At 53.0% G+C, this 120939-nt stretch overlaps 1 long non-coding RNA gene and 1 pseudogene across 1 annotated transcript; both read left to right on the forward strand.

The window, feature by feature from the left end:
• Positions 1–3523: 3523 nt before the first annotated feature.
• Positions 3524–17237, forward strand: LOC130159641 (uncharacterized). The gene is made up of 3 exons (XR_008825807.1): positions 3524–4642; positions 5642–5794; positions 16649–17237. It is a non-coding gene; the product is annotated as an uncharacterized LOC130159641 (long non-coding RNA).
• A 461-nt stretch (positions 17238–17698) lies between these two features.
• On the forward strand, positions 17699–116123 carry LOC130159863 (hydrocephalus-inducing protein homolog; annotated as a pseudogene).
• Positions 116124–120939: the final 4816 nt, after the last annotated feature.

The following is a 120939-nucleotide window of genomic DNA, read 5'->3' on the forward strand; positions in this document are numbered from 1 at the left end:
ATATGAATAAATCTGAGTGTAGCTGTTGAAAGTAGGAGCGAATGTTGTCCTTTTGCACCACCTTTTGCAGTGTTCTTACGAAAACTGAAGTATAGAGGGAACCAGAGGAGCTTTGCAGGAAAGCTGTAGGGTGATTCTGTGTGTGTGTGCATGTCATCTTATCCCCCAAAGTTGTAACCTCATCCTGTCGCTTCTAGAGTATTCCTTCTTCCCACCAGCTCCAGCTGCTGTTCTTGGTTATGGTTCCTAAGGTGTGTTTTACACTCCACATCAACCTTGGCCATAGGTCTTGGACGGGGAGAAGAGAGCTTAGGCCTGTTTCTGTGTAAGTTACTGCATTCTCCTGCGCTCTTGTCTTTTCCGGCCACCTTACTTTTTCTTCTGCCACTGTTGCTTTCACAGACGCAGAAGCAGAACATGCTGGCTCTGACATCCAAGGACTTGCACAGCACGTGGGAGGAGCGCTTGAAGTCAAGATCCCACCTTGAAGAGCGCGTTGCTCAGCTGGACGAGGAGAAGGCTGAACTGTTGCAACAGGTGAGCCCAGAAAATTCTCCAGGCACCGAGCCAATACCCAGGAGAACCACATGCACCTTCTGGTCAGGTTCTTACATATCATTTTCTGTTATCCCTGCCATTCAGGCTGCGAGTACCTTATCGTTTGGGGGTCATGGAGGAAGCAAATAAAAGCTAGATGGGTGTCTTTGTGTAAGTTCTGGAGTGGCTCTGTTGGGAAGAGTTCCCAGTGTGGTTTGCTATCAGTTGAGCACATTGAGCAAGGCCACAGTTCCCAGTTCTTCCTTGGATTTTGTGTGGTCATCTTCTGACCCCTTGGTTTCTGGGCAGGTTTAAAATGCGTGATGTTTCCAGTGCGTGTGTGGAGGAGCTGCTGTATGTTTTCAGCGTAGCAGGAGCTTAAAAGCCTTGCAGGAAAACATACTGAAGGAATGCTGGGTAAATGAACGAGTGCTTGGGAAACAAGCAGCGCCTGCCAGTTGCCAAGGGACAGCCTTCCCCTTTTCTCCTTTTCTGTAGAGGGAAAATGGAAGTACAAAGTCAAAACAGCTGCCGGCTCTCCTCTGGTGTGGCTGAGAAAACACCAAGAGGAGGAAAACCAGCATGTGGCTAAGTAAATGCCCACACAGAAGAGGTGGAGGTAATGGCTGAGGGGAATAAAATGTTGAAGAACTCCAAAAGATCAGATTCCTCCACAAGCTCCTGCCTGCTGGTTGCTGGAAGATCCCATGAAAGCTTTGGATGAATCCGTGTTCTCCCATGAAGTGCATACCTACGTAATCCCTACTATGAGCAGAGGCACTGCCAAAAGTGTTCTCCAGCATCTTTTCCACCTGTTATGTCTAGAAGAGGATGGCCTTTGCTTCAGCGAGGGCATCTGTTTCTGTAGTTACATATTGGTCTGTTTGATGTGAAACCTGAAGGGATGGAATATCCTCAGGAATTCCGTCCCATGGCATTCTGTGGGACGTGGCTAACAGATAGAGACGTCCAGCAGCTTCTCTGTGGAGAGCGCTAGATGCACAGACTGTACGTAGGTATTTTTCCCGTGCTCTGTGTGTGTGATACATCTTTCTTTTCTCTTTTGAAAGTGTGAGAGTGAAAGAAAGGAAGTGAAGAAGCTGGTAGAGTTGAAACGCCCAGCTGAACTATGTCTGGACCAAGAAAAGAAAATAAACCTCCGCTGCAGAAAGACTGTAAGAGGTACGGCTTTTTAGCGTGGTGAAGAGGTATCCCTGCGTAGAAGTCATGTTTTATTAAACTTTAGTGTAAAAATAGGTGTACCTAACTGTGAGCAGATGCCAGCCTCGTGTTAGTTCTTGCAAGGTACTTCTGTACACCAGCCCCTAGTTTTCAATAGCTGCCAAAACAACTGCAGATGCAGGTTGCCCTGCAGTTCTCCTGGGAAGAAGGGAGTCTTTCATTCCTCTTTTCAGGTGAAATCTGGACTCTCCAAGTGTATGTGGCACAGGAATACTGTTTTTTCCTGGTGATTCCTGGTGTGTCAAGTACATTAAAGATAAAGCAAGCGGTGTCTGTGCTGTTTACATGAGAGTATGTGAAAAAGTCCAGTTTTGTTCCTTTGCTTCATTGTTTTCATGACTAGTTTGCAGTGCAGGTTGAAGAGGCTGCTGAGCAGAGCTACGAAGGAACTAAGGGTGTATGAGGAGAGAGGGGGACTGTCCCAGCCTAATTTGCAGGGAGAAGTGAAGAACAGGTATTCTGAAATGGTCAATGAAATCGGCAGATTAAGAACAAAGGTGAGCTTTATTTTGTTTAGGTTATTGTGGTGGTTTTTCTTTTGTAACCTTTGTTCTTTCTTTATACTTCTTTTCATGTTGTTGATTTTGACTACTTTTTTCTTGGCTGTATTTCTGAAATTATTTGGCTGGGTTTTGATGTTCCTTCTATGGTCACAGTAGTAGGCGACTGTAATACTGATGTAGCTCTTAGGGGTAAAGATGGAAGTGTTACGTACACAGCAGTATCTGCGAGGGCACATCAGGGGTAGGCTGTCCTGCAGAGGAAGGGCAAAGCAAGAGCCACAGCAAGGCTGGCAGGGTCTGTGACCACACAGGCCAGGGATCAGCCCCACAGGCCCTCACCAAGAAGAGCAGAAGAGTTCTGGGGACAGTTCTGGGGACAGTAAGCAGAGTGCGCCAAGAGTGCAGATCACCAGGCCGGTCCATAGGGATGGGCAGGTCTGCAGTTCTACTGGGCCGTCACGTCCATGGGTGAGGGTCAGGGCTGAGAGCAGTGAAGGCCCAGCACAGGCCTGGCTGCAGCTTGAGGCCGTGGCAGCATCGTCGGGCTCCGACAGATGCATTCCCTCTCGGAAGAGAGGGGAGTAATGCCACCATCACTCGGAACAGCTCTGTGCAGTTGGCCTTGCCCAAGGTCACCCCCTGAAGCCTGTCTCAGGCACGAGTTGAGCAGGAGGCAGGTGGGGGTTTGCTTTTCGGAATGGTGTCTTTGCTTCCCAGGGCACAATGCAGTGTGAGGTGGTGCGGAAAAAACCCTGTAACTTGTTGCTTACTAGTAGCTGACTCAGTCGGTCTTTCCTGGTCTTAGAGACCCACAAATGGTTTTGAGGTTGCTCTGCGGCGAATGAAGAGACGGGACACAGCTTGATGCAAGCAAATGTCAATTTATTGTACAGAAGCACGCGTTTTTATACACTTTCAGAAGCTGCGCGTTTTAAACTAATTGGTTCTTGAAGCTAAGCATTGCATACTAGGCAATCCCTGATTGGTGGTTAACTACCAGCAATTAACCACAAGGTGTTACCTTTCCTTGGCGCCTTCCGTCTCCCACTCCCCTGTGCTCTGCAAACATGCCTCATCATGTTAATTGTTGTCTAGACAAGCCCCAGCACATTCCCCTCAGCTAACTGATTGCCACGCGTGGTCCTAGTTTCCAGCCCGCTCCTGCAGATCTGCAGGGGCTGCTTTTGCTGCTGGCTCTTCGGTTCATGAGAGCTCTTGGGACGTGTGAAGGGTGGGAAGAGGTTCAAAGGAAGAACCCGGGGAGCTCATTTCAGCAGTTCAGCTTCAACAGTCTCTATATGGAAAATGAAAACCTGCCCTTGTGCTGCCACTGCCAAAACGTGATGTGCTGGGAGTCAGCACGGAGACCTTGATCCCCTAAAAGCTGTAGAGTCTGACAGCGCCTCCGTGGCAGAGACCAGAGGCTCTTTTAAGGGATGCACTAGGTGCCCTGTTTAAAAATCAGAAAGCCCTGGCCCGGGTTCCAGCGCAGGGCAGCCTCTGCGTGGCTGCTCGTTAACAAAACTGTGTCTTTTTGGCAAAAGACTTTCCGCTACAAATGCAGTCAAATATTTGTCTAAGCAAAAGGTAACCCAGCAGTCCCTCCCTGAGCAAACCGGCAATTGCTTTGGGATTTTGCTTGAGTTCAAAGTGTGCCTTTGTGGTTGTGTTGGGCCTGTGAAGGCAACTGCCCAGAGCAGGTGAGGCCACATTCAGCTTTGCTTTTATTTCCTTGGTGCCTGCTTCAGGTTAACTTCCTTGCACAGCAGCGGTGGCGCCTGCCGAGTGCCCCAGCACCTCTTAGCGCAGCCCTGTGTGCTGCAGGGAGCTGCGCCAGCTGGCCCGGCAGCAGCCAGGAGATGAGCTTGTCCCTTCAGCGCTTCACAAGTGACAAATAAAAGAAGCTACTCCTTTCACAGCACCGCTTCTGAACACCCGATGGTGCTTTGTAGCTGCTGTGATGGTGCCAGGTGCTCCTGTGGGCTCAGGCTGAAACATGTGTCATGGGCTGGGATTGTCCCTTCCCTGTGTCCCACTGTGTTGTCTGATTTTTCCCTCTCGCTTGCTTCAGATCACAGAAGCAGATGCTGGTGTTTGAAAGTGCCTTGCAGGAGAGGTTAGGATCGGCTGGGGCTGTGGATGACCAGCTTGCTGTGAAGCCGAGGAGAGCAGTCCTACTGCAAATGGAACTGCCAAGTGGTGCCAGAAGCTGCAAATGCCAACCCAGCTGTTGTGGACTGGGTTAAGGCCGTGTGGGTTTTTTCTTGGCCTGGAGAAGTTGGAGGAAGGACCGTCTGTGGCGTTTAACGTGGTCTCTGGAGCCGACCGTGGGAGGATCTTGCTGGGCCGTGGGTGCTTGGGTATTGCCATGGTTTTAAATGCACGTGATGCCAAGCAGTAGAGAGCTGCCATGTGCTTAGGCTCTGAGGGAGGTCGGGTATGTCGGGTGGAGGAGAGGAGGGGCTGGTAGTCCCCAGCCTGTGGTGCCCCGCAGTATGGGGCGGGATGGGAGATGCCCTGGCAGGACCCTGCTAGCTGAGGAGAAGAGCTGGGTGTGAGGGAGGAGGGACTGCTCCTGCTCTGCATCTGTGACAGACCACTAAGCCCCGCTCCTACAGCGTGGTGGTACTGCAGCATGGTTCTGTCCTCGGTGTCGTGGGGGCTTAGATGGCTCTTAGCTGCCAGAGGAAACAGGAGGCCAAGAGGGCTGGGGTTAAGGCAGCGTCAGCCCCAGGAACAACTACTTGACCGATCCTGTAACTGCATAGATATGGGTGTCCTTGACAGCTGTACCCTTTCTTGTCTAGGTTGAGATGTTGTGCCGATACCTTGCAGAGTCAGGTCTGAACCTCTATCCGGAATCTATCCATCCTTCTGTGGCACTGTCTTCTGGCAGTCGCAGCCTTGGATACTGCCTTGTTGACTTCCATGTCAGAGATTCCCCTTGAACTGTGATTAACTTCTTGAGGCTTGTAAATTTTCTTCTGCATGCACACAGAGACAGCTGTCTGCATTAAAGGGTATCATAGTATTAAGGAAAAAGAAAAGCTAGGAGGCATCACACTTGTTAGGGCCAAAGATTTTGCTTTGTTTTAAAAAAGCAATGGGAGGAGAACAACTTACTCTGCAAGTAACTGCACAGTTAATGTCTCAAAAATGCAGGCATTTGAAATGCTGTCTTGCTTCAGAGAAGAAGTAGAGAAGCAGTTCAGAGTTTGGAAGTGAGATGTAAACTAAACAAAGTGAGAAAACGAAATGGGTTCCCAGCATGGGTATAAAAAGGGGGACAGCAAAGCCAGGGTTGTGCGTTCAGGTCTGTGCTACCAAAACCAAAATGAAATCGTTGTTCTCCCCTACAGTGTGGGACTGCATTGCTCAGAACGCGGCAGGGGAAACACGGACAAAAGGAGCCACCTTGATTTTCCTTCTTTCTCATCAGGAAACAAATACGAAGCCTGTTCTGGCTCAAGAAGACTGAGCTGCCTATTTGGGACTTCATCAGGTGTCAGTGGGTAAGTGATCTGACTGCAGTTATTTGTTAGAGGATGTTTTGGTAGCATCTAAAATGATTGAGTGTTGCAGTCAGTCCTTTCTTGAACCGAGCGCTGGAGTTCTTCCTCCATGGGTTAAAATGGGGGTAGTGAAGGCTCCTTCTGCACCCCCTCGTATAAGCTGCCTGTGGCAGCACTTCCCCCCCCTCCCTGGATCCTCACTGCAGCTCTTTGCCTTTGCTGCAGCTCTGTGTCCTCTGCAAGACAGCAGCCGTGTCCAGTTATTCTGTGGGTTTGATGGCGTGGGTGCAGCAATGATGACAGGAAAGGTGCTTCTGATGTGCCTGTTTCAGACCCTGTGCAGGGGTTTTGGTGTTCAGAAGCTGGAGAGTGCCTGTGCTGTCAGGGTTGACCTCGGAGCCCGCAGCAGGGCTTCTGGGGGGTGCTGGCTGACGGTGCTCTGTGTCCTTCTAACGCTGCAGCAAAGGAGAGGTTAATAATGCAAGGTGCCTGCTCTTGCCCGCGGCTGTAGGCTCCTTTGTTTCTGCAGGAGGAGAAGAGCTGTGTAAACAGTGTTTCCCCGGGGCTGGGGGGAAGGATTTTCAGCCTGGGTGGAGCAGCTCCCTGCATGAACCAAGTTCTCTGTGCCTCTAAAAGAGAGCAGGGCCACCAGCCTGGTTTGGTCAGACCCCGCTAGGATGGAGCAGGGTGGCTCGCTTGTGCGCTGCGCTGTGCACGAGTGTGATCCCCTGTCTGCTTCCTTGGGACTAGCTGCAGCCTGTGCTGCTGGGCATGTGTCTGTCAGGAGCGCAGGCAGCCAGCTGGGAGCCAAGTGTGAACCGGGAGGGATGGCTCCCAGCTGAACTGGATGGTGGCAGCTGGATGCTGTGAAGGAGAGCAGAGGTGAGCTGCTGGGGCGGGGGGGGTGTTGGCAGGGGAGGAGGGGCTTGGTCCCTGCGGGAGCAGAGCTGGCTGTGTAGGACCCCAGGAACAGAACGGAGAGGGGGCAGTGATATAAACCCTGTACCCCCAAGTCCATGGTCGTGAGCTTGGATGGTGCTGTGATTTTCAGCCTCTGGGCTCTTCCTGAAAGTGTGCGTCTCCCCCAGGGGAGGTGGCTAAGCCCTGTCCCGGGGAAGAAGCCTGGAAGAGACTTGGTTGTCCTTCCCCTTCCCTGTCTCAGCTCCGCCTGTGTGTCTGGGCGTCCAGCTCTGTGACAGGGGTGGTCTGCCTTACATTTCCATCTCCAAGCATGGCGAAGCCCAGAACTGGGTCAGAAAGCGGTGGCTGCAGTCTTCTACATCCTGCAGGGCATCCTGAACCATGTGTGTAGGCTTGCCAAGTGTGGGCACCCATACCGACTGTAACTTCAGGTCCGTGGCTGCTCGAAAATGGCAGCTTGGCAGGGCTGTCTGGTGTCTGTAGCCATCAGGAGCCGTGGCTCTGGTGAAAAAGCTGCAAGACCAGCTGGCTGTGGCCTCCCTCTTGTCGTCTGCCAGCAGGCTGGCTGACAGCACACACCAGCCGTGCCATCTCCCCAGCCTGCTCTCTGGGAATGCAGTGTATTCCTATCCCTCAAAGTCCCCGTGAGCTAGAAAAAAAGAATAGTCTGCACTGTTCACCTTCCCTGCCCCCAGAAATGAAGCAGCTTTGGCAGAACGTGCGTGTTTTGCAAAATGCTGGAGCACCCCAAGGGCTTTGCGTGCAAAACACGAGCGAATCAAATCAAGCTGCCTTTAGCAGAGAGCGTGGGTCCCCTTCTGCTGGATCACCAGGGTCTCTGCAGCTCCCCTTGCACGGGGCTGCATCATCTCTTCCCTGCTGCCTGCCAGGGTTTTTGTCTGGGTGTTTAAAGGCCCTGGCAAAGGGAGTTTGCCTCCCGTGGGGCTGGGAGCGGGTTGTGCAAGGGGGACCCACGCTCTCCCTCCAGTGACAGGCACTGCAGGGAGGCTGAAGAGCCTGTCTGAGCTGGGGCCCTCTGGGTGCTGTGCTTCTCTAGCCTGGGTGGCTGGAAGTAGCTCCTGCAGACCATCTTGGCGTGCTCTTGCCGAGCGATGACCTCTTCAGTGCTGTAAGTTGGGATTTCCACAGCGACAAGCTGTGCTGCTGTGGGTGCGCTGGTGTAGTTGCCCTCCAGTTGATGGGCGTGGGTATGTCCAGCCCAGGGTCTGGCAACAGCAGATAGAGATTTGCCTCCATTACATGTGAGAGTTGGGATGTGGGAAGAGGAGCAAAGGAGAAAAAGGCTTTGAAGTCAAGGTGTATGCATTAAAAAAACAAACAAACAAAAAAAAAGCCCCCCAAAACTGAGCATGTTTCTCTCTGTCCAGCACGCTTGAACTCCCCTGTCCCAGGCTTCTCTTGTACTGTGAACTCTGCTTTACTTTAGGTTGAACCTGTCTAAGAAAAAAAAATAAACTGGCTAAACTTTGTGCAGAAAACTCTAAGATCCCGATGGGTCTTAACCTATACGAGAAAACAGAGTGAACTAACCCTATTGCAATGTCCACGTGGTAAAATGGGGGTGAGCAAGCTGACCTGTGATCGGAGGCTGACGAAGGAAGGCGCTGGCTGGGAAGAATGGTGGGTCCTGCCTTCCCTGCTTCCCTGCCCTGCGTTTGCCTCTGCCAAGTAATGACTGGCTCATCTCGGTGGCAGTGCAGGGAGCACAGGCTAAAAGTGAAGTGGCCCACGGGTAGCGTGTAACTCTGAGATCAAAGTCCGGAGGGAGGAGGGTGAGCCCTGGCTGTGCAAGGCACCGGAGGGTGATGTGCTGCACATCGGGGTGCCTTTTTATTGCATGCCTTCGTGTTTTGTTGCTCAGTCCTTGGAAAAGACTGTGCTGAGGATCAGACGTGGCCCCGTGTCCCTTTCCTGTGCCAGGCTGAGCCTTGCCTGAAGGGCTGCAGTTACCCAGGATTGCAATGCTCGTGTTCCCAGGTGCAGTGCGATAATGGCTGTGGGCCTTCTGAGGTCCAGTTACTTGGGCAGAAGCCTTTTTGAGAAGGAAGTATGGGGAAGACTAATATACAACACAAATTCTTTTTGGATGATTATTTCACACTCTGCGATCCCATGGCATATGCCCAAGGCTCAGGCTTTGAGGTGTCCTGCTTGGCTTCTTGATGAAATACCAGCGATGCTCACTCTGAAGTGGGAATAAGTCTCCAGCTGTCTGATTTGGAAGTGCTCTCATTTGCCATCTTACGCAGCTCCATGTTTCCCCTGTGGTCTCACCAGCCAAAGAAGCAGTTCTGTCCTCCTAGCTGGAGGAGCCTCTGTGTCCTTGAAAGGAACGTGAGGGATTCAAACAACACTCAGCAAGCAGTGACCTCCCTCGAGCCCTGTGTCAGACCCTGCACAAGGGCAGGGCAGAGGCGCCCAGGTGAAGTGCATCTGTCTGAATGGACCACCGGTGTGCCTGGTGCCCGAGCTCCTCAGCGAGGGCGTAAGGGCACCTGTGGGCTCTGTCAAGAGTTGAGAGCTGTGTGTGATGCTGTGCTTAGCAGGGTTTGCTGGCTGCGGTGCTTCCCCGAGGACAGGTCAGTTGTGCTGGTTTGTGCCCGGGTGTGAGCCTGCGCCGAGAGCCCTGCCGCAGGCAGGCTGCGAGGGGCGCGGTGGCAGCGCAGCAGGTGAGCTGCTTGAGCTGGGCTCCAAGTTATCCCAAAGTGAGCAGGCCAGAAGAGCAGCTGGTCCCTTCTGAGGGCAGTGCTGGCACCTCTGTGGGTTGTGTGGCTTGATTTTTAGGATCTGTTGTCATAGTGGGTGTTTCCAGATGGCGTGTGGCTCTTGGATGATGAGTCTGGAGTGCTGGCTTGCTTTCTTAGCCCCGGGGGAAACCCTGTGGGTCCTGCCATGAATTTCTCTAAGGGCTGCCGCCGTGTTTTGTGCTGAGACGGGCAGGGCTGTGGCTGTGCTGAAGCTGGGAGGGTGTGTTGGAGGCAGTGTGGCTGCATGCTTGCTGTGGGCGTTGCACGCGTTCCCTGAGCTGCTGTTGGTGCTTGGAGAGCAGGCTGTGCTAGCCAGGCACCTGCAGTGCCTGTGCCCAGCAAGTGCAGGGAAGCGCGGCTGGTTCCAGTTGCCCTGGGGCAGGGGTAAGTGGGAGCTCCCTGCTGAAGCCGTGAGCTGGTGTGGTAGCTGGGCACAGCTGGGCTCCTGTTTGTGGGTCCCCCTGGGCTGGCAGAGGCTGGGTGGGAGCCGGCTGGGTGCTGAGCATCCCTGCAGCCCTCTGCTGTGCCTCTCCGCGTCCCTGCCGTTGCCACGGTGGCATCGGCCACTGCCCCTGCCGTTGCCACGGTGGCATCGGCCACTGTCCCTGCCGTTGCCGCGGTGGCATCAGCCACTGCCCCTGCATTAGCCACTGTCCCCGTTGAAGTGGCAGCCAGGACAAGGGGCTGGCTGTCAGCGCCGACCGGGAGTGCGCGGAGTGCGCGGGTGTCCCTGCGGCCCCGCCGGTGAGGTGGCGGGTGGCTTTCGGTGCCGGGGCCACCTGCGGGTGGGAGGGCTTGGGAGCGGAGCTGGGGGCAGCTCGGAGCGGGGACACAGAGGCAGGGCTGTGCCTGGGCCGGGGTGACACGGCTCCTGCCAAACGCCTCCCGGCAGGACGTTGTGCCCATCTTCCGGCGGGGTCTGTGTCCCTGCAAGGGGGGGAGGGTTTGGGGGATGTGGCTGCCTGTGGAGGGAGGGGGGGGGCTCCTGAGGCACCTGGAGGCTGCAGACATCCCTTGTCAGGCACCGGCAGTTGGAGCCCCTTCTCCTCCCCTCCCGAGCCGGACAGGGAGCGAGCTTTGCTCCCCGAAAGAAAACTCGGTTCTTCCTTGCTTCCCATTCCCACGGGGTGTCGGTGTGCCTGCATCCGGACTGGGTTAACCGTGGAGGGGGTGGAAGCTGCCTGCTTAGCTGCTGCTGCTCTCGCCCTCCTCATCTTGCTTTCTCCCTGTGTTGCCCCGTCTGTAAATGAGGGGTGAGATGAGTTGTTCTTGCTCTGTCTACAAAATGCTGTGAAGGCTCGCGATGAAAAATCGGACAGATGGCCCAGGTAGAAGTGACTGCAAAGCTCACTGCTTTCCTTGCATTTTAAATCCATAGGTGACTTTCTGAGAAAAAGCAATTTGTGTATACATCTAGAGAAAATGCAGAGGCTAGAGCGCTCCAGGAGGGAGCAGATGATTCTTAACAGGCTGTCCAGCCTCACCCCTTCACTGAAGGATGAGCAGTAACTTGGTGGTGAAGCCAAAGCTTCCTCTGTAACACCTTGGGGTCGCAGCCAGTGCTGTAGTATTACAGCAGCAATCCAGAAAATGCAGAATATTTACTCTTCTGGCAGCCAGTAATGTGTGTGTGTGTGCTGGAGAAGCAGGCAGAAGGCTGGAGCCAGCCCAGGCCGGCTTGGGGGGTTGTGTTTCTGCTTTTGGTCGTTTCCCTGCCTCCACTCTGGTGTCTTCAAACTGAGTTAATGTTTATGCTCTGCCAGAGGTAGAAACTCCTGTGTGACAACTGGGCATGAATATATGTAACTTTTCACTGAGGAAGTTTTGAAGACTGAGGTTCTAACACTTTGGGTTGGATTAAGGCTCGTAGGAGCATTTTGGACAACTGGGCTGATGCCCGAGCTCTCAGGGTCCTGGCAGGTGAAGGCAGCTGGTGGGTATACGTGAACACCGTGCAGCCTGTGCTGTGCGCTGCGAGTTGATGGTGCAGAAACTAAGAGATGGTGCAGAAACAAGGGGAGTGAGTGGTGTTTAGGGCTGCTGGCAGTGTCCCTTGTTCCATCTTGGTGTGCACTTAAAGGGTGGATTAACAAATTCTTGCAGATCATCAGAATGGAGATTACTGGTCTTATGCTTTTTCATGCTGCCCAGGGAAGCGGTTGAGTCACTGTTCCTGGAAGTATTGAAAAGGCACATAGACGTGGTGCTTAGGGACATGGTTTAGTGGTGGACTTGGCAATGTTAGGTTTATAGTTGGGCTCAATCCGAAGGGTCTTTTCCAACCTAAATGATTCTATGAAATGCGATCCAGGTGCCAGGAAAAGAGTAAATAAAGAGGGAGTTGCAAATCTGCAAAGCTAGGGTAGCCGAGATCAAATGCTGGGTGAGGCAGCCTGGAAAGGGACAATAGTACTGTAAATACTTAGGCAGGAACCAGAGTTACTGTAAATGATGGTACGTGAGGCTAGGGAATCTCCAAGCAGACCCTTGGAAGTGAGCTTGGTTGCTGTCACTGTCAGCTGGCAGCTGAAGTTTATTGAAAGAAATTAACAGGAAGGTATAACATGAGGCTCCTATTAATTATCTCGGCTATGGTAGAGCTTTTGTAATAAATTGCAGGATGGCAGAATCAAAGTGATAAATTAGAGGTGGACTGGAATATAAAGGTGACAGGTGAGGCTTCCTGCGTAGCAAGGCTTGATTTAGAAAGCACTCAACCACTTAGCAGCGGGCTGGAGGGGCAAAAGAGTAGTCTTGGAAAATCTGCTTCTCCTTTCCTGGCTTCCTTGAGATGCTGTTGATATGGTAATTATAGGTAAGCAGGTGATTTCTAAGCAAGAGATGTGATGATGCTACTGAAGCCTGAACAGGGCAAGATGGTCTAACTGAACAAAATTGTTCAATAGCATCCTGATTCTCACTTTTAACGGATCTCCTTGTCTTGCTCTTCCAGCAAAGTGTAATAGAAAAGCAAATTAAGCAGTTGCTCCAGAGAGAGATGGTTTATCTTTGCGGAAGCAAGAAGAGGATTTATTGTGTATGCCAAAGCAAGACTGAGCCACCAGTCTGTGCTCCTACCAGAAAAGCTGGGTGTAGTGTGTTGCAGCGCAGTGTGCGGGTCCATCCCCAGCCTCTGCCTGGAGAGCAATCGGCTGGTGTCAGACCGGCTCAGAGGCTGGTGCTGGTGCTGCAGCACGAGTGACGTGGGGTCCTTCGAAACAGGAGCACTGGCACATGGCATGGTGACAGCTGCAGGATCTGTATGGACAGAGCTGTGCCTTTCCGTCAAACTGCCCTTTTTCTCCTAGTGGGCATTAAGGATTTTGCTGTTTGTTCTTAATTTCCTGTCTTGTTTGAGCACAGTACCATCAGAGAGCGGTTCAGTTTCATTTATAGAGGGAAGCTGTTGGACATGCACACAAAGGGATTTGGATGCTTTAGGGCCATATCTAAGTGCTCTCGTCAAAGTGTTCCTCAGCACAGCTTTTGCCAAGCTCACGGGTGCTGAAGGGCCACTCTGTGCCTGCGTTGGTTGAGCTTTCTGACTTTTCAAGACGTGAAGCCCTGCCTTGTGCCTGCAGATACTTTGGCTGTACGTCCCTAGCCCGTATCGTGAGCCAGGCAGTGTTCAGAGGTTAATACTGCTGCCCTAAGGAGAAGAGGTGCTTTTATTTATCCTTAATGTAGCTCATGGCCAAAACACTCGCCTGGGAGCAGGATGATCCTGTGCAGACCCTTCTTTTCTGCCTAACCTGACTCAAGGAATCTCTGTAGTAGCTGTGAGCCCACATCATGAAACGGATCCTTTTCTGTCACCTTGAAGATTGTCCTGATCTTTTTGATTTTTTTCTCCAGAGGCTCCTTATGTGCTGCACATGAGTCATTAGCTAAAAGACTTTGTAACCCAGGGAGCAGAGCCCCCCCAGCCAAGGGTTTTCCTTAGCTCTCAAGCATCCTAGCTGCTAGCCTGCAGATCAAGCTTTTTCTCACTTGCTTTCTGGAGGCAGCATTGCTAGGAGATCTGGAAGTGATCTTGTTACCGAAATCTCGGAATGAAGAACTTATCGACACCAATGTGATGTAGATAAGCAGACACTTCTTTATTAACGGCCGGGTGCGTGAGCGAGTCCTCTCACGATCAACGCACGCCAGGTCCCAAAATCAGATTCCATATATAGAACTTATTCATACATATTCATTAATTATTCATGCATAATCATAACATTTCACGTAAATCATTAACATACTCTCCTCCCATATCCGATTCTGTGCAGTAGAGCTTAGAAAGGTCTACAAATGGGTCTGGGGTGCAATTTGGGTAGGTGGTGTATGAGTCGGTGGTCGCGATCTCCCCCTGCCGGAATTACCTTTTACTGAAGTTCACAGTTTCTTGGCAGGTAACCACAAGCTGTTCCAGTCGACTCTCCCCAGTTCCCATTCATCTCATATTCTGACATTTCAGTACACCTCTGCATACAGAAGACTGGTTAAATACAAAGAAACCTTTCAACCCTAAAGTTATTACCTAAGTTTTAACAATGGTTCCAGCCCCTTCTTCTAGCCTTGGTACAGGACGTACGGAAGATCTCATAGCAGCTTTTACTGTGCAGCTATAAGTTTCTTATAAGATTTTTTTTCTTATCCTTCTATATTTTAATTTTATTAAATGATTTTATAAAATCAATTAATCAATCAAATAAAGTCAATCAATCTTAACTTATTAACAAATCGATAACAATCTTGTCTGGGCTGACGAGCAGGGCTGAGGAATGGATTTGGCCCTCTCCATCTCCCTGGGAGGGCGGAAAGGTTTGGGCTGGAAAACCAGAGGAGTTCAATGGCAGGGACGCAGCTGAGTGTGGGAGCAGGGTGCTTGGGTTTGAGAGCAGGCTGAGATGCCAGCGTTGGATGCTGCGGTGCTTGCAGGCTTTGCACAGGTTCCATGTGGCTTCTGCCATGCAGCTCCATGAAGGCACTTTGCAGCTAGTGGTTTCCCTTGCTAAGCACCTGTGGCTGCTTTGTCAAGTCCTCTGAGTGTGAAGCCTGGCTCCAGCTGTGCTGCTTGCCTGCAGCAGGCAGGAGTCACTTCTGTGCCGAGCCAGGGAGGCTCTGGCATTGCTTCTGAGGTGGGGGAGCGGTGGGCAGGAGCACGTGGTGGCAGCCCGGTGAGTGCATCTGGGGCCAAGCATGAGAGCCCTGATGGGTCTCACCTTGACGTCTGTCTTGGAGTTCTGCCTTCTGAGGCAGGAAGCATCACCCAGCGTCCGGTTCCCTTTCTTTAGAGCGCTTCTGTCTTGGAGCCTGGAGCGCACCGGGGTGTCATATCTGAGCTCTGCAGTTCCTGCTCAGATTTGTGGCTGGACACCATGTGGGAGACGTGTTGGAGTGAGTTGCCGCAAGCTAGCTGGCTGGAGAGCCAGCTTTTATCTTCCCTGACCGGACTGTAAAGCCCCAGATAATGTATGCTGGTTTTCCAGCGGAGGGTTCCTGGTTCCCTGCTGAGCAGATGTGCTCATTTGGTTTGCTTGTGGCCGCGAGTCTCATGGGAAGCGTTTGTTTATGTCGTATGCTGCGCTGAAAATGCGTGAAGCTCCCTGGCAGCCGAGATGGCCTTGTAAGTTGGATGTCCTCAGCTGGCGTGTGTGTAGATGTGTGCACGGTTAATTGGAACAAGCTCATTAGGTGGCTACTCACCAGGTGCAACAACAGAGGACACCCCAAAGGCATTGTTGGAGCTGTGGCAACACGGTGATTTGCCTGTTCTCTTTTGCGTTGATGTGCTTGGGGTCCTCCCCAGGCAAGCAAAATAGGAATTAAGTTCTTGCTTTGTAAGTCAGCATGGAGGTTTTTCTGTACTCCTTAAAGAAATGAGTAGCTTGTCTGCAGTGTCTGGATGAATTTACCTGAAGCTGGGATCTGTGAGTTTTTGCTTAATTTTGGGATGTCAAAAAGTGTTAGGGTAGAGCTGGGTCTTTCAAGTCCCATAAAATAAGAAGTGGGCAAATCCATCCGTCCCTTGGTCCAGTTAGCCAGAAAGGGAGGGGAAATGATTTCTAGTCCAAAGTAGTGCTTAGTAAGTGCTGTACATACCTCTCTTTGATTTTTGTCGATGCTTGAGACCTGCTTTCTGGGGGTGTTTTCTCCTCTTTCCCTTTCTTGCACCCGCACTTTTTGAGATGCAGATGGAGAGGTCGTCAGCAGGCTGGTGGTAGAAAAAGAATGGCCCATGGACCTGTTGACCCATGTGGCCTGCAGGATGAGGATGCTGGAGAAGAGCTGCCGTGAGGATAGCCTTAAGTGGCCCTGCTTTCACTAACGTTGCGTTTATATTTGAGCTAATTGCTCATGCAGCTTGAATGGTTTCATGCTTTTCTTTCTGCTGTTACAGCTTCGAACGCCTGTAGGGAGCCTTGAGTTTGGGTGTTAATAAGTGAAAAAAGGGGCCCTCGTTCTCCATGGAGAAAGGCTCTTGGTCACTGTGGCAATTTCATGCCTGGAAGGAGTCCTGTTTGCTGGATCATTTTTGCAAGTTAACCAAATTAGCTTTGAGAAACCATAGTTGATAATCAGAGTACTGAGCTCTGTGCTCCATTAGTTAAAACCATCACCAACCTCCTTGCACAAAGGGTGGGCATTCGGTTTGCAAAGTAGGAGAGCGGTCTGATTTTGATGCTCGGGGCAGCAGCGATCCCCGGCTTTAAGGTTGTTCCTAATACTCTGAGCACTTAGTAGGGTCAGGCGCAGAGTCGCATCGGGTCAGCTGCTTTTGCAAAATGAAGCAGTGAAGTGACATTTCTCTTTTGTTCCCACCGAAAAACTTTTGAAGAGTAATAAAGGACAGTTTGGGTATTAATCGAGATTTGGATAAAAATTCCAGTAAATAGTTCCAAAATAGATGGAAGTTGGAGGGAGAAGGTGAGAAATGCCAGCAGGCTCTGATGTGTGCATGTGGCTTGTGAAAGGCTGTTTTGGCTCAGGGAATGTTTGTTGTGGGGTTTTACTTCTATCAATCTTCACTCTTCTGCTTCAACATGGTCTAATTATGAGACAGGGTGGGGAGGCCGCAGTTATGAAGGATGCCACAACCCGGAGACACAGCTGTCTCCTTTGGGTCTGCCATGAAGGGCATTCTGGATTTTCAAAGTCCTGTTGTTGTTCCTTGCAGGTCAACTGAGGCATGGCCACTGGAAAGCCCTGCTGGTTCACGGGGTCCTCCAGGATGGCTGGTGGATTCCCGAGCCAAGTGGTAGTGCCTCGTAATCCGAAGCTAGTCAGAGAGACGGAGAAGCCTGCAGCTGTAAGTACCTGCTGCGGCCAGGTAGGAGCTGTGTAAGGCTGGAAACTGCCCCCACGTCCTTCCTCTACCTGCCCCTCCTGTTGTCTGGCCGCACTGTGAAGCTGGACACCACCTCCCCGTCTCTCTGCTGCCGTGCTTCTGTCGGAGGTGGCGATCATGGTGCAGTAGGGGATGGACTGTGTGCTGCTTCAGGGCAAGCCCAGAGTCTGTCTGGATGTGCCACCGGAGCCAATTTAAATGGACGTACCGGGCATTGCACCGGAATAGCTGAAGCATGAGCGTGTGCTTCGTTCTGTCCCCTTTGTGTGGGCAGCAATGTTTTGTCACGTCGGGATGCTTGCCAGCGCTGCTCTGACCATACCTGCCCTCCAGGCAGCTGGGCATGTGGTGGGCTGCTCAAACTCTGCCTGAAGGTTTCGAGAGGTATGGCTGGTCCCAGATGGAACAGGTTCCAAAACAGTTGTTCTGTCCCGTATCCCCTGTGGAGCACAGACCCAGCGCTGCAGACAGCAGCAGAGTCAGGGCAGTTCCTCCTCCCCATCCTCAGATGTCCTTTGCTGACCAGAGCTCACCTGACTGAAGGCGACCTGGCGCTGAGGCTCTGTCGAGGAGATCTCTCTGCATACTTCTGTGGAGAGGTCTCGGAGGCCAGAACAGAGAAAACAAGTGCTAATTCAAAAGAGATAACTAAAACCTGGAGCCATTCCTCTCCACCTCAGTTTTGGCACAACACTGCTTCTCTGCTTTCCTCTGACTCACCCAGCAGTGACGTCTCCACACGTGTGGTGGTTGTAAGCGTTGTGCAAGGATGGAGTTAGGGGGTTGCTGGTAACTCCTCCCGACCTTCTTCAAAGGTCACTGGCTCAATCCAGCAAATCTGAAGAGGAAACAAATGCCTGAAGAGCCAAATCCCCCAACATGTCACATCAAATCACAAAGGAGAAGCTACTGGGACAGAGCCACTTGGTTGGAGCGTGTGTATTCCGCTCTCTATCATTAATTTACTGATGTTAAATATTTCAGCGGGTAATTATGGGACTTCCAGGACTATCCTAGTGGCTGTGATCACAAATTATTCATCAGTGGCTCTTGCACAAGAAAAGCCTTTCTGAATGAAGGCATTTCTGTAGCTCTTGCTGGTGTTTTGCATTTCAGCTGACTCCCTCTGCCTTCCTGAAGGAGATGACTCTTAGCACCAAGCAGAGGCTGGCCAGCACTCGGGAGATGCGGCGGCCCCAGATTACCCAGCTTCTCGACGTGAGCGAAGCCTCCCGTCATAAGGTAGCCTTTTCTTGCCCTTTTCCTTGCTGTTTGACGTGACATTTGAAGTGGGCCTATGCTTGTGACAGGCTTGCCTCCAGCTTATCTAAATACTTTGGTGGCAGTTTGTCGTTTCAAACTGCTGCTGGTGGTGGTGGCGTTCCTTCTGCTGGGGGAAAGGTGAAATGTTTTCCCCCAGTGAGCTGTTGAAGTCCTGGCCTGCACTAAGCCCATATAAATCACCTCTGCTGAAGTTGGTGGCTTTTGCTGGAGACGAGCTACTGTGGCTAAAGCATGATCCTGGAGAAAGGCTGGGGGGGGACACAAGAATGCAAGCTTGCAATTTCCCACCCTCCTGCTGAAATAGGCAGCCCTTGGTCTGGTGTAGTCTCTGTCAAACGCTTGGGGTCATCGGATGGCCTCAATGGTGGCAGCGTTGGTCTTTGAGGGCTGAGGGCCTACGGTAACTCTTCAAGGTGTAGCTCAAGCAATTGCATGAATGCTTTGGGTTGGAACGACGAGTGGGACCCTTACAGGGTGTTAGATTTTGCAGGCTGCCAGGTACACAGGGGAATGGCGCTGGGCAGAGGGGAGCGGGTGTGCTTTATCTGGATCAGTGTTTGCTTACATGTACGTTGAAAGCTGCTCTTCTTACACATCTGCTTAGTAGAACGCACGTTCCAAGTGGGTAGATGACTGAGGTAGGCTGTTGAGTGGAAAAGTGCCAGCAAGAGACCTGTAACAAATTGGTTGGGGATTGCCTTAGACAGCACGTGAGGTTGGGAACGCCTCGGACGAGCGCACACAGAACTGGCCGTGTGCTGTGGCTGCTGGCTTCAGCACGACCCTGACTCCTGTGCAGAAGCAGGAGACGTGCCTGTGTCTTGTGAGTGCGAAGAGTTCAGCTGGAAGGGGGGAGACAAAGCAGGGAGGGATTTTCTCCAAGTAATGCCTCTGCGCCGTAAGCGTTTGCTGTTTCTGTGTGTCGTCAGGCACGCTTCTGTAGTGGTATTAACTGACGTGGCAATAATGGACTGTAATGAAGCATCCGTTGAAAGCTCATGGGAAAAGGAGATGCCAAGTCCAGCCCTATTCAAGTTGCGCAGTAGTGCTGGGGAAGGAGCTGAACCTTATCACCTCATCTGTTGCTTTCTTAACGGCGGTGTTCCTTTTTGGCCTGTCTTCTCTTCCTCATGGTTTCTAGGCTGTGTATCAAAAAAGAGATTTGAGGATGGGTTGGACTTGGTCACTGTCTCAGGGTAAAGATAATCCCCAAACTGTTTCCCGTGGAGTCTCCTGTAAATGCTTGGCTTTCACTTGCTGCACGAGTGCTTACGGCTCTCGCAGTAAGTGCTCTGGAGCGGTGTGACCGTGTTAGCCCAGGGCTCTGCCGGAGGTAAGCGCTGCCTTGCCTTTTGGAGCAGGAAACCTGGAGAAACGGCCAGCAAAAGAGCTGCTCGCTTGAGCCTGCTCAGTGTGGCCCAGAAACATTTGATCTGCTCAGAGCACAGGTGGGTGAGCTGCCGTTCCCCTGGCGTGAGCTGGGCAGGCGTACTCACCGGGAGACTGTACTTCACTGGGGACCGATGTAGTATTCTCTGATTGATGAATCTTTCTCCCAGCGGCTGAAACTCTGTTTTGCATCTGCAGTTCTCGGCACCTTCCCCGAGACAGCGCTCGTTCCAGCCTTTCCCGTCAGAGGTGGTATTCCAGAGCTACATCCCCGATGAGGTCTATGAAGTGCCACTGACTCTGAGGAACGAGGACAAGGTAAGTGCTGGGATGTGGAAGTTTAACCCTGTGCTGGAACTGGAGAGCAGTGTCATCCGCGCGGTGCACAGCACAGCCAGTCACCTGCTGCAGCACAGCACATCCGGAGTAAAATGTCTCGCCACCTTTATTTTGCAAGATGGTGGAAATCTTGCCATGCTGAGGTTTCTCGCCCTGGTTTTGGCTGTGTGTTGGTAGTCCCTAACCGAAAGGAGCTTTTCTAGTCAGCATCCTTCTCCCTGAAAGCCCTGGATGGCTGGGAATGTTGAGGGCTGTACAGTTCTTCCCTGCCCTCGTGCTTTCCCTCGAGTGTGCACCGCGTCCTGGTGGCTCCGTGGTTAATCTTGGTTTCCACAGGGCAGCTCTGCCTCTGGGTGAGCTGCACAGAGAGCTGAACGGGCTGTCAGAGCTCGGGGGTTGAGTCTTCTCCGCTTTATGCTGGAGTAAGTTATAATTAGTGGTAACAGCGCTTCAGGAAAGGTGGTTTGAAACAGCAGTGGAAACAGACTGATGTAGCAGAAGCAGTGGGAGGCCTTTAGGTGCCGCTTCAGGCTCCTGCTAAGCTTAATTGGGTTCTGCTCAGGTTTTTCTGAGGCAATGTGACGCTCTGCTTCCCCTTTGGAGAGCCACAGCACGTTCAGAGTCAAGTGCCCTCGGAGGTCTCCACCTTTGCTTGAAAAACCTGATCATTTTGAGATTTCCCAAGAAAGCTGCAAATGGAAAAGTTGGAAAATGTCAGCAGTTTTGTTCCACTGTAAAGAGGGAAATTGAGACCTTTTGAATTTCAGTTGGGGAAACATTTGCTGGAATGAGGCATGTGCCAAGAGCAAGCTGGTGGGCGAAGGCAGAGGGAGGAAAGGAGCTGAGCTCGGTGTTCTCTCACTGCGCACTTTCCTACACGCAAGGGTTTCTCTTGATCTGTAGCAGTAAGTGCACTGGCAGCAGAGAAAGGTCAGGAAGAGAGGTGTAATTAAGGATACTCTTTTGTAATGAGGAATAAGAGGTATGTGTGAGGGGAGGGTGGGATGGGAAGATGGAAGTGTGCGCAAGAGCCGGTGAATTCCGCCCAGATTTCCAGATTTACCTGCTGGGGGGGACAAACAGGTGGACAACAAAAAAAAGCTGCCAAGGCAGCGAGTGGAAGGACAGCGGGAGAAGTCCAAGTATTTCCTGAGAGAACAGGTTTTGACAGGGATGTGGGTGAAAAGGGAAGACCCTTTGGCTGGGAAGGATGCGTGTGTGGTCCCTCAGTTATTCCTGGAGAGTACTGCACCATTCCTGGTCTGGCATTTAACTTGGGAACGTGGATAAGGTGTGGCATGGGTGCCTGCACCCAGGGAATGCCACTGGTGTGGTCTACACTGGGGTTTGGGCACCCCTTGCTGTAGGTATCTTCTTCCCAATTAAAATGTGCCTCAGTTTCTCTCTTCCTACTCTCTGCTTCGTTCCCACTGAGTCTTTTGGCTTCAGCTGCTCCATTATCCATGCAGCACCTCAAAATGGTTATCTTTGCCAAGTACCAGCCAACAGGCAAACAGTTGATTTGCTCTGTTCATGCTTCCTCAGGTGGAAAAGAACATCTGCATAACATTTCTGCCCTTCCCAGTAAGGAATAATAAACTTGTCCAGCTGCACCTTGGGGTTTACGTGCCCTGTAAAGGGGGAGGCAGTGTGTGAATGTGGGATTTTTCCAAACCGAACTAGTTTTGAAGCCGGTAAGACCTCAGCCATTGGAGAGCGTGGGTGTAAAAGTAGGATTAGCTCTAAGGAAAATCCTTGGTATGTTCTAAATACAGAAAGGTAGAGATGATAATCCTGAGAGGGTGTTCTATTCTAATTTTGTTGGCTTTTGGCAATGTCCTGGAGAAGAGCAGTGTTGTGCTCTGTCTCAGAGTTTTCGCGCTGGTTTCCCAGATTCTTCTGAATCTTATACTGCATGGCAGCCTGAAGTTGTTTGCCCCCTAAAAATCCAGCTGACAGCAAAATGTATTCCAAATAGAGGCTCTGTAATGGTGCAACTACAGAAGTGCTTCGCTATATACTTACTGCTCTCACCTGTGTTGTACAATTGCTTTTCTGTCTTCAGGCTGTTCCTCAGCACCCTCAGGTGTTCTGGGTGGCTTTTGCTGAAGGTCTTAGCCACACGTGCTCCTCTCCTAAGGGACTTGGTGACCAAACTGCTTGTGTGCGCTGTGAAACTGGCTCCTGGAACCCGCTGCCCCAGGACATTGCTGGGTTCCAAGGGCGTTTGGAGAGTTCAGGACTGCCTGGGCCATGGGTTACCAGGCTCGGGTGGGTGGTGCAGAACAAGCCTCCATTTTTTCCAAGCCTCCTGTGGGGTTGTTGTTTGTCAGTGAAGCTGCCCGTGAGTCCAAATCACCTGCTTTAGACTTTGAGATTTGGTGCTCAGGGGTCGAGAAATGCCTGCGTGCTGTCTGTGTGCTGGTGGTGTCCCAGAGGGCAGAACCGTGCAGCAGGGTGCCTGCAGGGACTGCTGGGGGTGGGCAGGGATCCCCAGGGATCTGGCTTGCCTGCGCTGGCAGCTGCCTGGCTACGGTCACAGGCAGCAGGAGCCTCCGGAGAGCAGAGGTTGGCTTTTAAAACTGAGACTCCAGCGGCAGTCAGTGCCGGTCATGTATCTCGAGGCAGAAGATGCCTTTGGAGCCCATAGTTGATAGCCACAGCCTGGGGGGTTGCCTGGCTTTCCATCACTTTGCCAAGTTGCTGGCTCTCATCCTCTGCATCAGCCTTTCCTTGTAGCGTATTGTGCTTCTCCCTTGCTTCTTTACAGCTCCCTGTGAATTTTCCTAGCCATCCTCTGTTTGTGGGGTTGTCGCTTTGTCTTCCCATGTTCCTCCTTTTGCTCTTCAGGCTTGCTTTTATTCCCAGTGAGGCCACAGTATGTGTGGTCTCCTCCTCTTGCTGGTCTGCATGCATGACTCTAGCACTGCAGCTTGAGTGCCCTGCTCAAACCCAGCACGTTAAAGTGCATTTCTTCCCCCAGGATTAACACGTACTGTTTGGCTTTCAGACAACACAGTCCCCTTCTAGGGGCATGACTGCCTGGATGTGTATGGGCAGAAGCCGGCAGGTTCTTTGGGCCTGTTGAATACACGGGTGGCTTGATTCAGATATTATATCTCGGTGCTGCTGGTGTCTTCCCTGCTTGGCCCTTCCTTCATTGCCCTGCTGCCTCTGGCCTTGAGCTATTTTGCCCAGGCAGAAGGGATTAATGTTGACTCTTGTGTATTATGTGCACGTACCTCCAGAGCTAAAAGTGCTTTGGAAAGGTGGTTAAGGAAGGCTGTTGGCAGGTCTCTTCTGCTCCTGTTTCCACAAGCTGCAAAATCATACTTTCTTACCTTTTCTGCAGGTTCCTCAGCTGCTGAAGGTCACCTTGGAGAGGTCACCTTATTTCAAGTTGATCAGCCACCATGCCGTGTGCCGCAAAGTACCGCCTGGCATGCTTGTGACTTTCCACATCGTTTTCACCCCCAATGAGAACAAGGTGAGACTGGAGGTCCCAAGAGACAGGTGCCTTCAGCGGGAGGCGAACCTGCGGGGCTGGGTTCAGAACAGGGCGTCTGCTGTGGGTTTTGCGGCACTGCTAATATCTGTCCGTTGCTGTATGGTTATGGGTTTGCTCTGATAATTATAAATACAAAAGCCTATTTAAAATTGACCTGTTGTTTGGAGGACGTGAAGTTGAGCCTGATCAGAGTGAGGACCACCACTTTTGAAAACTGGAGTCACTGGGATGTGTATCACGTTGGACACAGCAGTGAGACAGTGGAACGTTCTGTCTGAAGCCGGCACTTTCCTTGCACACTGGTTATAGCCCGTGCCGTGCTGCAAGGTTTGCTCTAGGCTGTGGTCAGGCAGCCTGCGGCTGGTCACATCCTGGCTGGCAGCACCATGCGATGCCACCGCAGCAGGGACTGACGGGCTGTGCATTCCCTCCCCGTGTTTTCCTGGGCGTTTGCAGGGGAAGGTGCACGTGGGACAGTAGGAAGATGGCCGGGAGGAGTGTTGATGTTTAGCCATCCCACCTCTCTACTCAGTGTTAGGGGCTTAATTATGATAGAAAATACTAGAGGAGTGAATAGATGCAGAGAGCTTTCCTCTTTCCCATCTGGCAACCAGTTCCCTGCCTCACCCTGGGCTGGAGCGAAGGTGATGCTTTTTCATACCCTCTGTGTTCCAGCCTTGCCGCTGTGCTGCCCCTGAGGATACTTGCCTGCCTGTGCTCCAGCTGTGATTCTAGGGGAGAAGATGTGCTCGTGGCGGGGAGCCAGCCTGGCACAGCCGCACTGAGCTCTAGATGTCTTTAATCAGCAGGGGGCCGGTGTGCTGCAGATGACAGAGACATCTGGAGCACACCCAGGCATTGAAGGGGCAGGTAGAATCTGCAGGCAGACACTTACCCCGGAGCCTTTGGGCAGTCACGCTGGTGTGGCTGTGGCTGTGTGCATGTGGCTGTGGCTGCTGTGTCAGCTGGCACCTATTCCCTGCCCCATGTGCCATGCTTTTGCTTGGAGGTTGGAACATCGGTGCTGTGGCTCTGGCAAGCCTGGCACGGTGCCGTGATGTGAAGGGGTGACAGTGTTGTCTGGAGGCTTCTTAATGCAGAAGGGTTTAGCACACGGCATGGAAGGGAGGAAGCATTGCAGGGGCATACAGCCAGGCTGACTCTTTCCAGCAGCACTCTGCTGCCTCTTGGCAGGGTTCTTTGTGTGGCTGTGTGGGCGAGGCGAGGTTAGGGGATAGCTCTGAGCCAGCTGATGCTTCTGCGCCAGGCCAGAGGCGCAGGATCCCTTTGGGCACAGCTGTTCTCTCATCTTCTGTTTGCTGCTTAGATTTAGTTTAATGCCCTGTCCTATCCTCAAACAGCGTGGCTGTAGCAAACTAAAGAGGAAATGCCCTGCGGCCCCTGGCTCCCTGAGCTTGTGAAATGATCTGTTGCTTTGGGGAGGGACTGAGAAATGGTTTTACATCATTCGTATGGAAGGTTAAAATGACCTTGGCCTAGGGCAGTTCTCCATACTGCCCAAGTGACATAAGAGCTTAACCTCACCGAGGTAGGCTTTGCAGGGGACGCTGCTTCCTTTAAAATGTGATTTATTAGTATTCATGAGCATTCATTTTTGGGGTGGAAGTAAATCGGTTCCCATGAAGGGCAAATTGCTGCTCTTCAGCTAGAGAGAAGCAGCAGAGCAACAGATGAACATCACCCCAAATAGAAGTAGGGTGAGAGAACCCCCAGGAGCACTCATGTCCAGTACTTTGTCCCTTGTCTTGCCCTTGAACTGGTGAGTGTGTGGCATTAGGGAGCTGTGCCAGCGAGGTCCTCTGCACAGCTTCAGCGACACCACGGCAGTTTCTGCTGACCTGGGTTTTGTGCTCCTCGCAGGGCATTGGGGGAGGGATGTGGGCTGCTTGGTGAGGAGCACAAGGGGATTGTACAGCAGAACCAGAATGTTGTACAAACGGAGTGTTTTGGCTCATACTTGATGGAGCGTGAGTCAGCGGAGTGCCAGAGTGCTGTAGCTGAGCTAGAAATGCATCCACAGCGTGGTCAGGAGGTGCAGAGCACCTTGCAAAGCCCTTAGCCAAGAGGCAGGCTTCGGGAAATGGTTCCGTAAAGCCACCTGTGCTGGGCTTGCAGTTGCTTGCCTGCAGAGTATCTGTGTGTTAATTGTGGAAGGCTCAGGAGTGCTGCCTTTGAACAACCTCTACATCCCTGATGCTGCACGATCCACAGGGACTGTGGGTAACCCAGTGAACTGGGATGCGGGTCTTCCTGATGGGGAGTTGGTTTGTATAATTCTCTTGCTTTGAATCTGTTCTTCCCTGGGGTAAGTCTGACTTCAGTGAAGTCACTCCTGAATCAAAGGAGTACAGTTGTGGCCAAGCCTTAAGTACTAGGGCCATGTGAGCTGTTGGTGGCTGAAATGCTGTGTGCCACGTAGCCCTTTCTTGGAAAATGAGCAGTTTCCTGCTGTCTGGCAGTCATTTGGGAATGTGCCACGTGATTGGACTGTCAGAAAATAAATAAACAGCTGGTGTGCCTCTTGGTTTATTGGCACTTGTGTTATAAATGAACTGCTAATTTTTCTGCTGGGCAACATTTCCAATTTGTTACTCTTGCTGCTTCTGATTTGCACGTTTCTGTTGTATGGCTCCAGTTGTACAGCGTGGGTGTTCTTGTGCCAGCCCCTGTTCCCACGTGTTCTTGCATTACGGTCTGACGGCCTCTGCTGAATTGGAAACCATTGTGGCACTGACTGGCAGATAAACAACAGACAGAAATACTTCCATTTGTGCATCCTACAGGCTTATTAATAGTTTATTGTGGAGGAAGAAGGAAGTAAGAAGCACATAAAAACATAGCACAGCTTATTCCGTGTTGTCGTCTTGCTCTTTTCACTGTAGCAGTGCACTGTTTTCAGGCAATGCAAGTTCAGTCTGTGAGGTTTGTGAAATTCATTACTGATGCTCGGTGGAGACTGAATTAATGCACATTGATTACTATGAAATACGACAGGACAGCGAGTTATTGCATGACTGAAATGAAGTCCTTTACAATTCAGCGCAGCCCTGTTAGATGCTTTGTAGCGCCCAGAAGCTATTCCAAGTATACTTTCAAGATGGCTCGTGTGGGGAGGAAAGGGGCAGAAGACCAAGGCAAATGGCCCGGTGATAAATGAACCTGGAGCTAAGCGACTCATTTCAGAGTGCTGCGAACCGGCAGCTGAGGGGGGCAGGTGCAGGGGCACCCCCTTCTCCTGCGACTGTATCTTCATCCTCCGGTCCCTCCTCTCTGGTCATGGCCCTTATTTTCCAGCCTTTGATATCAGGGTTTCAGCGGGAGCTTTCCCTGCTTGGCTTGCCGTGTGACCTCATGCTACAAGGATCTTTTCTGTGCAAGTCGTCTGCTGCAAGGAATTCAGTGCAGGATTTAGGATGGGTTATGCAGGAAATCTGACATCCGAGTGTGGTGTTGTGGGCAGCTAAGGTTGATATCACTGTGGCAGTATTACCGTTAGCCCCTGAGTTTGCAGAGAGCCTGAAACAGCATCAGAGATGAGCAGCTGCTTCAGTTCCAGCGGGTGCCAGTTCAGATGCCAGTGGCGATACCTGGAAGGCCAGAGCTTGTAATTTACTGCTTGTCAAAGGGGTGTGAGAGAAGGGGAACCATCGTACAACTGTCTGCCATCCTTGCAATGGAGAGGGGAGTTGTATGAAGGATGTAGTCATGTTTTCATGAAAATCTGTAGCCTGAAGCTGTGTCTAAACACAACAAACTTTAGAGCATAGATGGGATGCAACCCCTCTGTCATCCAGGCACGTTTATTTAGAAACGTGGTCTTAAACAGTCTGCTAAGGGTTTGTAGTTGCGAAGCAGAACAAGATTTTGAACTGGTCTCAACAGTTGCCCAGGCTGTAAGCAAGTGTGTAGCAGAGTTAGTGTCCAGGTAGCACGAGGCAGTGCTGCAGTGGAGACTGCAACCCGTTCCCCACCCAGGGGGGCAATTCAGCTTTCAAAAGCTTAAGGGACCATGGGTCCACAGCGACACAAACAGCCAGCTTCTGCCTAGCACCCCTCCTGCCTTGGGTTTCGCCCTGTTTGGGCTGACGCTGCATTCAGCCTGGTGCAAGGTCCCACTTTGGTGGGGTGGTAGAGCGTGGCTGAAGGGTCAGCCCGCTCTGAAGTGCTGAGTCAAGCCTTGCACGGGATGCCATGTTCCACGGTGTCCCTGGAGAAGGGGCTTGGGACATGATGTGCATCTGCATGAATGGTGAGAGGCAGCTTTCTCTCCCAAGGTCGTGGTTGTCTCTGTGAAACCAAATCCTTGCTTCTTTAGCCTTGCCCTCAGGTCCCTGGAGAAAGAATTCCCTTTCCTTGTGCGTTGCTGTGCAGGTTGTCCCGGTGCCCCTCACCAGCAAAGGAGCTGGGAAGGTTGCCTGTGCTTGCTTTTGGGGGAGGGGGGGATTTATTTCTTGGGCTCTTAATTGCCTTGCTGTCATCCATTTGCTCCTTAGCAATGACAACGACTTGACAATTACTTCCTTTTACTTTCCTCAAATACCTCCAGTTGTTTTAAGTTCCTTTTTTTTTATCTCCCTGCTGATCTGAACTTGCATCCTCCTCTGTCTACCTGGCATCTGGAAGAGAGAGATAAGTAAATATGGCATGCCAAGACTAAGGCAGGTAGCTTTCAATTGGATTTGCCTTTGTTACAGTAATGTGGCCGAAATAACAACAACAGCAAAAGCAAATGGCACTCTCCATTTGCTAATGCAGTTTCTGAGCATCTGAACAGTCTGGGAGGTGAAGTACCCAGGAGGTAATGGGTGCTTTAAAGTCATATGGGCTGCCCGTAGCTTTTATTTTAGAGGGCTTGGGCTGCAAGATTGAGTACAAACTTGCTAATTCAGAAAGACTTGCTGAAGATGAAACCCTTGCCTGGAATATGATGTTAAATCCTGCAGGTTGCTTGCTGCAGTTCCCTTGCTAGTATTTTACCTTCCAAATAGGAAAAGCAAAAGCCCTTGTGCAGTTTGTAGGGTGACTGTTTGAGATGTCTAGAAGAAGAGATCCTTCTTTATTCTTTGTGCCTTGGATGGGGCAGCATCTGTTTTGTCAACCTTAGTGGTGGGTGAGGCGCTGGGTGGTGGGTGAGGCGCTGGGTGTCAGCTGTTGTGTTGGAGCACTGGGTACGTGTCTGTGCCACGGCTGGCTGCCTTAGGGCCCTTCCAGGAGGGGATGGGGATGGGAGCAGGAAATCCCAACCGCGGAGGAATCCGGATCAGTTCTGCTGAAGGGAGTTTGCTGCTGTGTGCGGTTCCTAAATCAAAGTGCTTGCTGCTTCAACAATTACAAGAATATCAAATGAGTTAACAGCACCAGGGCAAAAATCAGGGCAGCGAGTGACTGATGAGAAGCAGAGCTTTGATCAGCTCATCAACAAGAGCGCTGCTGGGGGTAATGGCTCCTGGCCCTATGGCAGCAGCTTTACCACTGATTTCAGTGGGGGCAAGGTGATAGTTCCAGCGCAGCGACGCCATGCCATACATCTGGAGTCTGCTCTGCTCATCCCTACAGTAAAATGCTTTTGGTAATTTGATTTGCCTTCCTGCTGCTAAACGCCAGGCAGCCGGGGCGCGGGGGGGATTGCCTGGCTCTGTTCTGAACGAGCCAGTGGCTGGGACTGCACAGCCGGCTTTGCTCTGGTGGGGTGTCTGAGTGTCCCCCGTGTGCAGCTCCCGATGCCGCCTGCCTGGGGTGGGTGTGCTAACCAGGCACCCCGTCACTTACTCCTCTAGAACAGACTTTACAGAGGGGTTCGATTAAGGCATCAGCCAAAGCTGTCTCTGTGTCCCCTGGGGCTGGGTGAGATGTCAAGGGAAACTGAGATGAGGCAGAGGAAGAACTCTCTTGAATTGCAGTGCAGAGCTGGCGTAGGCTGCTGAGGGCAGGGGTGGAACTGTTAGTGCTTCAAGTACCTGTGAAACCTCTTGCAAAAACAGTTTGGGTCTGGAGCTGAGCCGGCTCTGGTGTGGGGAGATGGGTCAGATGGCTTTTGAAGGGTGCGTGTCCCCAGCCTTGGCCCTGTAAGGCTGTGGGAGCGGGTGAGAAATACAGCTGTACCCTACACTCAGCTGGCATCGCAGCAATTACCGTGTCCAGCTTGTGAAGCATTTCCCCAGCGACTGACCGTTGATCACGTATGTGCTGAAGTCCTTTTGAAAGTGTACCTGAGCATCCCCTGCCAAGCTTCAACGAGGTCGCCGCGTTGCTGGCTTTGAAGTTAGTGCTGTGGCACAGCTGGGTTCTCAGTAGTGCTTCCAACAGTCTGCGGTGGTGATTGAAGCAGGTTCCATTAGTGCTGTGATCCCTTGCGTGAAGCGACTCTGTTTTGGTGCCTCGGAATCAAAGCATCAGATAATTGTGGTGCTGCCAGCTTGCTGCGAAAGCGGGTGAATCAGTGGGCTTGTTTCTTCTTTGCAAGTTAACAACTGTGTGCAAGTCATGCTGGAATGAAAGGTCATGAAGGTAAAAGGTACTATTATTCCGTTATTGAACGCTACTGCAACAGTCCTAGAAAACAGCAGTTTTTCTTCTGCCGTGGGAATGGTGCTAAATGCATTGTGCTGAGATTGTTTCTTTCCCTGCAGGATTATTTCCACGAGCTCATCTGCATCACAGAAAGGGAGAAGTTTGTTGTGCCAATCCGAGCTATAGGTGCCCGAGCTATCCTGGACTTCCCCGACCAGGTGAACTTCTCAGCCTGTCCAGTCAAGTACAGCACCCAGAAAACGCTGCTGGTTCGCAATGTTGGTAACCGGGAGGCCCGCTACTGCATCAGCACGCAGAGGTAGGGAGCTCATCTTTTTTTGTGCAAAACACTGTGGCGTGATAATATAGTTGGAAAACAGCAACAAAAAGGAACCGGAGCACCTGAGCTGCCATGCTGCTGTCGTGGCTGGAGATGGGCAGGGCACATGGGTTTTGCTGTTGATTATAGTGTTTGAAGCATGGCGCAACCTCTGCTAAAACCCTGCAAGCTGCAGAGTGGAGTTTTATAGTGCAACGGTGTCTTCAGAGCACAGTCGTGCAAGACTGATTCTGTTAGACTGAAAGAGCAATTGTAAGAAGGCAGCTGGACTGCCCTTGGGCTGTGGAAGATCCTGCGGGGCAGACGACAGCTCTAGGAGCTCAGTTCCTGCAGACCAAGGGCAGTGTTAAGAAATGGGCAAGCTCTGAGCTGGTGGAAGAGACATTTAAGAATTTATCAGCAGCTTTGTCTAGAGTAGCAAGTGCAATCAGAGATTGTAGATCAAAGCAATTGGTATCGAGACCCTGACAAAAACAGGGTGTGGTCCAGGACCTGGTTTTCCAGTAGGTTTGATCTGGTCCCTGGGATCCAATATTCTTCAGCAGAATGAGCTTGTAAGTGGAGATGAGCTGGCAGTGGCTTCAAAGCTGCACTACAGCCCCAAAGAGGAATGCCTTACAGCGGGGGCACAGGCCAAAGGTGCAGCAAATACCTGGTGCGTGGGTTGGGAGCCTCTTGTAGAGCTTTGTCTCTCTCAGATCTCCTGGAAAGTGCTCTAGCATGCTGTAGTAGCCACCACCAACCTCCTTGATCCTCAGTACCTTCTGAAATGGTTATGTGGCCCTGTTGGCCAAATATACGCGTTCCTTGGGAGGCCACAAGCACGTGGTATTTGGGCAGTCTCCTGGTCAAGTGCCTGATGTGTGCGGCGTTGTGGACAGCCTGTACTGTTCCTGTTGGTCTGAGAAGACAGTCACTGTTTTTCCAGTTTGCTGAACTGCACCTGCAAGGAAACCAGTTCAGCTGGCTGGTAGTTAGCTCCGAGTTGCTTGGTCCCAGAGGTCTTGGTGCAGGAGCTGAGGTCCAGAACACAGCAAAGACGTGCCGTCTGCCTTAGTGCACCTGAGTTGCTTCAGTTTCTTCCCCAGGAAAACAGGGGTCGAGAGAAGGCTCTTTGCTCTTTCTCCTGGGAAGCGTGAAGGTCCAAGAGGCTCCTACCAAAGCCTGGCAAGGCTATGGAAGCTTCCAGGATGCTATTCAAGCAGGCTGCTGCTTTTCACTGTGGAAATACGTAGGCAGGACCTTGTAAATCCCTGTACAGCTTCCCTCTGGGATTTCCAGATCTAGTCGTCACCACCAAAACAGATACCCAGTCGTGTCTGGCATCTCTTGGCAATGTCCTTGCCAACTATTCTGTTGAGTGATCCAGCGTGTGTTGAATCCTGCTTGATACGGATTTTATGCTGAACTTCAGCAATTAAATTTTTCAGTCCTGATTTGCAACAGAGAGATGGGAAGTGTTACAAAAGCTTTATTTCATACGACACACAAAAAAGTACAGTTCTGAATAACTGGATTGTGTGTGTGCAGAGATCAAAAGCTGGTAAGATTTCCCATGTCAGCTGAAGGCATCAGTCATCTCTTCCATTTCATTACGAATTTTTGAAAGCCAGTTTGAAATTTCAAACTGATGATTTAAATCTTTGAGTATAAGCAGCGTTTTATTCTAATGAAGTCGCCTCCACTTTCATTCAGATTTCTTTTTAAATACTCTGAAGTTCCTGTGTTTCTGCTGTTTTTATTTTTTTTGCTTTAAGTGTTCAGCAAAATGTCATAATGGATTCTTCATTGGGAACTTTCTTAGAGGTTGAGTTCCTCCAATGCCTGTCTGTCTACCATCTGCTTGGATATATGCACAAATGTATAGGAAATATGAGAAATTTGGGGGCTATATGTGAAATGGAATTGGGCTGATGGAGAAGAGAAACTCAGAATAACTTTGGAAGGGACCTCTGGAGATCATCTGACCAAACACGGCGCTCAAAGCAAGACCAGTGTCAAAGTTCAGTCGGGTGTGCACACAACATGAGAAGTAAGATCGGGTAATACCAGCCTTGCTCTGTCCTCCTCCAGGCTGTGCAAAGCCCTTTATCCCAGCATCTCCCTGTATGTCCTGTGCTGCAGCCTCTAAGCTCCCTTTCCGTAGAAAGGCTTTTGTGCCCTCCAGCCTGTACTGCCAGGGATTCTTCCACCCCAAATACAGGTGGCTGCATTTCCCATCCCTCGGCTGCATGCAGTTCTGCTGTGTCCCAGTGAATGGCAGCCCAGCCCTCCAGTATCTGGACCGTAGTGCCCCAAGCTTGTATCCCCCACTCAGAATCCAAGTGTTCCCCCCTCTTGACCAGGTCAGCACATCCCCTTGCAGCCCGAGAGCAGAACCCCCACGTTCTTTCTCCCTGTGCGATGAGGCCATGGTGTGCCAGGAGCGGTTCTTCCAGCCAGTGCTGGGGACTGCACTGTGTGACAGTGGGTTCCCTGCTGCTTGTGCTGTGAGAAGTTGCTCAGGTACCTGCCCCGAGGTCCCAGGTGAGCTCAGTGGCTCCAGCAACCCCAGCAGAAAAGAAGTGGCCTCCCAGCTGGCGTGACAAGTAGGCTGGAGAGTCAGAGCAGTACTAGTGTAAATATAGAAAGTCTCTTCCTGTCGTTCTCATTGTTAAGGCTGGATAACGAGTTTCTTCTCCATGGCATTCAGGGAGATAAATGTCATTCCAGTATGTTTCAGTTGAAAATGGCGTCTGGAAGCAGATCTCAGCGCAGCACTGCCTTTTCCTGACGTTACAGACCTTGTGCTACGCTGTGCTATGGCGCCAGAGAGGATCCGTCTGAGAAGATACATTAAGGAATGGCCCATCAGGCTCTGAAAGCTCAGGAAATGATGCTACAAGGTGCAGTGCTAGGAGCCCCCTGTAGTACCCCTATACGACATCGAGGTGTGGGATTGGAGAGTTACCACAGGATGTACAAGGACAGGACAACAGATGCCAGAACATATCCGTATGAAATTGCTTACTAGTCTGGTGTTGCTCCCTTTCTGCAGGGCAGTAACGGGCAAGATCTCAGCAGGTTCTGGCGGGAAGGTCTCCCTCAGGCTGGTGTGGCTAGAGGAGTTTATACAAGCTGGGGATTGCAAGGCACCGCTGGGAGATCTGGACCTGTGACAGTTTAGATGTTGTACAACAAAGCAAACGTACAAATGGACGTAGTTAAAAAGGATGTCAGAAAAGAAGCTGTTAAAAAACCTCCAAACCTTATGTTTCCTGTTTTTTCAGGAGCAGTAGTGATTCACTAACAGGGTAGATCTAACAGGAAAAGGATTATCTTAAAGAACAGCTCACAATTAATGGAGAGAAGGCCAGAGTTTAGCCTGCCAGCTTCATCTCTTGGCAGTGGCTTTCATGTGGCTATTAGTGTGTCAGGGACGTTTCCTTAGCATCTCTTATCTGTAGGCTGCAGGGAACAGCTTAGTGATGTGGACTGAAATTCAGAGTTCAGGTTAAGCATGGACCTTGCATCCCTCTGGGTCTTGGAGAACCAGGTCTATGTGAGGGATACCAAGCTCCTGCGACAGCAGTAACAAAGTTGTCCCGTGGGTACAGCGTGGGGTGGGAGGCAGGAGGTGCGGTGTCTGACTTGTGCTCTGTTTCTCAGTCCTGAGAATGAGTCCTGACCTTGGTGGGATCCTCTTCTTCTGATAATTTGAAGATGGGAAGATACCTTCTTTCTCGGGCATCCCCTGAAGTCATCCTCAGGAGTGTTATGCCCATCCCAGCTATCTGAGGGCAGGGGTATGCAGACAAGGGGATGGGATGGGAGGTGGTGCTGAAGTGTGGCCCTTAACCAGCAGCTTTTCTGTTCTGGCCATGTTTCGGGGGGGGGGGGGAGGAAAAAAAAAAAAAAAGTTGGGGGAATTTTTCTGTGCCTTTCCCCCAGCAGGCAGTGATGCTAGCCAAGCACCAGCAGAGCCCTGCCCAGTATAACCAAGCACAACCCCCAGTGCAGGTGCAGGGCCATGTAGAACAATCCAGTTCTGAGGCTGGCAGGGCCTTGGCTTTCCTCCTCCCTCCCAGGTGTCTCAGGTCCAGCACGTGAACATTGCAGGCCCAGTGCTTCCCCATTAGTCACTGCCAATGTTCTTGCTGTTGTCAGGGGAGCAGGTCAGGCCCCTAATTGCAGCAATATCTCCTTAATGAGCAGGAACTCCAGCAATGTCATCAGCTGTCACTACTTCCATGAATGAAGCTCAGCTCGTGCATGGCTCCAGATTTTCTCATTATTTTTGTGTGCTGCATTCCCTAATCACTGGGAAACTCTCTGGAAGGTGTTTTTGAGGTGACAAATTGACCACCAGCAAAGCACTAAAGCCAGTAACTTTTGCTTTCTAAGTGGGGCTGTACAGGAGCCACAAAGCCCAGCTGCTGTTGTTCAGGAGCATGTTGCATCTGACTTTTCCCTGAGCGTTAAAGAACTGAATTATGTGTCTGTCAGCCGAGAGCTGTTTACCTGGCCACAAATCATAATTGCTCGTGTTAAATCTAAAGTACACCAACACGTTTTCATAATTATTTCCAACACATTGCACAGAATTCCTCCAGCGGGCCAAGCAAACAGTTACCAAGCTTGGATTACAACCCGGAGCCCCAGATTGCATTGCTTGTGAATACACCGAAAAGCTCCTGTTAAACTTGCCTCGATACGCTCCTGCTGATGGTGCTTCATTTAGCCAGAGATCTAATTGTTCAGGTTGTAAATGGGTACTCCTTTTGTGTCTTGTTCCCTTGTTATTGTATCACTCTAATGTGCCTTTGCACTCGTAGAGATTTTTCTTTGCTTAGAGCAGCTTTCACTGAAACACTGTTAAAATGTGCCCTTTCTTAGGCAAAACCAGGATGCTTTCAAGGTAAAAAAAAAAAAAAAAAGAGTTGAATTCTGCAAATTAAACTCCAGTTATTCTCTGGTCTTCAAGAAGAAATTCTCTTCTCCCTGTCTGATTTCCAGGCTGCAATCTCACTGCCTTGACATTTGTATCTCTTGAGGTGTATAGGTGGCAGGAAAAGACGGATTCCTGAGGAAGTCTGTGTCAAGCTGTGCATGCAAATAACCCTCACCATCTCCGTGCTCTTCAAAAACCCTCCTCCGATCGTATTGCTAGCAGTCAGACTCTTGAGCCTTGCTGCAGAGAACTGGATGCAGGGTATGGGGGAGACGAGGTCGTTTTATAGCATAGGATGTTCTGAGGGCTGGAGCTCTTCAGGAGTCGAGTTGGTGGCTCAGTTTCTGATACTGTCTGTTCTCTTTTTCTTCTGCTGACTGTGGTTTGTTTGCTTCTTGCTTGCGCAGGTGAGCTGGAGTGAACGAGACAGCCACATAGTCCCCAAATGTCCCACAGTAATCCTGATGTGCCTCTGTGTTGCAGCCCTTTCTCTGTCGATCCCTCTGCTGGGACTCTTGGGATTGGTGATGCCGTGCAAGTAACAGTGGACTTCCACCCACAGAAGACTGGTGATTATTCCGGGTCCCTGACAGTACACTACGACACAGGTAAGTGCGGGACACTGCATGGTGCCCACGCTCTGCGTCCTTCAAAGCAGAAGACTGTTAAACTTGCTTTGCAGACTCCTCTAAACCCTTTTCTTTCTAAACCCTTTTCTTTCAAAACCTCTGCATGTTTTGGTGCTTCAAGTGAGCAGGTAAGGGGCAAAGGCTGAGTGTGCCCTTGTTCTGTGTGGCTGCGTGCTGGTCTCTCCCTGGGGGACGCTGGTGTCAGCCGGGAGCGTAAGTGTGTCTGTGTCCCCGGCTCCTCTCCAGGAGAGCAGCAGTAGGGGATGCTCAGCAAAGCGTGTAGAAGCAGGCAGTGCATGTGCTTTCTGCCTCGTGGGCCCTGGAGTTAGCATTTTTCTGTGCTAGAGGCTTTATTCTCATCTTTGTTTAATCACTTCTGATGGTTTTACCTTCCAAGCCTTTGTCCAGTTGCTTTGTGGGTTTGTAGCTATGAGCGTCTGTAGGCTCCCATGGCAGTACGTTCCAAAGGAAGGAATATTCTTTGGGAAAGTGCTGGTACTACACTTCTGTAATTTCTGACTAATACTATTTCAGGCCCTTGGGTTCCTGTTTTACGACAAATGGTGACAAATTTTTCCTCCTTCGGATTTTCCCAGGCCGTTTGTGCTCTTACAAACCTACCTATCTCTTGTGTGATTTCTAGGTTAAGGAATCCTGTTCAGTCTTCATATAGAAGCTGCTCTGTACTTTGGAGAAGGGCAGAAAGAATGATTACATTTCAAAGGCTTCAGCTTGGCTTTGAAGATCAAAACTATACCCATTATTTCGAGACCCACGTGGCCATGGGTTTAGACAGTGAGACCATGATAGTTTTCGTGGAGTTTATTTTGCAGTAGTTAGTTGTCTCGTAGAGCATGAGGTCATGTTTCCATGAACCGGAGTTGTGCATGCTCGAAGCACTGTGCATGTCTCCCAGTTCTTGGGTCCTGCTTCCTCTGCTTGCCAACGTATGCCGAGGATTCAGCGGAGGGGGAAGGCAAGCTTATAAAGCACGCCTGCCTCTGTAACGCTTCTGAACCTCGGTTATTTTTGTACGCTGAGTTGTCTGTTACAGAAAGCAGGCTGTCCAGTCACTGGAGACGTTGCTGTTTCTCGCAACATAACTCGTGTCTGGCCACGAATCCCTCCCACTCCTCCTCGGCTCCCTTAAGAGCAGAGAAGTCGAGGTTATACAGGCACGAAGGCTGAACTCTTCATGTGTGGAGATGAATGAATGGCTGCAGAGATCTGTTTGAAGGGTGAGTCGTTCTCCAACCTCCCTCCAAGAGAGGGGGGGCTCTTTTTGCCGGCACGACTGTGATACTGCCAGATTGTGTCTGGCTTAGGGTTTAAGGAGTCCATCCAGTGGGCAGCCAGCTCTCCCCTTGTGCTTTTGTGTGGCAGCCTTGGAAAGGCAGGTCCATCCCCTGGCTGCCTTGCTGTAACCCGTGCAGCGAGGGGAAGGCTCTGCCTCGGCAGAGGGATGCTCTCCAGGGATGGCCGGGTCGCTGCCCTTCTCAGCTGGGGCTGGCTCTGAGGCTTTAAACACGCTCCACAGAAGTGCCATTTCGATGGAGAATGTCTCGTGTTTGGGGTTTGCTTCTCACCTGGGAGGCCCTCACCTGCAACAGGCAGAGTAGGCTCGGTGCTCAAGTTTGTGCTTAGTTGACTCCTGGGAGTTGCTTGGTAGGAAGAATGAAGGTTTGGAAGCTCTGGCAGCGAGGGACGCTTTGGTGGGGGTCTCTTCTGGAGGGTGAAGTGCTGGCAGGTGCTCCAGCAAGACTCCAGGCGTTAATCGGCTGCTGTGCGCAGCCAGGGACTCTCTCCTCTTCAGCTCGGTCTGAGGCGGAAAGCAAAGGTGTGCTCGCTCGGGTTGTGGGACAGCTTGGGAATACTCGGTGTAGACTTGCACGCTCAGGCATAGGCACCAGCAGGCTCCAGGCAGAAGAAATGGGCTTGCAGGGCTGTGATGGGCAGGTTGGTGTGGGCCGTGCCCCACCGGTCTCATTCTGACATATCTTCACAGACCCACAGCAAGTGAGGGCACTGCTGCTCCAACACGGTGAAGTTCTCATCTGCGTCCCATCCTGCCGTGGGCTGTCACTTTGCCTGTTTCTCTTCACCTCCCTCTTCTGCCTGCATGCCCCAGGCATCTTGTCATGTTGGCAACAAGGGATCAGGAGAGACACAACCCTGGTGGCGTGCTTGCAGGAGACTCTGGGCGAGCCGTGACCGAGGTGGGGCCTCCTCAGAGTCACCTGAATGACTTTGGATGCAGAATTCCCTGTGACCCAGGTGGGATGGCAACCCAAAGGCCACCTGGGCACACTGAAAACGTCTCCCTGTAGATAGTGTTGCCTTGGGGATAAATGTCTACAAGCCCACCCAGAAATAAGGTGCTTAAGGTGGTGCCCAGGACATCCTCATGCTGTACACCTGCAGCTCTTGGGGTGCAATAAATATATTGATCTGTGGAACTGCTCACACAGCTAAAAGCTGTGACACTTCTGTTCCCTGTGGTTTCCTCCGTTCCTTGTACTCCCATCAGCAAGGGCGATGAGCAATGTCTGCCTTTTGCTTTGTTCTAGGTGAAGATACGCACACAAGCCTTCATGGAGCCGCTGAAGATGTCAACATCAGGCTGGACAGAAACTCCTTGGCAGTTGGGAAGACCTACATCACGCTGTCAAATCACAGATGTGTGGTCATCCACAACCGGAGTAAAATCATAGCCCACTTCCAGTGGAAGGCTTTTCTTACTCAAGAGGAGGAGGATCAGGAGAAGCTGAGGTTCGTTGGAAAGATTCCTTTCAGTAAGACACACTGCCCAGGAGTGAAACTACCATACGGCCTCAGAGGGATGTTGGTGCTTTTTTGGATGGTGTAGGAGAAATAAAGCATCCACCGCATCCGGGTCTGTGTCCATGGGCTTCAGGGTAATGGAGCTCGGTGCTTCCCATTCTGGTTCCATCCATGTTCCAGCTGATGTTTTGGGGAGGAAAGGTTGATTGCAATGACTGCATTTCCTCGGAGAGCAAATTCCCGTCTATGGGAGCCCTAAATCAGTGAGGCCAGGTCCCTGGGCTCGCATGGGGTCTGTGAGGCTGAGGAAAGTGTCGGCACTCCTTACCTGGGACGGCGTTGAGCGGTAGCACCTAACAGCTGCAGGCAGCGTACCTGCTGTGATATTCACTGCAGTTTCTTCCCCTCCAGCTCTGGTAGGATGGCAACCTTCTTCAGCCTGCTTTTGCAGTAGTGCGCAGGGCAGGGTGCTTTGCTGGCCCCGAACGTTGAGGCCATCCGGCTGTAGGATGCTGAATTGCCTCGCGCTGTCCCGGCTTCCAGCACAGCGAGGTATCCCTGCCCCTTCTCCGGGGCTGGGGAGAGTTCGGAGGTGGAGGGTTCTGCGGGGAAGGCAGGGACAGGACTTGGAAGTGCCTTTGGGCGTCAGCACCTGTGTCTTCGTGGTGCTGAGAGATGGGGCAGGCTCTCCAAAGGGTGTCTCTGAAGCTTTGAAATTCCGTTTGGGGCAGCAAGGAAATGCTTCTAGCCCAGGGGGAGGCACTGGAAGTGACACTTCAAAGCTGGGGTGATGTAGGGGGTCCTTGTGTGACTTTTCAGACTTGGACGGCTGTAGGTGTATAGGAGTTAGTCTGAACCCAGAGCTGATCAGGAAACTGCCTTCAACTGGAGCACTTTTTAAGGGCTTCTGAGCAAATAAAGTTCAATGTAATTAGGTCAGAAAAGCCTTGAAGGCCAAAACTAGTTTTCCAGTGTTCTCTGTTTTTAATTACACAGTGTGTGACTTTGGTGCAAGCGCAGTGTGCTAAAGGAAAAAATCTCATGACCTTCTCTTGGTACTTCCCTGCACCATTCTTTTCGCATCTCTCCCCAGCTGCCCGTCACAGATGGGACCCTGAGCGATCCTCTCTCCCCTCAGAAGCGACCAGCTTTCGCCACAGTTACCGTGTTTCCCCAATTTTTTTGCAGTGACGCTTGATCTCGTGCCAGCCTGTGTTCTTTACTGTGACCAGGGCGCTTTGTTCTTCCTTACTTGCAGTCTTAGGGGTGGTCATGGCTCCGAGGCCACTGTGCTGCTGTCGGAGCAGCTTTTGAGATCTTTTGAGAGCAGAGAGGACTTTGACAATGGGAGGAGGCAGTGCAGCAGCCTGTGCTTGGCTGTCACCCAGAAAGACCTGGCTCTCACAAGGTCTACCCAGGGGTTTGCTCTGTCTCCCTCCTGCAGGACTTTCTGGGATGTAGCGGTGGGATTCTTGTCCGTTGCTGAAGGCTGAGTTGAGGGTTGCTCATGTCGGTGGCTGGAAGCCCTCCTCATGCACAGCGCTGTAGGTCAGCCATGGAGAAACATTTCCCACGACACTCCACTGGGAGCGAGCCAAAGAAAGTATTTTTGGCACCGGTGACAGCATCTGCCCGAGGCTCTGTCTATGTGCCGCTAGTAACGTCCGTGACTGTGTTTCCTTGCTGATTGTATTGGAATTCAGCTGGGTGGTGACTGCTGTCCTGTTTATAGCGTGTTGCCTCGATTTTCTGTGTACGGAGCCTTCCCCTCATCCCCCTCGAGTAGTCACCTGCTGGTTCTTGGTGGCCAGGGGACTGGAGCGTGAAGGGGGCACAGCAACGTGCCAGCTGGGAAGCAAGTGCTCTGCAGCAGTGCTCCCTTCTCACCTCTCGGTTGTGAGCTTTCAATGCTGCAATGATCGCTGCTACAACTACCAAGTAAGGGAGAGGTGACCTGTGTCAAAGCTCTGTGGAGAAGGCCCAAAAGAGGAAAAAGGTGAAGTGGTTCAAGGCTGGATGTAAGGGTTTGGATTCAGAGGTGCTGGTGCTGACTTCTTTATTGGCTAATGCTGATGCCAAAACGGCACAGAGTAACAGCTCAGAGACTAATTTTGTCTTTAAGCAGCAAAGGTATTTATTTCGTGCAACACTGGGGAGCTACCGATTTGCACCGGACAAACTAGCTCCGAAGTTTTCGGTGAAAAGTCGGGTAATTTATACAGTTTTTGTGAGAGGTTACAACATCTTTACATACATATTCATTTGATTTTGACATCTAATCATTCTATTCATAATAGGTGGGATCTAGGTGGAGTAAACCTTTCAACTTTCTTTGTTCAATGATCTTCTGACTCATGGTTTTCCTTTAACATCCTCAGTGGAACCTTTCCTAATTATTCAGAGTACACGCCTTTACCTTTTCTAATCATTCAGAGCACATTCCTCTACTTTAACGTGGTCAGTGGGAGGGAATAGGCCCTGCCATCTCTCTCTTACCTCAACACAAAGAGAGCATCACCCAGAGCACAGTACCAAACACATCCTGACTAATCTTTTTAAGACCTTGCTCTGTTTTAATGCCAGGCAAAGCTCTCAGGGCCTCTGTCTTCATGCACCTAAACCCATTAATTTCACTGAAGTGATGCAATGCCCGAATGCATTAGCTTGCTTTGCAAGTGCTCTGGGATCCTCTGCTGGATGGCAGTGTAGGCAACGGAGCAGCCAGTTTGCTTATCCCTGCCGGTGCAAAAGGGAAGATAAACAAGTGATGCTGGTAACCTGCAGCTGAAGCCCGGCTGCTTCTCCGCTTCCCAGCGAAGCACTGCAGTGGGTGCTCCTTCATCTCCATCCGTCTCCCCCGAGCACCTCTACGGGCAACAAAGCCATCTGAGGGTGTTGGTGGGGTTGTCCATTAGTCGTGGCTGTAGCCTTGAGCCAGGAGGCTCCCCTGAGGGCTGCTAGCTTTCAAACCCCTCTTCTTAGCTTGTGAGTGTGGCGTAAAAGTACCTGCCGTGCCAGTGCAGGAGTGATAACCTGATCTGCTTGGGACCCCGTGGCTTGGGGTCAGCCCCTTGCTGAGCTGCTGCTGCTCTTCCTCCCCCAGTGCGTTGCTGCTCCTGCACTTACATGACAGTCTCTGCAAATATGTTGTTTATTAAATGATCTGCTTGGTTTGTGTCTCCCCATGGCTGCAGGCGCTGTCGCAGGCTGCAGAAGCAGGAGGAGAATGAGAGGAATTCTTTTCTCGAGCAGCGCGCGGTGGACCCCACGCTCCAAGAACGCCTTGCCCTTCTCTCCCGTGCCTTCCAGAACCAGAGGGCAAAGGTGCAGGAAGACTCTATGCTTTTCTCTGATGATATTTTTGCCATTGAGCCAGTGGTAAGTGATAGCTGGGAACCTCCCTTCCTCCTCCTCCTCCTCCTCTTCCCTGAATGAGGTTGCTTGGCAGATCCCCACATCAGTGTCTTGATGTGCCGAGAGGGAAGACATGAGGTTTGTAGTGAGGCTGGGAGAGATTGTTGCAAAAAGCATTTCTAAACTGCGAGCTCCGGGCAGGCGCTGAGAGCCTGCCTAAAGCTGAGCTCTGCTGCAAGGGCTGTAAATTAAGGGCACTTCCTAAGTGTCCTGACAGTGTTCCGAGGTATCGATGATTATATATAAGGGCACTCCTTACACGTAGCGTATGGGGATTAACCATGAGTATTAGTTCACATACTGAAGAATGAAAAGGTCCTCTATGGAAAGGAGGGCAAGTTCAGCCCAAGATTAATTGCGGCAAGACCAATCCCTTCATATAATCTGGACTTAGACCGTGCCTGAATCTCCCTCCCAGCATCGTCTGTGACCTGCACGCAAGGCTGGCGGGTTTAAACAGACTTCTTTGAGTTCTATTGCACGCTTAGAGAAAAGTTTTTGCTTTTGTATTTATGCAAACAAAACCTCATGTCCTTCAATTAACTAGAGCCCTGATTCTGAGTATTTGTGTGGTCTGAGATGACGAGTGCCTGCTGTCTGAGCAGTGTAAAATCCCTTCTCATCTTGGAGCAAACCCTAGAATAATCTTAGCCTCTTCTTTCTTGTAAAATAGGTGAAACTATTGTTTTATTATTTATTTTTAAGGAAGGGGATCATGTTCTCTTCTTGGTTGCTCCTATAGCCCGTACAAGGCTGAGAGCCCCCCATGTCAGCACAGCTGCAGTTTCACACCGCCGCAGCTGAGAGCAGCGTGATGTGACCAAGAGCCTGTGTCGGAGCAGCAGGGCTGTAGCAGGGAGTGGGAGCTGATCAGCTGAACATGAAGAGCATCCTGCAGTGTGTCAGCTGGTTTTGGAGCGTGTCCCAGGGCTCCTGCCGCGGTACAGCCGACTATACCTCCATAACGAGCTTAACCTGCTCTTGGGCTCCTGAAGTGCATTAGGGTGAGGTCCAGCAGCCTGGCTGCCCACTGAGTCCTGGTGCTCCCTGTAGCGCTGTACGGACCCAGAGTGTAGCCTGGCCTCACGCCTTGAGTGGAAACCTTTCCTAAATGGCTGTGTTGATGTTATAGTTTGCTCTAGGACTGAGCGTAAGTGGGCTGCTGCAGGAGTCTCTCCCCTTCTGTCCTGTCCAGCATTATCAATCTTGTGATTCCCATTAATTCCATGATCTATGGAACAATGAGTTTCACATTCAGAGTTTTGCTCGTGTCTGTCTTCCCCCCCGGCATATGGGTGTCTTCACATCAAATGTTAGTATTTTTTCCTCTTTATCAAGTGTAAAATCTAAGAATGCACTGCCGCCGACTTCCACAACTTTCTCCCCGGTGACAGCCCTGTAACTTTTAGCTTGGGCAGGCCCCTTCTGGCAGCGCCGTGTAAATCTGCTGGAGGGGCCCCACCAGAGCCTGGACCTTGCTGCCTCGGACCTTCTGGCCAAAAGCGGCTGCTGCTCTTCCCACCTATCACCCTGGGAGCACCCTATAGAAAGAATCAAACCCTTGGAAGAAGCGGCTGGAGGTTCCCAGAGGTTAGGAGGCCGCTGGAGGGACGATAGCCTTGGAAAGGCTCTCTGGGCAGGGTGGCTTTGCAGGGTTTGTGCAGCAGCTTTGCTGTGTAAGCGGGCCGGTAGCTGCCAGGTGTTGCTCTCTGTGGAAGCTGCAGCGGGTTATTTCAGCCTGTATGGGGTTAACTTGTGGATGAAAATAATAACAAAAAAGGAGGCAGTGATTTTGGAATTAGCATGTGACCATGAACATTCCGAGCAGCCATCCAAGCCTGTGGGAGACAAGCTGTTGTGTAAGTCTGGCTTTCTGAGCGTGTCTCCGATTTGATTTATCGGAGATGTCGGCTGTATTTCTGTCACAGATGTGCTGGCCTTGGAGTTCATTGAATCCCAAAGTCAGCTAAACTCACTCAGCTGGAAAAGCGCGCTGTTGTTAGCAGATACATATTCACCAGGCCAACGGTTCTTTTTAATTTTCTTCCTTTCCCGCTTAGCTTCGTTTTTGCTTATGAATTGTGTTACACTTGCTTCCATTAACGGGAGATGTATTGCCTCTGTCAGCCTCTGAGTAATAACCAAACTGCCCCGAAGCGTCCACAGGGCCAATATATCTGATGGCGGCACATAAAATAGACCAGTGAGTACCACTGGCTTGTGATCCAGCAGAGACGAGCAGCAAAAGAGTACTTTGTTAGATAGTTGACCTGAAAGACTGATACTGCTGCCTTAGGCTGCCAGAAGCTTGTTTTCTGGCCTCAGTGGAAGGAGAGATTTGGTTTGAAGGCTCAGGATGCGCTCTCCTTCCCCGCTTGGTGCCCCTCTAAGATGAAGACCTCAAGCATCGTCACTACTCTCAGCATTTCATTAACGTCCTTCCTCAGCACAGCAGCAGCGATGGTTTGTGTGGCGGGTGGTGCTGGTAAGCCTGGCAAGGCACAGTTTGTCGCGCAGGAGCCGAGCGAGGGCTGTCAGCAGCTCTCTGGGCAGAGGGCCCCAGCAGCTGGAGGATCTAAGGGCACCACTGGGCAGCTCAGCCCACGCAGCGCCCTTTAAGGAGGAGCGCAGAACGCCGGTGAGCCGGGGTGTGTGTTCAGCCGCAGCTGTCAGGCTGGAAGCAAATGCAAGCAGCTGCCTAATGCACGCCCCCCCCCCCCCCCCCCCGCCCCCCCAGGGACTGCCTGCCCAGGGTGAGACCACTGAATTCAGTCTGTTAAACATACAGCGAGCAGCTGGGTGAGGAGCGCTGGTGAGTTATTAGACTCTAATTAGCCAAGCCAGGGAAATCCGTCATCTGAGTGTTTCTTCTCAGTGGCTCGGCTTAGGCAAGCTCCAGGTGTCGTAGCAGGGCTTATGTTGTTCGGAGCAGCACCCCAAAGGCTTTTATTCCTGTAAATTCAAGATTACTCTCTGGACGCTTTTGAGTCTGTGCAGCATCCCAGCAGGACCCGAGGGATCTGCTATCTCGTACGCTGACTGTGGGTTGCAGGCTGGTGTCCCCAGTTTGCTTCCTCAAGCGAGTGTGTTATCATCTAGTAATGCTTCATCTTCCTCCAGTTGCTTGCTGGGTAGAAACACAAAGTCCGTTTGATCTGGCAAAGTGTTTTCTCTAGGTTTTGAGAAAAATCCAGGTGACTTTATTGTTTCTTCTGTGTTCTTACGCTTGGTTTGTTGGAGTTGGAAACGGTTCTCTCTACCTGTTCTTCCCTCTGAGCAGGCTGTGCATTAGGGAATCATTGTAGCTGCAGCCCAGTAACTCAGCATGTCATAGCTCTTTAATTTTTGTGGGGGCTGGCCTCTGAGCTCTATGTGCTAAGTTGATGGGAAGTATTATAGTTGTTTAATATTTATGCTGTGGCAGTGCTGGAGGCTCCACTCAGTTCAAGATTCCTCTGGACAAAGCACGGAGAATACCCAGCAGCAAGCAGAATCAAGCTTTGTGCATAGAAAAATAACTGTTCTTTTTGTGGTCTTCCCAATTTTTTTCATTGCTTTAAAATATTATTACAGTTGTCAGAGATGCATATATTTATGCCAACAAATGGATGAAGAAGCATTTGTAGTGCTGGGGACTGAGGGGAATATTAGTGGTGCCTTTGTTGAAACCGGTTGCAAGAAGCAAGAGCCTTTAGAAGCCAGGGATGTCTCTGAAAACACATGACGAGGCTCCCTGGGACTGAGCATCAGTGCCAGGACTCTGAGAGAGGGGGAGAGAATGAAGACGCTGAGGAAGCAGCGGTTGCGCACACACTGGTACCATGGGCCGGAGTTAAATCCCGGAGCAAGAGCCTGGCAAGGAAAAGAGCTTGCTGGTTGCAGTAGGTGTGGAGCTGTAAGCAAATGCCATCTCTTCTTGTTTGAGCCTGTGTTCAGGGAAACAGGGATGTACGCACCTTGCAGAGAGAACCGGGCTGCATGGGACTCTCAGCTCCCTTCTCGGGTCATCCATCAGCTGGAAGAGCCTGCGAGCTGGCTCAGTGCTGGCGGCACAGGGCAGGAGGAGCCTGGTCTTCACTGCTCCCCAGGAGGGCTTGTTCTGCTTGGTGCTGAGTGCCCTGACTCACCAGAATCCATTAAAGAGTTACATGCACGTACAGGTTGAGGGTATAAGAGGCAGCACGTTTGTAACGAAGAATGGAAAAATCCCTTTGACTTGCTGACTCTCTTCTGATCTGGGTAAAACATTCCCATGGCCATAGGGAGACAGGGATGCAAGGGAAGGGTTGGAGGAAAAGGTGCCTTGTGCTTAGATCAGCTGGTACTTCTGAAGAAATGCTTGATTTGCTGAAGCCAGCCAGTTGGGTTCCTTTATTAGAACCCTAATTAAGAAAAAAAAAAAAAGCCTTTACCAGGTGCTAGTAAAGGTAAGGGACTGACATTTTTTGCAGCTGCTTCCAAAGTCTTACAAACCTGGATAAGTGCTGTTTGCTTCTTGCTCTTCATTGGTGCTCTAAATAAAGGCTTACAGGGCTGTGGTTGAAAACAAGAAATGTAGTGTTTGAGGATAAATGGTTTGTTGTCTGCTTCTGTTTTAGGAGGGAGATGTCTGGCCAAATTCTTCAATTGAAATTAAGGTGATCTTCAAACCCCGAGAAGCCCGAGTCTATCAACAAACAGCCTACTGCGACATCTCAGGTACGGCTCCTTTCTCCTCCTCCTGCCACCCACCGCAAAGGCAGGGCACAAATACTCTTCCAGCCCCCTTGGTCCCCGTGGACTTGCTAGGAAGGGCCGGTGGTCAGCAGGGCAGCGCCGGCACCTTCCTGCTGTCCCTGTGGCTTCCAGCTGGTCTGTGCAGAGCCAGGGCTTAGGATGCCTGGCTCTGACCACTGATGGCTCTAGAGCAGCCAAAGCAGCGAGGGGATAAGCCTTCCTACCAGGCATTTGCTCTGCTGCAAGGTGTTTGTAAAGGCCAGAGAGCTACACCGCAGAAGAGCTTTGGTGGACGAGCACTGAGCCCCTGTAGACCTGCAAGATGAGCCTTGGATCCATGGATGCACTGTCAGGCTCCTGAGGCGGTAGGAGCTGAGTGAAACGTGCCCCCTGCCCCTGGGTCACCTCCCGCTCTCCAGGCGCTGCCAGACCGTAGGTGGCTGAGCCCCGCTGAGCGCAGGGTGTCTGTGAAAGTACCAGGCGTGTGCCGCTCTCCCTGCGTGGGCCCAGTCACCTCGTGGCTCGAAGTCCGTGCTGCATCTGCGTAGTGTTGTACAGGGCTCGCTGCCCTCAGCAGGGTGAGCTCCCTGCCCAGGAAGCACAGTGCGAGCAGTCTGCTAGACAAGCTTTATGCTCCTCCTGGCTGACAGAAGTGCTGTCACGGCTTTTGCTGGGAGCGGTTATCACTGACCCACCGCGTTACGCTGCCTTTGCCCTTACAGAGGTGTGACGGCTTTGCTGTGCTGGCACGGGGCAGGGAATGCTTGCAGCAAGCTCCGTGGTTCAGGTTACCTTGTCCTTCCTCTCCGTCTGTGTGGTGCTGCTTGAGGTGGTTTTCAAGAGCGGGAGGTCCCTGTCAGATTTCCATCCAGGGAAATGATTTTCCCCATCTAAGAGGAAGGAGGTGCGAGGCCAGTGGTCCCCAGCAGCCAGGCTCCCGTTCTGGAGGGTGCTGAGATCACTAACCCAGCTGCTTTGATCCCGTCCTTACTGCTCCAAGCTGACGGATGCAAAGGCCATGAAACAGCTTTTTATTGATACGGTAACTGCGCAGGGTTCAGCAGGCTGCTGGGGTGCGGCTGTCAGCCGGCTGCTGGGCCTTGCTTGGGCTCTTCCTTCTCAGCTCCTGTGCGGTCATCTCTGATGGCAGCGATACAGACAGCAGGTTTTTATCTTTGGTTCTGTTTTGTGAGCTTTGTGCCTTCACTGAACGGATTTCAAAGCTTGTCTAAGTGCATGGGAAGGAATTCCGAAATCGTCTTTTATGCGCAGCATATCTTCTTCAGGGTGCAAAGTGATTGCTAAGTTATAAAGCAGCCCGAGGGCTCAGTTAGAAATGAGAAGCCAGCCCCGAAGTATATCTCCTGAGGGAAGAGAGGGGTCCTGTATCTTCTCGCGGAGCACCTAGTGCTGGTGCCACCCAGCCCGGAGTCAGGGACTGGCTCCGAGGCTGCCTGGAAAATCCAGGCGAACCGAAGGAATTCTGTACTGACATGGCAATCTCTCCCCAGGCCGTGAGACCAGGCTGCCCCTGCGCATCAAAGGGAGCAGCATAGGGCCCCAGCTGCGCTTCAGCTTTGACCAGCTGGACATCGGGAAGGTTTTTGTTGGATCAGCCCAGAGCTATGAGGTGAGCAGTGGGGTTTTCTGGGGTTGGGGTGGATCCTGATGGCTCCTGGGGCAGCGGTGAGCTTTGTGGGCCTGCGGGATTTCTGGCAATGCCGGCAGTTGTGAGCACGGAATATTTGACGTGAGTGAAGTGTGGGAGGTTTTGCAGAATCTGGATAGTTTTGATGGGGTCTGAAGGGTGTGTCTGTTGTTCCCAAAGCCCCGATCCCTGCTTTTTGGCAACCTCCCTTTGAGACCAGCTGGGAGGCTTCATGCAGAAAAACCAGCCCTTGACACATGAAAGCACCACCGGGTCAAAAAGGTCAGGATCCAGAGGCTTTTGTTTCAGCCCTAGAATCACTGCACCCTGGTACCCTGGCGGTTAAAAAGCAGCTGGAACAAACGTGTTGTGTTCCAACTCGAGTCCGTTGCAAACACCTTTCAGTGAAGCGCATCCTCCTGGCTCCTGGCGCCGGAGGGAAGCCGGCCAGCCTCCCCGCGCAGAGCTGCCCGCGCAGGCACCGGGAGCGCTTTCCCTGCTGACCAGCCTCCTGCCACCCTTCAGACCTGGTGCACCTCTGGCTCTGTGAACAGAGCAGAGCAGTTCTGGAAATGAAGCAGAGGAGCTTTCTACATGTTTCCCTCCCCCCACCCATGATGGCAAGTTTTCTGTCAAAAAAAACAAACCACCAAAACCCACACAAAGAAAAAAAACAACCCAAAAAAACCAAAACCCCCCCAAAAAACAAACCCCCAAAACCCCAAAAATCTAACCCCCCCAAAAAAATACAGCAACTGAAAGAGGTAGAAAATGAGGCAATACGTCGTGCCAGACGCTTTCAAAAGCTTGACTGTGGCAGGGAAGGACATGTTAAGGGGTTTTCTTACCAAAATCTTGTGCGCTCTATGCATTTTTAATGCTGATACTTTATGGAGTCTATTTATATAAATTATTTTTTTTCATTACTTGAGAAAATGTGAATAAGTAGATGATACTGTAGGTGCTGTATTGAGCAGCCAGACTGGAGGTGAACCTCAGCGCAGGATCCCTAAGTGCAATTTGTAACTAAGGTGTAAAACACATGAGTAGTTTTCCAGTTACCAGTGCAGAGTTGGAATAGGTGAATGTTTTCAACAGCAGCTGCAAAACTGGAAAATAAGGGCTGTATGTCTGCTTCTGTCTCAGTTTTTCTGACAGGTTTTGCGGGGACAGAAATTAGGGAAAAAACCTCCAGAGCCGGTAGTTGGGAGCGCAGAAATGGCAGGATGTCACCTGCAGCCATCGGAAACTGTAGAGCTTTGCTTTTGGGTAGGTCTGGTGACCAACAGCGTGCTGGTACTCACAGGCAGGTGTGGGCGCTCCTTGCTGAACGTGAAGAGAGCTGAATCTCACCAAGCGCCGCAGGATTGCGTCGCTTGTTGGAACAGTAAATAATGGTAAATTGGCAGATGATGGCTGTGAATATTTGTGAAAGAGAAATTCTTTAGACTAGGAGGAGCTGCTATGCACCTCACTCTCGCCCTTTCTTGACGTGTCTGGTTGAGCAAAGACAGAGAGACTCTCGGATGAAAGAAAAGAATAAAATGAGCCTCACTGACGTACCCTAGCAGAGTCGGGGAGTGCTGCTGAAGCTGGTTATAGGGCTGTCCCGAGGTATTTTCCACATCAGATGAGCTTGTTGGCGGCAATGGGAGCTGAATGTGTTTGCCCTTGGCGGGACTGGGCTCGTCTGGAGCAGAAGCAGTTAGGTGGCGATGTGCCAGTAATGCTGTGACCGCCCTTTGCTGCTCTTTGGGGCAGGTCTGCATCGCCTTGGTGATGCAAGTCCAAGCGGACTGCTCTGTGTCAGTGGAATAAGCCCAGGGTGACTCAGTTTCTGTGAAGTTATCGCTGTTCTGCATGCAAAAGCCCAAAGGCAGAACCTGTCCCGTTGTGTGTTCTTTAGCTTCAGCCAAGCAGCAACACGTGGCATCTTCTGCCTTTTATAGATGTCTAATTAGAGAAGAAATCAGCCTTCTGTAAGGAAGGAAGATTCCTCATGTATTTCCATTTTGATTTCTTGCTGCTGCAGGCGATCCTGTTTAACAAAGGAGTCATCGATGCCCCCTTCAGCTTGGTCCCTCCAGGGACGGCTCTGGGCTCCTGCTTCTCCTTCCACCCCCAGGAGGGCATCATTTCACCAGATGGCCTCCAAGTCCTCCGGATCTCCTTCAGTTCCACCATCCTGGGGCCATTCACAGAAGAATTCCGGTTCAGTGTGGGTGGGTCCCCTGAGCCTGTGACCTTGACTGTCAGGTGAGGAGGGTTCTAGGAGCCTGGTGGGCACATCTGTAGCCATCTCTGGGTAATCATCTCCCACCTACCTCATTTGGTGATGGAGCAGAGAAAAAAGGGTGTCGTCTAATGTCTTAGTCGAGCACGAGGGTGACGGGTTGGTTTGAAACCCACTGTGGTGCTGAGACCAGCTTTTCCCTGTCCCGGTGGTAACAAAAGCTGAATGCTTTGCAGTTCTTTTTAACCAAGCCAGTTCCTCCTCTGCCTTTGTCCTTACAGGGGCTGTGTCATTGGACCAACTCTCCATTTCAATGTACCTTCCCTCCACTTCGGTGATGTCTCCTTTGGTGAGTGTGCCCTGGGCTTGGACCGCAGGTCGGGAGGTCTGTGCCTTACTGAAATGAAGCACTTGAAGAGCGTCTGTCGCTTGTGTTCCTCCACAGCAGCCTTCAGGGTGTTAAAAGCAGGGCTGCCGCTTGCTCAGGTGGTGTTTTACTGTCGTGAGAGCAAATAGGGCCAAAGGAATAGCAAGCCAGTATTTTTCTGGTGCCCTCAGAGCCTGCTCAGCCCCAGCCTCCCATACCTTGGCGACAGAATGATGGTGAAAGCCTTTGTCCCAGAAGGGCCCAGGGGTTGGGGCTGCAGGAGAAGGGCGTTGGAGCCACACGCTAGCCTGTGGCTGCTCAGGGCGAACGCTCCTGCTGCAAGGCGAGGACACCACTTACCCACTTGACCTTTAGTGTGAGATGTTGATTTGTGCCGTGAGGGCTCCTGGTTATCTAAGCCCAGGCAGTAGCTCTGTGTTGGGCACTGATGTCCCCAGAGATGTGGGCTCCTTCTCCTTCCCCAGCTGAAGCGCTGACGGAGCGGGTGGCTGAGCCCCAGTGTCTCCATTGAAATGCAGATTCTGATTCTCCATCTCGAGTCTCACAAAAGGCTTTTTACTGAGATGATCTAAAGTTTAAATGTGAAATCAATTGCGGATTGATTGAAGGGCCGTTACCATTCTGCACCCTGGATGCCTCTGTGTTTTCATGATGTTTGTGGGCTTTTTAAAGTAAACTCATTACCTTCCCCGAGCCGCTTCCCCCTCTCCCTGCATCACCGCTCTGCCACTGCTGTGTTTCCTTTTGAATAAATAAACCCACAAGAAATGCACCAGGCAGGAAAACGGTTGTGTAATAGGAGATTCATCCTACTTAATCTGATTTCGTTAACAAGGCCTTTTCAGCTGAAGGCAGCTATTGTATTTTTGCTTCTTGTAACTGTGCTGCTGACTGTTGTCTGCCTCTGGTGACTTCGGTCCCATTTGGGGCTGTGCAGTCTGTGTGTGTCCTTTCTGTGCCCCCCCCACCCCCCGGCCGGAGTAATTGCTGGCGGTGGGCAATGCTCACTGCTGATGGGCACGGAGAAACATCTGCTGTGCCTGCAGGTGGTTTTCCTCCCTGTCTGTATGCAAATAGCGCTTGGTAAGCAGGGCATGGGAGGTGTCTCCTTCTGGCAGAGCTGGTGTCCGCTCCAGAGCAAGCTGCGGGCTGGTGTCCTGCCTCTGCAGCACATCCCCTGCCACCCAGTGTGGTTGTATCACTGGTTTTCCATTAGGGAAAGCAAGTGTCAGAGCTAAAGTGATGTCAGGCGTTGCGGGCAGTAATCAAAGGCAGCGAGGATGTGATGTCCCCATTTGTTAGGTAAGGCGAGACACGTTCCTGCTCGTTTCTAAGGAAGCGTCAGGTTTCCTGCAGTGGGGTGGGCTGAGTTGTCCTGTGCTCAGTCGTCCTGTGCTCAGTCTGGTTGCCCCGAAACAGGAGCTGCCTTAGGGATCCTGCCTAGGGAAGCTGCATCAGAGTGCTGTGCATCATGTTGTAGTGCCCAGTTTCGTCCTTCCTTGTTATTGAAGAGAAGCTACAGCAAGGAAAATCTGCTACTTTCATATATTGAAAACCAGGGGAATGTTCATGGAGTTAATGGGGAATTTTACAGGCTGAATTTTCAGGATAAATGGTCTGTCTGGATGCACGCTCGTCAGTGAGAAAGAGTTGGGGCTGGTTTGGGGGCAGGTGAGAGGGCTCCTCACAGTTAGAGGGAGACTTCTGCTCTTCAGCACCAACACCGCTGCCCATTGCCAAGGAAGCAAGCTCGGCCGTCGAGAGAAAAGGCAACTTCAGTCACAACTCGCTCCTCCCTGAGCTTCTCAGTTACCTGCCGTGCACATTGACAAGAGCTCAACTCCAAGCAGGGTTTTATCCTAACAGGAGAGTCGCAGCAGGAATCGCAGCGTAACTGGGGACTTAACTGGTATTTGTCTCACCTTTCCAGGCTTTCCTCACACCCTGTCGTGTCGCCTCACTAACACCTCCTTGGTGCCTGTGACTTTCAACCTTCGCATTCCTGGCGATGGCTCAGGACAGCGCAGCATCACCAGTTTTACTCAGATTTCAGACAACGCTTGCCTGTCCTGGAGGAAGGGAGCCCAACATCACGTCGAGCCAATGGAATTTACCATAATGCCTTGCAAAGGCACCATCTGCTCCCAAGGAGCCCTGGATATCCAGGTATGGGATGAGCCCGGCCATACGTGCTTCAACAGGTGGAGCTGCAGCGCTGCTGGCTTTGGGCATAACCGAGTAAGAGATGGGCTTTTGTTAGCTGGGGGACTCTGGGATGGAGCAGCGTTTTGTTTCCAGAGTCGTAAGCCAAGGATCACGTATCGTGTGGTCAAGCACAGAAGCCGTGCGTGTGTTTCTGAGCTGCTTAGAGCGATTTGTTTGATTTGAAGGGGGCCGAGGAAGGGCGAGGACGGAAGGTGGCTGTTGAAAAGAGAGATGCCATTGCCTAAAGCAGTTTGCTTTTCTTCCCGGTCTTATTTTTCCTCTCCTGTTGAGCAGGATGAGTTGCATTCACTGCAGCGGGGGCTGAGAAAGCTCCAGCAGCCATGAACAAACTGCACAGCTTTTGCTGGGCCACGTTTTGCCCTCAGCTTCCCAGTGTAAAGCTGAACTCGTTCTGGGAAAGTCAACAGATCTCCCCTGGGTTCCCGCTATTGTAGTTGAGATGAAAAATTGGTCCCTTAATACAGTGGTGAGTAGACCATGAGTTGTGCTTTGATTTAGCTTACACGTGCCCTGGTGTGCAAGGTGTATTTCACAGGTGGGGTTTGTCAGCAGAGTTTTGTTACTGGGAAAGGCAGTGGTCCACACGTGGAGCAGCAGCAGAAGCAAGGCAAAACACTCCCTTTCCTTAGCGTGGAAGGAGAAGGGCAGGACACCACACGTGCGTGGCTGATGGCTTCTGGGAGTGCTGAAGTATTTGACGCTGCTCTTCTCCTCTACCAGGTCACCCTGTGTTCCAACACGGTGAGGCAATACGAGCTGGCGCTGGTGCTGGACGTGGATGGTGTTGGCCAGGAGGTGTTGGCGCTGCCTCTCACAGCCAGGTACCGGCGCTTTCCTTGCAGCTGGCCACCTTTCCCCGCGTAGCCAGGCCCAGCACGCTGCCTGGCGTGTGGTGTGCTGGCTGCCGCCCCAAAGGAGAAATGGTGCTTCATGAGCTGGTTCTGCCCAGCTCGCTGTGAGCACAGCCGTGCTTTGCCAGCGGCCCTGTTGAGAAGCACCTGTGCTCCGTGCTCAGGGCCATGCCTTTCTTGCTCTGTTTTGAAGGCAACAGTGCTTATATTCCTTGTTGGCCTGTCGTCTGGGACTTGAGGAGTAACGAATCTGCAAAGGGCTGCCCTGCTTCTCCCTGCAAGCGGTGGGCTTGTGTTGGGTTGGCCCAAAATGCAACATTTGTTTGGAAGGCGGCGAGCAGCCTGCTGAAAGCTGGGGTCTGGCTCAGTTAATGAAGGCGTGTGCAAATGGGAAAGGGGCTTACGGCAGGACTGGTGGGGGGAAACTAAAGGGGAAACTCGTCCTTGGTGTGGCAGGTGAGCTCAGCTCTCTCTGGTTCTCTTGAGCATGAACGTTCCCAGACTTAAGCCAAAAGCTGCTCTTGCTGCAGCCACGCTCAATGGCGTTGCGCCGCAGCGGGTGCCAGTTTAATGACGAGAGGGACGCAGTTCGCTGGTGCTGTTCCCTCTCCCAGGCAGTCAGCCAGGCGGTGCCTGGGCTGCAATTTTGTAAAACGAGTGGGAATGGGAGAAGTCAGTGTGTGGGCTGGTGTGTGGAGGACCCAGGCAGCTGCAGGAGCTGGGAGAGGCTGGTCACCCACTGCGAGAGGCAGGCGGTGCCGGTGCCCTCCATCGCGGGGGCAAGCGGCTGAGGTTTCAGGCAGGGCGAGAGCGGTACGGGAGAGGAGGGAGTTGCTTTTACGGAGATGCTGGAGTCTTGTTTTTCTTGAGCTTTGGGGAGCGCTGGTCCTCAGCGGGAAGGCTCCCGCAGAGCTCGTGCCTTGCTGGGACTGTGGGAGGGTCCTTGCCGGCCTCCTGGGGCAAAGGAGGGGCAAAGCTTGATGAGAGAGCACTGGGGCAGGGCACTGGGCAGCCTCTGCCACGGGAGTCTGGGGCTGCCCCTCCTTTACAAGAGTCTGTTGATAAAAAAGAAGTTAGAGGTGATCGATTGCCGTAGAGGTAGGAAACGTCTATCTGGCAGAGACAAATGCCTTGTGTCTATTTCATGCTGTTTGGGGAGTGAACAACTTCTACATTCTCTGTGTCTCTAATTCCTTTTGGTCATCTCTTCACCCAGATGTGTGGTTCCTCCGCTGCACGTGCTCAGCCCTGTTCTGAGATTCGGACGGTGCTTTCTGAAATTCCCTTACGAGCGGACACTGACCCTTGTGAATGACAGTGATCTTCCAGGCTGCTATGGAGTCCTTCCTCAGGTTTGGCATTGCGTTCGCCTCCTGCCCTCCAACGTCGTTAGGAAAAAAGGGGGTTTGGAGAAGACCTTGCTGTTTAGTGTTCAAACCTAAAGTTTTGCAGAGAACGGGAAGCTACCTGAATATGAACTTCAGGAGCGGTTTGAACTCTTTAGGAAGCAGTTTTGGTTCTAGTCTTTGGGGTGCTTTCATGCAGGAGAACTTTGAGGGTTGTGAAAAGCAGCTGCAAGGAGGCCGCCAGCACCGGAGTGGGTGTTTGTGGGTGCAGCAGCTTTTGGACCCTGTGAGGATGCTACTTAGCCCCATATAAATCTTGCACCTTGCGTTGCGCTTCTCTGCTTTCTCCTAGGGATTTTTAAAAATGCGGGTGAATTTCCATTGTAGTAGATGTTAAGGAGCTTGAAGTTTCCTCAGATTCTGAGGTTCTGTCAAATTCTGACAATTGTCTTCTTTGATTCTGTCCCTTATAGGAGCACAAGGAGGATGCTGCTGTGTGGTACTCCAGCCCTGTGCCGTGTGGGATTATCCAGCCTCACAGCTCGGTGGAGATCCCGTTTACGCTGGAAGCCCAGGCGATGGGAAGGCAGGACACTATTGCTAGTGTCTCAGTGTTTGGGAATGAAAGATCCCCGCTGGTGAGTGCTAGGCGAGATGCGTGCCTTTGTGTGACTCATCTTGGTGGGGCATAAAGTGTGCTGGGGTTCTGCCAGGGAAAAGGAGAAGGTCATAATATGTGGCTGGTGTGGACAAGGAAAGAAGGGGTTCGTGGCATAAGTAACAGCTAATGCCTAGAGAAGGGTGGTGTCCTCGTAGGCGTCTGAGATGGTGTTTAATTATGGGCGTGTGAAGCGGGATAACAAGCCCAGCCTGAAACCCAGAACAATTCCTGGGTCTCTCGCTCTCCTGCATCATTAGATGAGCAGCAACTGCTGCTTCATTAGAACTTTTGTTCAGGAGCACACAGGGACATTGCTGCATGCCGCTAAAGCAAGGGCGGTGTAGGAGGCCGTGCTGAAATGATGATTTCTGTAAAGCTGGATTTAAGCTTTCATGAAAGTCAGGTCCATCCCGCCTGAGAAATATCCATCATATCTCTTTGCCAAAAGCCCCATCCAAAGATGCATGAGACTCCACGCTGCTTGCATCTGGAGCACAGACTGGTTTGGTTTTTTTTTTTCCCTACCAAGCTTGGAAAGGGGTGAGGCGAAGCATTCCTGGACTAAAGCCTCCTACAAGACATTGGCATTCAGGCATGTACAGCAGCAACAACAAAGTGTAGGCAAGAGAATGTTGTATGTGGTGTCCTGGCTTCCACTGGCTGAAACAGAGAACAAATTTAGTTAATAATTTAATTTTAGAACCTTTTTAATTTAAAAGGAGATTAACTTTTGAAGCAGCTGTTTTAAAATGTCTTGTCCTCTCTCTGAGCACAGAAGGGGATATCAGAGGATTCCTGAGAACCTGAAGCTTTCTGTAACGGAAAGGAAGGCTGACATTTTGAAAGCAAATGCAGGGCTATAAACTTTTTATAAAATGAATTGAAACGATGATGCCAAATCCCCTGGATGCCACTGATCATCTCAACCCCGGCTGCTGGGGATGTGCATGTAAACCAGTCAACAGCAAGGCCAGGCAATGCAGGCTTTGCAGGGAAGTCTCACGTTTGACAAAACAGTTGCTCGCAGATAGAAGGCATGCTTCCCTGGAAGAGGAGGGTTTCACCCCACTGGAATAGCCAGTTGTTTAAATGCCACCTGGTTTTTGAGCTGCAGGTCCCTTGAAAAGCTTTTACCCTTGGGCTAACAATTTATAAATTGAAAGTTGACCTTACCTTAATCTTTTCTATTTGGCCGTGAACGTGTCGATGTTTTGCCCAAAGGGCGAGCATTTCAGCTGGAGAATCGTAGCTGTCCCTAAAGAAAGGACTAGATGCATTGCGTTTTCTATAGGTCTGTCTTCTGGTTGCAGTGCAGTTCCAGTAGTTCCCTGGTAGCTGACGCACCCAAAGCTTTCTGGGCTGGCAGAAGAGCTGGCTGTCTTGTTACATGTCCTGCGCTGGTGGCAGATCCTACCCGTACGGCTGCAAGTCTGACCTTGGGAATCGCTGCAGCGTGTTCCAATAGAACTTCAAAGCTCGTTCTTGCCTTCGGCTGGGGTGCCCAGTGTCGATGCCTGGTCTTTACCGCCATTTCAGGCGGAACGTGGTACAGATCTTTCATCCAGGTTGTGCAGAGTCCCTCCACAGCTCTGTTGTCGGGTATTTTGTTTGCAGGTGACCGCGTGCCAGCTTCAGTCTGGTGTGTGTCATCTGCATGAAGGAGCTGGTAAATCCCAGCCCTGGCGTTACTGGTGGCAAGGCAGCCTCGTGTGCCGCGGGCAGGGGGGTTGGCAGCTGACCGCTGTCAGAATAAGCGGGCACTCGAGCACAGCTGTCCGCCAGGGTCAGATGCTCTTCGTTCCTAAGTGATCAAATGTGACATGACCTACCTGTTGACAAAGCCAGAGGTGCTGGGGGGTGGGGTGGGGTGGGGCGGTGGCTGGTGGCTGTTTCTGTAGCTGTGGCAATATTGCTGATGGCAGAGCTGCCATCTCTTCTTGCTGCCTTTCCCTGTGCCATGTTGCCTGTAACGCTGTTGCATGGCATTTTTCTTGTCCCTTTTAAGAACCCTGTAGACGAAGGGGTTGGGGTTTTTGAAGCCCTCTCCTTGGTGGTGAGGATGCGTCGTGTTAGTACACAGGCTGACAGAAGCCAGCTTGCCTGGGCATCCTCCAGATGTTGTTCTGCTCATTCCCAAAGAGCTCTGCCCTGCCTTTGCTGCTGCTGTCCTGCTGTCACCAGGAAGCTGAGCTGGCTGGCGAGGCGCAGCTCTTCCCTGCAGCTCCTCCTTCCTGGGAGCTTTGGGCAGCATCGCCCAGACATGCATCGTCGTGCGTGGCTTCAGTTCCTTATTTTTGAGGCCCCAGCCTTGGTAGGTGATTTTTTTTGGTGCTTAGTTGCATGCATCAGTGGCCTGTCAAGGGATGAGCATTTCTGGATGCTGCTGCTTCTGGCTGAGTTGGGCTGGTGATTCTGACAGCTGTCAATGCCACTTCCTTGAGCCAGACATCATTTAAGGTTGTACACGGTGGAGGCTGGTTTCTTTTTCGGTTAAATCGTACTCTGTGCCCTCCAGTGAATCATACAGCATCTGGTCAGCATTGGGAGTTTTATGCATTCAGATCCTGTTGAAGTGTTGAGGTGTTTGGAACCAGTAAAATCCACAGCAAGACTGGACAAATTCTCCTTGTTTTTAATGATGTGGGAAGGTGGTTTAGCAAAGGGATCCGTGTTCCTCCTCCAGTAGTCTGTGCCAGTTCTGCAAGGAGAAAGCTTTTTGGGTCTGACTGTCAAGAGGAAAAACACGGCTTGAATGATGTAATGAATAATTAATGCCTGTTATTCATGTCATACCGGCAATGCACCTAGGCACACATCAGATGTGTGCAGTAACTTGCACGATCTCTGCTCTGAAGAGCCTGCTTCGCTTCTGGCTTGTGCTGGTTTTCAGAGGTGCATTTTTGGGAATGTCAGAGAAGTAACTGTCCAAGTGTCACTGTGCAGCAGCAGCGGTCAGGGAGGTTTGGGGCTCGGCTGAGCAGCAGAAGGAGCGGGAGCAGGCACAAGGCAGAGAAAGGAGAGCTAACTGTGGAGGAGGTCTGGAAAGGAGAGCGTGGGACCCAGGGTTTCTCTGTCCCCTGAGAACGGGAGCTTGTGGCTTTCAGATGGGATCGCTCCCGAGCCTGCACTTGCCCCAGGCCTTCTGTTTCAGCCTTGCAACACTGAAAACTTCCAACAGCCGTACTTATCGCCCCGTCGAGGAGGAACCTTAGAGCTGTCTCATATTTTTTAACTTCCCCTGCTTTTCTTTTTTCTTTCCTACCTGCTTCCTGGAGCAGAATGTGTCTTTAGTGAGCATTGGAGAAGAACCGGTTGTCTATGTGCATCCGAGGGAGATAAATTTTGGCAGTATTCAAGTTCTACAAGATGCGTCCAAAAGTCTCCACCTCTCCAATCAGGCTGTCATCCCTGCATCCTTCTGTGTAGAGATGGTAAGTATCTGTGGGGCTGTTTCCCAATGAAAATTGACTGGTCTGTAGCAGCCTGTGGCTTGATTTTTACATGCACCGTTTCCATATTGCTGTCTCGGAGAGAAAGCAAGGCATTCCGTCCCAACGCAGCGAGAGAAGCCTGGCTCTGGGGGCAGTTTTAGCTGGGGCACCCCTCAGTAAAGTAGACAGCTTGCATAGACGCTTGTGCAGAAAGGAGTCTGGATCATCTTTACAAGTTTTCCCTTTGTTTTCTGGAGGGTATTTAACGGAGAGTCGTGTCTTTGGAACTCTGAGATCAAGAGGCCCCTGTGGCCCTTTGCTCCTGGAAGGGCATGGATTTCCCGACACTTTCCCCATTAGGTCTGCGTTTGCTTTGTGTCAGACTGCTGTTTGTGACAGTCTGGGGTGTGAAGTTTGTCCTCAGCCTGCTTGTGGTGAGGTGAGTTTCACACCTGCTGGGGGCCCAACCAGCTGTGGTGTTGCACAAACATGTAACGGTAAGGGTTGTGTAGCTACAGGGTCTGTGGGCTCCGTCGCGTTGCAGAGCATCTCCGGGGGCCAGCCGCAGGGAAAGGCCGTTGAACTGATGGAGGCCGCAGCTGACAAGCTGCGTGGCAGGTGGCAGGAGGCGGTTGGGTTGCTGCCCTGGCGGGGGGGGCAGGGCTGGTGCAGCCAGGGAGGGCTCTGTGCGGAGGCTGGGTGGGATGTGCCGCTCACTGGAGGTGGGATCTGTGAGGGGCTTAAAAACAGGGTTGGGGGGAGGTTTGTTCTGCTCCATGCTAGGTGGGCTGGATTTGTGGAGCTGGTTCACCCAGGCCTGGCTCTGTGGGCTTGGTTGGGTCTGCGGGTAAAGCATCAGGCAGCGTGCGAGAGGCCAGGCTCAGCCTCCTGGGCCAAGGAGGAGGGGGACGAATTTCCTCCTTGCTGCTTTTCCAGCTGTTTGGGGGACAAAGGTAACCTCCAAGTGGGGGAGGGATTCCCAGGGCAGCTTTCTCTGAATCCACCATGAAAACCCACTTTCCATCTGTGGCGAGAGCAAGCCACCAGGGATGGCTGGTACTGGTGTTGAAATGATGGGTTTGCATGCCTGTCGCAGGCAGTGACCCGCAGAGCTGTTCGGGTCCTGCTGCCCCGGTGCAATGCCTCCCTCCTCCCCGGGCAGCTCGCGGTGTAGCCGGGGGGCTTGCAGGGTACATCTGCCCCTCCGTTGCCTCAGGGCCCTAACCCATGGGACTGGGCAATAAAGCCTGTCGTGCTTCACCGCCATCTCTGCCAGTCCTGGGGCTGATCAGTCACTAGAGCAGTAATACGAGGCGGCTCAGGGACGGTTTCTTTGCCTGCAATAAAGACGGGCTCTGCTTGAGCCGTGGCTTGGACCAGATGATCTCCAGAGGTCTCGCCAGCCCCAGCCGCTCTGTGACTCTGTGTGTGTGATGATCCCCCCTGCTGACTCCACGGGGCCGAGTTCCCCCATGGTGAGCATCTCTGCTTTTCAGGGCAGCTGCTGCTCTCATGGAGACGTGCCAGGAGGCAGGTCCTGGGAACCTGCTCCATCAGCCGCTTCACCAAGGGCTCTTCAGACAGACTCCGGGCACGGTGCTGCTGAGGCTGCCTGATGGGAGCAGCGCGGGCGTGGGCGAGATGTGCCCGAGCTGCGCCCTGGCCCTCAGCAGCTGCCTGCTCTGCTGCTCTTTTGCTGCCCCAGTTGAAGTTTTGCCCTTGGCTGCCTTACGCTGCCTGGCAGCTCCTTGACGGGAAGCAGAGGGGACTGAATAATTGTGGAGATAAAGCCTGGGATGCAGTCGGGCGTCAGGGTGACGCGCACGTGTCCACCTGAGAGCGGAGCAGGCTGGGCTGTGCCTTAGCCCAGCTGATGGGTGACACGGGCATCCTTCATTCCCCCGTGTCCCTGAACCCAAGCCTTGTGTCCTGTAAAGCGCCAAAGCCACTGCTTTGATTCCTGCTTGGAGGTTGCTGCAGGGGGGTGAGCCGTGATTTCCCTGTCTCCCATTTGTTGGCCAATCTGCAAACGGTGGCTGTGAGGCTCAGAGATCATGGTCTCCACTTGAAAGAGCAAGTTATTGACTGAAATTTTCACAGGAGCGTTGCATCGGGAATGTTATGCGCACTGACCGGCAGCTTGACGAACTGAATGAGGTTAATTTGAGGGGCAGCAACAGGGCAAACGAAAGGCTGGTGTCTTGTTTGAAACAGAAAAGGAAGATGCTGTAATGCAGATGGCCGTGCTGCCACCCCGATGGTACTCTTAACCGTCGAGTGATAATTGCTCTTCCTGTTAAGGCAAGCTTGCTGCTCGCTTTGGGGGAGACAAGATCATTACCTGAGCAAGCCAGGATGATTTGTGGTGAACTTCACTTTGGGACAGTGACTTCAGGAATTACTTGCAGTTCCCCTCAGGCACCAGCTTCCCTGTACCCCTCTCCTCTCTGCTGGGTGAGTTGTGTCTGTTCTGTTCTCAGTTGCAGGGAGCAGCAGGGAGCATCTCTGCCACCAGAAGAAAATAAATAAACCCCCGCCAAATCTGTGTGTTGAGATGGGGCTTTTTGGGTGGGAAGAGGGTTGTAGGGACTGCATACCTGCGTCCTCGGTTGGCTTATCCCTGCTTGCCAGGGTGTCTGCAGATCTGCGACCCTTGGGACCAGTGTGTCATCCTGTGCTCACCCAGTGAATCCTGTGTCTGTCGGGTGTGCTTTTCCCTGTCAGATTGCTTTCCCAGCTGCCAGGCAGCCCAGCCTGCTAGGGAATCCTCTGGATCCAGCGAGGGGGGGATTTGTGTCTGTCTTGGGTAAAAAAAGACTGGAGCAATGGGTCAACATGAAGGAGCTGTTGCAGCTTAGCTGGGGGCTGATGTAACCTGCTGATAAAAGTGGCTGTTTCTCCTCCTTGCTCCGCTGTCATCTTCTTTTCCTGCCTCCCTAAGTGCCTGATTTTTGCCATATTGACAAGTGCCAAAGGCTTGTTATGGATTGATGGAAGTGTTTGCTCTCCCTGCAGAAAGGAAAAAGCATCGTTCTTAGATCATTTCCTACTTGTTCTTTGTCATGCTGTCTTCTCAGGGATCTTTTGTGTGACTGCTAAGGTTGACATCTCTTGGCATCACAGAAGGCAGCTGCGTATCACGTCTCTGTGATCAGGAAAGAAAAGACAGGCCTAGGGTGTAATTTTTCTTAATCAGTGGCAGCTTTCTTCTGCCTGCATAACCCCCGTGCTGGGTCTGTTATGTGCTACCGCAGGGTGGCAAATGGTTTCCCAGTGCCTTGTAACGAGGAGGAGACAGAAAAGCTTCCTTGGGGTTTCCTCTTCTCATGACAGTCGTAATGCGGGGTCCTGTCTCCTTCAGCCTGAGCCCTGAGCTCCCGGATCCAGAGCCCTGTGCTCCAGGTGAAGCTTGCTGCTGCCTGGTTTCCAGCAGTGCTTGTACAGCCAGCTGGGTTGTCTTCAGGAGGGTGCCTGGTGGCTCAGTGCAGATCCCCGTCTGCGTTCCCGGGGATGAGCTGCTGCCACATTCAACTGGAGCTGACCTTGCAGCATAGACCAAGATTTCGTTGGTTGGTTGGTTTTTTTTTTAAAAAAAAAAAAAAAAAAGAAGCTGTACCTGGTTATCTTGTCACTGGGATTCGCTGTGGATAACTCCATGGATTTTTCAGGCAGCGTATAAAGGCTCTTGGTCAGGTGCGGTGTAAGCAAGGGCAGAACACGCAGTTCCCATACTCTCTGCTCCCCTGTAGTGCAGGATTTGTTTCATTTACTAATTTCATTGCTTATTCCCTCAAGCTTTTGATGACATTGCTTTTATTAATGAAATGGCCATATGGAAAGACCGCAAAACACAGAGATAAACTTCCAAACAGTGCTGATGCTGCTTTAGTGACTCTGTTTCTGGGTCTGGCTGACGGGCGATTCTGTTGCTCTCTGAGCAAACCGTGCAGGTTGCGGGCAGTGAAGGCTTTGAAGAGCACATCAGCATTGTCTGCAGTTCTCCCCAGCTACTCTCGCTGAAGTCGGAGCAGACTTCAATCAGCAAGAGGATGGTTTTCAAATCTACTGTAAATCACTCCCCCTGCCCCCAAAGCAGCTGAATAATTGGCCAGCCTGTCAGTGTTTGCTCATAGTGAGACAGAGGCAGACAGTGCTGCGCCCTTCTCATGATATCTGCAGTGCTGTTTAGAAATTAGGGTTAAATTAACTTTCCAGGGTACGGGCAGCACTAGCCCTGCATATGTGGCCTCTTCCAAGGTGAGCAGAAGTTTTGAAGATGGATAGGCTTAACTCTTTCCTGAGCTGTCCCACCAGAGCCTCATGGTGCTCCAAAAGCTCACCTTTAGAGTGAAACCCTTGGTTTGGCTTTAAAGGCTGTGTTTTGCTTATACACAGCGGTACCAGTTTGTGCATTTCCACCCAGTTTGGTTTTGCCGGAGCCCTTTGTTGTAGCTGACAGGGCCTGGAAACACACAGCATCAGTCGTGAACAGGGCTCGTGGCCAGGAGCGTCCAGTCTCATGCTGGTGAGGGGTTGTACCAAAAGCTGAGGAAGGTAGAAGGCTGTTTCCCTCCCAGTGTCACTCAGGCTTAGGTCTGGGGCACGTGGGCCTTAAAAGGGGGAGCAAAGGTTTGGAGGAGACCTTGGAAAAGGTGCCTGAAACCTGGCCTCAGGGAAGAGTTTGGATTTTATGGCATCCGGTATCTTCTATGGGTTCATGGTCTTTCAAAATTGCTGTGTTTCAGTAATGGAAGAAATTGTTACTCTGCTCATCTAGGAGAAGGGAACTTGTCGCATTGTGCTGCACCCGCTGGCCAACAGGGTTCAAGAAGGGTAGAAGTCTTCAAGGCAGTTACGCTGCTACAGGCCAGAGTGACTCAGCTGAGCTCTCTTCCCAAGGGAAAAGCCGGAGGATTTTGGTTGTTCAATCCTGTGCTTGGCAGCAGCTGGCCAAGCCGTGTCCATGTCCTGGCTGGAGAGCCCCAATGTGCAGAGTGGTGGCACTGGTCTCCCCAGCCCAGCGGGGAGGGCAGATGGGACCTGGAGGGCTGAGCAATGGCCAGGGGACACAAATGGAGACAAGCTTTGCTGGCTCACTCAGCAGCTGCTGTTAGCTGAAGCAAGTGTGACAAATTGGGCTCCGTTGTCGGTGGCAGTGAGTGCCACACTTTAATTCTTTTTTCTTTTCTTTTTTTTTTTTCCACTGGCTTTAGAAGCTCTGCCTCGATTTCACAAAACTTCTCCTTGCTGGTGCTCTGGGGCAGAGGCTCAACCAAAGCGGTCCCCCTGCTTTTGCCGAGGAGATGCTGGTGCCGAGGTGCCAGGAGGAGGCTGGTGGCTGGTGGGAGCATCCGGCCAGCCTTGTGCTCTGATCCCCACCCTGTGGGCCTTAGGGTGCTTCTGGGCTCTTTCTGCCACTGGCAGTTTGTGCGGGTGAGGAGTCACTCTGCTATGAAGAGCACAGGCTCCCGCCCCTTAGGACAGCTAAAGCCCCTGGGACAAGGCTCCGTGCGCAGCTGATGTGGTGGGGGGTTATTTCCCCTTCGTGCGTGACCCCCACTGGGGGCGGTGGATCCGGCTGACGAGGTGTGAGCGCTCTCTCGCCAGAGCTATGGCTTGGTAAAGTACAGCTGCATTTTTCGTGTTGAGTTCCGCTGCTTCTTCCACTCGTGCAAGGCTGGAATGACCAGATGGCTTCAATTAACGGGCTCAAAGTAACTTGCAGAGGGCAGCGTGGTGGGTCCTCGGCCATCCCTTGGGGCAGCCATCCAGCCGTCCATCTCTGATGCGCGCTGATGCCCGCTAGAAGCAAACGTTGGCAGCTCTTATTCCCAATGAAATCTGTCCCAGGAGAAGCTAACGATCTCAGCGCTGAGCTTCTCGAAGCGGTTGATGCCAGCCCTTGCCTGGCACTCTGACTCTGGCGTCCAGTGGTGCAGGCTCCTGCAGGGACAGAAATAGCTGCTGTCTTTGTCTGCCCAGCACGTGCAGCTATTGCATCGTGTCCTGGAGCATTCACGCCTAAGCAAGGAGCAGGGATCTTGTCAGAAGTTAGATTTTTGCCTTCAGAGCAGGGGGATGGATGCTTTTAGCGTGTTCCCAAGGGATTTCTTGTCTCTGGGACACAACCTGGACCGGTGTAGGCAGAAGCTGACCTAAAAACCTGAGCGGAGCTGGTCCGGCAGAGCCTTTTGGTCCTGGCAGGTCTCCTGTTCAGCGGTGCACTGTGCTGCCCCTGGGACCCACACCAGATGCTAACGGAAAGGATGAGGATGCGATGCAAATCGTGCTCCTCCGGAGTGGGCTGTTGGCCTGGCAGGGCACGGTGGGTCTGCGCTGGGTCACCCTGGGACACTGCGAGTCTGGCTCCATCGAGACAGCCTGTCATTGTTCCTCAGTAATAGTTCCTTGGGTACAACTTACTGCGCGGCTTGTTGCCAAGCTGTGATAAATGAGCTTTGTCAGATAGCAGACTTGCAGATTCACCTCTGGAGCAGAGCTATCGGGTCTCCTTTTCAAGCAAGCTGCTCGGTGTCAGCGTGAATCGGAGGAGAAGTTGTACATTAACGTCAGTGAAAACCTAACGCCCACTGGCTCGGTGTGAATGAGCTGGCTGGGTAGCCCTTGGCTGGCGGCAGCGCAGCCGATGCCTCCGGGGCCGGCGAGCAGCTGCAGGGACCACAGGGGAGGGTTGGTGGGAATCCTCCGTGGTCAGTGAGGCCCCAGTGTTTACCCTGTGGCAGCCACCTGCCTCCATCCCAGTCTCGTCTTGCTTTTTTAAAAATTTTTTTCAAGACTCTTTTTTTGAAGCCCTAGAGGACAAATTAAATGGAGCTGAGTGTATAAATGTTGCTGGTGCCTGGAATCGTTTTGATGCCTTTGGCACGCTCCGTTATGGGATGCAGGCATGCAGCCCTGACCTGCTCTACGTGGAGGGCACAGCCAGCCTAAGGAGTTAGCGTAGCGGGAGCACCTACGCTTGCTGCTGGGACCCTGAATGCTCAGCAAGTTACCGCTTCCCTGGCCTCCAGCTAGCCTTCACCTTGTCAGCAGAGGTCATTTTGGGGTGTTATTTTAAATGTTTCTGTGACTTCAAAGTGCTGCTTGGTTTTCTGCTGCTCTTCTCCCTTGGGCTGGCTGGTGTCCTGTTAGAGCTCAGAGCTGCCAGCCCGCCGGACAGAAACTCGAGCTAACTTCACCTGGATCGAGCACTTGCTTTTATCATGTCAGGCCTCTGAGCACACCGTTGTTTTCTATTTAAAGGAAAAAAAAAAAAAAAAGAAAAGGAAAGTAACCCTCTCCTCGACAATACTGTAGAGTTTTGGATGAGTGGTGCCTGTCATCCCAAACACAGCGCTGAACTGTGATGCATGTAGCACTGATGCTGTGACGGACACTTGAAAGCCACGTGTCTGCATCCCAGTGCATTTCCTGCTGGCCCGGGAGCACTGCGTGCATTTCTCTTCTGCGAGCTTGCTCCTTGTGAATGTGGCTTTAGGTGGGCTGGAGGGGTCCAGCGCCTCTGTTGCCCCATCCGTAGAGGGAGGCCCGTGAGGACCCAGAGGAAAAGAGTGCTTGGGAAGCCCAGGCCATGCCCACAGGGCACATGTCTTGTGGTTTTCTTTCTGCTTCTTGTTTCGCTGCCCTGCTATAAACACTTAGAGCTGACTTTGCCAAAGCAGAGGGCCTTGGGGCACCTCACTGCAGGTGATGATTCATGGGAACAGAGGGCTGCAGCCCTTGAGGGGCTGTTGAGAAGCCTGACTCTTGGGAAAGAAGACTTTGGGGTTTCATCAACCGCTTTTGCAAAGTTATTCTTTGGGGTCTCAGCAGTATCCCCCAGCCGTGTGGCTGCGGCGGGGGGACTGGAGCAGTCCTGGCTTCCTCTGGCCTGGAGCCTTTATGGCAGAGCTGGCCACCGTTGTCGGGAAGCCAGGAGATATCAAGTGGCTTCCCTGGGTGTGCCCTCCAAGAGGGAGGCTGGAGGGACAGTAGCATTCTCCTGAGGGTGAGCATCCCTTGGGTCAGACAAAGCTGGGTTAACAAAGTGAGTCTGTTAAGGGAGGGTAAAACAGAGGTTGTATGAGCTCCTGCACGGGTGCTGTTTCCAGGCACTGTAGCTCAGAGTTGGGGAAACGAAGCCTTCATGGTTTTTACCCTCATGTCTTTAATCCTTTTCTGCATCCCGCAGGAGACCAGGGTCCATGGTTTCCATCCTAAGTTACTGTTTGGCTCATCTTACAGGCTGGCAAACGCTCGCGCTGGAGGATTGAACCCAGTAAAGGAGTGATCCCCCCCGAGAGCGAGGTGTCTGTGGCCATCATAGCAAACTTGGACGACACCGAGAGATTTGAGGATGAGGTGAAGGTGTCCATAGAGAACAGCCACACCTACGTCATCCCCGTCCAGGCTGTCGGCACGGGCACAACGATTGTCACCGACAAACCCATTGCTCCGGAGCTCAACTTGGGCCTCCGCTTCAGGTAGGGATCTCTCGGCTCCCACTTCCCACGTGGGCTCGGCAAGGAGTTTTGCTGTAGTCCTTCAGGCTAGTTGTTCTTCAGTGCTCGAGGTCCTGGCTCTGCTTCACCGAAGCCACAGGAACTCCTTTAGGAATGTTCTATGGCCATTTCAAAGTCGTTAGATACCCTCAGAAGCTACCAAAATGGAAACCAGTTGCTAGGTTGTCCCTGACTTGTCTTTAGTTGGAATATGTTTATTTCCATACTTTATCAAAGAATGAGCTGGAGGAAAACAGCAGGTCCCAGAAGCCTCCTGCTGGAAAATGCTACATTACAAGTATAAACATATTTCTGTTTGCAATAACGTTGCTTACCTTTCCAGTCGCTATGGTCTATTCTCTCGCAAGAGTGGAAAACCTTGGTGGTAGCTTGTTAGCAACTCCTCGACTGAATTAATGGTGCTGGTTTATTTCCCTTCTGCCTGGGAGTCCTGCAGGAGCTGCCGAGTTTCTTTGCCCTGTATCATCCATCAGTTTGCTCGTCTTCCCCGGTTCCCCGGCTGGGCCGCTCTTTAGAGGCGCTTGCTCTTCCCTCGTTTCCCCCGCCCGCTTTCCTTGCGGTCTGCCAGCACTGCGGCGGCGGCAGCCCGAGGCAGAAGCGAGCGAGGGTGCCTGCAGGAGCAGCTCTGAGCGGGAGAGGAGGAGAGGTTGGCTGAGGTTGGGTGGGATAAATTGCGTGTGCTGCCTGAAAGAGCTTAGCTCGGGAGGGGGCATTCGCGGATCCTAGTGCGTGTGTCTGAAACTGGCTACATTCTTATAAATGGGAGAGAAAATAAGCCTTTTCAAAGCGCTGTTGCTGTCGGAGTCCTCTTGAGACGAGAATAATACTCTTCTCCAAGTGCCTGTTCCTTTTGCTGGCTGCAAAGAGGCTCCACAGTGCTCTGATACCTAAATTTTGGGCTAGAAAGAGGAGGTTGATGCTGCCTTAAGCATTTAGGCTAGATTAGTGGGGTGGGGTGGGGTGTTGGGGTGTGTTAAATGTGCACCCACAAGCCCCCCAGGTAAGCAGGGACATTACAGGGAGATTGGCACTTGGCCAGCGTGCCCTGTGCTCTGTGCAGCCACAGATGGGCTGCACTGCGGAGGGGAGAGTGTGGGTGGGATTGCTGTCGTCGTCCTCTGCCCCCCTTCGTGTCTTTGCCCGCAAGCTAGTTGGGAGCCGCCGTTGGCAGCGGGTGCAGAGCTGCCACCAGGTGAGCTGGGGGGACCCAGGTGACATCCCAGATGAGGTGGGCTTTCCCAGAGCCACAAATCAGGCATCTACCCAGAGCTTCCCCTAGCCTTCATCTGCCGCTGTCCACAACAGAAAACCGGTTCATACTAAGCCTTGTACACATCATTTGTGAAGTGTGTTTCAAAGACTCGTTTGTTCTAATCTGTCACTTCTGTGTTGGTGTTTAGCTGCTTGTGGCAGACGTGCGTTTTGCAAGCCACGTGTTCTGTACCTTTCAAAAACCCAATAACTGTTGTAGGAACAATTCTGTTCCTGGTGGTGCTCAGATTTATAGAGGGTAGAATAATTATTCCACGCTGGCCTGCAGTTAGTGTTTCTTTACATAATGGAACCAATTTCCATGGAATATTCGTTTTGGTTTATATCTAGCTGTAGTGGTCAATCTCTTGTTGTCACTCCATTCCCTCAGCTGGTAGACCGGGTCTTGTTGCTGTGTTTGTCTTGGGCGAAGCTTATGCTGATCCTGCGTTCTCACAGTGCGTTTACCTTCCGAAGACACAAAACCATCTGCCCTGTTCAGCTGATGCGTTGGGGGCAGGGAGAGTTGGATGCTCCCTAAGAGATGGGGGAGTGAGGGGGGTAAGATGGGCCCCGACGGTGGGATAACTGGTGCCCAGATCTCCAGATGAGTCTCTGCACCCTGCCAGCTCCCCAGTAGCATCTTCAGAGGAAGCCACCTGAGGCAGCAGCTCCCCAGGGGCAGGTGAAATGGCAGCAGAGCTGTTCGTCCACCCACCTGCAGCCAGGGCAGACCAGCTTCGTGCCTGGTGCAGGGAGACCTGCAGGACGCACCTTGGGAAAACCCTCTGAGTGCTGAGCACCAAAGGGTGATGCTCTGCTCGCGAGTACCTGAGGTGATGGATCTTTGCGAAGCTTTTCCTTGCTGTACACAAACTGACGAGCTGCTGGATGCTGAACTTCGGGCCAGCCGAGGTCTGGCTTTGGCTGAAGCTTTGAGCTAGGTCAGCCTTTTCAGAGGTGGTTTTGTTGCTGGGCGTGTGGTCAGATAACGCCATCGGGGTGCTGAAGCTGGGTGACCGCTGGGAAATAGCAGCTCCCATAACGTTTTCCATCTCTGCTTGTCTTCTAGCTTTGATCGCTGCTGTTACCGTTTCAAGATGACAAACAGAGGACGACGCACCCACCAGCTGTATTGGTCAACAGAAGGCTTCCCCACGTTCAGCCATCGTGACCGTCTCCGTGCCATCAGTAACACCAAGGGCACAGATTCCTCCCAGAGCCCCAAACCTGCCTGCCCTGTGTTTAAGCTTCAACCGCTGAGGACAGAGCTGATGCCGGGCAAGACTGTGGAGATGGTGCTGGAAGGCTCCTCCAGCACTCCCCAGGTGAGGTGCCCCACGAGGGCTGCGCCCTCCCCACCAGGTCACCTCCGCTGGGGCTTCTTCCGACCCCTTGACATTTGCCTTGGGAAGAGGAGCAAGCGCTTTCCAGAAACTGTTTTAATGCCACAAGTTGCCATGGCAGCACCGGCTGCTTTCCTTGCTGGCCGCCATCAGTGTTTCCATAGCCACCATAAACCCAGCTCGCTGGTACCAAAATGCGGGCTGAAGGGAATGTTGCTGCTTCAGAAGCAGAGGGCAGGTTACAGGGTGTCGTGTGCTGAGGCAGAAAGGAAGGGCGGAGAAAATAAGTTACGCTTAGGCTAGGAGCAGAGGCTGTAAATAAATGAAAACATGTGAGGTCATAGATCTGGTGAAAAGAGTGAGTTAAAAAAACCCAAGCACCAAACCTGTGAAGAGAGGGAGAGTCTGAGAGCAGCATCATTTTTCCTCTGTAGACAAACATGGGCAGAGGCTTGTCTAGCGCTGAGTCCTGGAGGAGAAAAAACAGTGCGTGCCAGCCCTGATGGTCAGAGTGACGTTCATCCACGTGGGAAAGTGTTCCCAGGGACCGTTATAATTGACAGCTTGACTTGTTGTCGGTATTTCCATACCAGCTCACCCCAGACTCTCAGCCAGCCTTGGTGTCCCAAGGGCAGCCGGGTCTGGCAGCACCCTTGGGTGGCAGCTCAGCAGGGTCACGGGGTGTTCTCCCCCCCCGGGCCCTTCTTTCCAGGCCAGGGGAAATCCAACTCTGCAGAGGAGCTGCCAGCTAACCCTGGTGTACATTCCTTGGCTCTGGGACCGCTGGGCCCAGGTGTTTAAGCAAATGTGGAATGAATCTTCATGAAGCTCCTGCTGTTCCTAATGATCTGAAAGGTGCTTGCAAGGGTTGCCTCAGTGGCAGCTTGCAGAAGGCTTGATTGCTCGCCTAGCTGAGTGCCCTCATAAATAGGATGCAGCATAACAAGAGGAGGGGGCTATTGAGGAGAGCAGTGGCTGTAAGTTGCGGCAGGAATAGGGTCCGTGGTTGGGTGGCTAGCAACTGCAGCGTGTTTTGTGGATGCCCTGCCAGCACCTGCTTGGGTGACGCGTGACTCTTGCATGCAGGTGGTGAAGGAGCGGCTGCTGTGTCACGCCGTGGTGGGGAGCAAGGCGGGGAAGGCACAGATAATGCAGATGGACGTCACGTGTGAGTTCGTTGATCCCGTTCTGCAAGTGTCTACCAGAGAAATCGCATTCCGGGTGGAGAAGGTAAGTCTCAGGATTGCATCCTGGCATTGAAGAGCGTGGCTGATGGCCGAAAGCCTGCAGGGTGTGTGTGCCTGTTAAACACGGGGGGGGGACGGGGATTGTTAAACCGCTTCCCCAGGTCCACGGGGCTTCGGCTATCGATTCGAGCCAGAGCAAGCTTTGGCCGTTACCACGAGATGGTTCTACCACAGAGATGGTGATTTTGCTGCCCTGGGGTCGGGGACAGTCACAGCTCTGCCCTTCTCGAGGTGGAGGCAGGATCGAGCTGCTGCGCCAAGGGCACAGGTGAGGCAGTGGGACCCGCGAGCGCAGCGTGGCCGTTGCACAGCTGCCTTGTGCGCTGGGGCTGCTGGGGGAAGAGCCGATCGCTGCAGCTGAGCGATGCTAAACCCCTCCTCACCCTTCCTGAGGTGCTTTGTGAAGTAAGTGAGGGTATTCTTAGTGATGAGATGGTTTTCTGACTTCAGCAAAGTAAAGCTGAGATTGCAGCTGCTGCGCTGAGGGGGGATCGTAGCCACTTGTAGAGAGACACGCATTTGTGTAGTCAAGATGAAGGGAGGTTTTTGAGGCTCCTCCAAGGCATGGGGATGTCTGAACGCCGATCCTGCAGGGAAGCTGAGGAAAAATGGAGCTTCCTGCCAATTCCTCAGGCTGGTGAAGGAAAACTGTCATCTTTTGTCTCTCTCTGCCTTCCCTGCTCTTGGCATGGATGCTCTTTGCGTTTCCCTCAGCCTCACCTCCTTCAAAGGACCTGCAGTCATCCCTCAGCTGCAGTGATGACAACACCGATGCAAAACAGGAGCCCTTTAGTCTCTGGGTCCTGACTCCTCCATCATCTTTCCCTCTCCAATGCGGTGTCTGAAACAGAGAAGATTGTCCATTATTTAGTTTCTGTATTTTCAGGCCTCTCCTCTGGTTCCCAGGCTTCCAGAGAAGCACAAAATCCTGTGAGCGGGCGGTTCACTTAATGAGAAGCTTTTCAGCTGTTCCTGATGTCTGCCTGTGTTCTGCTTGATGCCCCGTGCTCTGGTTTATCGAGTGCTATGACACTGCAGCTGTTGGATATCGATACATCCAGAACTAGTTTCCCAACCGCTGCCTAGTTGATGTGAACCCTGCAGGAAGGCCAGAGCGATGCATAAGCAGGAAGAAATAGCTTAGGCTGAGCTTGACTGTGAGGCTACAGACACTTTGTCACTGGAGCAGGGACAGCAGGACACACGTTGCAACCAGACCGTTGAGGTTTCTAGCTGGCTGTTTGTGCGTGTAAATGTTCCAAGCTAACCTTAGGCTACTGCAGGCTCTCTCCTCCAGGCCAAATCCTGCTTGCTTTTCTCTTCTGACTAGCCATCCCTGCTTTTATGAGGCTCCTGGAGCCACTAAGGCTGTACGAAATGACTGGGGGTGAAAATCGTCTTGTGCCATTCTGCCCAAGAGAGGGTAAACTGGAGACAAGCGCTCTGGGTTCACTTTCTGCTTTTGACCTTGGTCAAGCAGCTGCCTCCTCTCGAGGTGCTGTTCCCTCGTCTGTATGTGAGACTGTTTCCCGGCCCCCTGGGGGATGCTGTGGTTTCTAAACGTGAAAAGCACCTGACGTTCTGAAAGAAAAACCTTGTAGAAGGGTAGAAACTAATACAGACAGTGAATAAGAGATGTGTGCAATTTTGGGGTTGAAAACTCTGAAATGCGTCGGAAGGGAAGGGAGGTGCGTGGCCACTTCAGGTTGTTTTTTTCTTGTCTCCTCTTTCTGTAGCTACCCAGTGACGTCCTCAGCCTACAGCATAAGCCTCTTTCTTTAAAAAACATGTCCTCCCTGCCGCTGGGCGTCGTCCTGGCCTTAGACCAACCCTTCCGAGTCTGTGATGCGGCCCGGCAGCCCCCTCCCTGCAGATGTCCAGGTGAGCAGGACCTTCCCGCGGTGGGCTTTTGAGGAGGAGGGATGTGGCGGTGCGTTCCTGTTGGGAGGTCCTCTGGCAGGGTCTCCTGTAGAGTCAGCAGTAGCCTGGCCCCAACTCAATCAGATCTGAAGCGAGCTGCTGGAAGAAACAAAAATACCCGAGTTGGGAAGATACTTCGTGGCTCAAAGCCATGAGGAGAAGGGAGCAGGCACCTAGGGCTGGGCAAGCCATGGAGTAGAGGTATCTCCTGGGACTTGCAGCAGCCGTCCTCAGCCAACCTCAAGAGCAGCTTGCTCTCTGTGAGGGCAGCTCTGCCTTCGGGAAGGCTGAGGATGCTCCTCCCACTGTCGCCTGGCACCTGCCCTGTCGGTGGTGGAAGGCGCTGGACATGGGCTCTGCTGGACACGCGCTGGTGGAGGTGCGGGCACCGTTCCTGTGCCGCGCCGGTGACTGGCCCCTGCGAGGCTGAGGCTGCCGTGCCGGTGCACTTGTGCTGTGAGGATAAAGGAGTTTCTCTGGAGTCAGGGCAGCAGCCCTGGCTTGCCGGAGTGCTGGTTCGGCTGTGTGTTTAGCACAGAGCCTCTGTGGGTCCAGAATTCAGTAGGACAATATTTATTTCCCCCTGGTATCGATGCAAAGCGCAGAAACGTGAGCCTGCAATAGTCTGACGAGAGCGTGGTGCTTGCAGTCAGGCACTCGCTGTAAAGAACGTGCAGGGTGGGCTGAGAAGCCCACGCTGAGGTCATGCTTTAAGACATTGACGTGTTCCATGCTATCCAGCCTTGGACTTCATTACGCTGGTGTTTGATCTTTTTAATCTCCTTGCAGCCAATGAAGCTGGAGGTAGGGGAGGAACGTCATTTCTTCATCGGATTTAACCCTGCTCACGAGGAGCGTCTGAATAGCTGGGTGGCAGAGAAGGCTCTGAAGATACAGCTGCTCGAGCATCCTCACGAGGAGCAGGTCACTGTTCGGGGAGAAGTCTTCTTCCCAAATCTCCAGTTCCAGACCATGGCCGTGGACTTTGGGTGCATCTTGAATGACACTGAGGTGGAGCGTTACATTGAGATGACCAACTGCAGCCCGCTTCTCGTCCGGTACCACTGGTCATTCCTGACGGGCGGCCACGCGAGCCAGCTGAGGTATGTGCACCGTTGCCCTCTCCTTGAAGCTCCTCTTCCTAGTGTCCTGTCTGTACCTGGCAAAGACCCAGGCTGTTTGCCTGGGATCTGGCAAGCAGCTTTCAACTCTCCCTGGTGGGAATAACACCTGCCAGCCGTGGTCAGGCTAGATGCTCAGGGAAAAGGTGATCTCTGCCGGTTGGACGCTGCAGGGGAGAGCATGTTCTCCAGCCAAGCTGGGGCTGTATGACACTACTAACGCTTTTTGCTTAGCCCATACCCTGGAGTCCTGCTGTGCCTCTGGAGCTACAAAGCCACGCTTAGGCACGTGGACGGTAACATCACCGGTTTTCCATCCCTGCCGACCCTGTACGTTGTCATTTCATCCTAAGAGCCTACATAGGCGCTGCCACCAGAAGGACCTGCTGCTGCCCCGGTCCCTTGCTGCTGCTTTGCTGTAGCCCCCGTACTGGTTCCCCGGGAAGGAAAGCTGCTGTGGAGAGCTGTGCTCGCAGACCCTGGTGGCCTGAGGCAAACACCACCCTGGAGAAGGGAGTTTTTGTCTGTTAGCTGTTTTGTGAATGCGATGTGCAGTTGATTCAGCATTTTTCACCAAAACGGCAGGTTCTGCTGGGGCTGTAGGTCCAGCTGCAGGTGTCAGTGGGAGCGCTTGTCTGAGCATCCCTGGGAGGCAGGGCATCCAGCCCTGGTCAGTGGTTTCCAAGCCCAAGAGCACTCTTGCAGTGGTGCTGCAGCACGTCTATAAACACATTTCTAGCAGTTCCTCCCGCTGTGGCCTCTCTGCGTAGTACAGAAGTCTAGTCTGGGCGGTTTTAATGGCAGTAGCAACTGGTTTTTCCATAATGCCCTGGGAAACCAAGCAAAGTTAACCACTGCGCGTTGAAGTGCTGCTGTTGCAAATAACAGAGATCATAAATAAACAGTTTTGTTTAGGGAGTTGGAATTTGGCTTAGAGGAGACTGGGCACTGGCATTAGCTATGGCGGTGAGGAGGGCTTGGGGGAGAAGCTGTGGACACTGGGGTAGCCCGTTCACAGCGGGGTCTTACCAGGGAACGGCCAGTCTGGTGTGGCCCTTCATGCGCGGCACCTTCAAGAACAGACCCTAAAATGCAGGGGAAAGTCTGCAAAAGCAGGTGCAAGGAGGTGGACAGGGAAAGAGTAACAGGGCTGTAAGCTTTGCTCGGAAGCCCCTGTCATCTCCTGGTAAATTAGATTAGGGTTTAATTACAAGCTAAGGGAAAAATCTAATGTTGATGGTAGAACAATGCATATATTTTATGATAACAGAGAAACACACACATTGGAGCAAAGCCTGTGTGGAATTAATTTCCTCTGGGGCCACTTATTGGCCAGTTGCCTGTTTGGGTGGGTTTTTTTTATGTTTTTTTTTTTTTTAGGGTTTTGGAAATGTGACTGCTGAATCAGTTTTCAGCTTTTAATTCCCCCATCTCCACTTAAACTAGCTTTGCTGGACCTGAGCCTGCAGGTTCTTCCGGCAGACGCTGAGTTACCCAGCTCTGAGTTGGTAGCAGCTGAGGGTCCTGAGCATCTGGCAGGATAGCTGAGCATCTGGCAGGATAGCAGCCCCTGCTCCAGAGGGTTTGGCATAGCCCCTTTGCTGGCTCGTTAGTGCTGTGGACGTTAGGACAGCTCCCTTTTCTGCTCTGCATGTTAATTCAGCAGTAATGTGCTCGCTCTGGGTCCCTCGGCAGACACCATGTGATTCTCCATGTCAGGGCTGGAAATGAAGATGGTCTCCAGGCTATTAACACCTCAGATGGCTCATTAAGAGCCCAGCAGAAGGGCAGCATGTCAGATATTATTTCTGGTCTACATTAAGCACTGTTGCTATTCTAAATTATCAGATCAAACTAACTTGGTCTGACATCGAGGGAATCAAACATCGGGTCTCGTGAAGGCGAGATCGATAGAATTGAAGCGTCCACACTTCTAACCTTGCTGGAGCTGATCGCCAGAGACTCCCAGCATCAATCAGACACACACATTTATTTTGGCCAGGAGAGAAAAATGTTGTTTCTCTGCCTGGACAAGACTATTTGTGCTTAAAGTGGGTTTGGTTTTTTTGTTTCTTCTAATTGTTCAACCCATTTTTTCCTCCTTACTCTTTAGTCACTGCTGCTACTTTGAGCAATCGTATCAGCAACACAGTCCAGCCATTGCTGTGCGGTTAGTCATTTCCAGGGCGCGCACAGTGACAGTTGGAGCTGTCGGATCTCACTGTAATGATGTTGCTTCTCTGTCTCTGCGCTGCCTGGTCTGAATGTCAATGGGTGGTTCAGTAAATGCACAAATCTTAGCTCAGCAGAGGAATTTATCCTAGCAAAGAAATAGTCATCAGGGCATTGGGACAAAATGCAGTTTCTAGTTTTTGCTCTTGGCGAGGGCAGACCATCACCACCACCTTCCCCAGCTGCTGGCCATGTGGCCCAGCTCAAGCCGCGTGTTCCCACAGGGTGCACTGGGCAGGTTTTGAGTTTACTTCTGTATCACATTGTTTTGTTTTCAGTTGCAAACACCCTTGAGCTGTCTTGCTTGTTCCAAAGTCCCTTTTTAATCTGCGTCTGTTGGCCTGCAGGACAAATCAAAGTGCATCGTCGGGGTCCGTAAGCCTGTTTAGATGCCTCAGGGGCGCGTGGTCTCTGGTGCTTTGCCCTGTGACAGAGCTCGGGCTTTGTTGGGGGGCTTGTTTTCCCCCGGTGCTTTGGCTGTGCCGAAGGGATGCACCAGCGTGTGGTCCCTGGGGGCCTGGGCAAGGATGCCGGGCGTGTGGGTGCCACGCACCAGGGCAGCAGCCTCAGCGCTGTTAAAACTCCTGCATTTAATGCAAAGGGGTGGTGGCTCCTGGCACGTGTCCTTGGTGCTGGCAGGACCTGCAGGGACCTCGGGTCTTCAGATCACCGTTCTGGGGTGTCTGTCCTGCTGGTGGTGGCTCTCACACAGCCTGAGCTGGCAAGGTCACGTCATCCTGCCTGAATCTTCACGCGCAGTTTGCAGAAGCGGTGTGATTTCTAGCTCCTCTATTTTGGGAGGTGGGTGTGGGAAGTGGTGTGAAGCTGTGTCCTTAGGAGGCTCAGAAACCAAGAGACAGGCTGAGATGATTTTTTTCCTAATGTCTCAGCGGTTCGGATGGTGGGTGGCACAAGGCTGTCCTGGCCCTAGCAGGAAGGACTCTTCTCTCCCTGCTGTCAGTGTGCCTGTGCTGCCATTGAATCCCCCCTGTTAATACCTGGATCCATTTTGTCTCATCTGACGGGTGGTCAGGTTGGGTGAGATGGACACAGGGGGGTTAACACCTTGCTGTCAGCCCCTCCAGCCCCAGGCTGACCTGCTTATGTCAGGAGGCTCCTCATCTCTGCTCCAGCGTGCTGGTGGAGGCACTTCCGCAGCCCTCTGGCCCCTCTGCTTTGGGGCTGGTCCCTTCTGCAGGTGGAGGAGCCGCTCTCTGCTCCTTGCCTTCATCCCTGCGTTCACAGCCTTGCTCTGAAAGTGCTGGAGGCTGCCCAGAAGGTCCTGATTCTGAGAAAGGGTTACCTCAAGCCTGGGCTGATGCCAAACATCTCATCATCTTGCCCTTCTTTCCCAGGACCAACCCCCTTTCCTTCAGTGCCAGGAAGATGTCGTGTCATAGAGATCAGCTTTCTGTTGACACCTCGGGTTCCTCACTCCCTTCCTTTTCATGTGATGCTCATTGTTGTTCGTTTTGACTTTCCCCCACTGGAAAGAGTCCCTGGCTGTGCTGCTTCACGCTTCGCCGCAGCAGGACTTGCTAATCGCATCATCTCCCAGCGCTGGGTCCCAGAGGGCTTCTACTTTAGAGGGAAAAATACTGTTGTTGTCTAGGCACCACGGTCTGGTGAAGTTGCCTCAAACCATTCTGTAGAACTAGAGGTACCTTAATAAATGATTATGGATTTTCCATCTCGGGGGTTTCCCTCTCCTCGGGAGCTGTTACTCAGCCGCAGTATTTATCACGAGCCACTCTAAGAGCTGCGGTTTCATTTCCTCACCATGTGCATCGTAGCGAGCGGTTCTGGGACAGCTGCTGCGATGACGGCCGGACCCAGGCGCCCAACGGGTGCGTGGGCTGGTGCGTGGCTGGAGGGTGTTGAGGTGCTCCTCTTGGTGGCCTGACACTGTGGGCATCTCCCCTGCCACCAGGGAAAGGTAGCGTGCAGCTGCAGGCTGCCCAAAAGCACCACTGTCCCAGCTGAGCTGGATTTATCTCATCCTTACAGAGCTGCCCAAGTCAGCGGCCGCTGGAGGTGTCGGGCAGTTTGGTCGCCCATCAGGGCCCCCCAACATGCACCCGGGTGCCTGGGCTGAGAGGAGCAGAGGTTGCGTGGGTGGGACCGTAGGTGGGCGATGCGCTGCAGGGCTGAGCGAGCACCTTCATCCCCTCCAGCCCTGGTTTGTTCTTCCCCACGGACGGTGCCGAGCTGTTGCTCGGGGTCCCCGTGGCGTCCCAGCAGCAGGCGGAGGGAGGGCTGTCAGGGGCTCACCTGGGCCAAGCCGTGTTCTTGCATGTCGCTGTAGGGAGGGCAAGTCAGGCGGGATCTCTTCCGGGTTATGAAGAGCAGAGCCTGTAATCCAGAAATGAAAACCAGCCTTAGATACTAAAGACAAATCTTTGTTTGGAGCCCGTGGTTCAAGGCACTGAATTCCCAGCTGTAAAAAATGTGCCGTGTTTGACGGCGGGGGGAACGCTTACGACTAGGCACAGCGGCAGGTAGGCATGGCCTGAGCGCGTCCCTCCACGTGGCGTTGGAAATCCAAGCAGAGCTACTGTGAGCACCTGCTGCAATTTCATACAGGGACCATAGTCAGAGTCACTTGGGAATTCTGAAAACGTTAACTCATATGCTTTTTACTGGCTGCTGTTGCTCAAAGGGTAAACTCGGCTCTGTTTGCAAAACGAGCGGTTGAACTGCTTTGCTGAACCATTTGCCAAATTTGTCCTCCAACAGTTTGTGTTTAGAAACTGCTGGGGAGGTAATGATGGCATCAGGACGTGCCACACCGGTTATAAGCTCGTTTCAGCAGAGCTGCAGCCTTTGTGGCGCGAGGTGCGGTTCGAGCTGCTGTTTTGCAGCCAAGGAGTACCTGTGGCACGGCAGGGAGCTGAATCTCGGTGTCGCGATTGGAATAGATTGATTAAAAATGACCAGCGTTTCCTTCCCCAAAGTACTAATCGCGGCTGCTTTGGTGCTCATCGGGGATCAATGGGCTGTTTAATTGTGAGTCTCTGCCTGGAGCCGCTTGACGTGTCTTCCCGTGTTCCTTGCGTGTGCGAAGGTGTCCCGTGCTGGGCTCGTGCTGGCTCTGTCGGGGTTCAGGCACAGCAGGCGGCGGGCTCCGTCCCTGCTCCTGCCATCGCCGCTGCTGGTCCTGACCCGCAGCTGTGCGTAACCGCCCAGGGGAGAATTCAGGGTAAATACCTAGAAGAGCTGAAAACCTCCTTGCGGCGCTGGGTCTGTGCTGGCGCATCGCCATCCAGATCTGCCCCTTTGTGTCTCAGTCCCACCTTTTTGTGCAGTTTGTCCTTTTGTCTCCCTGCAAGGTGTTCACCTCTGATATCTGCAGTTCCTCATGGCAAGCAGTTGCCACTGCTGGACCAGCGTTGTCCCTGGGCAGCCCCCAGCATTGACCTGCTGCATCCTGGTTCTGGAGCTGCCAGGTCGGATCCATTCCTGGGCTGGCGGCACCAGTGCCCACCCAGGGGCCACGTCCTGCCAAGGAACTGCTTGTCCAGGTCTTCCTCCCTCCTACTGCAGCTTCATGATGGAAGTTACGGTTTCTTCCAGGTTCAGCCCTCCAGCACCTAAACTGTTCATCAAACCCCAGCCACCGAAGGAGGAGGGAGCCTGCTCGGAGCACTCAGCATCTGCAGAGAGCAGTGTCAGTGATGGATGCGTAGAGGAGCCAGCTGAAGCCCTGGGAGCAGTGGGGGATCCTGCCCAAGAGCCAGCAGATGCAGAGGACTCCCTGGAAGCAAAGGTAGATTTTCTTGTACGCTCACTGTTTTGCGTTGCCTCCCCCAGCTTGCCACCAAAAAGCCGTGCTGGTGCCAGCGTAGCGTCCCTTTTTTGCTGCCCTGCTGCCATGTGCCCTGAGAGTGGGCTGGGCAGCAGGGCCAGCAGCTGGACACGGGGCTTATGGGGAGGGACAAGTAGGGTAGTGTTGTTTGGAGAAGCCCATTCAGGTCCTCCTGACCTGTGGTGAGGTTGGGGTTTTTTGGCTGGGTTTTTTTTGCACTGTGAAAGGAGGGGTTTTACCTGCACCGTGATGTGGAGGCTTCCAGTTCCCTTCCTCTGTCAAGCCCTGCCCAGTACTGGTCTCCATGTACCACCTTCTCAGCCCCAGCTAGAGCCACCCGTTGTCACGTCTCTGCCTTCGCCCGAGCCCCGGTATTGCAGCGATGGCCACAGAGCTGCCTTTTTATAAATGGAGACTTGACAAAGTTGCTGTCTTTTCCTCTTAGTATGGGAAACAGCCTTTGGTCTGCTGACCTTCCTGGTGAGCCTCGGTGCTTTGGGGCTTGGCCTCGGTGCTAGTGGGAGCTGATGGCACCTTTTGCTTCGCGTGGGACAGAGGCTGCTCCTGGGGCAATAAAAAAGGATATAGGAGAGCACAGGAGGTTCTGAAAGTGCCGGAGTTGGTGTCAAGTTCAAGGAGGGGGGTCGCACCTGCTGACATCTAAATATCAGTGGTTTTAATGTTGTAGCTCTGCACGTGTTTTCTGAATCAGGAAAAAGGATACCTGGTAGGCATAAAGAACAGCGCGGCTGAATGTTTTCAGATAGAAGCATGAAATCATTTTTGTGCCCTGCTTTGTTGCCATGTATGCGCAGATAAAGCAGGGAAATTCAAGGGGATATGGCTAGGTAGGATCCAAAATTGCTTCAAAGGATACATCTGGGTTGCAGCGTTGTCTTCTGCTTGTGTCACTGTATCAAGGCAATGTCCATGTAGCCTTCCTGGGGAGGTGGGAGACCATAAGCCTGGGAAAGATGTGGGTTAGCGTCTTTGGGAATATGCCCTTGGCAAAGCTTTGCAGGCTGGAAGATGTGGAGACAACAGAAAGAGCACTGAGATGTGAGAAGGCTCAGCCCTCCCCAGTGCTTTATCTCCTTGGAGAGATGTAGCCTCTGGTTAGGCCTGAGGATGTGCTGTACATACCCTGCCCATGTCAGAGCCCCAGCGCAAAGCCCTCCTTCATGTTACCGAAGCAGCAGGTATTCTTAAACTTCAAGAGCAATCACAAAGCCCTTGCTTATAAATAGGGGTCAGAAGCCCAGGGACGAGGTTCCATTTAAAGGATGGCACCTCTGAGGTTAAACACCAGCCCTCAGCTGCTGCAAGGCAGAAAAACATCTCAGCTGCCTTTTCCAGGATGGTGTTATTCAAGAGAAATGGCGATCCTCAGCCCTCCGGCACTGACGAGTGCACAAGGGGAAAGCTAAGCACCACCTGAAATGGGACAGCTGTGCCAAGGACTTCTGAAGTCCTTATTTCCCCTTTTTGACACTTCTCGCTTGCAGCTGCATTCCTATTGTTGTCATGGAGAGCCTGAGCTGTCCAGGGGTGGGGTGTTTGGTGCGTTTCTTGGGCAGGAGTGAGCAAAGCTGGGGTGGCATGAGGGTGCAACGTGCCCTCGAGGTCCCTGCCAGGACAGGGTGCTGGGAGCACCCCGCTTCCTCGTGCAAGCCGGTGGGTCCGAGCCCACCTGCCGGTGTGACACGGGCTCCACCTGCACCTCGTGTCTCATCCGCACGGGTCTTGGACCCACACTCGGCTAATGGCACAGGCGTCCCCGTACTTGGTGTGTGCCTGTGTCCCATCTTAGCTGCTCTTGGCTCGATGAGGCGGTGGAGCCTGCAGCACAGTGATCCCCCTCAGCCCAGCCAGCTGCCTCCTGTAGCCCATGGTGCTTGTTTTCCAGCTGCTGCCGTCCGCTGCTGTGGATCTGGAAAGTCGGAGGCCGGTGAGGACCCAGGAAAGGATGCGGTTTGTGGAGGTGGAGCCCCTCCCCTCGGGAGCGGAGGAGGTAAGTGGGCATCTGTCTCACTTCCCCGTTCCCAGCGTGGCAAACAGTTACGTAGCCCCTGCTGCCACTGGTGGCCCTCGGTGCTGCTCACGGAGTGGCCTCGCATCCCTCCCAGCACGTTGCGCAGCGCTGCTGAAGCAACCGGCCATGTAGGGCTGACCGAGGGTCCTGCCTGTGCAGCGCCTGTGGAGGGTGTATTCATCTTGTTGCTCATCAGGTGCTCGGTAGGAAATTTTTGCAGTAGCTTTTGCAGTAGCTTTTGCGAGAGCAGTGTGTGGGTCGGAGAGAGAGTGAAAAGTGTCAGGAATCAGACGAGCTGGGCTGGAGTCCACCCCCAGCTCCAAGGGCTCTCATCTCCAAGTCTCGTGTGTTTCTGAAGGCAGTAAAAAGTGTTTTTCAAGGCAAGTTCTTCAGCTGAGAGAATGTCTTGCTGCCAGGAGACATCCCAAATTAATTTAGTGTATTAATACATTAATTAGTATGGGAGAAGATTTTTCCCAGGGTCTCTCCCACCGGTAAGTGGAATGGATGCAGAATGAGATTAGGGTGATCTCGCTTGTGATGAAGAGGCCCCTCCAGCCACATCTGTACTTTGCTCCCAGCCACGGCTGCTCTTCTGCATCAATTTCCACGCTCGACATCTCTGTCTCTCCTCCCCTGCCTCCAGGTTTTTGATGTCCTGCCACTGTACGGCGTGCTGCCGCCGGGCAAGAGCCAGCGCGTCACATTCACCTTCGTTGGCCGCACAAACATTGCTGCCCGTGTCACGGCGCTGTGCAGTGTGGAGGGAGGCCCGACCTACGAGATTGCGCTGAGTGGGGAGGCTTCGCTCATCAACTACTTCCTTGACGTGACGGAGATCGACTGCGGGCTGCAGGTACCGCACGCTTCTCTTGGCAGAGGTCCTTGTCTTGGAACTGTCGCCGGCGCGTTGCTGCCCACCGAGGTCTAGGGCGCTCTTCCCTTCCCAGCTACTCTGTTGGCTCTGTCGCTTGGAAGTACTGCCTTTGGGTGATACATTCTGCATCAGAGTTGTTTTTTAATGGCCATCTCTACCCCCCCATATTTGGGATTTCCTCCTCTTCAAGGTAACGAGCGCTGCCTCCCGGGACAGGCAGGGACCCCGTGGTGATCTCCAAAGGGACATGTCCCCAGGACCCTCATCCGCCCATCCGTTCCTAAAGCCTGAGGTCCAAGGAGATGCTTTCTTTTAATGCTCTTGATTAATCAACAAAATAAACCAGGGAGGAAGTTAACTTGGGCTTCCAGTCACTGCAGCTGGCGAGAATGTCCCAGAACAGTTGGCACTCCTTTTCAGTTAAAATCCCCACAGACCCTTCCAGCTGTTGGCCCTGTTTGGCTGTTGCCCTGTCTGTCTCTACTTTTGCTTCTGTTTTGCCTGCAAATACTTGTATGCAGGTGCCTCTTGTTCTGAAATGCCTCGATGCCTCCTCTTTTGTTTCAGCTGGCTGTTAGGTGACACCTTAAAGAGCAGAGGGCTTGTATCCCCTGGTTTATTTATTACTGCACCTCTACGTGCTGCCGTCGATAGTGTTCCTGCGTAGGGCTAAGAGGTACCCTGTGGCTGGGGGTTGCCCAGGTTAACCCAGGACACCGCAGTGCCTGTACCTCCTCTGCGCTCCCTGCTTCTGCGCTGTGTTCATGTGCTTTCAAGCCAGGGAAAAGGGAAGGAGACTCCCAGCAGCAGACCTGCGTCTGTAACTTCCCGCTCCTCTGTCTTCTCTCCAGCTGTTTAACAAAGTCAGGGAAGCGGAGGTCACCCTGCAGAACAGAGGGAAGATGGGATTCACCTACGTGGTGCTCGGCTCCAGCACAGCCGCTGCGGACAGCCCTCCGCTCGGCGTGCCCCTGGCCGTGCCCAGCACGGTGAGTAGCACGAGTGATTCACCCTGGCCAGGCTGCCCAGGAGAGGGTTATAGGGAAAAAAGGTGGTGGGGTGGGTGGAAAAAAAGAAAAGGAAGACAGAGCCACAAAACCAGCACGGAGAGCCAGGGCTGTAAGCAGCTGCTGCTGGGTGGCAGAGAAGGTCGAGCAAGCGCGGTCCTACTAGAGCCCCTTCATGGCCTTTGCTGGTGGGTGGCTCTGGCATCCTGCAGCAGCCGCCGGCGGGAGGCACGAGGGCTTCGGTAGCTCTTTGGACCCCGAGTGCTGAGCTCTGTGGTTGTGCCGACACTGGAGCCAGATGGTGCAGGCTCTTGTGAGGGTCACCTTCCCCAGGTTGTGTGGTCAAGCAGGGCGTACTCCCTGTCCCTGCCTGTAAGAAACCCCACCTGCCCCCTGCCAGCACTAAGCAGGACTGAAATACTGTCTTGCCTGGGCATGAAGCTGCTTTGCCAGAAATTTTAGCAGCCCCTGTATTGGTCCCTCCTCCAGCTTTGCTGCTTTGCAGCAGTTTTGTGGGGCAGCGAGGGGGTCAGGGAGGATCGGGGCTGGAACAGCCAGGAGAGGAGTTTGCAGCATCCCGGCACCCCAGCTTCTTAGTCCCGCGTGGATGTCTTTGAGCTGAAGCAGCGTTCTTACCTTTGTCTCTTTTTGCAAGGGGAAGAGGAAGCCAAATGGCTTTCACATTGTTTTCGTGCCCGTCTCCTACAAGGGATGACACACTGATGCCCTCTTCCCGCGGGCTTCCGAAGACGCAGCTCTGCTTGGACCCGTGCAGCCAGCTGCTGCAGCAGCAGCGTGGGTGCTGGCAGCTTGGCAGGGCTCACCTTTGCTGCAGCTGCGCTGTGCGCTGGAGTACGGGCTCAGGGGACCAAGTGGCAGGAGCTGTCCCACTCAGCGGCTTCCCCTGCAGCGTGAAGGGGAGCCGAGGGTCCAGCCCAGCGTGCAGAGGGCGAGCCAAAGGCGTCTGCGTCTGTGCCCGGTCACCCAGAGCCATGCTGCTGTCTGCTTCCATTTGCTCTCGATGTGGCTGGCGTGAGCCCAGCCTGAGGCTTGGAGAGCCTTTCTGGAAGCCCAGAGAGGAGATGTCCTTCCCAGCAACACCTTCTTCCCTAGAATTTGTCCTAGTCTGCTCCTGCATTTCCAGAGATGTATGTTTGCAGGTCGCTGTGAGTCTGGATGGGCTCACGCACCCCTGGTGTAACCACGCAGGCAGGAGATGTTTGGTTGGGATGATGAATGAGTCAGGCCCTTCAGCAGCAGCCTGGGAACCACTGACGTGCAGTGTGAGGAGCTGCTGGCCCTGCTGAGGGCATGGGCTTTAGCTCGTCTTCCACAGCAGCTGGTAAAAGAGCTTTTCTTTATTCAGTCTGGCTCTTGCTAGCAGAGGGTAAGCGCTGTGAGCAGCAGAGCTGCGCTCCTGCTGAGCAAAGGGCGGTCTGTGCTGTGGGAATGCAGCCTTGCGAGCCCTCTGAAGGACGTACTGCACCCTGGTGTAGGAGACTCGAGCTTTTAGGATACGAGAAAGCCAGAAGGCCATGTTGTCTGACGTTTTCTTCCATAGGAGAAGCTGTTTTCTCTTCTCAGTGTGTCTGTCGCCTGAGCCGTCCCCCCACCAAACGCTCTTTGGTGCATTCCCTCTCTTGTCTCCCGTGCCCTGCAGGGTTACATTGGACCTGGCAAGGAGCAAGTGCTCAAAGTCTGTTACCTGCCAGGAGTGCCCGGAGTCTTCTGCAGGGCTTTGCAGATTCAAGTGGGTCACCTGGAACCAGCAAGCATCACCCTGAGAGGAGAAGGGACCCTTCCCAGGATCTGCTTGGACCTGCCCAGGAACATCAGCGGTGAGCACTGCCTCTCTGCTCCGCAGGAAGGTCCCCTGGCTTTTTCCCCATGTCATATGCCCACAGGGCAGCTCACCCCCACCCCCACTGAGCCTGGAGGTTTCAGGGCTGTCAGAGCAACACTCAACCCTCGGGTTGCTTCCTGAGTCTCTAGTAGGTGAGTCCATGTGGGCTTTGCCCCAGGAACCACCCTGCAGAGCTTGCCAGCATATCTGTCGGAGGCCTGGGAAGGTGGCGGCTGGGCAGAAAAGCTTGGGGAAGCTGTAACGCGGGCTGGCAGGGATGTTGGCAGGGTTGGATTTGCCATGGCGTTGCAGGGGATGGGATGCTCCTCTGTAGAGGGGAAGGTGGGTGGTAGTGAACGTCAGGATTCAGAGAGGAGCAGCAGCATCCACTTCCCATAGATTGCTCAAGGAGTTTGTTTCTGGGAGAGGCCAGCATCAGGGGAGTGGGGCTTCCCAGCTTAAGTGGGATTGGCACGGCGTCCACGCTTCTATTTGTGGATCTCTTCTTCCTCCAGGAAATGCAAAATATGAGAAGGTCCTCAAAGAGGCCAAAGAAAAGATGGCAAAGGACAGCCAGCGAGCTGAAGCAGTTGCTTTGGGGGAGGCTGCGGCCGCGGAGCCACCCAGGGACGATGCGGACACCGCGGTGAGAAGCCCCATTTGGCATGTGCCACCCTGCCCCTGTGTCACTCGAGCCCTGGGCACCCCGCAGCAGGCTTCCTGGGGCCCTGCTGGCACTTGGGACCTCCCTGCCCGCACCTGGCCACGACCATGTGTCAGCTCAGCGTTGCCCCAGGGGCTGCCCAGCTCTGGCTGTTGTCCCTCCAGCAGATGCACCAGCTCCCCGACTGCCTCAGGGAGAGCTCCTGAAGGCCGTGCTCAAGTGACTGAGTTCCTGGCACTTTGAAGGAGCTGCGGGTCGTGGCTGAGGGGTTTGTTGCTCACGACCCAGCTTACCAGCAGCAGCCTGACTGCGCCCTGGGGCTGCGCTGTCAGCGGTCATCTCCAAGAGGCGTCAGCTTTCTCGTGGTTCCCTTTCCAAGAGAGCTGCTGTCCAAGCTGCTCTGGCACTGGTTGGGGGCAGGCAAATACTCGGAGCTCTGGAAGGTTCCTGGCTTGTCTGGCTGGCTGTCTGGCCAGATCAGCTTTTGTGACAGTGACTGGGCAGGCGAAGGTGCTGGAGTTTGTTTCCCTTGAGATCAGGTCTTGACTAAGGGAGCAGGAGGTGTCACAGACGCTGAGCAGCGAGGCAGAGGGACTCCATCGCCCCTCTCAACAAGATCAGGGTGGGATCCTCTCTCAGAGACAAGCCTGTGCCTTGGGCAGGACCTTTGCTAACCAGCCGCTCTCTTTCCTTTCCTCAGTGGGACACGCAGCTGCAGCTGCAGATGGAGCAGTTGCTGATAGAGGAACATGCCCTGGAGCAGCAGAAAGCTCTCAGCTCCGGTCCCCCAGAGGAAGCGGCCTTTGACCAGCGTGCTCGTCGGAGGCTTCTCAAGTTAGTAGAGACTCCAGGTGCCCCAAGGGTGACACCCAGCAGTGCACCCCTGCTCCCGAGAGCTCCTGGTGTCTGCAGAGCTGGCAGTAGCTGGGCACTGCAGAAAGGGTCTGACCCTGGTAGCTCTGACGTGCTCCCTGTGAGCAGCCGAGTGTCCTCACTTCATAGTGCCACCCTGGGGTGCTCAGCTCCCCACAGATGCTGGGTTCTGCTCTTAGTGCTGAGGGGGTGCAGTGCAGACCATCCAGCCCCTCCAGACAGCACAGACACCGTCCCTGCTGACCAGCTCTGAAAGAGGCAGCTCAAAGCTGGCATCTTTGTTCCAACTGACAGGCCACGCTAAGCAAAGCCAGCAGGGAATCGCACGGGCTGAGAAACCCTAAAGCAGGGGGTGTAGATGCTGGTGGGACCGTAGGGCTTGCCTGGGTGCCTTGGTCCTTCCCTCTGCTCCTTCCTGATGAGGCAGGGGCACGGTAGGCTCCGGTTCAGGAAGAAAATGCTCTGCAAAACAGACCACTTATGCGCTTTCCCGAGTGGGATTGCTCTGGAAAAGGAGCTGCCCTTGAACGCTGTAGGTGTCGATTCCTGCCTTTCCCGGGGCTGCTCTGGGGACAGACCTGGCTGCAGAGCAGGGAAGATTGCCTGTGCAGGCAAATCTCATTGCAAGGTCCTGAAGCGATTTCAGGCTTGGGCTGTACACCAGGTTAGCAGTTCCACTGAGGCCAGTGGAGGTCTGGTGGACTTAGCCACAGTGGCTCTTTGTAGCCGAGGAGCTGCGACCAGTTAAACACAATTTTATGTTGAGGTCCCGTTGGTAGCTGATAAAACCTAGGACCTGCACCCTCCGTGACTTACCAAAGTGTTACTACCAGGTGGTCAGGCCTTGGCTTTCACAGGCTTGAGCTGGGTTTTTACAGCAGCAAATACCCACTTTATTTGTGTCTTCTGTCCACCTGGAAATGTAGCCGAGCTGTGGTTTAAGGAATGTCTCTATTCCTTTCAGAGTTCAGCTGCCTGAGTACATCCTGGACTTTGGCTGTGTCATTCCTGGTACCGTCCGCACACACCTTGTGAAGATCACCAACCCCGGGCGGTTGCCTGTGTCCTTCCTCGCCGATAGACGTGTCTTGTGTGGCACAGGTAACCAGTGCTGGAGGGACTTCCCGTGGGCTTGACAGATGAGCTTAAGTCACTGGGTGTGTGGGGGGGTTGAGTGCCTGTTTGTACAGCTTTTTTCTTCCTGACTGCCCCCTGCTCGGTGCTTTAGAGCCTGAATTCTCCTGGCCAGCAGTGCCCAGAGACCTGGTCTGCCTGGGACTGCCCTGACACCTCATTTCAGGGACTAGGTGGGCTGATCACCTTGGTCACCTCTCATCATCTTCTGCTCTTGGCTACCATGAGTGACAGCCGAGGTTTTGTGCTCTCTGTGGGCTCGTGTTGCAAACGGACGGGACCCTTTGTGGTTTGGAAGTGCTTTGTTTAGACTTCATGATGTCATAGCCCTTCAGTTGAGCCTTTATTGAGAAAAGAGCCTGTGAGATCCTCTGGTGTATCAAAACAGGCTTCCACGACAGGCCCTGAGGCAAGGCTGTGTCCCATCAAACGGTGACTTGCTGTGTCTGAGGGGTGGTCAGGTGTCTTCTCTAAGTTGTTGTCCAGGGAACACCGCAGCATGGGGGAACCTTCGTTGGAAATTCTCCTTTGGGGAGGTCTGTGCCTCCTTCCCTGAGATGCCCAAGGAAGGAATTGCTGAAGCTCAGCTGATGGGTTTCATTTTTACCATGTGGACCTTGGATTCTGGCTGCAAAAACGCTTTCTCCTTGGGCGGTGACAAGGGAGAAAGAGCAGCAGGCTTCTCCGGGGATACAAGGGGGTCTTTCGCAGAGCTGCCAGCCAGGACACCCGCGTGGCCTTAACGTGCTTGTGACACACAAGCGGCATGAGATGTATCTCAGCTGCTTTATTTTCATCTGTTCAAGGTTTCAGCGTGGATCTGGACCATGTGAAGTGCCTGCCCTGCTGCAGGACTAAGACATTCAGAGTGCGCTTTGACCCACAAAGCGCCAACCTGCCACTGGGAGAGGTGGACGTGCTCCTGCCCATCAAGGTACCACCTTTTGGGGCAGGCAGCAGGCTGGACACAGCCGCAGATGTCACCTGGTCTCTCAGCTGGATGTTCTGTCCTTCACTAGGTAGCAGGTGGCCCCACGTTCCATGTCCGCCTCCGTGCCGACGTGACTGTGCCGTCCCTCTGCCTCTCCAGGGACAGGCTGGAGTTCTCCGCTGTCCAGTGTGGGCAGTGCCGGGAAGAAACTGTCCAGCTCCACAATCAGCTCCAGGTCCCCTGTCAATGGTTCGTCACTGTGCACGAGCCTGTTAAGGTAAAGCACAGACAACGTGTGACACGTAACTTCTTGGTTGGGTTTTCTTTGCCTCTCTTGCCCTTTCTGCCCCCGTGGCTGCCTGGGCGCTTGGGCTACAGCTGGGCTGAGGAAGCTTCTGAGGGTACGGAGCAAGGCTGCTTCGCCTGGACCTGTTCGTTAGCTGATGCTTCACTTCTCTGCCATCTTCACCCATTCCTCCTCCTCTGAGGACAGTGCCTCCCCATCTGCCTGCCCTGCCTACACATCTTTGCTCCCATTTATGGTGCCACCAGGTTATGGTGGCCACGTCTGGTTTGGACGTGGGTGCTCTCCGCACCGTAACAGTATCTCAGAGCACGGCAGGAACCAAGAGTCTGTCCCCACAAAGGCCACCTCACACGCCTGGTTTCTGTGCCCAGGTGGACAAATGCTTGTCAGCGAGCATGCGTCGGAAGCTGCTGCAGGAGTTGGAAGCCAAGCCCCGTGTCTTTGAGGCACTGCCCTCGGCCGGAACCCTCGCTCCCGGACAGCGATGCAACATGCGAGTCAGGTTTTCACCCGTGGAAGAGGTGAGATTGGCAGGTGTCACCCCGCGGAGGTCTGGCAGGGCAGTGTGGAAATGAGAGCCCAGCGCAGGGGATGAGGTCTGGCCTCCGCATGGAGCTTTCTGCCAGCCCCGTACCCACTGTGCCCCAGTTTCCCCTGTAGCGCGCACTTCTGAGAAGCGCTTTGGAATCCCCACGGGGAGTTGCACAGGGAGCATCCAGGCTCGGCGGTGTGGCTCCCTCTCGGCACGTGGAGGAGATCCACCTGTTTCCCCTCATCTTCCACCTGGTGTGGGCATATCTGCAGGCTGCAACGCCCCGGCGCAGAGCAGCTGGCATGCTCGCAGGGGACAACCCTGGAAGGGCCAACCTGGGCTAATCCTGCTGCCGGTACCGGCAGACAAAACAGCCGCCAGACACCTTCCTGGGCACGGCGGGACTGTCACCTGTAGCGGTACGCTGCCAGCAGTCCCTGTGGCTCTGGCCCAACCTGCCTGCGTGTTCCCACGCGGTCTGGGAGTCAGCTTAAGCGATGGAGCATTCCCAAAGGCAGTTTGCATGTGGCCACAGTGACTTGGAAGCTGGCAGTGTGTGACAGCATGGACACAAGTGCTTCCATGCCTGGGAACAGTCCCAGGGACGGTAGAATTGCTAGTAGGGATGCAACCAGCTTGTGTTGGGCTTTGGCCAGAGCCAAACGCTGAGCAGAGAAGATGACCCTTATTTCTAGCCAGCGGGAGCTCATCTGCCTCTTGCGTGGCTGGTGTTTGCCTGATGCAGCAGTGCCACAGCTGTGTCTGGGCAGCGTAACCCCGAGGACCTTTCTCACGAGCACTGCGCTCCCTCGTGACTGGGTGAAAACGTGTGACAGACTGTTTCAGATCTGACACCAAACAGCCAGTTACACCTCACCCAGGATCCATCCCAGTTACCCGGAGCCAGCATGCAGGTGCTGCAGCCTCTGCTATAATTAAATACCTGTTTTCCATTCACCTTAGAGGTACTGATGACACCGCTGACCTTGGGGCAAGGGTTGAATTCCAGGCCCTTGTCACCTGGGACTTAGTGCAGGACCTTTCTGTGCTTCTCTCTTTTCAGAAGTCCTACAGAAGGAGGCTGAAGATTAACATTTGCCAGAGCAGCCAGCACCTCCAGCTGCAGGTCTCGGGACAAGGTCTGGAGCCGCAGCTGGAGTTCAGCCCCCCAGTGCTTGAGCTGGGACCGGTGCTGCCATACAGCCGTGGGGCGGAGGGGACAGTGGTGGTGAAGAACCCGTGCGAGTTTCCCATCGAGTTTTACTTGCTGGAGTTTGACCAGCAGTACCTTGAGGAGGAGCAGGTGAGCGGGAAGGTCTGGTCCCCGTGTGCGTGCTGCCGTAGCTTCACAGCGCTGTGGTGGCATTCCCGGGCTTGCGCCAGGGAGATGGAGGCAGTCCCCAGGGCACAGCCTGGCGGCACTTGAGGGGCAGCCAGCTCTGCTGGCAGGCTGAGGGGGGTGCTTGGGTAGTCCGTGTTGGGAGGAAGGCATGAGGGAGAAGACTGGTTGGCTGGGCAGTGTGTTCGTGTGGTCAAGAAACCCCTCCTGTACGTGGTTTCTGTTCCCTCCGCGCACAGGTCCTGCGCATGCTGAAGGACTACGACAGCCGCAACACCTTGTTGCTGCCTCTGCGTGGCCCGGGTGAGAAGCTGCCCCCAGAGGTGCTGGAGTACTCTCAGGACCAGAAGAGGCTGCAGGATGATCAAGCAAAGCCCAAGACCGGGGACCCAGCGGACCAGGACAAGGGTGAGGGTTTGGCATGGTCTGTCCTGAGTGTGGACACAGCAGGGAGTCCAGGCTGCGTACCCTGAGTTCTCCATGACCTCATTCTCCACGGAAAGCCCGTGCTTTTAGCAGCCGCCTGTTCCCCAGCTTGGTGGAGGAATTGCCAGGTGAAAACCTGTGGCTTGTGAGACGCATCCTCTCGCAGCCCTGAGTGCAGCTAAAGCAAGCTCATATCTTACTGCCACACACTGGGGAAATCGTCAGGGTGTCCCCTTGTGTCCCTCAGCCGCAAAGAGTAGGCTCAGATGAGTTCTTCAGCCTGTAGGACCAAGTCTAATCTAACGAGCTGGTTTAGATTTGTTCCTTCGCGGCAACACAAGCACAAGCTCAGAATACCCCTGGACAGGCTCCTCGGTGCCTTGGGAGTCTCCCTCCTTAGGAGATTTTTGCTTTTGCTTGTGGCCCTGCAAAGTGGGAATGGCCAAGAGCAGGTTGCCATTCCTTCCCCACGTCCTTCCTCCTCGGCCAGCTCTGAAGGTGCCTGGCACCTGTCAGATGGGGGCAGAAAGCACTCCGCTGGGGTTGTTTGCAGCACCTCACCCCGTAGCTCGGTCGTTCCCCCCTCCCTTTTCGATGAAAGCCAGTCCAACAGGGTGAATTCAGAATCCGAATGTGGGGAAGAGGAGGAGGAAGGTGTTAAGGAAAGACGCGGGACGGCTGGTAACCCGAAGCTCTTCACCTATTTTGTCCATTGTAGCAAAAGAGCCCCAGCGGTGGACTTCAGTGCCACCTCCATTGCTTCACTGCAGCCTGGTGCCATCTCCCTCGGGACTGTTCCCAATGCCCAGTTGCACCTGTCACCCCCCTTAGGCACCAGGACCCGGGACCAAACTCCCATGAGGACCGTGGGGAGGGTTCATGGAAGATGTGGCCCGGGCCTCTTGGGTGTTGCCAGATGCTCTTTCCTCCTCCTGCCACCCCACTTACTGTGCTCTGAACAGGCCCCTTCACCAGCAGCTGGATCTGCGCGAGCCTCGAGGACAGGCACGATGAGATCTGGGCTGTGACATTGGTTTCAGCAGTCTCCTCTCGCAGGATCTGAGGGGATGGGGAGGGCGATCAGGGTCACAGGGAGGCAGGAGGCTGACTTTTCTACCTGGTTCTACACAGCAGAGCACCAGCAGAGCACCAGCAGCAGCAAGGAGGCTGCGGGAGAGCTGGCCGACAGCCCTGTCCATAGGGCCATCGCCCGCCACCTGGGCATCGATATCCCTGCAGAAGGGCGCACAGGCGGAAACCGCAGAGGGATCGTCATCATCGTCCATGGGGCACCTCGGACAGGCACGTGAGCTGTTGGCTGCAAGGAGAGCGGGAAGCAGGAGAGACTTATCCTGGTGGGCCGTGGTGCTTGGTCGGCCAGTTGAAGCGAAGCGAGGCAAGCCACAGCTCTGCTGGTCCGTGAAGCAGTCCCAGGCCTTTGCCTAGCTGGTGCCAGTGGTGTGGCTCATCTTGTGTCCATATAGCTAGGCTCTTGTCCCCCCAGACGGGGTGGCCATGTCCCTCTTGCTGCATGGGACCACATTGCCTAGTGCCCGTGTTTCCTCATGGGAGCAGCCCCTAGCCCGTGCTGACCCCCAGACTGTGCCCAGCTGGCACCCACCAGCACAGGGTAGCGAACGGTGGTGGTGGGACAGGGCTCGAAACAATGTCCTGGCCCAGGGCTGAGGTCACACCACAAGGGACAGAGTCCTGGGCTGAACCGGAGGTGGAGGCGATCCACCTGCCTCTGGAGTTCAGCGCTTCTGACCGTGCTGAAGCTGCCTCCCTCGTGGTGTCCCCTAAAGGGACATGTGCTTTCTGACTGTCCTTGAAACCTGCAAAGCCTCTGGGGGGGCTTTCCAGAGCCTGTCCCTGAGAATGCTTCACCTGCAAATGTCACCAAGCCGCCTTCCTCTCTCTCTCAAGGAAAGACAGCGGCAGCGGTCGCCCTGTCCAAATATTACGGCGCTGCCTGCTTGTCCATCGACGCCGTGGTGACAGAAGCCATCTCTGACGGGAGCAGCGCGGCAGGGCTCCGTGCCCGGGAGCTGTGCGTCAGGGCTGCCGCTGAGCAGAGCCACAAGGAGACAGAGGATGAGGGTAAGGAGGAACACTGGGCGCAGAGCGGCGCTTTGGAAACCCACCACGGCCACCTGCTTCTGCTTGCTCCAGAGGAGTTTGGCAGCCCTTGGGTCTCTTGGGGAGCACGGGTGCAAGTGTGTAAAAATGCAGAGCCATTTCATAACACAGCTCGGGTGATTAAGCAGCTCTGTTTTGAGGGGTCAGACAAAGGCATTTTTACTGCCTCTGGGCTTCTTGACACACGTCCCTTTTTCTGGGAGTGGTGAAGCACACCCGTACCTTTCTCAGAGCTTTATAAAAACATTTTCTCAGAGCTGAATCCAGCTTGCTCCCTGTGGCCATCAGGCAGAACTGCTGCCCACTTGAACAAGGAATAACCCTCTGAAGTGGCTCATTAAGCTCTAGGTGACTGACTGTGAGTGTAGCTTCACAGACATGAGAGGAAGGGAAGAATAACCTCCTGGAGGAATTTTGGATGAGACTCACTGCAGATGAGCTCTTTTTCTCTGGAAATGTATTTTTTTTCCCCCTATACTGACACTGCCAGGTTGCGGAGCTGGCGCGTGCTGTGCTGTGCTCCATGTGAGACTGGAGACTTTGGGGAAACTTTCTTGGGCAGTTGTTGCCCTGAGCTCTGCAGGGTGAGGCCAGACGCTGGCCTTGGCGGGGGACGTTTTACATTGCTCAGCTTTGAACCTGGGTGGTTGGGAGCTGGTGGAAGGGAAAAGGCTCTGGGTGCCGGGTGGGGTTATCCCAGGCAGAGGGTTTAGCTTCCGTGGAGATGGGTGATGCCACTGGGGCAGGGCTGCCCGTTACAGTCTCCACGGGAGAAGGCAGGATGGGTGCAAGGTAGGAAAATGATGGTGCTGGGGGACGAATCTTTGGCTTGATCCATAGGGGAGCTGCTGTGCAAAGTGTCACCTGTGTGCATGTTTATTAAGGAGGGACACGGGGCTGTGCACGACAAACTCTCTGGCTTTTCCGTCCTCTCTCAGCTTTATCGTGCTAGTAAGGGAAGCAGGGCAGGAGCTGCTTCTGGAGAGCAGCGCTGCTAGTGCCCAGCAGGCTGGGGGACAAGTGCTGTGTCCCTGCCAGGGGTGGAAGGTGCCCGCTTGCTCCCCGCAGCACCCATCGCCAGCCCCGCTGAGCCATCTGTCCCCTCTGCAGGTCACAATGCAGATGTCTCTCTCAGCGTGCAGTGCCACGCCAAGGCCGGGCACAGCTCAGTGCTGCGCCAGTCCAGCTCTGGGGAGGACGGCAGCCTGCAGTCCCCGAGTTCCCAAAGGCCGGTGAGCACTGCAGCAAGCAAGAGCAAGGCGGATGGCCGTGCATCCCAATCCCGGGAACAGCATCGAAGGGATTCGACAAGCTGCCAGGTGAAGCGTGATCTGCGCTGGTTAATGCCTGGGTCCTTTCTGTTGCCTCTGAGAAGCGAAGGGGCTGCTTAGAGTGGGGGCTGGTGTGTGGGTGTGTGGTGCAGAGCGCCAGCTGGGCATGCTTGGGGTGGGAACAAACCCCTGTGCTCTGGCAGAAATCTCGACTGGGCCTCAACAGTTTGTTGGCAAAGTGCAGTCCTGGCTAATGTGGCCGCAGGCAGTGGGCAAAGCTGCGGGATGCTGCGCTGGGGGCTTGCAAGCCACGGGATGTGTCCTCCAGGGTTGTCCCCTGGAGCTGCTGGCCTGCAGGGTTGGTTCGAGCCTCCCGCTAGTGGAAAACCCTGGCTGCAAGCCCAGCAGTTGGAACTGTTCAGGGGTTACCCAAGTGGTTTACTTTTCTTGTGGCGTTCAACATTGCAGGGCTCCTCCATTTCTCATCTCCACCCTCCCCTTCCCTGCGTCCCTGCGCAGCGACGGCTGAGCATCGGTGGCAGCACAGAGGGAGGGCTGGGCTGTCTGAGCTGCGTGCTGCCCGAGGACTTGCTGGTGGCCATCCTCTCTGAAAGGCTCCAGGTACGTGGGTGGGGTGGGGGCAGATGCTGCGTTCCTGCTCCAGAGAGACAGGCAGCGAGGCAGTTTGGAGAGGAGGTCTGTATCTGCTCTCAGAGGAGCCCCGAGCTGCACGCAGGGATCCTTGGGGGAAGCTGCAGATGCCCCAAGGTGGCAGAACGTGGGGAAAGATCAGAGCTCGTCTGGGCTGATGCGCTGGACACAACGATGGCTGGTGTCCTTTGACATCTGCTGACAGTGGACATTTACTGACTGGCTGAGAGCCCCGTGTGTGCCACAGCTGACTAGAAAAGCTGTTCCTTTTCAACTTTATTCGCAGCTGAGTGACTGCTACCAGGGCGTGGTGTTTGATGGCCTGGAAACCCTCTTTGCGCACAACATGGCATCTGCTCTCCTCTGCCTGCTCAAAGCTGTTGGAAATCGGCCTCACATCTACGTCGTGAACCTGTTCCAGGATTATGTGTCCTTTAAAGCCAGGGAGACAGCTGCAAAAGAGCAGGAAGGTGAGACTTTTCATCTCCGCACCTCTCAAATCTTCCCTGTCAAGCACTCAGCCTTATCTGTGTGTATCTGGGTTACCAGCAGAGCTTGTAAGAAGTGGTCTTATTAATCCTTCCACCTTCTGCCTGGGTGTAGCCAGCGCTCAGCTCACAGTCGCTTAAAATGCAGCAGAGCAGAGCTGAGGCTGGGAAGACTTCCCTTGGTCTCTACCGTGAAAGCCTGGGCACAAGTGCCAGCTGTTGTGGCTCAGTACCGAAGCAGCAGCAGCAGCTGCCTGCCACGCTGGTGCGCAGGAGCCAGGCAAGGCGCGGGAACTCGCCGTGAACTGTTGACAGTTCAGGGGCTGATCTGAATTTTGGAGCAGGGCTGTGAGCTCCCCAGCATCTCCTGGCAGGATGATCGGCTGGCTCGGGACACAGCTGTGAATCCTGGCAGCTCACCCCCAACAGCAAGCTCTGCTAATGGTTTCTCCTCTGGCCTTGGCTGAAGGACGGGAGCAGGAAGAAGCTGCCCGCAGGGAGAGAGAACGTCTCTGGGAGATGGACGAGGATGAGTATGATGCCCTCAGTGCGGAGCAGAAAATTCAGCTTCATAACAAGATACGCCAAGTCCAGCGCGAGAGGAGGCAGAGGTCTGTGCGCCTGTAACTCCCCAGGAGGGTGCCCCTGCAGGGTTTTCCTGCTCCGGAGACCTCGGTTGAGCTCAGAGGGGTCACGGGGCGAAGGCCCGAAAGTGTCTGTTCCAAGCAGGCAGTTCCACCCCCCAGGTTCCCAGCAGAGGAAGGCCCTTCCTCCCGGGAGAGAACATCTTCTCTCCAGCTGAGCGGAGAGCCCGCGGGTTTAGACGGTGGCTGCCGGGACCTGGGCTCTGGGCTTGCCTGACCGCTGCTCTTAGAAGTGTCTCTAAGTTAATTACGTTGGTTCTCATCTTCACCCCCCTTCTTCCCCACACCAGAGGGGTTGTGGTGTGGCTTGGTGTGAGGCGCAGCTGTGCTGGCTTGGTTTAGATGCCAGTCCTGCCGTAGGGGAAGTCCTTGCTGATCTCCTAGGTTTTTCCTTCCTGAGCGACACTGGCCATAGAAGCCGGTGGCTCTTGGGCTCACCCTCAGCTGCAGCAGCAGGTCAGCCTGGGAGAAGCTCTGATCCAGCAAAGCAGCCCAGGAGGGGAGGCCGCAGGGGTTGAGGAGGATGCACAGGCTAAGTCTGAAACTGGGAGGGGGACCTGTTTAAAGCGAGCGTGTGTTTCCGCACTTCGTTCAGCCCAGGCTGACCTTACGAAGCAAGGCTGAGGTTTGGCTGGCCCTGGAGGTCCCCTCCCACCTCTCCTCACATGGGATATTCCCAGCCTCCCCAGGCTGAGGGAGGTCCACAGAGATGGCCTAACGGTTCTGCCTGGCCTCAGGGTCAGGGAACGAAGTGCAGGACCAGCTGGGATGGCGGCAAGCCCAGGCTTCTGGTGGTGACTCTCGGGCATGTTTTCTGTTTGGCTTGCTGAAGGGAGATGGAGCAGCTAGCTCGAGAGCTGGAGGAAAAGCGTCGGCAGGAGCTGGAACGCTTGAAGGAGGAAGAGCTGAAGAATTCTGAGCAGGGGAAGAGAAAGGCTGGAAAAGACCAAGAGAATGCTTTGAGGAGGAAAAGCCGGCCTGGTGGCAAGCAGGTGCATGGTTGTTTACAGAAATGACTGAAAGCCCTGGGGACCTTCCTACGGAGCTGCGCCGTGCCCCAGGGAGCCCCACGCAGTGCTGGGGACGAGCACCTGGCAGGAGCAACATGTGGGGCTGTGCTGGGAAACAACCACCGGGGTCTGATCGTGCTGCTGCTGCACCGGGGTGTCTTCCCATGGGTTTGCTGCTAGAGCTGCTCTACTAAGATCATGCCGCCTTTGAGTCCTGGCTTCATGTAACTCCACATACTGACTACTGAAGCCCTAGGTAGTTTTAGTCCAGCGTTTCTTCCCACTCTGCCTGTGACTTACACCTGTGAGCCATGATCTGTCTGGGATGTGGGGTCTTTTCCTACATGTCTGGCAGGAGATGCCCCCAGGCCTTAGGTATTCATTAGCAGGCAGACTTTGCAAAGGATCAGCCAGCCACAGGGATGCTCAGCGCACCAGAAATGAACCCAGAGGACTGCACGGGAGTAAGGAGGTGTCTTAAGTTCTCTGCTTGGGTTGGGAACCTGTTCTGTTCCTCAGCTGGTTTGCAGGACTCCTCATCAGTCTGACACTGAAGAGTTTGGTTTGTTGAGCTAAACTGGGTACCAGCTATGTTCTGAACTGGGATTTGTAGGGTGCCTAGCACAGGTCTCGAGCGAGGTTTGGGGTGCTATTGTAAAGATCATTGCTGCCCTACAGCACCTGAGTCAGTGCTTTGAAATGCTCACTGCTTTTTTTGCTCTTCCTGCCCAGGGCATGAACAGTCCCACCAGCAACACCAACACATCCAACAGCCGGAGGTCGGAGGTCGCCAAGGGGGTGGTCAAGACACGATCTGTAAGGAAGCACCCGGGCTCTGTTGCACGTTGCACAAAGGAAGATGAGCAAAAGCAGAGCAAGGTCACCCTGATGGATGCCCACCTGGCAGCGGCTGCACACCCCACAGACCTGGAAGAGGGGGAAACCAAAAATGAGGCCCAGAGTGACAGCGAGAACTTAGCCCTGAGGTTTAATATCTACGAGACGTCGCAGAAGGATGTTGCGCATATTTTGTCATCCTGGGACAGGGTTCAGGGTATCCTGCTGTTCCCCCTGAACCACGAGGACGCACGGCACCCAGCAGAAGAGCAGCCCCAGCACACATCCAGCCCCAGGAGCCGGAGGGACAGAGAGAAGGAGCATCAGGGGAGGCTGGAGAAAGAGCATCTGGCAGAACTGAAGGCTCTTGAGGATGCCAGAATACCTCAGCTGGAAGGGGAAGGTGCAAAAGGGTCAGCCAGAGGCCAGGGTGTCGGGGTGCCCTGCTTGGACATCCAGGTGCTGGGCTCAGAAGATGTGACTAGGAAGATCCTGGAGAGCAGCGAGCTGCCAGCGGCAGAGCAGGTAAAGCCCTGTGAGGCTCGGAGGCTGAGCCTGCCGTGCTCCTGGGCCCCGGTACATCGTGTCCCACCAGGTGACAATGGCACAGAGCCTTGTCCGGGCCACCGATGATGTTCTACAATGGCTCCGCAGCAGCCCCATGGCTGCGGGAGGTTCTCACCATCCCTCAGGTGGGTGGGAATCAGGAGTGCTCTCTGTACAAGCATCCCGTCTGTTGAGAGAATTTCCCAGCCTGGAAATCATTGCAAATGGTCCCAGGGCAGGGCAGCTCAGGTTTCCTTCAGCTGAGTCACTGCAGGGAGAGGTTTCTCTCTAGGTCCCACTTGTAGGTCCTGGCACTGCTCTGGAGCCTGCCCACTCCGCTGGGCATGAAGAAGCACGGTGCCCGATATAAATAAACCCCCACCACATTGCCGAAAGCTCCGTGCCTTTAAGGAGTGAGTGTGAGGATGAAGGTGACAGGAGTACAAACAGGGTTTTCTCTTACGCTTTAGGTCCTGGATAGCCTTGGACTGGGTCCCTCCGGGCTTCCCATCCCCCCTACTGCTTTCTACTCCGTGATCCACTACCCGGCAGAGCGGATGGCCCCTGCAGCAGAAGCCCTCAAGCACTTTGTCTTTGTTGTGCCAGAAGGCGCCACTGCAGAAGAAGACAAGAATGCTGCCGTAAGTCTCGTGGATGCCCCCGTTGTGCCCGAAGTGAAGGTGCCAGGGCAGGGGGGTGGGTGGGGAAGGATCACTGTGATGTCTGTAAGATGAGAATAACGGTTTAAAAAAACACCTCAAACCCTCGCCTTGCCTTGAGGTCCTGGGCAAGGAGAGTGTTGTAGGCAAAACTAGACCTGATGAGGAAGACCAAGTCCCTGGGCAGATGTGGTTGTTTATTTAGTGCTTCCCCTAATTGTTAACAAACCCACAGCTTGCTTTCCAGGAGGGGGATGTCTCGGGGCAGGTCTCACCTCTCTGTTTTCTCCCTCCCCTTGTGGCTCAGACCCCAGAGGAGCAGGTCGCCCCTGTGAGGAGCCAGTCGAGTGAGGAGAAAGCTGCGGGCAGCTGGGAGGCTGCGAGGGAGAAGCAGAGCTCCGGTCAGGGCAGGAGATGTCTCCAGGGGCTGGACAGGGAAGCACCCGTATCTTCTCCTGGGGCGCACCAAAGCGGCGAGGACATGGTCCCATCCCCGCCGAGACATGTCAGGTGAGCTGAGGGCTGAGGAGATCGCTCTGCTTCATGGCCACCCTGTCAAGTGAGGTCTGTCATCCCCAGCTCCTCAGGGCCGCTCTGTTGGTGCCTCCGTGGGATGGCGAGTCCACAGCCCTCCTCCTCGTCTTGTTTGCTCATTAGCCGTGTCTGAAGCCCTCTCTTTAACTGCCAGGCTGAGCAGCTGCCGGTGGATAGTGCCTGCCCGCGGTGAGGTGGAACTGAAGGTCCACTTCAGCTCCACGGTGCTGGGCCAGTTTGAGCAGACGCTGCGTTTCGAGATCCTGGGGACAAAGCGACTGTACCAGCTGCCCTGCAGGGGCACCTGCCTGTACCCCACCATCAGCCAAGACCCACGGTAAGGCTTGCCCCTGGGAGCCTCCCACGCTGCTCCCCCCTGGGCTCAGAGCCAGGGCTGCCCCTTGTACCCCGGTGACCTTCTGGCTCGGGCAGAGCGTGCTGCCTGAGCCGCCCAGCATCTTGTCCCATGCCTGGAGCTGGGAGTACTGGTACCGCAGCCACCAGTAAGGGTTACGGCTTTCTGACCAGGTTTTCTACTTGGAGCATCTCACAGCTCTTCATTCCCTGTTTTCTCTGCCCAGGCTGGTGTTTCCCCACCGAAGGAAGAGCAAGGCAGACGACGACATTGTCTTCAAGCAGTATGTCACGGAGATGGGTGTCTTCCACTTTGGACCGCTGCTGTGTGGGAAGTCAAGAGACTGGTACGTGCTCCCCGCCCTGAGCGAGCATCCTGATGCGCTGCCTGCGCAGCATGGGACGTTGGGATGGCACCTCCAGGGCCTCGTGCTGCCACGGACACGTCTGGGGACGAGCCGTCCCAGAGGCACAATTCAGGGCAGGCCCAGGTGGAGACCTGCCTGGGAGATGCAGGGGGCTGAAGGGCCACAGATGTGTGAACTTGAGCAGATGATGGGCAAGTGAGTCCTGGAGGAGCAGGGGAGAGACGGAGCTGATCTTCCTCCCCGGTGGGTGCCTTGGTGGCCAGAGCCATGTGCTGCTTCCAGCCTGAAGGTCACTTGGAGCAGCTTGTGTCTCCCCGCCACATCTCAGCTTCGCCACCTAAGAAATGAACTTTATGGTGTTTTTTAAAAGTGCTTTGAGCTCTACAGGTGGACTGAACAAGCAATTATTTTGCTGATGGTTTTATAAAACATTCATCCGTTTGTAATATTAGTAAGGCCTTATGATTCGACCTGCCGATATGGGGGCGTGGGGGATCTGCAGAGGAATGAAAATGGAAATTCTGTTTCCCCGTCCTCAATGCTGGACAAAGTCTGCCGGAAAAAGTTGCCATTGTAGCTGCTGGCGCATTTCTATTTTTAACTTAGCTTTTTTTTTAAATATTAGAAATTAAGTTCTCCTCTTCATGGGAGCTCTGGAGAGCCAGTGGTATTTTGACAACCCAAGCAAATGAAATCAAAACAGTTCAAAACCCAAAAGAGGATCTTTAGCCAGGCTGCTGCATGGCCTTGGGTTTCTGTTTGTGCTTTTTAACCCTTTAACTCCCAAATCTGCTCCATACCCGAGGGAAGGGACGTTTTTTAAATTCAGCATTCCTCTTGGGAATGAATCCTCTCTATTTCCTTCCCTCAGACTTTGAGCTAACCTGTGAAATACAAGGCAATCTCGTGACTGTTTTGGAAGACAAAAGCTAAACTATTTTTAAAAGCTCTTTCCAAGAGCATTTCTTTGTACCCTGCAGGGAAGGAAACCCAACAAAGAAAGGGGGAGAACCCACGTGCCTGCAGTACCTCTGTTTTTCCAGGCATCTTTGAATTTCTAATTTGTAAAATGCTCTTTAAGTGGCCTGTGCATCATCACGCGTCTGGGCTGGAGGCACCAAGTACAGGGGTGGACATCAAAGTAACGCAAGGATGGACACACATAGCATCCAGTGTGCCCCTGAAAATGATGCTTTTTCTTGGCCTGCTTGTTGGTACATGGTCTTGCAGTGCAGCCTCCCGCTGCCAGGACATGGCGCTTTCCTTGGTGTGGGATGAAGGCGACGGTCTCCTCTGCAGCCTTTTCCCCTTTTGTGGACAGGTACAAGGCACTGGACTGTCCCAGCAACTGTGAGACGATAACCATCCTCAACGTCACCCCCTTGGAAGTAGAGGCGCGTTTCTCCTTTGAGCGCGATCTCAAGGCGGACACGTTCCTTGTAGAACCTCCCAGCCTGAGGCTGAAACCGAACGAGAAGCAGGTAGGGGACAGCAGGTAGGGCAGGCACTGGTGTAAGTGCCCAGGAGCCATTCCTCCTGCTCACTGAGTGCTCTTCTGTATTTCTTGTTTCGGGGACGGGGCTAGAAGCTGAGCATTTGGGCGTACCCCACTTCAGCTGGTCTGGTGGAAGACAAGCTCGTCTGCCGCGTTAAGGAGAACCCAGAGCCGGTGGTCTTCCCCCTGTGCTGCCAGGGGGTGAAGGTGGAGCTGAGGGTCAGCCCCAAGCACGTGCATTTCAACAGGCTGCTTCTGCACAGGTCAGTCATCTCACGGCCCCTCTGCTGGGGACGGGTGCTGTCGGTGAGCTCCCCTTCAGCCTCTCTGGCTGGCTGCATGGCCCTTCAGGCTGGATGTTGGGCTGGCGTCCCTCTTTCTGCCAGCAGTTCCCGGTCTCTTGCTCACCGTTCCTTGCTGGCTTGGTTCTCCCAGGACAGCCGCAAGCTCTGTAGCCCCCAGCAATGTGGTGCAATGGGCATCTTGATTCATTTGTATCTCGTCTGCTGGTTCGGAGAGCAGTGCAGTTGCTCCTCCTTATGTCCCTTCTGTTGGATACACCGTTAGCACCCAGCCCTTCCCCAGGACCTCACCTCTGAGACTTGTGACACAGAGAAAACATTTAACTAATGTTATGGATACTATAAATACTGGATGTGTATAGATAAAGATAGATATATAAACTAATGCATAGGGCTGCTCCAAGATGCATTCAGTTGCAAGGCCTATCCTGACCATCGAGCAGCTGGTGCAGGGTGTCTTTCTGCCTCTGCAGGGAGGACAGCAAGACCCTGGTCCTGCAAAACAGCACCCTGCTGCCTGTGGCCTGGCAGCTCTGTGGGCTGGAAAACCTGGGCGAGGACTTCTCCGTGTCACAACGCGAGGGCATCGTGGCTCCGTGCACGGAGTTTGACGTGCATCTGTATTTCAAGCCCACAAAGGCTCTCAACATTGAGAAGAAGATCCGACTGGAGGTGAGGGGGGGACTGTGCCCTCCCTGGCAGGGCAACGAGATCTTCGGGGTGGAGGCTGTGCTTGAAGGGTTCCCTGCAAAGAGGGGGACAAAGGATGAGCCTTCCTGAGGTTCCTTTCTACCCGCATCGCCGGGGGGCAGGCCCTTAGCAGCAAGGAACTTGCTCTTATAGCTGAGCTTCAGGGGGCATGTGTGCTGCTGGGCAGGAAGAGCTGCACCTGAGGGACACAAGGCTGCTGTGACCCCAACTTCTGCTGCCTCAGCCTGGGTTCACCAGAGCACATGGTGCATCCCTGAGCATCTGCGTCAGCCCAGACAACCAGGCGCTGTGTCCTGAGCGCACGTTACAGCCACCTTGCCGCTGTGCGTGGTTGAATGCTGCTGTTTGGTTGTCCAGACCTCGGCGTGCTCCCTGCGCCCATGCTGGAGCCTGTCCGGAGCTCTTAACGGAGAGCAACAAGCTGTCACCCTGGGGTTTTGTTCCCCGTGGTTTGGGGGCTGCACTTCAGTGAGGATGCTGGGTGATTGAAGAGGAGAGGGTTGACGGTCAATGCCACCTGCTCTGGGACACCTCACAATTCTTGAGGTTGTTTTTCCATCGCTGTGTCTCCCCGGGTGCTTCCGCGGCAGCACTCCCTGCTGAAGGAGTGCCGAGCTGGGCTGGTAGGGCTTCTTACTGCAGCAGCATCTCGCTGGGTCAGCCCGTGAGATGAGCAGGTTGGGAGAGTTTGGGAATCCACAAGTGCTTGTCAAGCAGGGGAGGCCATGGTGGAAGCAGCCAGCAGAGACAAGGACTCGTACGTTGTCTACCAAAAGAATTTAAGAGAACGGTCTAAGCAGTGTTCGTTTCTCGCTGCCTCAGGTTTCAGATGCAGAAAACATCCTGGGGATTGTCCAGACTGAAAATATCCTCATTTCTGCAGAGGGCTATGATGTTGCTCCAATCATCAGCATTCCTAAAGGTCAGTGGATGCCCCAAAACAAAGCAGTCTGGGTGTGTTGCCTTGCCTTGGCAGGTGAGCAACCAAAGCGCTTGGGATGGGGGTAGCATGCAAGCGTGGCCCAGTCACATAAAGCGCGTATCCTGCAAGTTGAGTGGAGTGAAGGGCTGTCAGGGCACAGCCAGCCTCGAGTCTCTCGCCCCTGAGCTTTGCAGTGTGCAGGTTGGTCTGGGGGCTTAGAAACAACAGCGATGTGAGCGAGCAATTGGCAGCTCCTGAGGGCTCAGCAGGGCACACAAAGTTGTCGGATCAGTGCTTGGAAGCAAGAAGACAGAAACGCAGCTCCTCACCTGCTAAACCCTGCAGATACCCTCCGAGTAAGAAGAGCAAGGGCAGCAAAGTAGCTAAAGAAAATTTCCAAGAATGGAGACTTGCTGAGAAGGGTTTTGGGCTGCCTGAGAACTCCAAGTGTCATAGAACAGTTTGGGTTGGAAAGGACCTCAAAGATTGTCTTGTCCCAACCCCCCTGCCATGGGCAGGAACACCTTCCACTAGTCCAGGTTGCCCCAAGCCCCGTCCAACCTGGCCTTGAATGGGGCAGCCACAGCTGCTCGGGCAGCCTCTGCCAGTGCCTCGCCACCCTCACAGTGAAGAATTTCTTCCCAACAGCTAATGTAATTCTCCCCTCCAGTTCAAAGCCATTGCCCCCTGTCCTGTCACTACAGCCCCCCCGGAAACACCTGTCCCCACCTTTCTTATAAGCCCCATTTCAGTATTGAGAGGCCAATTGAAATTGGCCTGGAAGTGTTGAAATATCTGTCTTGTCACTTGGTGTGGTCTGTAGCAGCTCACTAATACTCCCCGTTTCTTGCCTGGCTCTGCGGGTTTTCTGCAGGTGCAGGTGGCACCGTGGATTTTGGAGTCCTGAAAGTCCTGGATGATGCAAAGCAAGTGCTGACTCTGAGGAACAAGGGGAAGTACGAGATTGCGTACAGGTGGGTCCAGCTGCCTGGTCTGTGAACGCGTGGTGCCACCATCTGCCCAGGCCTGCCTTCTCCTCCTGCCCATGGCTAGAACCGCTTCCCGTGCTGGCTGCCTCGTGGTCTGGTTAAATAAAAAGCCCGGGCTCCCTAATCTCAAAGACTTTAAGGGAGAATGCAGCCCCACACCAGCAGTCCTTCACAGCTGAGCAGGAACCAGAAGGAGAGACCCTGAAATTGAAGCCACTCACTGCTGAGATCCATTGCCTTCCTCTGAGGGGCAGCTCCTTTCTCTTTATGACTCTTTAAAGGAGGGGATGAGAAAATTGGGTGTCGAGGTTAGTTTGCAACACTCATGATGGTCTGCACTCTGTCAAGATCTGAGATTCCCCAAGCAGAGCTGGACTCATTCCCTTTTAATTTTTTTATGGTCTTATGTCAAGTCCTGGCTGTGCTGGTGGCACTTGTACTTTTAACTGCAGAGGTCTTTGTTCCTTCCCTTTCTCCCCAGTTTCCAGCTGAAAGCTGCAGGCACCACCATACCAGACCTGGCAAGCCACTTCACTATCCAGCCGCAGAAGGGCCTGCTGGCTGCCTCCGGGCGCCCTGTGCAGGTCCAGGTGTTCTTCCACCCCAAGACGGAAGTGAATATCGAGGACAAACCCATCCTGCACTACCAGGTGAGCTGCCCCAGCCAGGCAGTGGTGGCACAGCACGTCTTGGGAGCATGAGCAGGACAGGTGCCTTCTGGAAGGAGGGCTTTAGCTGGGTAATTCTCGTAGGTGACAGCAATGTCTCAGAAAACATTTGTGATGCTTCCTAAGCGGAGCTGAAAGTCTGGCTCCGGAGGAGGCGTTGAAACAGGGAGGATGAGCTGGTGGGGACCTGGGGTGGGATCAGGGAACAGAGTCAGAGGCTGGCCTCTTTGCTGGTTTTACCAAGCCCTCCTCTGGTTGCAGGTGATGGAGCCCAGCATCTGCGGAGGAGGCGAGACCGTCGCCGTCATCCCAGTGAGGGTGTCGGCAAAAGCTGTGTTCAGCAAGTACAGCATTCACCCCGCCTCGCTCATCAACTTCGGTGCCATGGTGAAGGGCAGCAGGAAAACCTGCACCTTCATGCTGGAGAACAAAGGCAGCCTTGACTTTAAATTCCTCATCTACCGAGCAGACCAGGACGCATCCCGATTGCAAGAGAAAAGGTGAGAGAAGACCTGCACCACCTGCCCTGCCTGAGGAGGCACGACAGCATGGCTGGTGTGTGACAGGCAGCCCAGACACCTGGGTTATTGTCCAGTTCACGTCACCTGCTTGTGAACAGGGAGTGGAAAAATGCCTCAGTGTCCCCGTGTGTCGGGCAAAGCTGGTAATACAGCTGAGCTGTCCGTAAGCTGCAGGAGGTGCCGCCGGGGGCTGCGAGGGGCAGGGAGGCTTTCCTCGGTGGGGAGGGGAAGGTCAGCTTTGGCTTCAGAGAAGACGGGGTGGGGGCTCAGCATGATGGACGTTTCTGCTTTCTCCTCTTAGTGGATGTCAAATGAAATCTGCCCACTCTGGCAAGAGTGAGAACTTACACCAAAGGACTTCCTCAGCCAAGAAAAGCAAGCGCTCGCTGCAGAAGGTTGCCAGCCCCTTCATGCAGGTGGGTGGCTCCCGCTCCCCAAGACACACTGCTGCGGGTGCTGTGGGAGGACGCTGATGGGGACTCATCACCGTGGGATGGGACATGGTCTGCACGATGGAGGTCCGTCATCTCCCAGCCACAAGCAGAGGCAGGAGCTGTTCAGTTGCACTGACAGTCCCGTGCTCCGGCTCAGACTTGGAGTTGTGGGGTCAAGAGAGAGGAGCAGGTCCCGTGTTTGGTGGCTGCTAGCCAAAATAGGTCTGTGAATACCACAGATGTGGGCACGTTCCTGTTTGAAGTCCCACTCCATAGATACCAGCTGACCTTGTGTTTTCGTCTTCCCAGTCCCCTCTCTTCCCTCCCGTCACTTCTCACAGTTATTTCTGCTCTCCTGTTTTACCCCTGAGGCTGGAGGATCCCAGCTAGCACCTTCACCTTTTACACCCAAACTCCTTCCTGTGTGCCAGCCAGGACAGGCCTGCAGCTCCTCCTGGCTTGTCCCTCTCCTCCTGGCTTGTCCCTCTCCTCCTGGCTTGCTTGTTCCTCTCCTCCTGGCTTGTCCCTCTCGTCCTGGGGCTGCCTCTGGGCCGTGGAGTCATCCCTCCCTGCCCTGGGACTGGGGGCTCGGCCTGGCTGGAGGTTGAGGAGTGGCGTACTCCTTGCTGGGGATGCTCAAGGCTGGGCTGCTGGACATCAGCCTTCTCCTGGGACTCTTTCTGCAGGCTCGCATCACTCTAGGCATGTTCACGGTGTACCCTGGCTTTGGTTCCATCCCTCCTGGGGGCCAGCAGATGATCACGGTGGATTGCTCTGCGGAATCACTGGGGACGTGCGAGGAGCACCTGCGCATCGATATCAGTGACAGAGACCCCCAGGACAATCCCCTCGGCATCCCCTATACCCTGCTGGCTGAGTCCTGCCTCCCAGGTACGCCCCGTCCACAGGTTCCCGCAGCCAGACCTGCTGCTGGTCAGCACCTGAACTTACTGCTTGGTTAGAGAGGCGCCCTGACCTTGAAGCTAAACCCTAAAATCCTCAGAGGTTCCAGTTCTTTTCAAGTCAGCCAGCGGGGAGAGGCTGGGAGGGATGCATGGAAGGATAAAAGGAAAGCAATACTCCTTGACTGGGACTGAGCTCCATCCTCGCAGCCGACTCCCTGCCCAAGGCTGGGTTTTGCAGTGACCTGGGCAAAAAGGGTTTATCAAGCCTTCCGAGAGGCCAGCAGGGTCCCGAGAAATTCATCAGGAATTCAGCATTCAGCCCTCCCTCTGCTCTGCTCGCAGCATTTGTGGTTGATGACATCGAGTCCATCTTTGAGGAGCACCGAATCTGCAGCAACGTCAACCTCTGCCAGACCCCGCAGACGGTGCGAGACAAGGGTGTGTATGTCAGAGATGAGAACAAGTTTATCTTCACCGATGTTCGGGTTGGGCACCGGGCCACAGCTCGCTTCAAGATCCACAATGTCAACAAAGTCCCCTGCAATGTGGTCCTTTCCATCAAACCCATCGCCGGTGAGGTAAGAACAAGAGGCCAGGGTGACCGTTGCTCTTTACAGGCTGCGCTGCCTTGTTCTCCAGACTCGCTGCTTCCTCTTGCCCGCACTAGTCCAGCTCCGTGCAGGTCAGGCTGCAGGGGGGAGCAGCAGTGCCAGGGTGGCAGTTCTGAATTTGGCACGTCTCGAGCAAGGCTTTGGCTTGCCGCTCTGGGTCTTTGGTGGGAGACCCAAACCCTTCTGCACATCTCTTGGAAGCCCGCTCGGAGGGGGCCTTTACTGGCCTGACGTGCCTGGGCTCAAAGCAGACCATTCCCTCAGGCTCCCTGGCCTTTTCCTTCTCTTTAAAGGCCAGTTTGAGGTTAGTCGCGGGGTTTCCGTGCAGTGCCCCCCTCCCTTGTGTGCTGGGGTGGCTGCCCAGTGCTCAAAGCCAGCTTTTGCGCTCCTGGGCTCCCTGTGCAAGGTCAGCACCGCTTTGGAGTCACCCCCTGCGATGGAAGGAGCCTGCCCAGGGCAAGCAGGAAGGGAGACACGCTGTCTGGGGCTGTTCCCGCTGACGCATATAAGAATAAGACTGCGTAAGAAACACCGAAGGATGTTTCCTCCTAACAGGGCTCTGTGGGTTCCCCCAAGTTTCACAGCCCCATCAGGGACATTTTCAAGGTGGATCCCGTTCGGATGTGCGTGCCCAGCTGCTCCCACGCCTTTGCTACGGTGACCTTCACTCCACAGATGATGCGGAGCTACCAGTGCACTTTTGAGGCTTCCCTCGATGTCCTGGCGAGGTAACTCCCCCTGTGAAATCTGGGCAGGGGGACCTGCCTGATGGCTGCCCCTCCTCTGGGAGGACCCCGACCTCTTGTTAACCCTGATGCTCTCAGTAGCCTTAGGCAGAGTGCTTAGCATTAGAGAATAGAGGAGGCGGTAACTACTAGACAGAGTAGAAGGAGAAGGGGTTATAGCTTAGCCTTGAGTGACTGTGAAGACAGTGCAGCATTTGGCAGCCAACTGGGAGTTAGTGAATCCGAAAGAAATGGAGATGTGCAACAGTTGAGCTGGGGCTTTCCAAGGACAAAGGTTTAGATGAAGCCGTTTCTGTGCCAGCCAGCCAGCGTGCGTTATTTCCTCCTTGTTTCTGTTAAAATGAGATGATTGTATGTGATTACCTGGGGTATGTTAAGCTATTCTCTGTCAAAGGAGCGACTGGAGCCCTTCTAAAAGAGGAGCCCAGTTCCCCTGTCCTGGGACGTGTGTACCAGGGCCCTGACCGGCTCTTCCCCAGCCGTTTAGTGGCTGAGTCAGGACAAGTCAGCTTTCTGCTCTAGTACGCAATTCCTTTTTTAGCGTCCTTGGAAATAATCATTACTGATGGTGCTATTTATTTTTCCCTTCTTGCTTTTATACTATTTCCATGCTGCGCTCGTGCTTTTTGCATGTGTCTCATATCATCGCAGCCAGTGAATTTGCCATGTCTCACCTGTCGCCTCATTATTTACCTGCTGTGCTGCACGATTCGATTCAGTGACATGTTCTTTAACTGCTACTCTGGAAGGCTCTGGCTCTTCAGAGCTCTTGTGAATGGCCCTGATCGGACTGGGAGGAGGGGGGTGGAGGAGACCTGTGTCGTGGGGTACAGGAGCACCAGCCAGGGGAAATGCAGTGGGTGGCCCCTGCTTTGTTGCTTGCCAGGTGGGAAATTGGTTAGTGCCAGCCGTCATGATTTCTCCTCTGCCTTTCCTGCAGCCCTGCAGCAATTAAAGCGCAAAGCCTGACCTTCCGTGTCAGTGGAGATGGGACTCTGCCTCGGGTGACAGTCCTGCGCCCGGTACTTCACAGTAAGAGAGGGAACCCTCTGCTGGTCTTTAAGAAGCTGTTGCTGGGTGATTCACAAAAACTCCCTCTGGTCCTTCGTAATGGTGGCACCCTACCTGTCCAGGTGAGGACCTGCTCAGGAAATGCTCTGGTCTGGGAACAAGTGCTTGTCTCGTGGAGAAGAGGTCCCAGGAAGCATGGCAGACCTGGAAACAGCTCTCAAATTCTTTTTAAGCAAATGAATGACTTGTAATTTCCAGGAAGAGAGTTCCTCTTGGAAATGCGATTTTTCTGACTAGCCTATCCTTTTCAGTTAAATACAACGCAAGAAAGTTGGTGGGGTGTTTTCCCCCCATCTCTCTTCTCACGCTTTGATTCTCGGGTGGGCACGTGTGATGTCCTAGTTGCATTAGATTGTATTTGATCCCATTTTACTACACTTTAATGAAAAATTCTGTTCATTACTTTTGTATCCCAGCGCCTCTGAACACTTCTTTTTTCTGTCTAGTTTTACTTGAACTTTGTAAGTTTAGCTACGAGCTGTGTTTGAAGCGGAGAAGCATGCTGGATGCCCCGTGCTGGACCAGCACCAGTACGGTGCCAACCCACGTGTCACCCTGTACCCACACCAGTGTGGTTGTGCTCTGTGTTCCTTTTTCTCAGTTGACGATAGACCTGTTGGATGAAGCGGGAGTTTTCTTCCTGAAAGCCAGGCCCACCACACAGTGCGTCTACCAAGCTGGGGGCGTGAAGGAGGACTCTCCTGCAGGACGTAAATCCAGTAAGCGTGAAGCGCGGTCATCCACACAGGGGAGAAATGTGTGCCCTGCTCTTGGCTTGGCCAAGCAGCCGCCAAATGTTAGATGTTGTTTCTTTGCTGGGGCTCTCTGTACCCCCAGCTTCTCATGTGGACTCTGCGCAGGGCTTCCTCCTAGAAAGTGGTTGGAAGTTTTTTCTGTTCCTCTGGACATGGTGGGTTGAGTTGCGGGGGGCTATCACCACTTCAGCGGACTATCTGAGGTCTTTGCTGCGTGTGAGAGTAGCAGCCTGAATGGAGGCAGCCCCTGAGCCCACAGCCAGCCAACAGAAGCCAAACCCATTCTTTGGCTCAGCTTTACGTGTGGCAGGAGCTGACTGACTGCAGTTTGAGTGAGCGCTGGGTGTTAACCTGTGTTTAAGACACTTCAGCAGTGATACGCGTGGTGCTGTCGTAGGCTTGTGAACATAGGAGGAGGGTCTGGCACCATTGGTGGGAGAACCTGTGCTTGGAGGCAGCTGGGTTTCAGCCCCTTACGCCCCACGGAAATATTTCAGCGGTACAGCTGTATCACTTGTCGCTGATTCCATTGCTGTGCAGAGAGAAAGCCTCACACCGCTCTCCTGGTCCTGCTCCGTGGGGAATTAGCAGAGTTTGACGTGCTTTTCAAACCCACCCTGGCCCAACGTGTGGAAGGCAGGATCCACCTGTCAGTGGTGAACAACCCGTATGAGGAGACCGACATTCAGCTGGTGGGCGAAGGCTACGAGGATGACTTCACGCTAGATAACATCCACGGACTGGTGGCAGACAGTGAGGAGGAGGAGAATGCTGAGGGCAATCTAGAGGAAGACGTAATTGAGGGTAAGAGAGGAAAGGCTGCCCAGGTGGATCAAGGAACAGGAAAACAGACGTTTCTGCTCACCCTGTGCCGCGCACCTGCGGTCCAGCTTCAGCAGCCAGATCCTGCTGCCTTTTGTAGCCTGCAGAGGCTTAAGAGGCAGCTTGAGAGCAGAAGAGAAGATCTTCTGTCAAGGGAGAAGCTTGCAGGCTAGCAGGGAAGGGTCAGAGATACCCACGTTCAGCTGGGTATCTCCAAAAGGAGGGCTGCCAGCCCATGGTATGCTATGGAGATGAAGCCTGTGCCTAATGATTTGTGCCCTCGATATACGCAGCCTGTGCTGTCACCCCCTGACCTGGCGGTCTGGGAGCGTGCTGGCTCTGTGCAGAGGGGCAGTGCATGCTGTGCTGCGTGGCTCTGCACAGCCACAGCCACGGGTTTAGGCATGTGGCAGGGCGCTTCCATGGAAGCGGGAGGATGGGGAACTGCGTCTCCCCAGGGAGGAAGGCTCGGAGCAAGGAAGAGTTGGCCACGCCTGTCTCTGTGGATGTGAGGGGGTGGATGGACCTCAGGCACACTGAGACCTCCTGCTCTCATTCCTAGCAGCTGCCAGAGTGAATCACATCCCGTTTGGGGACTGTCACATTGGGAAACCCTACAGCGTGACCTTCACCATCACCAACCGCAGCAGGACGGAGGCGATGCGGTTTGAGTGGCTGGCAGACACCCCATTTCACTTCTCCCCCAAGGTGAGTTTGGATGGCTCTGCCTTTTCCCATTGCTCCAGCCCTGCCCGGCGGGTTCCCAGGAGCTGGCAGGGAGTCACCACGTACTGGTGAGAGCCTGTTTCAGTGCCACAAAGGAGCTGCAATCCCTGGCTTAGCTGGCGCGGGGCTGTCAACCCCACAGAAAAGGCTCAGTGTTACGGGAGGTGGCATCTTTTGTATTTTCCTCTGTCAAACCTCAGATGAATACACGGTAAGAGGCAGATTCCTGGCACAGCTGCTCACCACATCGATCTCTTTGCTGTCAGTCCTGCCCTTGCTAGTGATTCCAGTTAGGTCTTGGCTCTCTGGTTCTCCCTAGGTGGGACACCTCCATGCTGGCTGTGCTAAGGCCATCACAGTGACCTTGAAATCGGATGTCGCGGTCACCTTCAAAATGCACCCTGTGAAGTGCAAGGTGGCTAGGATCACCTTCGCGCTGCCGCCGGAGCAGATTAAAGACTGGGATGACTGCCTGCGCACCATCAAGTGGGTGGATACCACCATGAGGGGCCCAGGAGCCACGTGGCCTGTGAAGAAGAAGGTAAGAAATGCAAACAGGAAAAGTTAACGGAGCTGCTACAAAAAAACCCCTGGCAGGCCACCATCTCTGCTGGCTGAGCAGCTCCTGCATCCTCCTGACGTTTAATCCATCCGTGAGGTTCACCCGCAGTGCGTTTTGGGGGAGAGGCAGATGCAGTGACCTGTGACACCAACACAAAATGGGGAGGTCTTTTGACAAGACACGTTTAGCCACATGCAAACTACTGGTCTCTGCCAAAAGCTGAAGTGTTGCAACCTGTTTGAACGGGAGGGCACATTTTACGATTTTATCACGTTTTGTGGTGTTAAAATTTCTTCATCAAATTCAGTGCCTTTTCACCAACAGGGAGTTTAAGGCGCTGCACTCTGACTCTTGTTTTGGAGTGGAGAGCCACACTAGTGCTCTTGTGTGTGCGCTGGCCAGCCCACCGGCACATGGTGGGTGAGCTGTCAGCTCTGTCTACACCGATAGCAGAGATTTTGGTGGTGGTGCCCATGTTGTGTGGGATGTCTCATTGTGGAGCAGCCCGGGCGCTGCGTGGCAGTCGTGCAGCAGTCTGGAGAAGCATCGCTCCAGAAACTGCCACACACACGTACCTGGAGTGACGGTTCCTCCCTAGTTTCTGAGCCTTTTTAAGACCTGTAAACCACACTTCTTCCCCGTCAGCAGCAGCACTCGGAGGCTTTCCTAGTGAGTTCGTCCCCATTCCAAAATGCCCGTCCCCAGCCCTCACCAGCGTGGCTGTTGCCCCACACATGGTGTCTGGAAAGCACCTCCCGCTAAGACAAGAGGGAAAAGGTGCTTTCTGGTTTTGTTCAGTCTTGGGGTTCTCCATCCACAGACCTCCCACAGGGGAACTTAATCCTAATTTAGAGGCCTGCTGGATCTGTAGCGGGCCACGAAAAAGGTCTGACACTCTACAGGGTTGAAACACAGGGACAGGTACCTATGACCCGGTCATTGTCCCCATGGGTGTACTCTCAGTCGTGGTGGTGATTATGGTGTTCAGTCGGTAGAAACAAACACTGTAATGGAAGGGTTAAATTTTATCACCTTCCCGGGGAAATAAATGGGAATGGTCCTTTCTAGCCCCTGTACGTGGCTGATCTTGGAGGCCAAAAGCCTCCTCTTGCTCAGCCGGGCTTTCTAGGCTCTGCTCAGTGATTCTTCCCTTTCCTGTTTGGAGGTGATCGAGACAGACCCAGAACCAGCTCACACTGTCCTGGAGGAGAGCAGCCGTGAGGTGGAGCTTTGCCTCAGTGCTGTTGTCGACTACGCTGAGCTCAAGCTGGATACGGACACGATTCAAGGAAGTTCAAGGAGACCTTGCTCTTCCAGATGAGGACATTCACGTGAGAGCCAGAGGCCAGGCAGGGACCCGTGCGTGGGAGCTGCCTTTGCCCAGGGCTGACCTGGTGCCTGCTTCGCCGGAGCCGTGCCGTGCTCTCTGGTGGCCTCTGCTTCTCCTTCTACTCGTGGTCTGGCGAAAATAAAGGCAATAAAGTGCCAATAAAGGCAAAAAAACCCCCACTGACGTGTTTATTGCTTGGCCACTTAATAAACCTCTTCTAATTTCTAACTGGGTGATTAGGCCTGGCGGGGGGTGGGGGCAGGGGTGTGTGTGCTGCTGCCTGCTGGTTCTGAGGTTTCAGCTTCCACACATCCTGGGCGCCTGGAGATGCCTCACATGTGGACTCGAGTCCCTTCTAGGGCTTTGTGTTCAGTCTCACCTGCTGTTCTTCTCTTTAAACAAGTCATGTATTGTTTCATCCTGTCCAAGTCCTGGCAGGGTGCTGGGGCCTGCGTATCTGCACGTAAAGCCAAGCAGGAGATGGTGGCCACCATCCTGCCAAGACGTGCCAGGAAAGGTTCGATTCTGCCATGCCTTTCTGCTGACAACAACCATGGGTTTGCTTCCATTGCGTGTTGCCTGTCCTCATCTGCTCGAGGACAAGTTTGCAGTCAAAATAATGTCAAACTGAGATGTAAAGACCAGAATAAGACCCTTGGATTAAGTCTCCTGGGCACCATGCCTGCCCTTTCCTCTTTAACCTCCAAACTTTGAAACACTTTGTCTCGGGGCAGCCCAGGGCAGTGGTCTAGACGTGGCAGAGTTGCCTGGGGACAAAGATACTCCTGAGCATCAAGGAAGGGGTACCAGAAGCTCACCATACAGTGTTACTTTTCTACTTGCTTTGTATTTATTGGTCATTGTCTTTTCACTCCTCCTTCTTGCTTTTCAGTTCCATGCTGTCCAACACGGGCAATGTGGCCCTGGAATACAACCGGATGGCGGCTGTGGAGGACGAAAGGGCACTGAGCCACACTGGGGAGCTGCTTCCACCCAGTCTGGATGGTAAGGTGCTGCAGCAAATGAAGAGACGGGACACAGCTTGATGCAAGCAAGTTGTCCATTTATTAGTGATTTTCTTACAATAACATATGTTTTTACCTTCTACATATTACACACTGATTGGTTAAATCTTAAGCGTAAAAACACTGATGGGTTGATATTTAAGGCACACCGTTAGAACAATAGGAACTTATTAGTTTACCTTGACATAGCAACAATTTCTATTCCCAAATTAGGGGGTTTCTTTCTACGCGGCTTTCTTGATTAACAAAGTTACATATCGGCGCCATCCGTTCCCTTATCTGGCTACTTGTTTCTCTGTCCGTCTGGTTGCCTCCTCAACTGTGACGGCTCAGGGGTCTGCAGTTAGCTTGTTCCTTGGTTCCCAGGGCTTGTGCCCTGCAAGTTCTAACAAGTCTCTACTCATCAGGCTATCAGTACTTGGACTCTTGTCCTTGAGGCCTTGTCCTACATCTCCCCCTTCCTGTTGCACAAAAAGAACCCTGAAATCGAATGAGTTATTAATTTTTGTAAGCATTGTAAAAGACAAGGTGTAAGTAATAAAACAAACAAAAAAGCAACTAAAGCATATATAATCATCTTCACTAAACTTAACCATTCTGAAATGCCCCAACCACTAATATCTAACCAATCCCCAGTATCACTTTGTTGAAGATGAGAAACTCCATCCTTCAATCTTTGGATGCTTGCATGAATTGATTCCGAATGATCTGAAAGGTTCATGCAACACATCCCTTCAAACTCTTCACAACCGTGACCTTGTGCCAGAAGCAAAAAATCTGTTGCAGCTCTATTTTGTAATGTCGCGTGGCGAACACTATCAACATCTAATAAAAGACCAGACAGGGCACTGCTTGTGGCATTAGTTTGTTTGGCAAGCCAACAGCCAAGCTTATCTAATGTCGCTAGAGCCTTTCCTGCAGCAGCTCCAGGCAACAGAAGAGATGCAATAAAGCGTTGGCCAAAGGACCAAAATTGCATGTTATCATCACAATCGGAGGCAAATGCACGAACGCCACGCTTTGTCCTTCGAGAGTAGCGATGTTGTAAAATCATAGATGTGTTAGGAGTCAGGACGGAAAGTCACCCTAAGCTACACGGACCTCCTTTTATATGAGAAGGAATGACAGGCCATGCTCGATCACCACAAGTAAAAAATACTCCAGTAGGTAGTAAGAGCGGAGCATTGCTAGATTTAGACAAGTTGTTAGCAGTGTAATTACACCAGATACTTGCATTTCTAAAAACAGGATGAATAGGGGAAACGTCCCATTCCCTAGATTGATTCTTTCCCATGTAGTTAAATTTTATGCAAAAATCCATTTTTACAGAACCAAGGAGTTCAATTTCTTGTGGTTCCAAAGTGGCCAGTGGGAGATGGGGTATCCATACATCCTAATTGTCTGTCACATTTTTTGATACGTTTTTGGGTGGAAAAAGACTTTGAAGGTCCCTAGTATAGGCCATTCATCTAATGGTAAGCCCACAAGACAGGTGGAAAAAGGCTGATCCGGAGAGGCCATAGCAAGACACAGAGTATCCTGTCCAGTCAAGTTCGCCAACGTGACCCAAACATTTACCTTTGGTAGAAAAGGGGGATAAGAGCTACCTTCAATAGGCCAAGGTCCAGATGTGAACATCATTATCCATATTACTGACAATGCTTGTTTCTCTTTTTCTTTTTCCATTGTCGTTTTACAACCAGCCATTCTTCTGGTCGTACTGTCCACGACCGAGGCACTGCAATTGATTGTCCACACTCTAATCCTACAATAATGTTCTTGTTAATAATATAAATTCTGCTTGTTAATGCAATATATTGAAACAACAACCGTGCAATAGCCCGTACTTCTAGGCTTTCAATCAATGATAAAAAATTTGCAAAAACTAAGTTTGGCAAAATCTCAGAACCTAACCCTGTAACTCCCTCTAATTCCAAAAGAGGTTTTCCCATAAAACATTCAGCCCACTGTATCTGATTAAACCTTAATATTTGATTATTACACTCAGAACACATCCAATGACCCCATCTGTCCCTTAGTCTTACAACTCGCCAGCGATCGTGATCACAGAGTTCACAATGGAGCTTGATCCACGGTCGACAAGATGGTCCGTGTTCATAGCAACATAACTGTAGAAATCGAGACGCTGTCCAATCTGGTTCATGACGGTGTCGTTGAAAGTCGATGTAAGGGGAGATAATATCTGCTAGTGGTGCCGTCAGTGCGTTGGGGATCTGGTCTGGTCCAAATGTATTACCTTTGTTAAGTGGTTTAATCCAGGGTGATATTGTCCGTTCCAAGCGCTGTAAAAAGCGAAATCTAGATGCTATATCCTGAATTTGGTTACCTGACATTAATGCAAAACAGAAATCCTCACGCAGTTTTTATTTCATTCTGTAGGGTCGGTGTCGGTATCAGTTGTCTGCGGTAAAGGTTCACGGAAAGGTCGTACATTCTTTGCTGGGATCCATCTGGGTCCTTTTTCTGTGGAGACACAAGCATAACCTTTTCCCCATGTAACAAGAGGATGTGGTCCCATAATTTTACCTGTTTCTGGATCTCGGACCAACACTGGGGCTTTAACCTGTGCCTCAAAAGAGGTATTTGCAGTGAAATGTCGAACTGTCGGTGGGTTGTTATCTATTAAAGAACAATTTAAAAAATTAAAAACATACAACACTTTCTGTAACCGTTCCTCCGGAATAGCCATTCCCATTCCCCCTTTTTGTTGTTGTAATAGACGTTTTAGAGACTGATGAGACCGTTCAATGAGAGATTGACCGGTGGGGGAATGAGGAATGCCAGTAATATGAGTTATACCCCATAGGGCAAAAAAGGTTTTTATAGTTGTTGAAACATAAGCTGGACCATTATCTGTCTTGATCTTTGAGGGAATACCTAAAGCAGCAAAAGCACGCATTAAATGTCTACGAACAGCTCGTGCCTTTTCTCCTGTGTGACACGAGGCAAACAAGGCACCTGAAAATGTATCAATGGAAGAGTGGATATATTTAAGGTTACCAAATTCAGAATAATGTGTGACATCTGTTTGCCATAACGGTAGGCTTTGTAATCCTCTAGGGTTAACTCCTGTAGCAACTGATGGGAAAGAATGTTTTTGACAATCAGGACAGACAGCAATAATATTTGACGCTTGTTGAGAAGGAAGGTCAAACTGTCGTTTAAGAGCTCCAGCATTTTGATGGAAAAAAGAGTGACTCAGTTTAGCTTGTGCAATGCGGTCTGGCAATACTTGAACTGGTAATGTCAATAGATCAGCTCGTCGATTGCCTTCTGCAAGAAAACCGGGTAGTGAGGTATGAGACCTAATATGCATAACAAAATAAGGTGCAGATTGAGAGTCCAAAAGGAAAACAAGTTCCTGTAACAGGGTAAAGAGTTGTGAATGCGAAACATTCCACAGCACAGAAGCTCCAGCTCGTGTAACAATACCTGCAACATAAGCGGAATCAGTAACAAGGTTGAGTGGTACGTTCCATTTTCGGAAAACACGAACAACTGCATTCAGTTCTACTGTTTGAGGTGAACCGGAGACTGTCTCTATGTCCGAGTCCCATCGTCTCCGTTGATCATCCCACCATAGGAGAACAGATTTATGTGATTTGCCTGATCCATCTGTAAACACAGTAAGTGCCTGTAGGGGTTGCTCGCTTCTTCTGGGTTTTAACATCAGACGAAAGTCAATGTTAAACAGTTTGTGTGAAGGTGGGTGAGAAGTTATTTGGCCTGTATAGTCGGCAAGTGCCATAACAAAGGTGTCTGATTGCTGATAAAGCCATTTTAAGTATACTGTTGTTATTGGTAGACAAATACAGACAAAATCCTTCCCTGATAAGGTTAACAGGCGTGATCTAGCTTTAACAATCAGGGAGGCAAGCATTTCATGTTGTGTCAAAATAGTTTTTGTAGGCTGGTTAGGTAAAAAGACCCATTCAATAATTAACAAGGG

The sequence above is a fragment of the Falco biarmicus genome, chromosome 16 (genome assembly GCF_023638135.1).
Source record: "Falco biarmicus isolate bFalBia1 chromosome 16, bFalBia1.pri, whole genome shotgun sequence".
NCBI lineage: Eukaryota > Metazoa > Chordata > Aves > Falconiformes > Falconidae > Falco > Falco biarmicus.